The sequence below is a fragment of the Elephas maximus genome, chromosome 10 (assembly GCF_024166365.1).
Source record: "Elephas maximus indicus isolate mEleMax1 chromosome 10, mEleMax1 primary haplotype, whole genome shotgun sequence".
NCBI lineage: Eukaryota > Metazoa > Chordata > Mammalia > Proboscidea > Elephantidae > Elephas > Elephas maximus.
The window spans coordinates 109,816,603-109,960,260 of NC_064828.1; the positions used below are offsets into that span (position 1 = coordinate 109,816,603).

General features: G+C 48.6%; 4 protein-coding genes across 4 annotated transcripts; 3 read left to right on the top strand and 1 right to left on the bottom strand.

Moving 5' to 3' along the window:
* Positions 1 to 56,137: 56,137 nt before the first annotated feature.
* On the bottom strand, positions 56,138 to 111,913 carry LOC126083717 (uncharacterized). The gene is made up of 4 exons (XM_049897547.1): positions 111,879 to 111,913; positions 111,345 to 111,837; positions 66,249 to 66,364; positions 56,138 to 56,285 (listed from the first exon to the last, which is right to left on the bottom strand). The coding sequence occupies exons 1-4, from the start codon at positions 111,911 to 111,913 to the stop codon at positions 56,138 to 56,140; spliced, it is 792 nt and encodes a 263-aa protein (XP_049753504.1).
* BDKRB2 (bradykinin receptor B2) lies at positions 65,687 to 76,100 on the top strand. The gene is given in 3 exon segments (XM_049897610.1): positions 65,687 to 68,191; positions 70,125 to 71,201; positions 71,203 to 76,100. Coding segments are annotated over 3 exon segments (1,269 nt in total). The 5' UTR covers positions 65,687 to 68,147; the 3' UTR covers positions 71,351 to 76,100.
* BDKRB1 (bradykinin receptor B1) lies at positions 88,775 to 91,339 on the top strand. Its single transcript, XM_049897611.1, has one exon. The coding sequence runs from the start codon at positions 88,850 to 88,852 to the stop codon at positions 89,912 to 89,914; it is 1,065 nt and encodes a 354-aa protein (XP_049753568.1). The 5' UTR covers positions 88,775 to 88,849; the 3' UTR covers positions 89,915 to 91,339.
* Positions 111,745 to 113,802, top strand: LOC126083744 (ras-related protein Rap-2c-like). Its single transcript, XM_049897612.1, has one exon. The coding sequence runs from the start codon at positions 111,912 to 111,914 to the stop codon at positions 112,512 to 112,514; it is 603 nt and encodes a 200-aa protein (XP_049753569.1). The 5' UTR covers positions 111,745 to 111,911; the 3' UTR covers positions 112,515 to 113,802.
* Positions 113,803 to 143,658: the final 29,856 nt, after the last annotated feature.

Here is a 143,658-nt window from a genome sequence, read left to right on the forward strand (position 1 = left end):
ACCAGGGGCTGAGTTTCACTGATCTCAGATTCCCCAGAAATTAGCCCAAAGTCAATAAAAATGGGTTTTAGATGGAAGAGACCTTGGTAGACATTTATGGAGTTGGACTGACATTGTGCCAGGCTCTGAGGCTAAAAGCCAAATAAGACCTGCAACCTGTCCCCAGGGTCCTCACAGTCTTAATAAAGTGAGCACGGTGCGGAGGTAGTAAGGACCCCATCTCTCGAAGTATTTGGGCAGAGACTGAGCTATAGCTAGGCATAGAACTGGGAAGGGCACACAAGTTACAATAGGTTGTTGACTAGATGACTTCTATTGTCCCTTTGGTCCTTGTATTTCCTGGATCCTTAAGATCATGGCCCTGTAAAACATTGGCTCCCAGATTTTGGCTGCCCATCCACAGTGTTCTAGTTAGCTAGCAGTCCATAAGTGGAGCGGTAAATAAGAACTGGGTAAATAATCCTTCGGAATGCCTGAGTAAGAACCTTCTTCCTTCTTACTAACCATTATAAACACATTACTAGTAGGCTATGTTTGTTTGTTCTTTGGAGTTTATGTTGCTGCGTGAAATGTGATATGCAGGATGAGCCCACAAACATCTGTCCACCCCATATTTAGTCATCCTTGTATCTGGTCTGGATGTCGTTCCACTTCAGAAAGTCAACAAAACTTGTGCTGGACAAGAAGACGAGATGTAGGCAGTAGCCCCACCTCACTGCAGCCCACCACACCAGTTGTGTGCCATCCTCGCCCACAGCAAGCTAAGGGGGCCCTTTGGGCTGCGGCACAAGAGCCACGGTTTTCAGTGTCCTACTGCTGCTGGCTTCTCCCATCTGTGTCTATCCTAAGTCCCCAGCAAGGATGGGTTCCTCTTTCCTGATGGTCCAAAAACAAATCCATATGTTATTGGGAACCCACTCTGTATCAGATGCTTTACATAATGGGCCTGTTGTTTCTGGTCTTCTTGATACATTAGACTATAAAATCCCCCATTTCACAGATGAATAAACAAAGGCTTAGCAGGAAGGGGTTCACCTGGCTCTGAATGGCTGGCTCTTTGCATACCACGCTGATTCTTCCAAACCTGTTCTCTTTCCAGTGTTCCCAATCCCAGCTAATGGCATCAACCTCCACCTGGTTCTTCAAGTTTCCAAGATCATTTCTAACACTTCCCTCGTTCCCACTGTATCTCTTAGGATTGAGCTGCATGTGTCAGAAATCCAACTACAGTGGCTTAACCAAATAAACATCTATTTGCCTCAAAAAAAAAAAAAAAAAAAACCTGTTGCTGTTGAGTCGATTCCAACTCATAGCGACCCTATAGGACAGAGTAGAACTGCCCCATAGAGTTTCCAAGGAGCACCTGGTGGATTTGTACTGCTGGCCTTTTGGTTAGCAGTCGTAGCCCTTAACCACTACACGACCAGTGTTTCCTCTATTTGTCTCATGTGACATGAAATCTGGAGGTAGATGGTCTGGAGCTGGTGCACCTGCTTGAAGAAGTCATCAAGAACTCAGATTAGTCGTATCACGTTACCCAGCAGTACAACTTTGTTACTGCCTTTATTTGGAGATTGCATTGGTTTAAGGAGATGTGTATGGGAGCCAGGTTGACAAGGGGTGGACTGTGATGATTAATTTTATGTGTCAACTTGGCTAGACTATGGTGCCCAGTTGTTTGATCAAACGCTAGTCTAGCTGCTGTTATGAAATAGTTACACATGATGAGATCAGTAGACTTTAAGCAGAGTGTCCTCCACAATGTGAGTGTGCCTTATTCAATCTGTTGAAGGCCTCAAGAGCAAAAAGAATTTTTATCCAGGGAGTATTCTGAAGTCCCTGGGTGGCACAAATGGCTAAACACCCAACTATTAGCCATAGGTTAGTAGTTCAAACCCACACAGAGGCGCCTTGGAAGACAGCCCGGCAATCTGCTTCCTAAAGGACACAGCCTTGAAAACCCTATGGAGCAGTTGTACTCTGCACACACGGGGTCACTGTGAGTTGGAATCAACTCGACAGCAACCAACAACAACAACGTTCTGCCTCCAACTCTAAATAGACACCTTTCCAGAATTCTTCCGCTCTTCACTCTTCCCATCACTTGAACTATGAATTTTGGGACACAAGACTGCAGAAATCACTAGCCTGTTACCTGACCTATGAATTCTGGATTTGTCTGCTCCCCAAAATCATGTGAGCCTATTCCTAAAAATAGGTTATCTATCTACCTATCCATCATCTATCTGTATTACTGGTTCTGTTTCTCGAGAGAAACGAAGACATTTTGGTTCCGGTCTCTCTGCCAGCATCTCTTGTTAGGAGTCTTGTTCTAGTCAAGCCAGCAGCGCCTGACACATAAACATTTGTTGTTATTCTTACTGGATGCTTTGGTAAGCCAGGAGGTAAAGCACCTGGCACATATCAAGAGATATGTACTATCTCAGCTACTCTGTAATATTAATGTACAATATCAACTACACAGGACCTGGCAACATTTCTTTCTGTTATGCTTAAGGGATTTTTTATGCTTAAGGTCACAAGGAGTCAGAGCCAAATGGACAGCAACTAACAACAATAATGATACTGGATGACCTTACCTTCTATGATCACAAGAAGTCCATGTAGATTTGGTGAGCCTCCATCCTCAAGCCACCGTCATCCCTCATCTGAACTGTGAAGAACTTATAACTAGTCTTCAGGAGCAGCTCCAAACTCTCCCAGCACCTCCGTCCTGAGGCCATCAAGCTTGCTGCTTCTGCCACATTGCTCCCCAGGGAACTGCAGGCATGTTCCCTACCCTCCTTTGGGCCCTCGTCAAATGTCACCTCCTCTAAAACAGCACTTTCCTCAGCCCATCCAGCATGCCATCCCCCTCACCTACCATACTTCCCAGCCTGGGCGTCTCACCACCTGACACAATGCATGTGTATCTGTTCCACAGGGCCAGATGACCTGGCCCAGGGCATCTGAAACATAACTTCAGGGACTGGCCGGACATGCCATGTTGTGAGGTGGGTCTGCTGCATTCAGGCCCAGCTCTTAGCCCAGCCATTCCCATTTTGTTCACCACTCAGCTGCAGACACAGGGTAGACGTTCCATAGTGCTGAATTCATTGAATCTATCTTCTGTATCATCAGGCATAGATTTTCTGGGCTGCGCCTCCCAGTTGTAAACGTTCTTCTTCTGTTATTCTGTTGGGTGGAGTCCTCCATGTGAACATGGATGGCGTTTCCCAGGGACTTTGACATACTAGGGCTGCAGGAGATGAGAGCTTACAGAATGCATTTCCTCCAGAGCCAGGTTGCCATCCTTCTCTCTGGCCTCGAGGGAAATAATCTTGGCAGACACCAGAGACCTCTGGCAGCCATCTTGTATTTTGTCAACCTCTGTGGCCATTGGCTGGTGGCCCCAAAAAAGCTGTCCTTTCCTGCTGTACTGTATCTACTATGTGGCTCCAGCTCCATAACGGACCACATGGGGTCTGCCTCAGCACATAATTCCTCCCTCATAGGCGAAGTCTGCTGTGCACACATTCCACAGGGCGATAGCCACCTCTTGGTCCCCGGAGGCCCAAATCGGTCAGGCAAGAAACCTTTATTAAGCGCCTACTATTTTTTTTTTTTTTATGTGCAGGCAGTGTTCTAGGCACTGGGGATACATCTGTGGAGAGACCAGATGAATCCTGCCCTCAAGAAGCTTCTGTGAGGCAGATGGTAGACATGTCAGCAAACACATGAATGAGACCACATCTGGGACTGAGGAAGTCTGTGAAGAAGGGGAAATCAATGCTCATGGACAGAGTGAGTGGGGGAGCTGGGGATGGCTCTCTGAGGAGGTGGCACCTGAGTCCTCCAACTAAGAGGGGGAGGAGAAAGCAGCATGGAAGATGTAGAGAAAGAAGTGGTAAAGTAAAAAGTAAAATATCAAAATCCTAGAGAAACGTAGGTGTGTTTTCTGAAAGTGTGGATTGTCTTCTAGAGAGCTGTGGTCCTGAACTTGAAGTCAGCGATAAGATTTTTCCCAGCCATAATCAGCTCACAGGGCCGGGCAGCGTGAAAACAATGGTCAGGGTGGAGAAGGTTTTAGAGAGAAGTAATCTGGGCGAATAGGAGATGATTGTCAGAAATCAGGCTGCTGAAATCAAGGTTGGGAAGAGGTGCTGGGATGGGTGGCAGAAACGATCATTGGCCGTCTCTTGAGACCTAGCAACTGGGAGGTTGCTGGGGTTCATATCAATGTCCTGGGCTGCGTAACAAAGCACCACAAACTATGCAGCTTAAGACAGCAGAAATGCCTCACACAGTTCTGGAGGCTAAACGTTCAAAATCAAGGTGCCAGTAGGGCCACACTCTCTGAAGGTGTCTGAAGGATCTAGGGGAGGATCCTTCCTTTCTCTCTTCCAGCTTCTAGTCTTCTCAGATATTCCTTGGCTTGTGGCTGCATCACTGTGTCTTCACATGGCTGTCTTCCCTATGTGTGTCTGTCTGTGTCTCTTCTCTTTTTATAGGGACACGAGTCACATTGGATTAGGTCCCAACTCCAGTAGGACCTCATGTGAATTTAGCTAGTTATATCTGCAAAGACCTTATTTCCAAATTAGGTCATATTCACAGGTACAGGGGTGTCTTAGTCATCTAGTGCTGCTGTAACAGAAATACCATAAGTGGATGGCTTTAACAAACAGAAATTTATTCTCTCACAGTCTGTGAGGCTAGAAGTCCAAAGTTAGGGTGCCAGCTCCAGCGCAAGGCTCTCTCTGTCAGCTCTGGGGAAGGTCCTTGTCATCAATCTTCCCCTGGTTAAGAAACTTCTCAGTGCAGGGATCCCGGTGTTCCTTTCTTGGTGGTGTGAGGTCCCCATGTCTCTCTGCTCACTTCTCTCTTTCATATCTCAAAATAGATCAACTTAAAACACAACCTAATCTTGTAGATTGAGTCCTGCCTCATTAATGTAACTGCTGTTAATCCCACCTCATTTACATCATAGAGATAGGATTTACAACACATAGGAAAATCACATCAGACCACAAAATGGTGGACATGACACAAAACTGACCTAGCCAAACGGACAGATATTTTGAGGGGACACAATTCAATTTATGACAAGGGGTTAGGACTTCAACCTATCTTTTTGGGGAGACACAATAAACCCAGAACAGAGAGGGATGATGTCGTGGATGCTAATGGTACCCAGCCCAGACCCCAGGAGGCTATGCTGCCTGCAGTCTGCACAGACTGATGGCAAATACAAAGGTTGTCCCCTTGAGATGGAACTAACTCCAGAGCTCCTCACAGGATTAGACAGCAGCTAGCCTCCTGCTGAAACCACTTCTTGCTCAGCTTTTCCCACCTACGCTATCCTGTTTCCCTTGCTCCCTTTTTTCTGAGAGTTACCAGTTACCAGTCATCATCAAGGTGACTGTGAGTCTTAGTGACCCCATATGTGTCAGAGTAGAACTGTGCTCCACAGGGCTTTCAATGGCTGACCTTTTGGAGGTAGATTGCCAGGCCTATCTTCGGAAGCACATCTGGGTGGACTCAAACCTCCAGCCTTTTGGTTAGCAGCCGAGTGTGTTAACTGCACCTCCCAGGGACTCCTTTTCTGAGTGTACTATCCAATAAATCATTCGCACAGAATTCTAGTGACCCAGCCTAAGACAAACAGATATTCATGTGCAAGAATGATGATGGGCGTGGTGGTGAAGAAAGAGTCAGTGACCCAGGACTGACTTTACTGGTGAATAAGGACCGAGCTGGGAAGGCAGGAAATGAGACCAACAATGAGAAGATGTGAGGGTCATAAAGACGCAACACACTCCAAAGGAACCAGGGGCTTTGAAGAGAAGGAGATGGTTTGGAAGTGAAAAGAAGAGCAAGGATGATGTTGACCCTCCCTCCAAGCCCTGAGATATGTGGAATAAGAGAGAAGAAGCCAGCTGCTTGAGAAGACCGCAAGGGAAGAGAGTTCTCAAGGGACAGCCAAGGGCGAGTTAGTATGTTATGCCGTGATTGGGGGCTGACACCAACAGCCCTGCACCATTCCCATAATGCATTGCAGATCAGAGCATTGTGATCCGTACGGTTTTCACTGGCTGATTTTCGGATATGGATCCGCTGTGCATGGGGTCGCCATGAGTTGGCGGCTGACTCAATGGTAGCTAACAACAATAACAAAAACATTTTTCCAGTGCTTTCCCTGTGCTTGACACTAGGCTAAGCACTTTATAAACATCATCTTATTGAATCCAACATTAGTCTGAAGACCTAGGAAGTACCCCCACTTTCCAAAGGGTAAAACTGAGGCTCAATGACATCAAATAACTTGCCCACAACCTTGGGGCTTTGGGTTGGCTAAGCTGGGATTCCAGGAGGGTCTTTTTTACTTCAAAGCCCTTGCTCTCAAACTCCCTGCCACTGATACAATGACAACAGTCCTGGGAGCCACCACTGGCTCTGCCACTAATCTGGCCCTCCTCCCCTGTAGGTTCTGGTGCCCCATCTGTAAAATATCTCTTCAGGCTCGGTCTTTAAAAACGATAGCCCTGGACTTGAAAGAGCTAACACCGCTGCATGTGACTTTAAAATTATTTTCTTACTAGGATCTGTCCCAAGCTTCCAAAATAGCTTTGAAGATAAAAAACACACCATGGCTCAAATTTTTGGGACAGCGGAGATTAGGAGGAAGTGAGTACGCAAACAGCCTTAGAGGTTCTTCTGGGAGGTCTGTAAATTATCTCAAAATATCATTTACTTTTTCAATGGTTGTATTTTATTGTTAATGGGGTTTCCCCCAGTGGAATCCAGCTGCGGAAATCAACTCAGAGACCACCCAGCTTTCATCAGAGGGAAAGCAAGGGAGCGGGGCGTCCCTGAGCCCCTTCTGTGTGCCAGGTACCTTCACATACAAGACCATCCCATTTTACAGGTGGGAAGCTAAGGCCCTGAGTGGATACGGCTACCCTGCTTCCCCCAGTGGTCTGAGCAGACTGTGAGACCAGGGTATCTTTCCATGGCACCCAAAGAGGTCCCACAGTGCAGACATGGGAGGAGCCTGGCTCCCCTGATTCCCAGCTGGCACTTGACTCTTGACCCTCCTCGCCTAGGTTTTTCTGGGTTTCTCAGATATCCCTGGGGACGGAGAGGGGCTGCCCAGGACCACTGCTCTGGGCCCCACCTAGCTTCAACCTGAACAGCTTTCCTTTTATCAATGTAAGATTTTGTTTTTTTAAAAAGTCTCCATTGCTTAAAAAAAGAGACGTTTGGAAATGCAGCTATTCTTTTCATTCTCGTCTTGCTCCTGAACTGGTTACAGCAAAGCCACATGGCTGTCTGACACCAAAAGGCAGAGCAGAGAGCAACTAAGGCAGCTCTGCGTTTGGGGGCAGAGACTTGATTACATGGTGAAGACATGCTGGTGTGGAAGCGTATGTATGTGTATACGCCACACCCACTCACGGACGTCAGGGTGGACAGGTCCTTCACAGGACATCCTGACTGTCTCTTAAGAGGCAACCACAGGTGGCAACCATGGCTTTGTTTATGTTCCTCGATACCAAGATACCCAAACAATAGGTCGGAGCAGCATGGTTTCCAGCAGAGCTCCTAGACTGCTCTGAAGCCACGGCTGTGCAGAGTGGAGCCCGTCTGAGCACTTCAGACAGCGTGGCAGGGAACAGCCCAGCTCCCAAACCATCTGCTGGCTAAGAAATGAGGTTCTAGAAAGAGGCCTGGGTGGGGCACCAACGGGAGTCCCGAGTCTGGCCTCAGATCAGACCTTTTGTCTCCAGACCCCTGGCACACCCTGATGCCCCAGAGGTCTCCTGGAGCCCCACCTCCAGCTCCAATCCGTCAGTCCTGGAAAAACAGGGCAGTCCTATCTAGTTCTGGCTCTCACAGATTCCACTGTACTTCCAGTAGGCTTCAACAATGATCATTCTCATTCTTTCTTATTCCTCATCATCACATACCATTTGGCTGGATTACAAATGATTACCCTTAAAAATTTCTCCATCATTTCCCAATCCATGATCACACGCTGATTAATTCAGACAGGCTGCCTATTGCAGCAACCCCACCCATCACCTTTCCCCCTGCATATCCCGCATCTCTGCACTCCTCCCAGCTTGTCCCTTTTCCACCCACATGGTCCAGCTGCACATCCCTGATCTTAGTTGCTGAAGATCCCAGGTCTCATCCCGGCCTCCCTCTTTGTCCCTAATGGGACAGCCTAGTGGGCAACTTCAGATTCAAGACCAGCTCAGCTGCTGATTCTCTGTGTGACCTGAGGCAGCTTACTTAACCTCTCTGGTCCTTGGTTCCCCTCCAGAAGGAACGTGAGAGGTTGGCTCAGAGGGATTATCAGGGGCTCCATTGCAGTGGCATCACTAAGGGGGTGCAGGGGGTACGGACCTCATCAGGTGACACTGTCAGAGGGGGTGACACCAAAATGGCTCTCTATAAAATTTTGTGTACTGTTTCAGCAGAAATTTATTATTTTTTACAAAAATATCCCTGTAGTTGGTTATAGTGCATGCGTCAATATACCACAAGGCTAAAACTCTGTGCTAATTTACTTTTTGAACCTTCTAACGCGTCTCATTCAGAGCTGTCATTATTACCCAATTACGATGACACTTCAAGTCACCTGATTTCGTCTGCACGAGCTACACACACGTGCTGCTGTTTTCATTGCTGCTGAGTTTTTATGGTCTCCGATTTTGTCAAATTTTCTGGTGTTTTAGCTACAATATTTTAGTACTTGTGAACATATATCAATAACTTTTTTGAGAATGAAGTAGTAATTAAAGGAAAAGAAGGAGGGATATACAGGAATTACAATTCCTGATTAACATTAGTACAAAAACCATTACTAAGGATTCTGTGTGGTCTAGTATGGGAGGAGGTCCGTGGGGGGAGGGGGTTGACACCATTAGTTACCCCACTGGGTGACACCAACTCTAATGATGCCACTGTCCCTCCACTCTATGTGCCATCTGGTCTTTATTTCCTTCTATGTCTTGGCCTGACGGCCCCTTCTCACTACAGGACTTCCTTTGCCAGTGAGCCAAACTCCACTATTCACTGCTCCACTAGAGCCACCAGACTGCACCCTCTTCCCCATTCTGCCCTTGCTGATCTGTCTCCCAGTTCCTGCATCTCTTGTGGCCCGTGAACACCTGTGATCAGAGATTGCAGTGTATTATTTTCAGCTTAAAGTGTTGCCTCCTCGAAGGAGTCCTGCCTGATTCCCATCCTGCACACTCCCAGCTTCTATCGCTCACATCATGTGTCCCTTTGCTTCAGGCAGGGCATTTTGCTTGTAAGCAACAGAAAGCAATTCTGGCTTATCTAAGGAGGAGAGAGGGAGGTGGAGACAGAGAAGGAAGGGGAGATGGAGGAGGAGGAAGAAGAGCAGGAGGAAGAGGTGAAGGAGAGGAGGAGGAAAATGAACAAGAGAGAAGGAAGAGGAGTAGGAGAAGGGAAGGAGGAGGGGGAGAAGAGGAGAAGGAGAGGAGGAGGGGGAATTGGAAAGACTCCCAGAATTGCAGGAGAGGCTGAACAGCGAGGTCTTGGGAAGGACAAGGAAGCAGCCAGGCAGAGGTCCAGGACCAGGAACTAGCTCACAGTCTCTTCAGGGTTCTGTAAGCAGGGCATATTAGCCACCCCTGCTTTCTTATTTTTGTTACAAAATTTTATTATACATATAAAAGGCTGTATTTATAACATATAGCAATGGGGGCCTAAAGGGTTGCCCAAAGGACATCTGAGGTGCTGCATCAGGGGTTGTGGACCTGAGTGCTGGGCAGACCTACCCATGTCCCCTGGTGGACTACCACATGACTTCTGCCGTGCTCAAGAAGGAGTATTGTGGTTTGGACTCCCTTCTCCTCGCACCCCCTTCTCTGACTTAGATGTGTGTTATAGATTGAATTGCATCCCCAAAAAATGTGTGTCAGCTTGGCTAGGCCATAATTCCCAGTACTGTGTGGTTGCCCTCCGTTTTGTGATCTGATGTAATTTCCTGTGTGTTGCGAATTCTAACTTCTATAATGTCAATGCATCAGGACACAATCTACAGGATTAGGTTGTATTTTGAGTCAATCTTTCCTGAGATATAAAAGAAAGAAGTGAACAGAGAGGAGAGGGACCTCACACCACCAAGAAAGAAGAGCCGGGAGCGCAGCCTGTCCTTTGGACCTGGAGTCCCTGCACTGAGAAACTTCTAGTCCAGGGGAAGATTGATGGCAAGGACCTGCCCCCAGAGCTGACAGAGAGAGAAAACCTTCCCCTGGAGCTGGTGAACTGAATTCAGACTTCTAGTCTCTTAGTCTCTCAGGCTGTGAGATAATGAACTTCGGAGTGATTAAGCCATCCATTTGTGGTATTTCTGTTATAGCAGCACTGGATGTTCTTCTGCAGGGCTGACCCAGAGCAATATTCGACTGACAGCAGACTACACTCAGAATCTCCCCTATTTTGCCCACGTTTGCCTTGAACTCAACATGAATAGGGTTATTACCCAAGAAGTTTCTGGGTCTTTAATACAAAGAGGCCACTGGTGGACCTCCCCTACCAGCCCTCACATTGGCCCACGTAATCTTGACTCCTGGACTAAGCCCAGCTCCCCAGTCCCAATAAAGCAGGCAAGAATGGGCTAGAGCTAAAGCAATATCTCCTTCTGTCATCCAGCCTGACCAAGATGGCTGTCTACCAAAATCTAGTTCCTTCTTTCCTGGCAATAGACGCGTAGCTGGGAATGAGCTACCCAGGTAGAATACATTCCCCAAGCGCTTGTGGACATGATATGTGCTATTTTGGGATCTGAAATTTAAGCCACAAAGAGTGCTTCCTGCAGAGACATAACTCCAACAATGCCAATGACAAAAATGACATAGGGAATAATCAGTAACAAAATGGCAAGAACATGGGTCCCTGAATGGCTGTGTGGAATACAGCTACCCTGCCAACCTGGACCACTCACTTCAGAACTGTTACGTGAGAGCAAGACAGAGACTTCCAGGGAGTTTAAGCCACTGGGGTGGAGGGGAGGCTTTGTTGCTGCAGCTCAATCCTCACTCTAGTTGTTATTGTTGTTGTTGTTTCAAGTTGGCCCCTGACTCATGGCAACCCCATGCACAGTGAAACAATATGCTGCCCAGTCCTGTGCCATCCACATGATCAATTGCGTATCAGACCATTGTGATCCACAGGATTGTCACTGGCTGATTTTTGGAAGTAAACAGCCAGGCCTTTCTTCCTAGTACACCTTAGCCTGGAAGCTCCACTAAAACCTGTTCAGCATCATAGCAACACACAAGCCTCCATTGACAAAGCGCTGGTGACTGTGCATGAGGTGCACTGGCTGAGAATCGACTGGAGTCCCCTGCATGGAAAACAAGAATTCTACCCCTGAACCACCACTTCCCTGCCTCCCCACTCTAACTAATACCCCTACCATTCAGAAAGCCCTTTATCTCAGTGCCCAGAAGAGGAACGTCCCTGATAGGCACACTGTGGGACTAGGAGAGGCTACTAGTTAAGAGATCTCAACCCAACTTACTTGCTGTCTTAGTCATCTAGTGCTGGTATAACAGAAATACCACAAGTGGATGGCTTTAGCAAAGAGAAATTTATTCTCTCACAGTCTAGTAGGCTACAAGTCCAAATTCAGGGTGTCATCTCCAGGGGAAGGCTTTTTCTCTCTCTCAGCTCTGGAAGAAGGTCTTTGTCATCAATCTTCCTGTGGTCTAAGAGCTTCCCAGCACAGGGACTCCTGGTCCAAAGGACACACTATTCTCCTGGCTCTGCTTTCTTGGTGTTATGAGGTCCCCCTGTCTCTCTGCTCCCTACTCTCTTCTATATATCAAAAGAGATTGGTTTAAGACAAAATCTAATCTTTTAGATTGAGTCCTGCCTCATTAACATAACTGCCACTAATCCCATCTCATTAACATTATAGAGATAGGATTTGCAACACAAAGGAAAATCACATCAGATGACGAAATGGCAGAGGATCACACAACACTGGAAATCATGGCCTAGCCAAATTTATACACATATTTTTAGGAGACATAATTCAATCCATGACACTTGCCATGTGTTATATGGCCTTGACCTTTAGGTAAAACACTGTCATCCCAGGAGACTAACCAAGGAAGTGAGCATGAGTCCTGAATGGAGTAACACATACTTTATCTCATTAGCTGAGGTTAGGGAACCTAGGGAGTGATACACAGGACTGACAAGATTGTATTGGGATGGAGGGAAAAGACGGTTCTCTGAGAATACATTATGGTCTGATAGGGGTGAAGAAGAGTAGGGGGCGGTTCTGCTGCAGGGCATAACCAGTTGCCGTTGAGCCAACCCAGACTCATGGCAACCCCATGTGTGTCAGAGTAGAGCTATACTCCATAGGGATTTCAATGGCTGATTTTTTGGAAGTAGATCCTCAGGCCTTTCTTCCAAGAACCTTTGGGTGGATTCAGAACCTCCAACCTTTCAGTGAGCAGTCAAGCATTTTAACCATTTTCACCACCCAGGGACACTGCAGAGGATACCAGGGATTCATTTCTAAGGACCATAAGGGGAAAATGAGAAAGAAAAAAAAGAGAGAAGGACACAGAAAAAAGACAGCAAGAAGCATAAACAACAACAAAAAAAAAGAATGTAAAATCAGCCAGATAGAAAGGGGAGCAGGAAAAGCCACATCAGAGAGAATGGCAAGGTTGGCCACAAGGGTCACGTTTCACGACATCAAAACGTTGGATTTCCCTCTGCTCCCCAGTGTCCTGAGTCCCATCATCACCAAGAAGGGAACCATCTGGCCGTCCTCACGCCACGCTCCAACACTGGTGTTTTTCCAGTTCACCCTACCACTTGGGAACTTCATGCCTGAGTCAGAGGTTCCACGTCAGCAGACCCTCAATCATGTCACCCACTGGCCTCGCTTTGTTAATGGAGTCACTGGGGCTCAGAGAGTGTGACCTGCCCAGGCCTGGCAGCCCTGGCCTTGTCCCCATATTATAAGCCTCAACTCCTATGCAGCCTGCTAACTCAACAAAATGCTTCCATAACACAGTCGTATTTGATCTTCACAACCCAATGATATGGCCCAGGTAAAATGAGGAAATTGGGGCCCAGAGAGGGGAGGCGACGTGCCTAAGGTGACATGGCCAAGAAAGGACAGACTTGAGGCTCCCCTCCAGATCCTCTCCCAGGAAGATGCCAGCTCCAAACATGGCATCCATCTTGCCCAGCTGTGGAGAAGATGGTGGGCATCAGACTCTATTGTTGATAGGCAGCCCCTCTTCCTGCTTCCAGCCTGGGGTGAAGGCGGCCTATGCTTGGCCAGCTCAGTGGGGAGACTAGGAGCAACCAGAAGAACCACTGCCCTGGGTGGCTTCAATTCCTGACCTGCTAGGGCCAGCAGCAGTAAGTCTTGCCAGGCCACAGGGGAAGCTTGGCTCACCTAAACCAAAAAACAAAAGCCCACTGCCGTCGAGTTGATTCCGACTCATAGTGACCGTATAGGGCAGAGTAGAACTGCCCCATAGAGTTTCCAAGGAGAGCCTGGGGGAGTTGAACTGCCGACCTCTTGGTTAGCAGCTGTAGCACTTAACCACTATACCACCAGGGTTTCCTTGGCTCACCTGAGCCCCATAAAATAGAAGGCAAAAGGGCTCCCATTAACCTCCCCCTCCCTGGCTCTCTGCTCCATGGGTCTCCGTATTAGTTTCTTTGCTTTTTTCAGCTTCTAGAGGCTGCCTGCATTCCTTGGCTCACGGCCCCTTCCTCCATCTTCAAAGCCAACAATGGCTGGTTGCAGTGTGATGGATCACTTTTGTGTGGCCTTTCTAGGCAGGGTCTTGTAACTCCCACCCAAGTGATTGGGCTGGACTGCAGATATGGTAATTGTGGTCCGCTAAAACGGTTGGTCAGTTTTGCCATCCTGCTGGGCTTGAGGTGGGCCACCCCAGAGGTGGGAAAGAGAAGATACCACCACCAAGGAAGAACAACCAAGAACCAGCACATCCCTGTGCTGAGAAGCTCCTGGAAGCAGGACAGAGAGAGAGCTGTAACCCTGAAGATGCTGAAAAGCCGCGGTAGGAGAGACTTGTCAGTCTGTGAAGAGAGGAAGTTGAGTGCCTTTAGGCAGAGGCCTAGGGCCAGGTAGAGGTGTGCCTGCAAGCACAGCTGGGAAGAAGCTGTCCTGATGGAAGAACTGTACCCTGACCGTTCCTGAATCTGAATTGTAACCTGTTACTTCCCTAATAAACCCCATAATCGTGAGTGTGGTCTGTGAGTTCTGTGTGGCCATTGCAATTAATTATTGAGCCCATTAGAGAAGTAGAGTGCTGTTCAAAGGAGAGCTGGTGTCGGAATTGGTAAAGACAGTGGAGCAAGGAGGCATGTCTGACTTCCACCTCATAGGAATCAGCCTTGGGCTATTGATCTTGATTCTCTTTCCCCCTTGTGAAGTTAGAGGAGATCAGACAACGCCCGCATGCCATATTTACAGTTTGAGTCTTTCCCCCATTACGTCACTCTGACACTGACTCTTCTGTCTCCCTCTTCCACATTAAAGGACACTTGTGATGACATTGGGCCCACCTAGATAATCCAGGATCAGCTCCTTATCTTAAGGTCAGGTGATTAGCAATCTCAATTCCATCTGCAATCTTAACTCCCCCTTGCCATGTGACATAACATAGGATGGGTTTATCTGGGAGGGGCATTATTCTGCCTGTACTTCTTCCAAGATGGATTTGTTTGTTCTTCTGGCAGTGCATGGTATATTCAATATTCTTCCCCAACACCATAATTCAAATGCATCAATTCTTCTTTCGTCTTCAGAATGCTATAGCCAGAATGTAGAAGCAAGGGTGGCGAGACTTGGGCTCACGTGCTTTGGACATGTTACCAGGAAGGACCAATCCCTGAAGAAGGACATCATGCTTGGTAAAGTAGAGGGTCAGCAAAAAAGAGGAAGATCCTCAACAAGATGGATGACAGAGTGGCTACAACAATGGGCTCAAACACAGCAATGACTGTGAGGATGGCACGGGACCGGGCAGCGTTTCATTCTATCGTGCGTGAGGTCACCACGAGTCGGACCAACTCAGCAGTACCTAACAACAAGAACAAATTACTCTGACTACCAAAGTCACCTATTTGGGACAATGGGCCCCAGTTTTTAGAATTGCCATAGGCTTGGCTCACCTCAAAATCTATAACAGATGACAGGCCAAGCCCTCTCTCTTTCTCTTCTAGGATGAGAGAAGGATAGGAGAAGAATTGATCTGGTGGCTCGCTAACACCAGGTTTGTTGGTTAGTAAGATGGGCTTCCGGAGCCCTGGTGGCACAGTGGTTAAGAGCTACAGCAAGCTATGGCTGCTAACCAAAAAGTTGGCAGTTTGAATCCACCAGCCACTCCTTGAAAACCTGATAGGGCAGTTCTACTCTGTCCTATAGGATCTCTATGAGTTGGAATTGACTCGACAGCAACCAGTAAGATGGGCTTCCGTCTGACCCACAGTCTGTGGATAGATGGACCTCATGCCTGTAGGGGACCTGATGCTAGAATTTTGCCAGGAGGGGTGATTGGGACCGTCCGCTCCAATTGAATTCTGCCTTGGGAACTTGGCAAAAGCTGTTGGCAGAAGTTGAAAACTTCATAGAGAGAAAGTCTCCATAGAAGAGACCACAGGCAACAAAGCCCTGAGAAAGCAGAAGGAGAGAGAGAGGCAGATTCAAGAGGGCAGGATGCAGGATGCTGATGGTCCAGGATTAAGAGCAGTTGAGGCAGGTTAATTGTGCAGCCACAGGGAAGTGTGAGGTCAGGTGTCCACCCCACTTCATCTCAGCCTCATCCCTGCCAACAGCTGTGGCTATGCTGAGCGGCTCTGCGCAGGCTTCAACCTGCCTTCTGCCAATGGTCCTCAGCCTCTTGGGTGCACCCTGCATCTCTCACTTCCTGCCCTGGGCTTTTCAGCTGCTATAGTGTGTACCACCTGAGGGACCCCACTCCACACTCACATGTGCAGAAGCCAAGAGCGTGGGGTTTGATTCTTCACTGGGAAACCCTCAGCCCATGGGGGAAATGCTTCTCCCTTTTGTCCCTTACATAGGTGAGATAGATAGGTAGGTAGAGAGGGAGAGATGATAGATAGATCGATAGACAGAGAGAAATAGAGATAGCTGCCATTGAGTCAACTCCAACTCATGGTGACGTTTGAATACAACAGAACAAAATGTTGTCTGGTCCTGTGTCATCCTCACAATCACTGACATGTTCGAGCCCATCATTGCAGTTATCTTGCTAATGCATCTCACCAAGGGTCTCCCATGCCGTTGTTGGCCCTCTACTTCACCAAATATGATGTCCTCCTCCAACGACCGATCCCTCCTGATGACATGTCCAAACAAGTGAGTTAAACAATGTCTGTTGCGAGACAGGGTTTTCGCTGGCTAATTTTCAGAAGTAGATCACCGAACCTTTCTTCCTAGCCTGTCTCAGACTGGAAGCTCTACTGAAACCTGTCCCACCATGGGTGACCCTGCTGATATTTGAAACATCATCAGTAGGATAGCTTCCAGCATCATAGCAACATGCAAGCCACCACAGCATGACAAAGAGATAGGTGGTCATTTGTCTCCCTAGGTAGACATTTCTGAGACACAGTCCAAGGTTTCCTGGAAGGTCCTGGTGGTATCAAGCACCTGTCACCCACAGTGGTGACCAGTTCAGTAAATGCATGCTGGCATGGCTTTGTCCTCCTTACATGTATCATTCTCCCCACCCCCTAGCCCTTCCGTTCCACAGGGTCACCCCCAAATAAGCACCCTGAACAGAGGCTTTCAGCTCAGGCTCTTCTTTGGAAGGAAGCCCAGTTAGCACAGGGTCCAGGGTGTGTTGGCCCAGACAGCATCCCTTCTGGGAGAGGCATTTCTAGCCGTGGCTTCTGGAGAATTCGGTAGCCATGTTGGTCCAGTGTCATGCATTTCCACTGCCTGATATAAGCACATCACAGCAGGTGACTGGCCAGGGCCTGACCACTACCCAGAGAGGACAAGGAGGTGAAGGGGGCTCGATGACATCAAGCCCAGATCCAGGCATCTTGGGGGTTCAGAGCACCCCTCCTCTACCTCAGTTCCAGGAGCCCCCCAAATGAGTCCCCTTCGAGCCTAAGGTAGTGCATGGGGTGTCTGTCCTCAAAGTCAAGACACTTGAGAAGTTCTGGAGGATGTGGCTTGCTTCCACCTCCGAGGGGGTGGACCACTGGGGTCAGAAGAGCAGGCCCATTTGGTGCCCCTGCATGTTGCTTTGCACCCATCCCGCCTTCTATGTGAATGCAGCCCCACAAGGTCTCTGATCCTTACAGGGTTGGGGCACCCCGACCTGCAGGCTGGGCTGTTCCCAGCCTCAGCAAGCCGTCTTCCAGTTCTTAATAATCCACAGCATCAGTGGCTACTTACTGCCATGGCCCCAACTTCCTGCTGTCTAGTCTTGGTTTTTCAGAGTAAACCCCCAGTGCCCACCTTCAAGTGGAAGTCTCTCAGAGCGGGTGACCACAGCCCTGGGCTACGTACCAGACACCATGGCCTGACCAAAGTGTGAAAGGCATTGATCTGTTCTGACAGAGCCCTCTGGAGTAAGTGAGAATGTAATTAAATGAGCATAATATTGAGGAAAGGAGCCCTGGTGGCCCAACAATTAAGCACTTGGCTGCTAACAAAAGGTTGGTAGTTCAAACCCACCCAGAGGCTCTGCAGGAGAAAGACCAGGTGATCTATTCCTGTAAACATTTCAGCCTACGAAACCCTACAGGGCCATTCGACTCGGTCACAGGCGGCTGCTAGGAGTCACTATTGACTCGACACCACCTAACAACAACAACGATACTGAGGAAATGCAGTGGGCCCAGTGTGACCTGGGTAGAGGGGACAGGGAAGGGAGCATACGTACCCATCCGACCCCTTCAAAGGCATGTAGCTGCCACCATCAGCCACCTTTACTGCCCTGACTCAAGGTTGCCACATTCTCCCCTACAGACACAGGAAGACTGTTCCGGAAGCTTTCCACTGATGATGGTCGTGGTGTGTTTAACCTGGGACCCTGGATAATAGTTTTTGAGAGAAGTGTGCCAGGTGCCACACACGCGTTAACTCATTGTATCCACACACAGATGGGCACTGCTTTTTTCTGCACCTGACAGACGAGGAAGCTCTGACCAGGAAGCCTAAGAGCCTTGCTTCAGGTTCACAACAGAGCACAGTGGCTGAGAGCTCAGCTGCTAACCAAAAAGTAGGCAGTTTGAATCCACCAGCCACTCCTTGGAAACCTTAGGGGGCAGTTCTATTCTGTTCTATAGGGTTGCCGGGAGTCCAAATTGGCTCAATGGCAACTTTTTTTTTTTTTTTTTAACAGGCCCACCTCCCAGGCTGCCAGCTTCACCACTCAGGTTCTGCAGCCTCTCTTGGTGGTGCTGCAGAGGGATCCGGTGTACCCTGACTCCCGGTGGCTTGACGAGATGGACCCCACAAAGCCACCAGCCTGGCTTGCAGCCTCGGGCTGGCCCAGGTGGATGCTCTGGGTGGGGGGCCTCACAGCCACAGGCACCTGGCCTTAGCACCTCTGTGTCTGAGTGGATTTGGAGGAATCCCGAGCCCCCGAGTGCCTGCCACTCAAGGCTCTCGTGTCTGATGTGGGAGTGGGCTGCTCTATCTGCTGTGAAAGAACTTTGGGGCAGCAGCGAGCGTGGTGGTGATGGGTGGTGGAGAGACCACATCATCCTAGGAGACCACCCTGAGAGGCCGCGTGAGGCATCCCGCAATTCCTCAGCAGCTGCCATGCGAACAAGGCAGACAAGGTCCCTGATGTCTTGGACTTTACGTTCTAGGGGAAGGGACTTCACGTCATAGTAAGCGAGTGATCAAATAGATACTGAATAGATGATAGGTCATGACAGAGCTGCAAGGAAACAAAAGAGGGTAATGGGATGGAGGGTAAGAGGAGTGTATCTGTGTGTGTGTGTGTGTCTGTGTGTGTACACACACGTGGTGTGGGGTGTGAGGTGTATGTGGGAAGGCGCAGTGTGTAGGCTATGGCGTACGCAGTGCAGTGTGGGAGGCTGTCTTCTGGCTCTTATAAGGACCCTTGCCGCTGGATTCGTCCCTGGGTGGCACGAGTTGTTAAGCGCCAGACTACTAAAGGTTGGCGGCTGAAGTCCGCCCAGAGGCACCTCGGAAGAAACCCCTGGAGATCTGTTTCCAAAAAATCAGCCATTGAAAACGCTACGGAGCACATTCTCCTCTGACACACATGGGGTTGCCACGAGTCAGAGCTGGCTCAACGGAAACTGCCGTTTTGGGGGGAGTTTTTTGGGGGGGAATCGTTAGATTTAGGGCCCACTAGATAATCCAGGATGATCTCATCTTGAGATTCTTAACTACATCTTCAAAAACCCTTTGGGGATCAGAAGGTGGGCATATCTTTCAGGGGCCACCGCACACCCCACTGTAGGAGACCCCCCCACCCCGTGATCCATGGAGGACAGCACCCACTTTCCCAACCTTCTTCTACCCAGGACACATGTGCTGACTAGATTTCCCAATGCAACGTCCCCAGGGGGCCTTAGCATACAAAGAACCAGTGTGGTCGGGTCCGACCCCCTGCTGAGAAGTTTCTGGGATGGAAATGTAAGTTCTCAGCAGGGCGTTGAACCCAACTGACAGGGAGGAGCCATCCGAGCAGGGGGTGGCAGCTACACGGGCTCCCAGATGCATCGGGGGCAGCGTGGCACCCAGGGTAGGCCTGGCATTTCAGCAGTGCCCACCTCCAGATTGGAGCCCAGCGGGACAGCTTCAGTGTCTGCACGGAGCAGCTCCGAGGGGGCTTTAGCCCCATTTCTGGCTGCGCAGCCTCCAAGCCCCCTTCCACCCCCCACCCCCTCCCACCTGGAGAGGCTGTGAGCCTTCTCACGGGAGCCTTTGAGGATGGACCTGCCTCAGTTTCCCCTTTTGCCTTTGACGACCCAGGGGGCAGACAGAGATGAGCAACTGTTGAAGGCACACCTCCCTGGGCCGGGCACCATGTCAGCCTCCATTATTTGAGGTAATTCACTTTTGCTTCCATTGTCGTTGTTGTAGTTAGGGCTGTCGAGCCGGTTCCGACTCATAGTGACACTATGCACAACAGAGTGAAACACTGCCCAGTCCTGCGCCATCCTTTCAATCATTGTTATGCTCGAGCTCATCATTGCAGCCACTGTATCAGTCCACCTCGTTGAGGGTCTTCCTCTTTTCTGCTGACCCTGTACTTTGCCAAGCATGATGTCCTTCTCCAGGGACTGATCCCTCCTGACAACGTGCTTCCATTAAAAAAAAAAAAATTTTTTTTTTTTTTTAGCTTTCCTCAAATAAACCCTGGAGTCAGAAAGGGCACCCTCAGGAAAGGAAAAGCTCACCTCCTCACTTTCTGAATCATTCTCGTCTGAGAAGAGGCCTAAGCATAGTGCCCGGAAGGGCAGCCAGCCGCCACCCACACACAGGACCTGGCAGGGGCCTCTGGCTATTTCTGGTGACAGGAACTCTCACCCCTGCTTCTGCTCGACACCCTCAGGGCTGGTGATGGCCCTTTCTGGGAAGGTGATGCCGGCTTATGGGGCAGCAATAATAGGGTGTGCTCATGGTCTCCGCACTTATCAGGCTGGTTCTGGAGCACCCCTCTCCCATACCTCCCAGGACCCAACAAGACCCTCATCACCCTCATGGGGGGCAGAAAATGTGAGACCCCAGCCACAAGGGCAGGCTGGTGACCTGGGGAAAGCTCAGTTTTTCTCTGGTCCCCAGTTTCCACCAATGTCACCAAAGGGGCCTCCAGCCCTGAGACTCTTCCATTTCAATCTGTATCCCTCCCCTGCTCCATCCTCTCTCAGGGACCCTCCCAGGCTCGGAGCCATCCACTGGGCCCGCAGGAAGCCCAATGTGACTGAGGGGCAGTGTCCCTTGCACCAGCCTCCTGCCTTCTTACAAGTCTCTTTCTCAGAGTGGTGCTGTGGGCTCTGTGAGGTAGGGGTGCACCACTCTAGTTTCAGCTCCCACTCACCTGGGGGAGGTGTCATTTCCACTCCTGCAAAATGGTGTTGCTAATCCTGGGTGGCGCAAATGGTTAACATGCTCAGCTGCTAACTGCAAGGTTGGAGGCTTGAGTCCACCCAGACGCACTTTGGAAGAAAGGCCTGGCCATCTATTTCTGAAAAACCAGCCATTAAAAACCCTATGGAGCACTGTTCTACTCTGACACACATGGGGTCGCCGTGAATGGGAGTCGACTCAAAGGCGACTGGTTAATCCTCACGTCACCCCCTCCTGGGGTGGTGATGGGGAGTCCCCATGGGGGAAAGGATGGGAACATCCTCTTGCCTCTCAAGTACATGTGGAGATTAACCTTGACATTGAAAAAGCAGGGCCCATGATTGCTTAGATCTGTGAGCCCTGGGCTGTGAGCCCTGGGCTAGAACAGAGGTAGCCTCAGGGGGTGTTTGCCAGACAGACAGATGGATGGATGAGTGAGAATTCTGGGGAAGTATAGGAGAAAAGGTGTGGACTCAAGAGCCAGACCTAGCCCGAGTTCACAGCCAGCTCCAGCCCTCCTTCATCTGTCCGGTGAGTGTTGAGCACCTAGTCTGAGCCTGCCTGTGGATTGGTGGATAGAACAGACGTGGCGCCGCCCTCATGGGGCTCATAAACTCACGGTGAACCTAGACTACACACAAGTGAGCAAGCAAACACGCCACTGCACATTGTGGGCATCCACGGAAGAGCTCCCCAGGGTGACACAGGATGAAGGCCAGTGGAGGGGCACCTTCTTAGCTAGGATGGCCAGGGGAGGCTCTCTGAGGGGGAGCCACTGAACTGAGGCTGAGACTTGAGGAAGGAGAAAGCATCAGCCATAGGAGGGGAGGAGAGAGTGCCCCAGGCTGAGGGAAGCTGTCGTGCCAAGGTCCTGCGGCAGGAGAGCACTGGATGGTGAGAAGGCCTGAGGATGGTGAGGAGGCGGGGGATGCAGGAGGTAGAATGAGGGCGTTGGGGCCAGATCCCACAGGGCTTGCAGACCACGGTGGGGGCCGGAGGGCTGAGTTTTATTTTAGGTATAATCGAAGCTACAGGAGGGTGATTTATATTCTTAAGAAATCCTGCTGTAAGACAGCACACAATACTGGGGAAGCCAGCACAGCTTGTCCAAGGCAAGGTCATGGAAGCTCCATTGATACATCCAAACTCCCTGAGGGACTGAATTGCTGGGCTAAGGACTATGGGGACCATGGTCTCAGGGAACACCTAGCTCAATTGCATAGCATAGTTTATAAAGAAAATGTTCTACATTCTACTTTGGTGAGTAGTGTCTGGGGTCTTAAAAGCCTGTGAGCAGCCATCTAAGATACTCCACTGATCTCACCCCTTCAGGGGCAAGGAAGAATGAAGAAAATTGAAGATGCAAGGGAAAGATTAGTCCAAAGGGCTAATGGACCACATCTACCACGGCCTCTACCAGTCTGAGTCCAGTACAACTAGATGGTGCCTGGCTACCACCACTGACTGCTCTGACAGGGATCACAATAGAGGGTCCCGGACAGAGCTGGAGAAAAACGTAAAACAAAATTCTAACTCACAAAAAAAGACTAGACTTACTGGTCTGACAGAGATGAGAAAAACCCTGAGAATATGGCCCCCGGATACCCTTTTAGCTCAGTAATGAAGTCACTCCTGAGGTTCAGACAAGATTAGACAGGCCTATAAAACAAAAGACTAAAGGGGCACAGCAGCCCAGGGGCAAGGACTAGAAGTCAGGAGGCGACAGGAAAGCTGGTAATACGGAACCCAAGGCCGAGAAGGGAGAGTGTTGACATATCGTGGGGTTGGTAACCAATGTCATAAATATATGTACTAACTGCTTAAGGAGAAGCTGGTTTCTTCTGTAAATCTTCATCTAAAGCACAATTTAAAAAAAAAAGAAATCCCTCTGGATGGAAAACAGATCAATGGTTTCCAGGGGTTGGGGCGGTGGGGAGGGGTTGACTACAAAGAGGCCACACAAGGCAGGCAGCGTTTAGGGTAACAGGGCTGCTCTGTTTGGTGCTGGGTGGTGGATACATGACTATGCATTTCTGTAGAGCTGTACAGCACAAAGAGTAAACTTTACTCAGTGCCAATTTTTTAAAAATTAATGAAAAATACGATCCCTACAGCAACTGCTTAGAGGATGGGTGGGAGGGGCCGGAGGGGAAGTGGGGAGACGAGCTAGGAGCCACCGGAGGACACTGGAGAGGGCCGTTGGGTCTGGGCAGGTGGTGGCTGTGGAGAAGTGTACATTGGCCTCTAGGAGCCTCGGTTTCCCCACTGGGGGCATGATGCTCTGATCCACATCCAGGGACTGGCCATGCAGGTTCCAGATGGCACTTGTCACCTGCCTGACCGATGTCAGGGCGAGGGGCTCAGCCTGTAGAAGCCTGCGTGATGGTGCTCTGCCAAGGGCCTGGGGCTAACCTCTGGGGCCTGAGATGAGCTGCCTGGCCAGGGAGTGGCAGGGAGGGGGCTGGGAGCTGCCAGGGCTATGTCCGGAAAACAGGCCTGAAGGTGAACCAAAGGGGAATTGCTCAACAGTGAAAGGTATCAGGCTGGAGGCCCCCCAGCCCTGCAGATCGGGTGACGTCACCCAGCTGAGGAATGCGGCCCAGAATGTTGTGTGTTTACAGCTTCTCTCTCTCCCAGGGAGGCCGGAGTATTCGGCTGGGACTCAGTCAGAGTCTAACTGAGCCATGGACCTGGCAGACAGCTCCCAGGGAAAGCTGAGGGAAGGTGCAGGGAAAAGGCTGTGTTATCACAGCAGCCCTGGGGCCCTGGGCCATCAGCTGAGAGGCCAAGAGACAGGCAGGAGCTCCCTGGGGCGCAGGCCAGACCACTGAGGCCAGGATTCAATTTCCACTCCACTTCGGCCACCTGTTAGCTGGCTGACCTAGGGCAGGTTACTCAACCTCTCTGCGCCTCCACTATGAAGTTCAAATGAGTAGCACATGGGAAAACACCTTACTGACCTATAGCATACTCTCCCAAAGCGGGGGCTGAAAAGGATGCTGATCCTGACTGTGACAAAGGACTGGCCCACTGAGTCAGCAGAAGCTCAAATGTCCCCTGGGTCAAAGTGTCCTCCTGTCCCCAGCAGAATACAGTGGTCTGCGGGTTGGAACCTGTGAGTGGAGAACAGAAGGCAAGGGGGGACATTGCTGGCGGGAATGTAAAATGGTGCGGCTGTGGTGGAAAACCGTTTGATGCTTCCTGGTAAAGTTAAACATAGGATTACCGTATGACCCAGCAATTCCAATCCTAGGTACAAACTCAAAAGAAATGAAAACAGGGACTCAAACAGATACTTGTTCAAAAATGTTCATTGCAGCAATATTCTCAGTAGCCAAAAGGTAGGAAACAACCCAAATGGCCATCAACTGACGAAGGATAAACAAAATGTAGTACATACATACAACAGAATATTATTTGGTCAAAAAAAGGAATGACGTTTTGATACATGCTATAACGCAACGGAACCTCAAAAACAGTACGCTAAGTGAAAGAAGCCAGACACAAAAGACTGTCTGTATTGCGTGATTCCGTTTATATAAAATATCCTGAAGAGGCAAATCCATGGAGACAGAAGGTGTGTTAGTGCTTGCCAGGAGTTAGAGGGAAGGGGAGCGAGGAGTGGCTGCTTACTGGGTATGGGGTCTCCTTTGGGGGTGACAAAACTGTCAGGGAGCTAGATAGAGGTCATGGTCACACGATACTGTGAGTGTACCAAATGGCACTGCATCGTCTGATTTAAAATGGTTAATTTCGCGTTATGTGAATTTCACCTCAATGAAAAATAACAGGGGAAGGGGGCCTTGTGAGCCACACTGCCAAGAGGAGAATTAATTGGTTGGGGGTCGAACATTACACAAACTGTCGCTTGGTCATCCCTGCACCCTGTGATGGGTTTGCTAATGTCCAGATTTTGCCCACGAAGAAACAGGCTCCTGCCAAGTCAGTGCAGCGTGTGAATGGTAGAGCTGGGCTTGAGGGCAAGGTGGTCCCCACGCACGCTGCTTAGACTACGCTGGCATCTCTATTGCCGACCCCTGGCCGTGCGCCTGTGGCTCTGCCGGATGCCTCACACTAGTCGTCTCATCTGATTTTTACCACAGCCCTGCCAGGTGGGTGTCTGAGACCCCCGGGGCTGCCACTGCGTAGAAGTACAAAGTGGGGGGGCTGCAAGGAAGTGGGCACTGAGCCCTCCCCTTTGTGTCTCCCTGAGGCACGGGGCCACCAGGCTACCCCTGGTGAGCACAGGGAAGGAACCCGGTTTGGGATAGAGCGGACAGGTGGGGATGGATCTGTGTCTTTCCAGCTCCCCCATCGCCTCTCCAAACATTACAGCCAGTCACCCAGGCTCCCACCAGACCCTGCGGGTCAGTTGAGGAAAAGCCTTATGGCAAACCAAAAGAATCCAAACCCATTGCTGTCGAGTCAGCTCCAACTCATGGCCACCCCATGTGTTACAGAGTAGAACTATTCCATAGGGTTTTCTTGGCTGGAATTTTTTCAGAAGCAGATTGCCAGGCCTTTCTCCCGTGGCACTGCTTGGATGGGTTTGAACCACCAACCTTTTGGTTAGCAGCTGAGGACAAACCATTTGCACCATCCAGGGACCCAAACTCTACCTCCCATCAGCTAGGTGAGCTCTGGGAAAAAAATCCCCTCGAGGGGCCTCTGTTTCCTGATGAAGATGAGGAGGAGGACGACAAGAGGGTGGGAAGGGGAGATTAGCAGTCTCAGCACTGTGCCAGCCCAGAGGACTCTAGGTTAGCTGGTTAGTCAGGTACCCAGGCTGGGGCCCGAGGAACAGGCAGGCAGACCCAGGCCCCTGGAGATCCTGGCTCAGCAGTAAACCCCAGAAGAAGAGGGGCCCAGGGGTACGGGAACCAGCCTCCATGCCTCACCCACTGAGGAATTTCCAGCCTCGGAAGCCCCCAGGCGGCCGGCCCTGGGGCAGGAAGTGAGCAACCACCTCTCCCGACTGACAGGCGACAGCCCAGCGCCAAGAACAGAGGTAGGAAGTGGGGCCTGGCTGCCCGGAGAGCTGGGGGCCCCTTCCTGCCTGGGAAACCTGGGATGATCCACCAACCCCAACAGGACCGAGCCCCACCATCCATCTAGCAGTGAAGCAGGGGGGCAGACAGATAAACAGAAGAAGGGCTGGTCTCTGTTCTTCACCTCCCCCTCCCCCTCGGGTCCCTCTCCTGTCTCACATCTGAATGTCTTGCACCAGGGATAGCAAGGACTTCAGTACTTTAAGCATTTATTTTACTCAAAATCCATTTAACAAACCCTTACAGAAGATGGTACAGTTCCTCAGTACTGCTGTGGTGGAGGTTGTTAATTGCTCTCCATTCAGCTCTGACCCAGGGTGACCCCACTTACAACAGAATGAAACGTTGCCTGATCCTGTTTCAACTTCATGAACACTGATATATTTGAATCCATTTAGTCCTCGATACAAAGGCACCACTAACAATAACAGGGGAAATGTACACACCCATTAGTGATAAAACACAGCACTACGTACTAAATATTAGAATGGCCAAAAGGCTCAGCCTTGGGGACACAGTCTCCACCAAGCACTCAATGAGGGGCTGCCCCTCCTCTCTCGATCGATGCCCCTGCAACGACTCGACACCAGTGTGGGTCTCCATTCACGGTGGATGTGCCCAGGTCTCGCAGCGTGAGTGCTGTGCAGATTCGAACATGCATTGCCACCCGCTACTTACGCTGCAGGGTAATTAGACCAACAGATGGTCTCTGCCTGGCGGTCTTCCTTCCCTCCCAGGGTCCCCATCAGACTGGCCTAGGATGAGGAGCTGAACTCAGAAGGCCCGGCCTTGGTTGAACGCTCTGCTGTTCCTGTCTTGAAATTCTTTATCTTTTTTTTTTTTTTTTCTTTTTCCCCACAATTACGGAGTTTACTAGGTAAGTACCAGGTTACAACCCAGGATCAGGATCAACTTGGAAGTAGCAGGAACAACTCAGGAGAGAAGGTACGGTTCATCAATCAGGACAGCTTCCAACCTCTCAGCTTCTCCTCTGTGCCCACAGGCAGGCAGGCCTAGCTCTCGGCTGTGCCCACCGCCGGCCCTCGCTCTCGGCCTCTGCCCTCTTCGGAAAGTGTTACAGCTCTTTAGCTCCACTGCCCCATGCATGCAGGTGCCCCACACTGCCAGCAAGCCTCCTGCCCAAAGGCGCTCAGCTCTCTCACTCTGTGGGTCGCTGAGCCCACCACAGCTGCCTCGTGCCAGCCTCCTGGTTCTTACACCATCTCCAGTGTTAAAGTTTTCTCTGTCTCCTGGATCCTAGGAGGTTCTCAGCATGGGGACCCTGGGCCAAAGGACATGCTCTGCTCCTGGCTCTTCTTCTTCATGGCAGTGAAGTTCCCCCATGATTTTATTTTTGAACTTGTCTTTTGTAACTGAAGTCAGTGGGCCGCTGGAATGTGCTCATGAACAGAGGAGACAACGCACAACATGTGTGCCCATGGCCCTTGCTGCTCCATTCACAGAGAGCCTTCACCATGCCCCATCAGCAGAGAATTCCAGGGCCCCACGATGTATGAAGTTCAGCGAGACTCACAGCAAACACAAGACAGGTGTGTTACGTCTATGGCTGAGTAAGCAGGGAGGGCCAGGGCCACTGACAGCCCCAAGAGGCAGGGAGGGTTACTCAAGAGGCAGGGAGGATTACCCAATAAGCAAGGAAAAACGGGTTTACTTGCGTTTACTTACTAATCTATAGTGCACGATTTCACCTGTTTTTTACCACACCTTTGATGAAACCCATGTGAAATTGTGCACTACAGATTAGTACCCATTGCCATCGAGAGGATTCTGACTCACAGCAACCCTACAGGACACAGTAGAACTGCTCCGTAGGGTTTCCAAGGAGCACCTGGTGGATTCAAACTGCTGACCTTTTTGGTTAGCAGCCACATCTCTTAACCACGATGCCACCAGGGTTTTCCTACAGATTAGTAAGTAAACACAGCTAAGCTCGTGCACATCCCTTGCTTTCTATAAGCTGGTGCGTACCTTGCTCACTGGTTAATCCACCCCCGCCAAGAGGCTCTGCGTTGCGTGGGAACCAGAGCTGGCTCCAAATGCAGAAAGAAGGTTATTACATTCTACAAAACACCAGCGACCAAGAAGCCTTAGCATATCCTTTCTTACCGTGTTAATTCCCTGTGTTAGCCAACCACTCAGGTTGAAAATGCTGCCACAGAAGGACAGAGAAAGGTAAGGTAACCCCTAGGTCCTTCTCCTTTCAGTCTTTCCATCAGTCAGCCAGAGGCAGAGAGTGCTGATAGAATGTGCACACGTTTCCAAGTGAAATGACAACAGGTATATATATATTTTTTTTTATATTAGTCCTATGCAGTCTGTCCAGGTTCTAGTAAGAAGGAAATACATACTATGCTCGAACAAGCTACAAAATAACGAATTGCATCATTTCAGCCATTTCTATGCAAGTTAAATACACTGACATTTGCATTTAAAATTGGCAGTGCACGATGATGTAAAAACGAAAGGCAAAACTTTAAATTTTTAATTAAATTTTTTATTTTTTATTATTCAGAATGACATTAAAGAGCAAATACACATGATGACAAGTTGAGGGAGAGACGGCTTTATACGTTGGTCCCTCGAGCAGCACTTTTTTCCTGCTTTCTGAGCAGGGAGCCCCACATTTCCACTTTGCCCTGAGCCCCACAAATTGTGTCATCAGCCCTGGCGGTCCCTGGTCATAGCCAAATGCTCAGGAGAGGATGGTGGCTGGAAGGGTGGGCAGCATGGGAAGAAAAAGGGAAGCTGGCTTAGCTTCCTGGGGCAGCTGTGAAAAGCAGCGCATGCTGGGTGGCTTTCTGTAAACCACAGAAATGCCTTGTCTCACAGTTATGGAGGCCACAAGGCTGATGGCGGGGTGTCAGCCATGTTGATTCCTTCCTCTGCGACTCTGAGGGAGAACTCTTCCCTGCCTCTCCTGGCCTCTGGTGGCTCCAGGTGTTCCTTGCTTGTAGCTGCAGTGCCACAGTGTCCTCTGTCTCTGTGTCTCTTCTCTGTTATAAGGACACCGGTCTTATAGGGTTAGGACCCACCTTACCTCAGTCTGACCTCACGTTAACCTAACTGATAACATCTTCAAAGGCCCTACAGGCTGTCCTCGGGTTATGAATATCAGGCTTGGATACAACCCATCAATGAACGAATCAACCCCTGTCAAGCCTATTAAATTAAACAATGGTTCGTAACACCAAACAGGTACGACTCAGCAATTATTAGTAGTACTAGTATGTTATTGTGTTAAAGATGTCTTAGTGTATCTGGAAATGTTTCTTTAAGGTTTTTTATGCATACAAAGGTACGCATGTACTACATACTAAGCAACATTTGACTAACATTAAATATGAACTATATCACAAATTCAACTTAAGGACAGACTTAGGAATGGAACTCACTCATAAAATAGAGACTGCCTGTATTTCCAAACAAGGTCATGTTCACAGGTACCAAGGGTTAGGACTTCAACATATCTTTTGGGGGGACACAATTCAATTCATAAGAGAAGCAGTCACAGTTTAAAACAATAGCATATATAATCTGATCCCATTTATGTAAAACGATATATATGTTATACGTACGTCTAAGCTAGGCATAAATAACACAGTATATGTAGTATGTATAATAAATAAATTTAAACCTACATAGGGTAAAGTAGGGGGTCAGCGAAAAAGAGGAAAACTCTCAACGAGATGGATTGACACAGCGGCTGCACCAATGGGCTCAAGCATAACAAGGAACGTGAGGCACAGGACCCAGCAGTGTTTTGCTCTCTTGTACATAGAGGGTCGCTATGAGTTGGAACCAACTTGACTTCACCTGACAACAGCAACACTTAAGGATGACGTCAAATCCTTAACCACCCCCAAGCAGTGCACTTTTCAGGTGATTTTCGCTTTTTATCTTACATATTAAATTTAAATAATACAGAAAGGTAGCCATATATTATGTATATAATTGTTAAAAAAAAAAAAGCTGTATTTTCATTTAGGGAAAAAGAGGAGAATGCAGTCTTGTAGTCAGACTTGGGTTCAAATCTTGGCTCTGCCATTTACAATCTACAGGACGTCAAACAAAACCAAACCCAGTGTCATCGAGTCGATTCCAACTCATAGTGACCCCATGGGACAGAGTAGAACTGCCCCATAGAGTTTCCGAGGAGCGCCTGGTGGATTGGAGCTGCCGACCCTTTGGTTAGCAGCTGTAGCTCTTAACTACTACGCCACCAGGGTTTCCCTGCAAGACTTAATTCACCTCTGTCGGCCTCAGTTTCCTCATTTGTAAAATTGGGACAGTGACCAGCAAGCAGCTCATCAGGTTGTTGTGAAGCATCCGTGATGTAACCCAGGTGTGTGCTCGGGTAGATGGCGCCTGGTAGGTAGAGGCCAGCTAGTGCCTGGTAGGTAGAGGCCAGCTAGCGGTGTGACTTCGCAGTGGGGGCACAGGGGCTGGAGCTGGGGAGTGAGGGGCTCAGGCTTGTGCTCTAGGATGAGGCCCCTAGAAGGAGCCTCTGGGGGTGGAGACCAGAGGGGGTGTAGGATGGAGAGGGCTGTCCCGGGCACATGGGCCCAGAGGTGTTCTATGAACACTGAGTGATCTGCGGGGTTAACAGGTGTGGTTTCAGTGCTGATCATGCAAAACTGCCGGCTTGTGTTCTTTGTCATGATAAAATTAGCTTTACTTCCGAGTCAGCTTTACTTCCGAGTCTGCCTTCTGGCTCTCCAGCGCCGGTCTGTCTGGGGTGTATACGGCAGGGAGCACTCAGAGGGTGGCTGCTGGCTCACAGAGGGCAGAGGGTTTGGCTTTCTGACAGCACCGAGCAGTTCGAACGAAAGCATACCCACTCCTGAGGCTGGTGGATAATGGGGGTGGGGGGGTTGAGGACACCTGTCTCACATCTCCACATAGACGTTTGCCGAGAAAGGTCCCTAACATTGGGGCAGAGGGGCAGACACCACCTATACACACCACACGGGTACATAGACGCCTTTGTTCTGTCCTCTTTGCTTGGTCTTTATTTTGTCCTGACGAGCTTGGGCTGGAGGGTCTTTTCCGCATAGACTGGTTGCATCTTTATTTGGTCACCAGGTGTTTATAGGGTATCTACTATGTGCTTGGAAGTCCCTGGGTGATACAAATAGTTAATGCACTCACTTGTTAACTGAAAGGTTGGAGGTTTGAGTCTACCCAGAGGTGCCTCAGAAGAAAGGCCTGGTGATCTGCTTCTGAAAAATCAGCCACTGAAAACCCTGGGGCGCAGGGCTCTACTGTGACACACGTGGGGTCGCCATGAGGCGGAGCTGACTAAAACCCTGGGGCGCACGGCTCTACTGTGACACACGTGGGGTCGCCATGAGGCGGAGCTGACTTGAGGGTAATTGGGTTTTTGGCATTATGTGCCAGACAACGAAAAAGTCAGACAGAATCCTTGTGGCGTTCACAGCCCAGCAGGGGCACCATGGAAACGTCAGGGCTGCGGTAGAAGAGGGCCAGCCTACTGAGCGCAGAGTGGTCACGGACCCTGGTCACGGACCCTGATGAGAGGCACTGGAAAGGCTCCTAAGCAGCCTCCGAAAGAAGAGCAGGAGTTACCCAAAGGAGAGCAGAGAGAGCGTTCCAGACCAAGGCTACAGCACGGCATGTGCAAAGACCCAGAGTCAAGCGTGATCAAACCAGAAGTGATCCCATGAGGCTCAGGTACAGAGGGCTGGAGAGGAGGGCCAGGCCGACCGGGAAGGGCGGTTTTATCCTCCACACAACGGAGCCCTCGCTTAGCTGGGAAGCCGTCAGAGCCGCGCAGGAATAACTCGGGCCCTCCTCGGTTCCTCCTGAACGCAGCGGGGCTGGACGGAGCCTGCAGCCCCGCAGGCCTGAGCTCCCCAGCAGCTCCCAGCCAGGCAGTGAGCAGGAGGGCATAGTAAGGCAGGGGCAGGGATTTGGCAGGAAGGATGTAGACAGACTTTCTCACAGCGATAATGAAGTACAAAAGATGTGTTAATCCAGATACAAACTAGTGTGGTTGTCACTGAGTCCGTAATAATTCCCCACCACAGCTCTCCCCGTGGTAGGCTCCTCCCAGGCATGGGTGTGTCTGATTTACTCATTTCTGCCTGACCACCCACAGGCTGGTTGTGTGGGTGTGAATAAATGACTGAGTGGATAGGTAAATGGATATGGATGGATGGACAGATGGACGGACCGACGGACGGACAAACAGATGGACGGAAGGACGGACGGATGGATGGATAGATGGAGAAGTGTGTAGATAGACACATGTCTTTTGGGGCTCTCTCAGTTAATGGTGAAAACCCTGGTGGCATAGTGGTTAGAAGCTAAGGCTCCTAACGAAAATGTCAGCAGTTCAAATAACCACCAGGCACTCCTCTGAAACTCTGTGGGGCAGTTCTACACTGTCCTGTGGGGTCGCTATGAGTCGGAATTGACTCAACAGCAATGGGTTGGGTTTGGTTTGGTTTGGTTTGGTTTCAATCAATAGTATTTATAGAAGCACAAACATTGGATTCAGATATTTGAGGCTTTTCATCTCATAGATACAGATTTCTGGAATGTTCCAGCCGAAAGGGACTTCGGAAGATGTCTGCCTGTTCTCATCCTTTTTGGATCATAGACTCCTTCGGTAATTTGATGAAACTATAGAGCCTGTCCTCTGGGAAGAGCAGATACACACAGTTCTGTTATAATTTTAGAGTGGACTCCAGGAAGTCTGTCCACAGAGCCCTACCCCCACCCAGTAATTCCAGAAAGCTGAGGTTAAGCAGCCCCGATGTTTGCAGATGAGTCAACTGAGTCACCCTGGTTGGGGAGGGACTTCACTCAAGTTTTTACAACCTGTTCATAGTAAAGCCAGTGCTGGACACCAGCCTCCCCATAAACCTTTCTGGGACTCAGTTTCCCCATCTCTACAAAGATGGGATTGGACATGATCACTGGTTTGTAGACTTGATTCAGAGGAGTTACAGGGAAAAGGAGATAGCAGATGGGGCTCTGACCCTTCTATCTACCCTCCAACTCCACCAGACCCACTGTTCTTGAAAGCCCGTGGACTTTCCGGAAATGTAAAGTGCTATGGATTGTCAATAAGTCTCTACGGAGAAACCGAGACAGTCAAGCTGAGCATTCAAGTGGGAAGAAACCCCTCGAAGCATCCCCCAAGGGAATGGCTGAGTATTTCAGGGGAGCACAAATATTTACCTATCACCAGCAAATAGGATGAAGAAAGGGTTCATTCTCTGAAGACATTTGGGAATTTCTGCGACTGTCAGCCTTGAGAGGCTTGTGTGACATAAAATAAAATCAGACACCAGCCCGCCCACGTGGCCACCGTCTTGTTTACGCCTTCTGGGTAAACATCCACTCTTTACATCTGCAACTCAGACACAAAACAACCATCCTGGCAAAATAAATAATGGTAAGCAGCAAATGTTGTATGAGAAAAATTCATTCACATACAGAATGTTTCTGACCTACCTCAAGGCCAGAGAAAGAAAACTAGCGTTTGGGGGGCAGATAGTATGCGTTTGCTGGTTATGTGCATTTTCTCATTTCATTGAGAAAAATAATGGCACAATGGCTTAGAGCGGAGACGTTGGCGTCAGATCACCTGGGTTGCTGGAAGAATTAGTTGAGTTCATGTATTTCCATTCTTAGAAAAGTGTCCGGCACATAGTAGAAGTTACACAAGGATCAGGTGCTGTTATTAGTCCTCTCCATACCCCCCAGATCTGACTCACAATCATCTCCATTTCACAGCTGAGTAAACTGAGACTCAGAGAGCCAAGTAACATGCTCATCACCCTTAGCCAGGGAAGTGGCCGCGCTGGGACTGAAACCTAGGACTGCTAGCTTGTGGCCGGGATACTCTAGCCACCCCAAACCGCCCCCTCCCAGGCTCTGATAGGCAGGCAGTCTACACAATAGAGCACTCCTTTGGCACACGTGGAAATTTCTGTGATCTCTAACCACACCCCCAAGGCTCAGAGGGCGGGCGGGCAGAACTGCCCTGGGCAGCTGCAGTCATGCCAACCAGACCCTGGACTCTGCAGACGTGGGTTCTAGAAGCTGCAGACAGCCTGGCAGAGTGCACAGCCAGGATGGAGGTGGAGGGAGGGAGTGCCCAGGAGGGTGATGACATCACCACCCAGCCCTTGAAAGATGAGCTGTTCCCTAAGCCACTCCAGCTCTGTTCAGGAGGGCTGGGGATGGCAGGCAGCCCTGCCGGACCAGGGAATGACCCAGAGACCCACAGATTCGATCTGAACAAGGTGAGTGTGGGCAGGGGTTGGTCCAGCCTCCTACCCCTGTCCAGGAGGGCCAGCGGGCAACTGGGCCATGGGGGCCGACTCCTGGGCATGGGGAGAAGCTTCCTCCCAGGTCCTGGGGAGTTTAGAAAAGTTCCTTTCCTTCCCTAGGTCTGACAAATGATCTGGGAGAAGACTTCCTAGGCAGGAGGAATGGTCGTGTGTGTTCTGTAGGTTTTCTCCCTGAAGTCAGGTGGCAGAGCAGGTGTGTATGAGAGCCATTTGTTGTTGTTAGGTGCCTTCAAGTCGATTCCGACTCATAGCAACCCTATAGGACAGAGTAGGGTTTCCAAGGAGCGGCTGGGGGATATGAACTGCTGACCTTTTAGATAGCAGCCGAGCTGTTAACCACTACACCACCAGGGCTCCTGAATTTTTATAGACTCTGAAGCAGGAACCAGCCTCTCGCAGTAGGGAGGGGTGCGAGACTGAGACTCCGGAACCTGGCTTGACACTCAAATGGCAAACACAGAAATCTCTTTTGCAGCTAACCTGTGTGGCCTTGGGCAAGTTACTTAACCTCTCTGAGCCTCCACTTCCCTGCCTGCAAAGTACTCTGCTTGCCAGGGGGTGGCAGGGGTTAATCAGACAGAAGATGGGTTTTGTAAATGTTGTGCTCCTTGAAATTGTTTGTGGTGATGTTATCTCAGAGAGGACTTCTTGTCCCGCCTGTTCAGGTCCTGGCTGACCACAATTGGAGGGCAGAGTGTAGGACGGTGCAGTAGTTCAGAACATGGACTTTGCATGCAGCCCTCGGCTTGGAGTCCCAGCTCTGCCTCTCATCCCTGCTGACTTTGCTGGGAAAGTTACTTGGTCCCAATTTTTTAGCCATAAAATGGGGGTCCTAAGATTTCAGGGTGGTTGCTAAGATCGAAATGGGATCATACCATGTATGCAATAAAAAAAAAAAATGCAATAGGTGCTCAATAAATGGTAACCATTACTGGAACTGCTGAGAGCAGATAGTTTCCTGAGCCAGGCGGGGTTAACAGTGGGCGTTGCCCTCCAGGGCAGGTTACAATGTGCCCCTCACTGAGTCATGGGCTGCCTGTGGCTCCCACCAGCCCACAGGAAGTGGGAGCTCTCCTGACTACGGGGGCAGTGGGGGGCCCTGGGCCAGCCCCACCTCTCCTTCCTTCTCTGGTGGTGGCTGGGGTGGAATAAGCGACCCTAGGGGCACTGTCCTCTTCTCTGGAGGAAATGCATCCACCAGGTTTAAAACCAGTCTGTGTCCTTCTGAGCTCCAGCAACAGTGGAGGGGAGGGAACATTCTGTAATTGGGAGCCCCACAGCCTTGGCAGAAGTGTTTGCTCTTTCCTGTGCTTGGGGCGAGGGACAGTGTGCCCAGGAGAAGGGGTTTTGAAAAACAAGAGGGCACTTGTGCTGGCCCCACAGGCAGGACTCCCAGGCTCAGACCAGCTCTGCCGTGAACTCACAGAACCCCGAAATCACATGGTCTACACCTCTCATGGTACAGAGGGGGAAACAGAGTCTCGGCAGTGGACATAACCTCAGAAAAGCCCTTTACTCAATGCCAGGGGCAAGTGCCTCAAGCTCTTTGGGACTCGGGTTCTCTCACTTGTAAACAGGCAGAGGTTGGAAGGATTGACGAAACCTGGATGGTGAGCCTAAGAACTTTGGGTTGGGCCAAATTCGGCAGACACTGGCCAGGGGACCAAGCAGAGGAAGCCACTATCCTGTGTGGTATCTACACGCTGAGACTGTGGGCGGGTGGAAAGCTGAGAGGGGCTCTCAGGGGAGTGCCAAGGGCTGCCCCTCTTCTCTGCCACCTTGTGGTCATGGTTAGGGGAGGGGCAACCCCAGAAAGGGAGAGGTCCCCTGCAGACCTGCCAGGGGACTCGTTTTCAAGATGAAAGCAGGGACTTTGTCCATTCACGACTGTGTCCCCTGTGCCTAGTATTAGTTGAATGACTGATAGTTGAATACAAGAAAGAATGAATATTGGTCACATTGTTGTCGTTGTTGTTAGCCGCCATTGAGTCCACCTCAGGCGTAATGGAATGAAACGCAGCCCGGTCCTGAGGCAGCCCCACGCTCCACTGCAGATCAGACCATCATGATGCACAGGGTTTTCAGGGGCTGACTTTGGAATTAGCCCTTCTTCCTAGTCTGTCTTAACCTGTACAATGGGGATGACTTCGGCCATTTCTGAGGCCCATCCAGGGGCATAGATCAGATGGTGCTGGCCCAGTGCAGCAGGGCCTGGGACCAGGTGCTCACAGGGGTGTCTCCGTGCAGTCCCAGGGCTCCCAGGGAAAAGGGCCCCCAGCATGTGCACACTCATGTCCCTAGGCAAGCGGGTCTGTGGGCAGTGACTACAGAAGCCCTCACATGCTTCTCCTCAGCCTGAGACTCAAGGTTCCCCATACACTCTGGAGGGCCTCGCTGATCCCTAAGCCCCGGGAGCTGAGTGATCTCAGGCTAGCCACGTCGCATCTCTGAGCCTCAACTCCACGTGGGAAAACCAGCAATTCAGAAATTCAGCAGGTGCTGGGCCCTGAGAGCAGCAGCTCGGGGTAGGGGAGGAGACTTTTTGGAGTCTTGCCCAGCGCTTTCGGGATGGAGCCTTACCACACCAGAGCACTAGCTTGGCATGGTCACCTTCTCCTGAGAAGTCATGGGGTGTGAAGGGTATCGCATCTTGGTACCCCCGGTAGACACCTCGTACAAGTCACCCCCTCTTGGGAATCTGCCTTGCCCGTTAGTAATGTGGGGGGTAGGAGAAAGGGTCTCTACAGTCTTTTCTAATGGGAAACGTCTTCCTCCCTCTCCTTCTCCTCCTCCTCCATCACTTTCTCCTGCTGCATCTCCTTCACCTTTGCCTCCTCCATCTCCTTCTCCTCCTCCTCACCTCCTCCTCCATCTCCTCCTCCTCCATCTCCTCCTCCTCCTCCATCTCCTTCACCTCTGCCGCCTCTATCTCCTTGTCCTCCATCTCCTCCATCTCCTCCTCCTCCACCTCCTCACCTCTTCCTCCATCTCCTCCTCCTCGTCCATCTCCTTCACCTCTGCCTCCTCCATCTCCTCACCTCCTCCTCCATCTCCTCCTCTTCCATCTCCTTCTCCTCCTCCTCCTCACCTCCTCCTCCATCTCCTCCTCCTCCATCTCCTTCTCCTCCTCCTCCTCACCTCCTCCTCCATCTCCTCCTCCTCCATCTCCTTCTCCTCCTCCTCCTCACCTCCTCCTCTATCTCCTCCTCCTCCATCTCCTTCACCTCCACCTCCTCACCTCCTCCTCCAACTCCTCCTCCTCCATCTCCTTCACCTCCTCCTCCATCTCCTCCTCCTCCATCTCCTTCACCTCCTCCTCCATCTCCTCCTCCTCCATCTCCTCACCTCCTCCTCCTCCGTCTCCTCCCCCTCCATCTCCTTCACCTCTTCCTCCATCTCCTCCTCCTCCATCTCCTTCTCCTCCATCTCCTCCTCCTTTTTTGAGTCATCTTAAGAGTGTGGGGTCTGGAAGCAGACCACCGGGCCAAATCCCATGCCCGCTTCTCCCTAGCTGTGTAACGTCAGGCAGGTGATTTAGTCTCTTGAGCCTTAGCCGCTCCATGTGAAGATAACATGCATTTGGAAACTACCTAAAAGAATGCAGGTCTCCTCGCAGAGTCTGTCTGGATGTGTTGGGGTACAGTCCTGCTCTGGGGCACTGCGCGGCTGTTAAAAAGAATGACGTGGGCCTACAGGTACTGATACTGGGTGTCTCTAGGACACACTTTAACATGCAAAGATGCAGGACAGGTGCAGACCTTGCATTTGGGATGCTTCTGTTTGGGCTCTAAACAATGGATATGCGCGTATTTGCTTGTAAGTGCAGGAGACGCAGAAACAAGCAAGAGTGGCTGTCTCTGGAAGGGTGAAGGGGGCCGAGGACAGGGCAGGAGGGAGACATACTTGTCACTGTATACTCTTTGGTACTCTGAAATTTTTATCATGAGTATGTATATCTCTTTCAAAAATTAAAATATTTTAAAAAAACAACCCAGCCTGGAGTAGAAATACTGAAAGGGGAAAAAAAAAAAAAAAAAAACCGCCCTCCAAGTCCATTGCTGTCCTGGTAAAATAGGACTGGATGACAGTGCTCACCCAGGCCCAGCACTCAGGAAGCTGGTTGATTTGATCTTCTCTGGACCATGTACAGAGAGGCGGCTCTGGGCGTCCCCTGGCCCAGTGACCAGCGCCAGCCAGGAGGACAGAGCCTGGTGGGAGAGATGGTGAGGGCCCGAGCAACTCTAACAGCACTTTGCACCTGCAACCCCAGCTCCCATCCCCAGAGGACCCTGGGACAGGCCCATCAGTAGCTTGTGCCTACTTCTCCTGGATTGGGGGCCAAATGGTAGGATCTCCGCTCTTCCCTTCCTCCTGTCCCACTTGTAGTTCCAGCCAAGCTGCGTGTGTCCACCACCACCCCCAACACACACATGCAGACATACACACTCATCGATACACACATATGCACACAACGCACACATACACTCATGCACACACACATGAACACATGGGCATTCACACACGTGCATACATGCATACGTGTGTGCATGCATACATGCAATACTCACACATGTGCATGCACACACACATACACACGTGCATAAGCACACACTCACACATGTGTGTACACACACTCAAACCCTGGTCATGCCCCACCCTGTGTCTGTGCTGCCTGCATGTCCGCCCTACCAGCTTGTGACTCTTCTGCAACATCCAAATTGTAATCGTGAGCAGCTTTCAAGTTCTTTGTCATGAGGGTCCTGCACCCCAGTAAAGCTAAGGAAGTGCCTAAATGGCGGAAAAGGAGTGTGGTGGGTCAGAAAGGCAAGGGGGCTGCCCAGTGCCGCATGGAAATGCATCTGAGGCCCAGCTCTGGCCCTACAGCACACTTGCCACCTCATAATACAACTCATGATACTTGGATCCCTCTTGGCAGCTGAGGAAGTAGAGTCTCTAGGGCTGGTCAGAGGCCAAGGTGGGACCGCACCCGGATGGGAGCTGGAGCTGGAGAGGCAGTGGGACTGGGTCCGTCCTGGCCTCACTGAGCTCCAGCCTGAGGACTCCCCCAGGGTCCTGCTCTCCAGTCCTCCCCGGCAGTGGAAAATGAACCTCCAGACATGTGAGTTTACCTCGAGGACAAACATCAGCCAAGGGGACTTGCCTGCAAGTGGCCTGAGAAGCTCTTCCAAGAGTCTGTTTGGACTGCGGTGTCCGTGGCTGAGGGCATGGACATGAGGCATCTGGGGCAGTCATGTCACAGAACAATCCTGGGATTTGGGGCAACCAGAGGCAACTGCCATTCCTGAGACAGGAAGGAGAGCTGAGGGCTAACGTGACCCTGAGTGCCAGGATCCTCGTAACAAGCCTGCAAGCTGGAGAGGGTGATCCTTATCCCACAAGTAGAGGAACGCAGACCCAGAGAGGGGGTCACTCATTCAAAATCACATCACCAGCAAGGAGAGGGCTGGGGTTTGGACGCCAGCCAGTGTGACCCCATCATCCTGGCTCCTTTGTTACACAGCAGTTTTGCCCACAAGCCAGGGTTGGCCTGGCTTGGGTTGGCCTACAAGGGTGGCAAGGTGAAGGAGCAAAACCCCTCAATGTGGTTTGCATTCTCACTCCTCCTCTCCCCAGCCTCTATTTGCCCACCTACAAAATGGCGCAATTACAGCCTGCCCTGCCTCCCTCATGGGATGTGAAAAGGGGATGAGTGAGCCTCCTCTATATACATCCTGACTGCATTTTTGAACTGCTAAGAGAAAAAAGAAAATGCTAGAAACATCCAGATTTGGGGGGAGAAGCAGGGACTGGCAACATACAAAGGTAGAAAAACCAGGATGGCTCTAGGCTTTTCTGCAGCAAGAAACACATCAGCTGAGAGCAGAGAAGCCCTGATAAACTCTGGGGAGAAAAGTAGGTGTGACACGGAGTCGTCTTTCACGGGGAAGGCAGCAGACAGACGCACTCATGTAGGAAAGGGCTCACAAAACATGCCAGCCCTGGAACCCTCATGAAAACTTCCCTGCAAGACGTCACCCAGCTGGCAGAGATGGGTTCGAAATCAAGAACAGAGTGTGGAAAGGGTTTGCTTCTGTCCTGTGCTTCATCCTGACCCCAAATCCAGGGAGCCAGACTGAATTCTGTGATCCCAAGTGGAATTCTGCAGCCCAGTAGGAAACCCCATCTCCCCTCCATAGGCTCCATAGGAAATCCCTCTTCCCTCAGCAGATTCTCGGCTGGGTTGCTAGAAGTCACTCTCCCCCAGGCTGTTAGAAACTCACAGGCTTCAGCTGCCCCAGACTGCTGGTTGGGTAAAATGGAAAACCATGGAAGAAATAACTCACAAATACTTTAAACATTTTGTTTTAATGTCAAACATAATTGTGTTTGTATTTACCAATTCTTATGTAAGCACTGTTTGTTTCTTTTTATGTAAGCACTGTTTTTTTTTTTAATGTAAGCAAGGTCTCTCCTTGGAGCCCGGGTTGGCTGATTACCTTTCTTCTATAAACTAACCCACAGCTCATACTCTATTTAAAAAAAAAAAATAGAAGGAGAAAACACGTGGCTTGGGTAAATATTTTTATTACAAAAGTAATATATGTTCTTGGTAAAAATTTTGGCAACTACTACAAAGAATAACAAAAACATAAATCTACTCATGACCCCAGGCTCAAAGGCAACCACCACCAGTAATCACGTGGTGTTTTGCCTCCCAGGTTTTTTTCTAGCATGTTGTAGACAACGAGGACCCAGCTTTGTCACCTGACACGGTGGCAGAAGTACTCTCTCGTTTTTTGGCAAACACTCTGGTGTATCATTTTTCATGCCTGCTTAATATTCATCCTTCATGGAGACAGGGTCATGTATTAAACCAGTTCCCTGGCTCTCAACATTTAGATTGTTTCCTGGTTTTTTTTTTTTTTTGATCTTCTAAATGATGATGAGGGTATTGGTGGTTCAGTGGTAGAATGCTCGCCTTCCATGCAGGAGACCTGGGTTCAATTCCTGGCCAATGCAGCTCACATGCAGCCACCATCCGTCTGCCAGTGGAAGTTGGCGTGTTGCTATGACGCTGAACAGGTTTCAGTGGAGTTGCCAGACTAAGATGGACTAGGAAGAAAGGCGTGGCAATCTGTCAACCAATGAAAACCCTGTGGATCACTAAGGTCCCATCTGCAGCCAATCACAGGGAGGCGCAGGACTAGGCAGTGTGTTGTTCCATCGTACACGGTGTCGCCATAAGTCCGGGCCCGACTCCACAATGACAGCTAACAATAACAAAATGCTGATGAACGTCTCTGTGCAGGAAGCTTCACCTATCTTTTTTATTATTTTCGTAAAGACCAAGCCAAAAAGAAAAGGCATTTTTTTAGGCTCTTGGCACGATTTGCCGAATATTCCAAAACTGAATTTTCCAGAGACAGCTTTGGGAGCCGCTGACCCTGTCCTCCTGCCTGGCCCTCTGCAGAGAGGACGCTGCGGCTACCAGCTGCCTGCCTGCCCTCTGCCCCCACCCCCATCTGGAACTGACCCATTAAATGCTGCAAACCAGACTGGTTTCATGTTGTCATGGCTCCAGGGGTCCCTCCAGGAACGTGGAACAGGCCACCAAAGGCAATCCGTTGGAGATAGAGGAGCCAGCATCTTGTCAGATGTAAACTCCTACTAATAGCAATACCGAACGTTGACGGAGTGCCCACTACTAACAAATCCCATTTTACCAATAAGGAAACTGAGGCTCTGAGAGAGGAAGGGACCTGCCAGGCAGCAGACACAGAGGGGGCCCATCTCCCTGTTGGGCTCAGAGCAGAGTGCGTGGGTGGTGAGCCACCTGGGCGCCCCCCTGCCCACTCAGGCCCCACTGGACTCACAGCGGCAGGTGAGGCAGCCAGGAGGATTTTGTTTCTGGCCCCAAAACCATGTAAGACAAGGGAACCAGGCAAGCTGGTGCATGTCACAAGCTCTCTGCAAACCCTGCTCGGGAAGTGGGAATTTTCCACCTGTGTTTTTTTTTGTTTTTTTTTTTTTAGCACCAGAGATGGTGAGTCAGGGCCCGGGCAGGGTTTCTGAAGGCCTCAAAGCCCTGGCCCAATCCCCCACTCACCCCAGGCCAGATCACAGGGCCCATGGTGGCCAGGGCTACATAACAGAGATGCCAGCATTCCTCCGTCTCTTTATCCACAGGAAGCAGGCAGCCTGGTGGCATGAACTAAACGCAGACTTGGGATGCTCTGAGGTTTCCACTGGACTCCACCACATCACGGCTGTGGGCCCCGCACCCCCTGCCCTCTCTGAAGTGCATTTTCACACTGAACTTCAGGGGGCACGACAAATGCTGTCATGCCCCCTGCAGGGCTGCCTGGAACCTTAGGGGGAACCAGGTGTCTGCATCCCCTGACACACTGTCAACACCTGCAAGATCTCCACACTGTACGCTTTCATATATGTGGAATATGTGGCCAGAAAAGGCCGAGGGACAGACAAGGGCCCTAAAGCTTAAGTTCTTAGGCTTAAGTTCATAGAATTTAGATAGCCTCGGTCCAAATACACCAAAGCATCGCCCAGACTTTACTGGAGTACCTCTAGTGACATGCGTGCCACTGAATTCAGCAAACATTCATTCAACAAGCTTCCAGGATGGGCCAGGGCCAGGAAGTCAGAGACACAAAGACCTCGTCCTGTGCTGAAGGGGCTGGTAGCATGGCACTCAGGATGGGCATAAAGAGTGTGTGTGTGTATGCATATGTGTGTGCACGTGTGCACGCACATGTGTGCATGTGTATGTGTGCCTGTGTGCGTGCATGCGCACACACGCAGTCACCAATCACTGGAACATGTGTTAATAGAAAGTCTCTGCTAGGATGAGGAGCACACAGACGCCAGGATAAACAGATTGAAGAAGCCGGAAATCACAGACTCACAGCTGGAAGAGCCTTACAAATAGTCTCTGTAATCCTTGCCCTACAGATGGGGGAACTGACGCTGGAGGGGGAAGCCACCCGCTCAGAGTCATATGTTGAGTTAGAGACCCAGAGCCAGTCAATTATAATAATATATGTAATATAGTCTTCTCGAGAGGCCCTTTGAAATCTTCTCCTCAGTTCTTTTACTTCATCATTTCTTCCTTTAGCTTTAGCTGCTCAGCGCTCAAGAGCAAGTTTCAGAGTCTCCTCTGACATCCCCCTTGGTCTTTTCTTTCTTTCCTGTCTTTTCAGTGACCTCTTGTTTTCTTCATGGATGATGTCCTTGATGTCATTCCACAACTCATCTGGTCTTCGGTCACTAGTGTTCAACGCGTCAAATCTCTTCTTCAGATGGTCTCTAAATTCAGGTGGGATATACTCAAGGTCATATTTTGGCTCTCGTGGACTTGCTCTGATTTTCTTCAGTTTCAGCTTGAACTTACATATGAGCTGTTCATGGTCTGTTCCACAGTCGGCCCCTGGCCTTGTTCTGACTGATGATATTGAGCTTTTCCATCGTCTCTTTCCACAGATATAGTCAATTTGATTTCTGTGTGTTCCATCTGGCCAGGTCCATGTGTATAGTCGCCATTTATGTTGGTGAAAGAAGGTATTTGCAATGAGGAAGTCGACGGTCTTTTAAAATTCTATCATTCGATCTCCTGCATTGTTTCTATCACCAAGGCCGTATTTTCCAACTACTGATCCTTCTTTGTTTCCAACTTTTGCATTCCAATCGCCAATAATTACCAATGCATATTGATTGCATGTTCGATCAATTTCAGACTGCAGCAGCTGATAAAAGTCTTCTATTTCTTCATCTTTGGCCCTACTGGTTGGTGCATAAATTTGAATAATAGTCGTATTAACGGGTCTTCCTTGTAGGCGTATGGATATTATCCTATCACTGACAGCGTTGTACTTCAGGATAGATCTTGAAACGTTCTTTTTGACGATGAATGTAACACCATTCCTCTTCAAGTTGTCATTCCCAGCATAGTAGACTATATGATTGTCCAATTCAGAATGGCCAATACCAGTCCATTTCAGCTCACTAATGGCCTAGGATACCAATATTTATGCATTCCATTTCATTTTTGACGATTTCCAGTTTTCCTAGATTCATACTTCGTACATTCCAGGTTCCAATTATTAATGGATGTTTCTTCTCATTTTGAGTCGTGCCACATCAGCAATGAAGGTCCCGAAAGCTTTACTCCATCCACGTCATTAAGGTCGACTCTACTTTGAGGAGGCAGCTCTTTCCCAGTCATCTTTTGAGTGCCTTCCAATCTGGAGGTGCTCATCTTCCAGCACTATATCAGACAATGTTCTGCAGCTATTCGTAAGGTTTTCGCTGGCTAATGGTTTTCAGAAGTAGACTGCCGGGTCCTTCTTCCTAGTCTGTTTTAGTCTGGAAGCTCAGCTGAAACCTGTCCTCCATGGGTGACCCTGCTGGTATCTGAATACTGGTGGCATAGCTTCCAGCATCACAGCAACATGCAAGCCTCCACAGTACGACAAACTGACAGACACGTGCAAAGAGCTGGAGATGGAAAACCAAAAGGGAAGAACATGCTCGGCGTTTCTCAAGCTGAAAGAACTGAAGAAAAAATTCAAGCCTTGAGCTGCAATAGTGAAGGATTCCATGGCGAAAATATTAAACGACACAGGAAGCATCAAAAGAAGGTGGAAGGAATACACAGAGTCATTATACCAAAAAGAATTAGTCGATATTCAACCATTTCAAGAGGGGGCATATGATCAGGAACCGATGGTACTGAAGGAAGAAGTCCAAGCTGCTCTGAAGGCATTGGTGAAAAACAAGGCTCCAGGAATTGATGGAATATCAATTGAGATGTTTCAACAAATAGATGCACCGCTGGAGGTGCTCACTTGTCTATGCCAAGAAATATGGAAAACAGCTTCCTGGCCAACTGATTGGAAGAGATCCATATTTATGCCTATTCCCAAGAAAGGTGATCCAACCGAATGTGGAAATTATAGAACAATATCATTAATATCACATGCAAGCAAAATTCTGCTGAAGATCATTCAAAAACGGCTGCAGCAGTATATCAACAGGGAACTGCCAGAAATTCAGGCTGGTTTCAGGAGAGGACGTGGAACCAGGGATATCATTGCTGATGTCAGATGGATCCTGGTTGAAAGCAGAGAATACCAGGAGGATGTGTACCTGTGTTTTATTGATTATGCAAAGGCATTCGACTGTGTGAATCATAACAAACTATGGATAACACTGCAAAGAATGGGAATTCCAGAACACTTAATTGTGCTCATGAGGAACCTTTACATAGATCAAGAGGCAGTTGTTCGGACAGAACAAGGGGATACTGATTGGTTTAGAGTCAGGAAAGGCGTGCGTCAGGGTTGTATTCTTTCACCATACCTATTCAATCTGTATGCTGAACAAATAATCCGAGAAGCTGGACTATATGAAGAAGGACGGGGCATCAGGATTGGAGGAAGACTCATTAACAACCTGCGTTATGCAGATGACACAATCTTGCTTGCTGAAAGTGAAGAGGACTTGAAGCACTTACTAATGAAGATCAAAGACCACAGCCTTCCGTATGGATTACACCTCAACATAAAGAAAACAAAAATCCTCACAACTGGACCAATGAGCAACATCATGATAAATGGAGAAAAGATTGAAGTTGTCAAGGATTTCATTTTACTTGGATCCACAATCAACAGCCATGGAAGCAGCAGTCAAGAAATCAAAAGACACATTGCATTGGGCAAATCTGCTGCAAAGGACCTCTTCAAAGTGTTGAAGAGCAAAGATGTCACCCTAAAGACTAAGGTATGCCTGACCCAAGCCATGGTATTTTCAATCGCATCATATGCATGTGAAAGCTGGACAATGAATAAGGAAGACCGAAGAAGAGGTGACGTCTTTGAATTCTGGTGTTGGCAAAGAATATTGAATATACCGTGGACTGCCAAAAGAACGAACAAATCTGTCTTGGAAGAAGTGCGGCCAGAATGCTCCTTAGAAGCAAGGATGGCGAGACTGCATCTTACATACTTTGGACATGTTGTCAGGAGGGATCAGTCCCTGGAGAAGAACATCATGCTTGGCAGAGCACGGGGTCAGCGAAAAAGAGGAAGACCTCAACGAGGTGGATTGACACAGTGGCTGCAACAATGAGCTCAAGCATAACAACGATCGTAAGGATGGCACAGGACTGGGCAGTGTTTCGTTCTGTTGTGCGTAGGGTCACTATGAGTCAGAACCGACTCGACGGCACCTAACAACAACAACATATAATATAAAAAAACCCAGTGCTGTCGAGTCAATTCCGACTCATAGCAACCCTATAGGACAGGGTGGAACTGCCCCACAGAGTTTCCAAAGGAGCCCTTTGGTTAGCAGCCGTAGCACTTAACTACTACGCCACCAGGGTTTCCACATATAATACAGTAATGTTATAATAATAAGGATAATATATAATATAAGGATATTGTATATTATTATATTATATTGTTATGGTAATATTATATGTTGCATTATATATGATATAGTAGAAACAACAACAGTGATGGCAGCTGTGTAGACGGAGCACCTGCTCTGTGCCAGCTCCTGTGCTAAGCACCCGATGCGCACTGGCTTGGTCTGTCCTCACACCACCGCCAGGAGTGCCCGCTACTATAGCCCCATCTTGCAGATGAAGAAATTGAGGTTCAGAGAGGGGACGGAGGAGCTGTGAGTCAAGTCCAGGTCTGTCTGTTCCCTTCCACCTCTCCCAGCAGCCCGAGAACATCTGTCTAGCCAGGGCACCTCTCCTGCAAGCCCCAAGGAGGGAATGGACCATGGCACCTGAGGAGCCCCCAGCTCTGAGAAGGCAGCCCTGTAACTGCTGGGGGCCAAGGGGTTCCATAAGACCTCTGAGCCCCAAGATCCCGGCTTCTCCAACCAGGTCTGACTTGCACGCTGGACTGTAATCTTGGTTCTTTTCAGTTCTCTCTGATTGCCCCATGTGGAATCACCTGAGTCCCTACATCAGCATTTGTGATCTGGATAAATCGCTTCCCTTTACTGAACCTTAGTTTTCTCGTCTGTGAAATAGGCATAACAGGCAGAGTAGGGCAACTGTGAGGCTCAGGAAAGGGCTGGCATGCAAACCTTCCATAATGGAAACTGTAAAGTGCAGCGCCCATTGTCCCTAAGAAATAAGTGGCATTGTTGGTTGTGGAAAGTGCAGAGGGGTGGGGATCGGGACCCTCATGCCTGACTTTGGACAGATCATCTCCCTCTCAGAGCTTTCGTTTCCTCATCTGTGAAATGAAGGTTGGACTAAAAATCTCTCAATAACGAGAATCTTCCAGCTGGAAAATTCCACGGTTCTAACATGTCTGTGGTACTTAACAGTTTACAAAGCACTTTTGCATTTAACTTCTGAGACCCCTGGGTTCTAATCCCACCCCACCCTTAGCCATCTCTGCCCCCCCCCCCCCCCCACGTACACACTTCTTTCCCCTTGGCTGCCTCAAACTCCTCGCTGCCTCCAGACTCCGCCCCTCAAAGTCAGCCAGAGTGATGGCACCAAGCATAACCAGTGACATCGTGCTCTGGCCGCGTCCAGGCATCCTAGCCAAGAAGCCCAGAAAGTGAGCTCCACAACTGGGCAGGGAGGTCGGGCCAGAGCTACGTAACTAAGATCACCTGGTGTGCATGGACCCAGTCGAGGCCTCAGGTAATCACTTCCCCCAGGAAGCCTCCCATGCTCTGGGCATAGGCAGTTGCCACATTGTTTCCTATTCTGTACTTTCTACTAACTGGGAGACACCTGAGGGTTGGTGCCAGCTCTTATCACCCCTGTAGACACACTATAAAGAGAGAGAGACAGTCAGTGAGGTGGTCAAGAGCGGGGCTTGGGCACCAGACTGCCGGAGTTCAAACCCCAGCTCCACCAGTAACTAGCTTGTGACTCTAGACATGTTCCTTCACCTCTCTGTGCCTCAGGCTTCTCATCTGTAAAATATAGCAATAGTACCTACCACCTAAGGGGATTGTGGATTATATGAACTCATTCAGGGAAAACACATAGAATACTGCTTGGCACATAGTAAACCTTCAAGAAATGATGCTATTATTATATCCTGGTTAAGAGCTCAGCTGCTAACCAAAAGGTCAGCTGCTCGAACCCATCAGCTGCTCCTATATGATCACTGTGAGTCAGAATCAACTCGACAATGAGTTTGGTTTTTGTTTTGTTTGGGTTTGGTTTGGTAGCTGACACATAGTAAAAAACAAACCAAACCAAACCAAACCCGTTGCTGTCGAGTCAATTCCCACTCATAGCGACCCTATGGTGGGCACACATAAATTCACTGAACGAAGTATAAACAGGGAGAAGCTTTGTAAATGCAGGTGTAAACCTGTGAGTCTCATCGTCATTGCCAGCATTCCCTCAACACTGTCCACAGTGGGTGTCCTGTCTACAGCACAGCATATGTCGGCTAGAGCAAGAAGCCCGACCTCAGCTACAACACAGGCAAGCTCCTCCATCCCCTCCCCCACCCAGATGGGACATGTGAGGACTCGGGAGATGTCAACAGACGCTTGAAAATATTTATATTCTGACCAATGTAATTGAATGAAGGACCAGAGGACAAAGTTCTGAATTTATTTGGGAGGAGCTCCCAACCAAGAGTCAGCTCCCTCCGGGAAGGCTTCCTGGAGGAGAGGGAATTTTAAGAGCAGCATGAGTGGCTGACGCAATGGGGCTTGTGGGGAATGGAGTGCCCTGGGTGTATGGAGTGACTGATGGAAAGGCCGGAGGAGGAACCTGGAGTGGGAGGGTGAACAGAAGTGTCTTGGCTTAAGGATAACGTTGGGGCAGACAGGGAACCTGACTCCAGGAGGAAGGGCCAAGGCCACTTGTGAGGGGGAGGAAGGAAGGACGGACGGTTATCGAGCAGGTCAATAGGGGTTAAGAGTGCAGGCTCAATGCTGGTCAACTCCAGGGCTGTGCTTGCCAATATCGTAGCCACTAGCCACGTGTAACCTATTGAACACTTGAAATGAGACTGGTTCAAATTAAGATGCGCTGTAAGTTTAAAATACACACCAGATTTTAACTACTTAATAGGGAACATATACATATATAATAGCTCATTAATGAGTTTTATGTTGATTACGTGTTCAAATGGTAACATTTTAAGTGAAATGGACTAAAAGGATATTAGTAAAATTAATGTCACCTGTTTATTTATTTATTTTTTTTTAATGTGGCAAGTGGAAAATTGTTCATTACTTCTGTGGCCACGTTGTATTTCTAGTGGACCGCACTAGGCGAGGCTGTAGAAAACTCTGTAGAACAAACAACCAAGATTTTTCAACAAATACATTGCAAGGAAAAAAAGAGATGGCAGGGGACCTGTAGATTAAAACAAACTTAAGAGAAATATCCACCAACTCAGTGTGTGAAGTAATTTGGATTCTGATTCAAGAAAATCAACTGTAAAAAAAAAAAAAAGCATAAAGGGGCATTTATGAGATGGTTGGGAACTGCCTGAGTAGTTGACGCTACTAAGGAATTATTGTTAATTTCTTTGAGATATGATAATGGGTGTGTGGTTACGCTTTCTGGAAAGAGTCCTTATTATTTAGAGATGCATCCTGAAATATTTACAGATTAAATGATAGATGTGCAGGACTTGCTTCAAACCACATAGGAGGGTGAGTGGGTTTGGGTGTCAATGAAGTAAGATCAGCCATGAGTTGGCAATTACTGAAGCTGATCGATGGGCATGTGGAGTTTCATAATGATGGTTGTTTACTTTTGCATGTATTCAACATTTTTCATAATAAAAAGGTTTTTAAAAGGCCTAAGGCTCTGGCTCAGATGGCCTGGGTTCAGATCCCAACTCTGCCACATGCTAGCTGTGCCTCAGTTTCCTCATCTGTAAAAGAGAAAAAAAAATTGCCATTGAACCGGTTCCAACTCATGACGACCCCAGGTGGCAGAGTTGAACTGCCCCATAGGGTTTTCTTGGCTGTAATCTTTACAGAATCAAATAGCCAGGCCTTCCTTCCGTAGTGCCTCTGGGTGGGTTTGAACTGCCAACCTTTAGGTTAATGAAGGAGCACAAACTGTCTGCACCACCCAGGGACCTCTATAAATAGGGGTGATAATAATTGTCCCTAGATTACAAGGTTTATCTGTAATGCACTTAGAACAGTGCCAGAAACTGCAAACTAAGGAAAAGAAATGGAAGAGGGTGGCAGGCATTCCACACATTGTCACCAGTTGTCATAATACCCTGTTTGGGGAGGTTATGCCAATGTTACCCAGAGGCTAAGTCACCTGCCCCAGCTCATCATCGGTTCAAACCTACCCAGAGGCACCTCAGGAGACAGTCCTGGCAATCTACGTCCACAGCCACTGGAAACCTGTGGAGCACAGGTCTACTCTGAAACACATGGGGTCTCCAGGAGTCGAAGTCGACTTGATGGCAACTGGTTTAGGTTTTGGGGATTGGGTTTTTTGTGTGTGTGGTTTCTTTTGCTTCTCCAGTCACTAAGATTTGAGGGCCATTGATAGAGACCTGGTAGTACAATGGTTAAGCACTCGGCTGCCAACTGAAAGGTCAGTGGTTCAAACCCACCAGCAGCTCGGCAGGAGAAAGATGTGGTGTGGCAGCGTGCTCCCATAAAGCTTACAGCCTTGGGAACCCTGCGGGGCAGCTCTACTCTGTCCTGTAGGGTCACTATGAGTCAGAATCGACTCAACTGCAATCAGGTTTGCCTCTACAGATTAACTGTGAGAAAGATGCCCCCCTGCTCCTTCTAGAAAAGATTGTCAGAATTCCAGAGCTCTCAAATTCCCTAGGTTGACTCCCTACATTCCAAAGGGCTTGGCCTCCCAGCAGAATTGGGCCAAGGGCTGAGGGTCACATGACTGGGGCAAGGACTTGACTTGGGCAGGAATGTGGGCAGGGCTGACAAGGCGAGGCTGAGAAAGATGAGGAAGCTGCAGGGAGACAGGCAGGGAGGACGCCTGGTAAAGGGGAACTGTCTAGGACTGACTCATTCCACCCACCTCCAAAAGAGCTTTCGCATGCCAGTGAGTAAGGAGATGAACCTGAAGACACAGTGAGCCAAATCCCACCGTCTCTACTTGCTCAATTCTTGGGCTGGCAGCTCACTGCTTCCCCAGGGCAGCTCATTAAACTTTCGGGGCACAGCTGTGGAAGGGTCTTCAGAATCATCTATTACAGCCCCTCACTCTCCCAGTGAGTGATGGCCCCCTGGCCTCCAGACAATTCCCCTTCACCTCTTTGCTATACTCTCAGACAAGGCTGGGGCCTCTGCTGGCCAAGAGGTCAGGGAAGGCTTCTTAGAGGAGGTGGCGTTTGAGAAGGTCCTTGAAGGGTGGTGCTAGAATGGTGCTTGATGTCCAAATTCTTTGTAGACTGCCCACCACATCTCTGCTGTTTGCCTCTGGATCCTCACACCGAACATGGCAAACAGAGCCCAGGAATAGAAGTGTGTTGAATGAATGAATGAATGAGTGAATGAGCAGGAAGGCCACTCCCAGAAGGGGAGAGGGCAATGGCACAGGTCTTCAGAGCCAAGAACTTGTTGTAGGGAGCCTTCGGACCCCAGTATTATAATGAGCCCCTGGGTGGCGCAAACACTTCAGCACTCAGTTGCCAACCAAAAGATTGGTGGTTCAAATCCACCCAGAGGTGCCTTGGAAGAAAGGCCTGGAGACGAGGGGTGGGTTATCCAATAAGTACAGTACAGATTTACTTGGGTTTACTTCCTAATCGGCAGTGAACAATTTCACACGGGTTTCACCACAGATGTGAAATTCTGTGAGTCGGAATCGATTCGTCAGCAACTGGTTTCGTGTCTTTGGTATCACATAGCGTGCAGGAGGGGACAAAAGTTTGCTGCCCCAGATTCGCTGTTCTTTGCAGCTCCCCTTGCGTGGCATGGGGCAGGGCCGAGACCACGTCGTGACGTGAAGGAGTCTCCTTCCCCTGCGGCTGGCTCAGTGCCTCCGTTTACTGTGTCTTCCTCCCCCGGGTTTGTAAACTGAGGTGGGCGGGAGGACAGGTCACGCTCTTGCTTGCATGCGGTGGGAGAGATGGGCCAGCGGCCAGCTCGGGGGAGGCTCCTGGCCAGCCACCCTCTGCACCCTCCCCAGGAAGGGCCCTCTGCACCCTCCCCGGGAGGGGCCCTCTGCACCCTCCCCAGGAAGGGCCCTCTACACCCTCCCCGGGAGGGGCCCTCTGCACCCTCCCCGGGAGGGCCTGTGCCACCTGCAGGTCATCGGGATCGGCAGGGGGCTGGGGAGTCTGAGGGAGACCCAGCCACGGCTCACCGTCCCGCCTGAGCTCTTTCTGAGGCATTGCTTTTCTGGAAGACAACCTCCCGTCTGGGCCTACAACCTTCCTTCCTTACATAATTTTTGGTTTTGTTCTCCATGTGGGTTTATACTTCCTCTCATTATAAGTTATTTACACGCTCACGACAGGACACCTTGAAAACACAGGAAAGTAGAAAGAGGACATCTCTATTGTCACACAAAGGCAGCTGCTCCTAACGTTTGGGTGTGTGGCTGCCACACTTCTGCAGGGGTTTTGGGTTTTAAACATATTCACAGACAATATTTGCATACAGGTCTGTCTTCACATGGGTGGGGACAGCAGGGGGACGATCAAAAAAGAGTTTAAAAAAACAGTTGCCATTGAGTTGATCCTGACTCGTGGTGACCCCTTGTGTGTCGGAGTAGAACTGTGCTCTGCAAGGTTTTCAATGGCTGATTTTTCAGATTTTTTAGCTTACCAGGCCTTTCTTCTGAGGTACCTCTGTATGGACTCGAACTTCCAACCTTTCAGCTAGCTGCCAACCCCGTTAATCATTGAAACCACTCAGGGACTTTGATAAAAAGAATGTTGTTGTCAGGTGCCATCGAGTCGATTTTTGACCACAGCAGCTCCATGTGACAGAGTAGAACTGCCCCATAAGGTTTTCTAGGCTGTAATCTTTACAGGGGAGCCCTAGTGGCAAGGTGGTTAAGAGCTTCCTGCCAACCACAATGTCGGCAGTTCGAATCCACCAGCCGCTCCTTGGAAACCCTACGAGGCAGTTCTACTCTGTGCCATCGGCTCTCTGTAAGTCGGAATCAACTCAACAACAACAGGTGTGGGTTTTTTGGTTTTTTAATCTTTACAGGAGGAGACTGCCAGACCTTTCTCCCATGGATCCGCTGGTGGATCTGAACCACCAACTTTTAGGCTGATAGCCCAGCACTTAACAATTGAGCCACCAGAGCCCCTTGATAAAAAGAATAACCCAAACCAAACCCAACCCATGGCCGTCTAGTTGATTCAGACTCATCAAGACCCTATAGGACAGAGTAGAACTGCCCCACAGGGCTTCCAAGGCAGTAATCCTTACCGAAGCAGCCTGCCACATCTTTCTCCCATGGAGCGGCTTATGGTCTCCAACTACCAACCTTTCGGTTAGCAGCTGTGCACTTAACCACTGTGCCACCAGGGAAAAGAAGAACCTGTAACCCATTGCCATCAAGCCATTCCGACTCATAGCAACCCCATAGGACAGAGTAGAACTGCCCCATAGGGTTTCCAAGGAGCAGCTGCTGGATTTGAACTGCTGACCTTTTGGTTAGCAGCAGAGCTCTTTAACCATTACACCCCCAGGGCCCCATCCAAACCAAACCCAGTGCCGTCGAGTTGATTCTGACTCATAGCGACCCTGTAGGACAGAGTAGAACTGCCCCATAGAGTCTCCAAGGAGCACCTGGCAGATTCGAACTGCTGACCCTTTGGTTAGCAGCCGTAGCACTTAACCACTACGCCACCAGGGTGTAGGGCCCCATAAAAAGCTGGAAATCAGGATTCCAGGACCCAGGTTCGAGGTTGAGCTCTGGCACTAGCTGGCTGTATGCCCTTGAGAAAAATGCCCACTCTCTCTGGGCCTCCATGTCCACCTCTAACATGAGAGGCTCTGACGAAATATTGTCCAAGAGCCCATCCCCCCCTAATATTCCAGCCCACTGTAAGGTTTAGCCAGGAAGGGCTTCAGGGAGGGGAAAAGGAAGAAACAAGGAGGAACACGGCAGGAGCAATAACCGTATGCTGCAAGTGAGAGCCATTTCCCCAAGGGCTCCAGCCCTGACACACCTGACATTTGGGCTCCTCTGGACCCCTCGACACCTCTGGCCCAGGTCAGACCCCTAAAATGTCACTCCAGCAGGAGAAGGCAAGGCCTTGGCTCATGTTCCAAGCTGGGAATTACTTGTTGGGTGGCTTTAGGCATTTTTTTTGCCTCTCTTGGTGTCAGTTTCCCCCACTGTAAAAGAGAGGGTGGAGGGGTAGATTGGGCGTTTCCTTTTTAATCAGCAGAACTCTTTCCTCCAATAAAATTGAGGAAAACCTGATACAGAGCAGAGAGGAGGGAGACACTGACGTTATCGAGCACTCAATGTGCATCAACCCTCGCTCTATGCGCTTTCCACTCATTAACTTACCCTACACTCGAAGCAACCCCACAAAGTAAGTGCTATTCTTACCCCATTTGACAGATGAAGAAACTGAGGCCCTGTGTGGCTAAGCTACTTGCCTAGGGTTATGCACAGCTAGTAAATGTGGAAGCTGGGATTCCAACCCGAGTAGCTATCTCACCCAGGGAAACCACAGGGCCCTTGTAGTTCCAACCCTCTGGGACATCTCCAGGCACCTGACCCATCCAGGCCCACATTCGCACAAACACACATATGCACAACACGAACACACAAACACACACACGTGCACAAACACACATACACATGCAAACACGTGCACATCTACGCAAGCATACATACAATGCACACGTGCACACACATCTACACACATGTGCACACATGAACACACACATACATGGGCACATATACACGCAGAGACACTGGGACCACTCCTCTGCAGCCTGCCTGCCAAGCTCCTCAAGTTCCAAACCAAAGGTGGCCATCGAGATTGAGGGACGAAAGTGTCCGAGAGGTGACCAAGGAGTAGTCAGAGCAGAGAGGGAGGAAGAGCCTTGCCCCTCAGCTAGAAGCTGCCCCCGAGGGGCTGCTGATTTCCTAAAGCTTCCATGATCCCTGGAGCTCTGGTGGCACAGTGGCTAAGTGCTCAGCTGCTAACGAAAATGTCGGTGATTTGAACCCACCAGGAGAAAGATTTGGCAGCCTACTTCTGTAAAGATTTACAGCCTTAGAAACCCTATAGGGCGGTTCTACCCTGTCCTATAGGGTCGCTATGAGTTGAAATGGACTCAGCAGTGGGTTGGTTTTTGGTTTCCACGATCCCTGAGCCACCCACATCTGGCCAGCAGAGGGTCCGAGCTGCCCTCTGAAGGTCACCTGCAGAGAGCTTCTTCCCTGGGGGATGTAAGTCACAGCGCCCCCTGCTGGTCTGAGACAGCCAGTCCTGCAAACCCTCTCATCCAACAAATATTCCATGGTGGGCAGGGGAGGGCGCCCTGTGGTGAGTGGAAGGCAGTCCAGTGTGAGACCAAGGGCTTGTAATTTGGATTCAGGCAGGTCTGGGTTTGAATCCCCGCCCTGCCACTGACTAGCTGTGTGACCTCGAACCTTCTCAGTTCACTTCCCTGAGCCTCTGGGTTCTTATGTGGAACGTGGGCATGACGATGCCACCACCACACGGTGCAGATCTGAGGATGTCATGGGCCGACACACAGAAAGTTCTTCCTTTTCCCTTTGCGTCCACCCTGCAAATACGTGTGCTGGGGAGAAAAAAAGAAATAAGGATCACTCCGCTTTCTATCAGTCAGTCAGTCAACAATCACTTACTGAGCACCTACTGTGTGCCAGGCCACGGCAGAGAAATAGGAAGGAGCGAGAACACTCTAATAGATGTGCCCTGTGATAAACATCATAAAGTGGGAAAGGAGGGAGAGAACACCTCTGCATCCGTCAGGGCTCAACCAGAGACAAAGGTCCACTAGAAGACATATATAAAGAGATTTATTGCAGGGAATTGGCTCGCACCATTATGGAGGCGGAAACCCTGGTGGCACAGTGGTTGAGAGCTATGGCAGCTAACCAAAAGGTCGGCAGTTCAGATCTACCAGGCACTTCTTGGAAACTATGGGGCAGTTCTACTCTGATCTATAGGGTCGCTGTAAGTTGGAACTGACCCAATAGCAACGGGTTTAGGCTTCTTTTTTTTTGGTTTACTCTGTCCAGTAGGGTCACTATGAGTCAGAATCAATTGAACAGCAATAGGCTTGGGGGTTTTTTTATTATTATTATTATGAAGGCTGGCTAGACAAATCCAAAATCCACAGGGCAGGCCATGAGGAAGGACAGGCCAGAACTCTCGGGCCTGAGTGGAAGCTGAAGTTCACAGGCAGTATTTCTTCTTCTTCAGGGAAGTCTTCACTGTGCTCTTAAGGCCTTTCCACTGATTGGATCAGGCCCACCCAGGTGATTGACAATAACCTCCCTTACTTACAGTCAACTGCTTGTAGAGTTAAATCACATTACAGAATAACCTAATCATAATGAACAGGAAAAAGATAAGAAGTGAAATGAGCCCCAGGGTGACTGGGGGTGAGGATAGCCAGGGGAAGGCCTGTCCTCCTCTGGAGAGAGCAGGAGGGAAGAGGCCCTGCTTCTCGGGCTCTCCCTCATCTCCACTGCAAATGCCCTGTAACGTTCTGGGCCTGTAAGTGTCCCGATCCTGGAGGGCCCATATGCAAATATCTAGGATTAAATCAGACTTTCTGACTCAGCTCCCTTTAGGGGTTCCTGGAAGGAAGTAGACTTCCCAGAACCCCATCCTTCCCCCACGGAACAGCTTTGGCCTCTTTCTCAAGGAAAAGGAGGAAAGGGCTCTTTGGAGACTCCATGCTTACGGCCACACCTCCTCAGCCTGCTATTGAGGCTGATACGTTTTATCAGGAGTCTCTGGGTGGTGCAAGAGGTTGGCACGCTCAGCTACAAACAGAAAGCTTAGAGGTTTAAGCCCAACTGGAGCCACCTTGGAAGAAAGGCCAGGAGATCTGCTCTTGAAAAATCAACCACTGAAAACCCTACAGACCACAGTTCTACTCTGACACACACGGGGTCGCCACGAGTCGCCGAATCTGAAAAGGTCACCTCCAACCCACCCTGGCATTTACTGGGGCCTCAAGTTTTCCTTTGAGACTGTCCGTAAATAGCATCCTTACTCTTTAATGATGTAAACCAGATTTTAGAGAAAAGTATTTATTCTAGGGAAGTGTCCGGGAAAGGGCTTTGAACTCAGGGCCTTAGCTCTTTCTAGCTCTGGCCTTGATTCTAACTTGCTGGGTGGTCTTAGTTTTATTTAATTATGGAGCAAATAGAAACCCTGGCGACGCAGTGGTTAAATGCTCCATTGCTAAACCAAAAAGTCAGCAGTTCAAACCCACCAGCCGCTCCATGGGAGAAAGATGTAGCAGTTTGCTTCCACAAAGATTGCAGCCTTGGAAACCCTAGAGGCAGTTCTACTTTGTCCTATAGGGTTGCTATGAGTCGGAATCAACTCTAAGGCGACAGGTTTGGGTTTTGTTTGGGTTTATGGAGTAAATGTTTTTCAAGAGCTTAGGTTGTGAAAAACACAGTAGCGCATGGCAGAGGGTAGACAGATGAACAAGGCGTGGGTCCTCCCTTCTGAGAAGACTCTGAGTATAATGGGATAGACAGACACACCTCACATACACAAACACCTCTGTCACATACACATACCCCTGACACAACCTCACATATACACATACCCCTCAGCCCCTCTCTCCCACACACACCCATCTCACACACACGTCATGCACGCACACATACACACACATCGTCCTTACCCACACACCTCACACTTACACCTCACACACATACACACATACCCTCGCACACTCACATCTCTCACACACACCCCTCACACACACAACTGTCACTGACAGAGCGGATGCAAGAGAAAAAGGGGAAGAGCTGCCCTCGGACTGAGGAGGGAACGTGGCAGCCCGAAGAGTTCCATGGATCCATAGGCCTGTGATGTCCCAGCAAGACTCTAGTCTCTCCACCCAGCTGGGTAACCAATGTCTGAAAACCCTGCCTGACTGTGAGCAGGAGAGCAGGCCGGGTGGAAGGGGCTCCTCCTGCCTCCTACCTCCCGGTGGCTGAAGCAGATGAGTCTGACAGACTCTCAGATAATGGAGGGAGAGTAGCCTGCCTTCCTGAGCACATGAGCCACGTGTGGGCACTGTTTCTCTACATGTTACACGTATTCACTCAACTAATCCTCACGTTAGCCCTAGGAAGAGGAGGTGGGGCTGTTTTTATGCTACTCCCCGCTTTACAGCTGAGAAAAATGAGACCCCATGAGGTTCCATTCCAAGCCCAGGGGGTGAGGACACAAATCCAGAGCCCGTGGGCCTAACTGCCAGGCTGTACCTCCCCTGTTTGGCATGTAAGTTTGCAACTAGACGCTGTGGGGCTGATTCCCGCATAGACCCTTCCACACTCACATCCCAGCCATATCTCTGTAGCTGGTACAATTATTTATTTAATATTGACTTGCTTTTTAACTGAGACTTCGTGTCACTAGCTTAAATGGAAAATGAGTATCATTTGCCATAAAAAGACAACGGTGAAGCATAAGTACAATGGAATATAACCAGTAAACCAGCTGCTATCGACTGACTCATGGAAACCCCATCTGTGTCAGAGTAGAACTGTGCTCCATAGGGTTTTCAATTGGCTGTGACCTTTCAAAAGTAAATCGCTAGGCCTTTCTTCTGAGGTGCCTTGGGGTGGGTTGGAACCTTCTGCCTTTGGGTTAGTAGCTCAGTGCTTAACTGTTTGCGCCACCCAAGGACTCCTAATGGAATATAAACAATGTTGTTAAAGTCTGGTTAGATTCCAGAGGCCAGCCAAGTCTCTGAGCCCCTTTCTTTGTTGAAAAGGAAGAGTAGCAAATGCTAGAGAGGTGCTGAAGACACACCAGCACCGAGCTGAAACTTTCACCTTAACCTAACCAGGAGGGACGAAATGATCCAACGGCATTTACTCAGTCCACTCCCTTCACTTTGGGAAATACTTTCTGGCTGTAACATGCAGCCAGAAAATATTAGACAAAAGGTAGGTACAGGTACAGGTGACTACAAGGCCAGGTGGCTCCTCCAGAACAAGGCAAACCCTGGCCCTTGAGGAAGTGACGCTGCGTGTTGCAGAGGCCACAGCCTCAAAGGTCCCTCAGACATGGATTATTGGAAAACCAAAACAGCCTTTCTCTGAGGCAAAAATGGAACTTACTCCTGACAGCCCTGAAACCCAGTGTTTATACGATTAAATAAAGAGAAATATGTTTAAAGTAAGTCTTCTTGGACAGAATTCGGAGACGATAGACTACAAGTGAATCAGAATGTTGGATGTTCCCACTCAAGCATCTGTTTGAAAAATGAGGGAAAGCCTGGCTGCACAGTCATCCTCCGTCTGTGAGCGGCATGGGGGCCAGATGGCTGCCCCTGGTCAGTAAATGAGGAAAATGAGGCCCAGAGAAGTAGGGGGACTTGCACAAGATCACACAGAGGTGACTCGAACCCCATTCCTGACCACTACCGTCCCGGCCAATGTGCCCACTATCCCCCCACCATCTCCCCTCATTTCTTTAGATGGTCTTCTGACATCTGACTTTCATAATCCCAGGCTATATTAGCCAGGGGCCCAGAATGAAAGAGAGACCACACTCAAACTGAGTAACATGAGGAGAATTTAAACAGAGGCTGTTTGTTGTTGTTGTTAGGTGCCATGGAGCTGGTTCCGACTCACAGCAACCCTATGAACAACAGAAAGGACCATTACCCAGTCCGGTGCCATCCTCACAATCGTTGTTACGCTTCAGCCCATTGTTGCAGCCGCTGTGTCTATCTATCTCGTTGAGGGTCTTCTTCTTTTTCGCTGACCCTCTACTTTACCAAGCATGATGTCCTTCTCCAGGGACTGATCCCCCCTGATAACATGCCCAAAGTACATGAAGACGAAGTCTCGCCATCTTCGCTTTTAAGGAGCACTCTGGCTGTAATTCTTCCAAGGCAGGTTTGTTTGTTCTCCCAGCAAACCATGCTATGTTCAATATTCTTTACCAACCTCATAATTCAAAGGCATCAATTCTTCTTCCGTCTTCCTTATTCATTGGTCAGCTTTCGCATGCATAGGAGGCAATTGAAAATTCCATGGCTGTTTGCAGAGTTGTAAACTACAAGGCTATGAGTTGGCATCTACTCAACGGCAGTGGGGAGGATACAGGGTGGGGGGGGGTGCAGAGGGGCCAATGATGGTTCAGTGGCAGAATTCTCACCTTCCCTGCAGGAGACCCAGGTTCCATTCCTGGCCAATGCAACCCACTTGCAGCAACCACCTGTCTGGCAGTGGAGGCTTGCTTGCTGTGATGCTGAACAGGTTTCAGCAGATTTCCAGAATAAGACCGACCAGGAAGAAAGACCTGGAGATCTACTTCCAAAAATCAGCCAGTGAAAACCCCGTGGATCACGACGATCCAATCCCATTGTGCATGGGGTGGCCATGAGTCAGGGGCCGAGTGGACAGCAGCCGCCAACAGACTTCAGGGTAGCCTGCAGCACCCCAGAGCTAATACAGCAAAGGCAGTCGCCCCCACCCACGCCTGGCCCCAGTCCTGAAGGGGCAAGAGAAAAAAAAGAAAGAGGAGGTGGCAATTACTAGAGTCGGGAGACAAGGGCCCCCAATAAGAGCTGTGAACTTTGGTCCAGCACAGCCAGTACCTGGAGCCCCCACAATGAGGGAGCTGGGGGAGCAGAGCCAACACCCCGCCTCACCTTCTTCCTCCTGCTTTCCCCTGCTCTCCTGCTGGTGCCCCCACTGCTCAAAGACCCAGTGGTGTTGTCCTGTGGTCCCCTCCAGTCAGCTTTCACAACAGAGGGCAAGAAGGAAAAGCGGGAGAGTGGCCTGGAGTGAGTGACTGCCCTACGGCAGCTGTGCAGCTCAGGGTCCACCCAGGTCTGTCTCTAAAGCACTAAAAACAAGAAGTCTGCTTCAGACTCCTAAGCTCTCCCATGTCCTCAAACCCCTGCTCCCCAGACACCTGGAGACCAAAGCCATTCCCAGAAAGCTGGGCAGGAGAAGCCCTCGCCTGTGTTTTGAAAATGAGAGCCATGTTTACAGCTATTAGCAAGCAATTAGGATTCCACTGGGCTGATTCAGCCAGATCCAGGGACACCTAGCCAGGTAGATCCATAGCGGAGGGCAGGGAGGAAACACGGCCCTGGCAGGCCCTAACTTACCTGCACTTGTGGAAATGGGAGGCCTGAGACTGAGGTCCTCAGAGAAACTTGTCTTTGCTCTCCTTCCCCACCCCCAGCATGTAATATCCACTGCCATCAAGTTGATTCCAACTCATAGCAACCCTACGGGACAGGGTAGAACTGCCCCATAGGGTTTCCAAGGCTGTCATCTTTACGGAAGCAGACGAGACACATCTTTATCCCGCAGAGCAGCTGGTGGGTTTGAACCACCAACCTTTAAGTAGCAACCAAATGCTGAACTCCTGGGCCACCAGGACTCCTTCAGCACATACCAAACCCAATAGATAGTTAATAATTGCTTTTAATGAGCCTGCGGGGCGCAAGCAGTTTACAATCAGCTGCTAACCTAAGGGGTGACGATTCGAACCCACCCAGCAGCTCCAGGGAGAAAGGCCTGGCCATCTGCTTCCGTAAAGATTACACCCAAGAAAACCTTACGGAGCAGTTCTACTCTGTCACACTTGGGGTCCCCATGAGTAGGGGGTCCACTCAATGGCAGCTAACAATAACCGCCACCACAATAACAAACTACTTTTTTTTTTTTTCTTAATTTTTATTGTGCTTTAAGTGAAAGTTTACAAATCAGGTCAGTCTCTCATACAAAAATTTACTCCTTTCTACACACTCCTGCTTGCTCTCCCTCTGATGAGATAGCACAGTACTTCCCTCCACTCTCTCTCCTCGTGTCCATTCGGGTAGCTTCTGGCCACCTCTGCCCTCTCATCTCCCCTCCAGACAGGAGATACCAACATAGTCTCATGTGCCAACTTGATCCAAGAAGCTTGTTCTTCACCAGTCTCATTTTCCATCCCCTATTCCAGTCCAGTCCCTGTCTGAAGAGTTGGCTTTGGGGATGGTTCCTGCCCTGGGGTAACAGAAGGTCTGGGGTCCATGGCCTCCGGGGTTCCTCCAGTCCCTGTCTGACCATTAAGTCTGGTCTTTTTACGAGAATTTGGGGTCTGCATCCCACTGCTCTCCTGCTCCCTCAGGGTTTCAACAAACTACTTTTAATAAACAACTTAAACACCTGACTTCTGATTCACAGCTGAACTTGCTTTCCATGAGCCCAGGAGGGCCCCTCAGAAAGGAGAACAGCGAAGTCTTTCTTCCCTTCCCCAAAGCACTACCTCCTTTGGTACTGGCCACATCCTTGGGAGTTCCCCATCCTGCTCTCAGCTCTGCGCAGGGGCTCATGCAAACCTGTCCCAGGTGCTGTCTGAATATCTTCTGCTTTGATTCCTGTGTATCGGCTCAGCCTTTTCTTTTTCCTAATATGTTCAAATTTCCTGACTATCCACTGGCTCCTCTCCACCTCCCTTAACTGCGTGGGGGGAGCTGGATTTCTGAAGCCCCCGTACCAATGTTGCAATGCCTCTCGTTGAGGAGTGGCTCAGGCTGGGGAAGACAGATCTGTGGCTACCCCTGAGAGCACACACACGCACGTATACAGGCACGCACACACGCATGCACACAGGTGCCTTTCAACCCTTCCTGGGCAGGGGTGAGAGGTCACTGAGAACCTGGAGAGAGCAGAGGGCTTGGAACCAGAAGACAGGGGGTTAAGTCTTGCCTCCAGGTTTTCCCAACCATGCGATTTGGGAAAGCCACCTCCCCTCTCTGCACCTCGTTTCCCCCTGTCCATGGCAAGCACAGGGCTTATACCCACCTCCCTGGGTGGGAGTGAAGTTGAGCATGAAGAGTAACAGAGAAAGGTGTTAATGGAAGCCCCACCTGGCAGAAGAGCTTGCACCTTTCACGGGGGACTCAAGTGTGGTGCTGGACTCAGAATGTGAGAACACTTGGTAGCCATAACCACCACTAATGGCTGGAAGTATAGGTAGTCCCTGACTTACGAAGGGGTTCCATCCCAACCACTTCGTCATAACTTGGTTCTGAAGCAAGTCAAGCCCCTCTTTTTCCTTAGTTTTCATTATTTTTGCCTTTTATTATCAGTATCTTCGTAAAGACAATCTATTTGTCGGCGTCGGTGTCAGCGTCGGAGTCTTAACGGCTGTCGGGCACATGCACAGTTCCATTGTCTCACGTCGTTAGAGTTGAACTTTGCCCAACTTTCTATCTCCATCATGGCTCCCTGCACCGGCACCAACACAGACTTCATTGTAGACCAGGCCACAGCCTGTTACGTGGCAGTGTTTTGATCAGTTAACCATAACACTGAACATCCGCAAGTGAACACCCGAGAATGATAACATCAGCAAATTGCAGGCCGCAACACTGTTTGTAGCATATGTTACTAACAATAAGATGTAGAAAAAAACCGACAGTTCTAAGTGCAGTTCATCGTAACTGGAATATGTTGTAAGTCTGTACCTGTCTCCTTCATTAAGCTCAAAGCCCCTGGAGACCTCGTGACTAATTTGCCTCATCACACCAGGACCAACCCTGTCCTCCAGCCCTGACCCCTCTCTGAGCTCCAGACCAACGCTGGACCCACCAACCACTCCACGCCCGCCCCCAGGAAGACCCAAAAGCGCCTCAAACGTAGGTTCAAGTCTAAACTCATGATCTGTTCTTTCAAACCAGGCCTACCTCTTCTCTTCTCAGTAGATAGAAGGTCCTAGGGGTCATTCATCCTACCGCCTCGCCATCGTTCCCATCCCTCCATGTCCAATCTTGCACCAGGCACATCCATTTTACGCTGTAAACTACCCCTGGAAGTCATCCTCTTAGCCTGCACTATTCCATGCCTAAACTAATGGGCAGCGCCTGCTAACTGCTCTCTCTGCTTCCACTCTGCACCTGTCAAAATGCGTCTCCCTCAGCGGCCTAGCCCACGTCCATACCAAGCTTCTTCCTGCCTCAGGGCCCTTGCACCTTCTGTTCCTCCTGCCCAACATCCTCCTCTCCACCCTCATCCTTTCACCCAGTTTATTCCCACTCCAATCTCATCATAAATCTCCATGCCCTCCACCCCCATATGGCTTAGAACCCCATGTATATGCTGTCACAAGACCTTTCCTTTTACTTCCTGGCAATTACACCAGTTTGTAATTATTTAGGGACTATTTGAGTGATGTCTGGCTTCTCCATTAGACTGTACGTTCCTGGAAGACGGAACCTGTGTCTATTCTCACCATCATGTCCCTAGCACCCAGTACGTAGCTGGAGGGTGCTTAACAACTACTTGTTAAGGGAATGACAGGGTCCCTAGGTGGCACAAAAGGTTAAGCACACAACTGTTAGCCAGAGCATCTCAGAAGACAGGCCTGGCCATCTGCTTCCAAAAGGTCACAGCCTTGAAAACCCCATAGAGCAGTTCTACTCTACACACACGGGGTCACCATGGGTCAGAATCGACTCACCAGCAACAACAAGGGAATGACTGAAGGAAAAAGCAGCTCAGCAGACCCCATTTCCCTTTCAGAGCAGAGAATGCAAGTGTTCGATGCCCCCAGCCGCCATCTAACCGCTTTTTCTCTTCCAGTTAGCCCAGTGAGGCCACGCTCCTGGTCCACTGTGATTCCAAATGTTCTCTGCCTGGAAGAGACCCATGTTCCTATTCTTTCATGAGGACTCGGAGCCCAGCATGGCCCCCTGCAGGTGAGTCAAAGGGATCCCTCCATGTACTATCTATGGGGAGGCCAGGCAACCTGGAAAATGGCCAGAAGGGTGGGTCTCAGAGTTGAAGGACCTGGATCCTCATCTCCTGGGCAACACTGAAGGAACCAGTATGGTTAAATTCAAAGATAAAACTCCAAGGGCTCGAGAGGCTGGTGTTCAAATCCCCGTCAGGAGAGGGAGGGGGGTTTTCTGTGGGGCTCAGGGGTGGGAGAGGGGGAGGAAGCATTCTTGGTGGTCGTATGTGAGCTACCATGGATGAACTTGGAAATGAAGGTAAGAGTGTTAATCCCTCAAGTCCACACTCAGTGGATCAGACAGGGATGTGCAAGGTCACCTTGAGAGAGAGAACATCTCTAACATGTTGCTGACTTCTGATGGACGGCCAGTACAGACTAGGGAGAGAATGGTGGCGGGGGGAGGGGGGTTGTCTGAAATGGAGAGAGAAATGGTAGGGCCAACCCTGAGGGGCGCCAGTGTTAGCAAGATACCGACAAGAGGAGCCCAGCCCAGCCTCCTATGGCATTGACCAGGTAGCCATCCCAGCCAGGGCCATAGAGCACTCTGACTCCCAATTCTGCACTTAGCAGGCTGCCCCCTGTTGATCCTGGGGCTCCACAGAGCCAGCTATGGCCCAGGGTGCCATCCTGCTGAGAAATTAATAGCATCTGGTGCCATTTGTTAGCTTCAGTATCTAGTGAGTTAGACCATGACAAGTAACTCCCAGGCCTGGGGCACTGAGCAAATGGATTTCTACAGCTGCAAAAAAGAAGTCCAAAGGCAAGGTCAAGGTGCACCCGGGGGAGCTCTTACCTGTGGAGGGCTCTGTGGAGGAGTCTGCCAGTCCTGGCTTCCTTGGGCATCCCTGATGTCATAAATGTCATCTTTCCCTGGTCTCCAGGACAATCCCCAGCATCCAAGAAACCTCTCTAAGGGAGGAGAGAGGTGGCAAGCTAGGTGGGGCAGGATGTGTTTCAGGTTGCAACAAAACAAAGTGAAAAGAACAGCCTCTAAATGCATAATGCATTGGGTAATGAGTCTTCAATGGCTCCCAGTAGCCCACAAAATTAAGTCAAATTCCTCTCCCTGGTACTCAAGCTCTCCACGCTCTGCCCCAACCTCACTACTCCTCACAAATACCATACGGTCGGCCTAAATGAGAAGACCCTCTCCTGAACCTCATCTAGTGCCTCCTACCCCTCTGCCTTTGCTGGTGCTGTTCCCCAGATCTGAAACACCTCCCCACATCACCTCACCCACCCCAGCTTTCTCCTTCCTCTCAAATAAGTCACTCATCTTCTCTCTTTAGATCCCTCCCTGCTATATAAAACCAAAAACCGAACCCATTGCCATCTAGTCGATTCCGACTCATAGTGACCCAATTGGACAGAGTAGAACCCCCATAGGGTTTCCAAGGAGCATCTGGAGGATTTGAACTGCCAACCTTCTGGTTAGCAGCAGTAGTTCTTAACCACTGCACTACTAGGGCTCCTCCCTGTTCTATACTTACAGTTTCTTTCTTGATCGTCACCCAGAAAGGTAGCTTCATCTCTGGGGTGCTTATCTAATCTCCTCGCTAGAGTATAAACACCACGCAGTAGGGAAGGAAGACCCCTGGGTTTGAATTCCAACTGTGTAACCTTGGGAGCCAGCGGCCCTTGAGTAAATTCCAACTTATGGCGACCCCATGTGTGTCAGAGTAGAATTGTGCTTCATGGGATTTTCAATGGCTAATTTTTCAAAAGTAAATCTCCAGGCCTTTCTTCGAGGTGCCTCCAGGTGGACTCAGTCCTCCAACTTTTCTGTTAGCTACTGAGCTCGTTAACTGTTTGCACCACCCAGGGACTTCACACCAACTAGGATGGCTATTAGAATCCCTATGTGGTACACACTTCTTGTCCCCCTTAAAGATCTCAGGGACAAAGCCTTTCTTCCTTAGCACTCAGGGAAGACCGATCTTCCCTTATTCAACCTCATCTCTTGCCACTCCCCACTTCCCCATCCAACATCTAAGCCCTCCTTTCATAAATGCTCTCACTCTGAGCCTCTGCGGAAGCTTCTCCCTCTGCCTGGCCTTCCCTTCCTCCTTCCTTTCCCCCACTGAACTGTTCCCCCTCCTTCAAGGCCCAACTCAAGTCATCTCCTCCGCACCTTGGTCCCATGCCCCTTGTGATGGTTGCTATTATGTGTCAACTTGGCTAGGTCATGATTCTAGTATTGTATAATTATCTTCCATTTTGTGATCTGATGTAATTGTCCTCTGTTTTGTGGTACTATGTAATTATCCTCCTTTTTATGTGTTGTAAATCCTAAACTTCTATATGTTAATGAGGCAGGATTAGTGTGGGGTGTATCTTGAGTCACACTCTTTCTAAAGAGTGTGACTCAAGTCACAGCCTGACTCAAGTCACACCCTTACTCAAGTCACACCTTTACTCAAGTATATGTCATAAGGGAAGTTTCCTTGAAGGTATGACCTGTATCCAATATATATGGACGCTCTGGCAAAACTTGCTCTGGATCCTGTATGTGGCTCATCATCATCTGACCTCCAGTTCTTGGGACTTGAGCCAGCAGCCTTCCGTCTGACCTGACAATTCTGTGATTTACCAGCTTCCACAACCTCATGGGCCTGCAGCCTGTCATCTGACCTGCCAATGTGGGATTTGTCAGCTCCTGCAACCACATGAGTCAGGAGAAGCCTCCAGCCTGATGCCTAACCCACAGTCTTGGGACTTGCCAGCCTCCACAACCACGTGAGCCATTTCCTTGAGATAAATCTTTATAGATATATATATATAAAGCATAAGTGTATATATATATGTATATATGCTTCATTGGTTTTGCTTTTCTAGAGAACCCTGCCTAAGACACCCCTCATTCTACCACCAAAATGCTGGACCACAGTTGCAGTTGGAGTTCCTACAGGGCAGGGCCACATGATACCCTTCTCTGTGTCCCTACACTCAATGCAGAGCTCGGCAAGGAGCAGATGCCCAAGAAACATTTAAAGGATAGATACATTGATTAATGAGTCCATCACGAGCTCTCAGCATGGCTCCAGGAAGCTGGCCAAAGGCTGCAGGAGGCAGAGGGTTTTTCCTGGGAAACCACAAAGGCCATCAGCCAAGTCTGTCCCATACTTTGTCACCCAAAAAATGACGTTCCAGGAAGAGCCCCTCTACCTCCCTTCACTCACCAACTGGGCACTGGGGAAATCCCCAACTAGTCCCACCCTTTGGGTTGTGCTTTAGGCTCTTCAATGTATCTTCACATCTACTCTTTGATCTGAAACTTACAACAGCCCTGCAAGGCAAGTCAGGAAGAGATAAAGCCCTACTCCAAAGAAAACCAAAAGGAAGTTTAGAGAAGTCGAGCAGTCAGCCCAAGACCACACCACTAAGATTAGAACGCATGTCTGTCCAAATTCTCTTCTTTCCACTATGACCCACGCCTCTTTGCTGCGGGTAGAGATGACTTAGCCTTAACGGCAACTCTTCTAGAAAGTGGGGTATCCCATACTTGTGCCCAAGAGGGAAACAGGAGCCAGTGGATTAATGATGGGGTCACTGATACAAGAACAAAAACTTGCAAAAGTAATGCTGGAGTTTGACATGGCTTGTTTTAATAGGTTCACAAAAATAGATAATTATCAAGATAGCACCTAAGGTTTATTAAGCCAAGTGCCACTCTTGTCTCAAGTCCCACCACAGCCTTGAGAAGTAGTTTTTGTCATTCTCATTTTACAAGGTAGGCCATTGAGATTCAGAGAGGTAAAGTAACTTCCCTGAGTCACACAGCTTATGAATGAAGGACCTGGGATTTGAACCCAGGAGGACTGCCTGGCTCCAAAGCCCTTGCCCTCCCTCTGTACCATGCCCCCTCTGATCATCAATGCTTCCCAGATGAAGGGCTTGGAAGCAGAATGCTGCCCTTTGCCAGAAGAGGCATGTTTTCCAAGGAGATAAGGCGTGGCAGATGAGCCGTGACTCTGGGGCAGGACAGGAATCTCCCTGTCTGGCATGTTATTGGTTTTCTCTTTAATAAATTACTGGTCCGTCTGTGGCCAGGTTTTGAGGCTAACGGCTAACGGCTCCTTTGGGAGGGGCCCACGTGATAAGGAAGGAATATGCAGTGTATCCTCCTGTCCTGGGAGCTGCAGGGAAGTCCAGGTCCAAGACCTGTGATTGTTAGTGCTGTTGATAGACTCTGGCCAAGGAAACAGCCCAGGGAAGCCATGAGGCAAAGAGCTTGAGGTCTCAGTTTAGGTCCAAGGAAGAGAGGGGGCCTCTAAGACGCCAGGGAGTCAGGTGTGCTGGGACATGCAGCTCTGAACGGTGGGGCTCTAGAAAAGGGCCCCAGTTCCTCTCCTGACCTCACCTTCTGGAAGCTTTTCGCTGAACAGATTACAAAAAAAAAAAAAAATACCCTGTTGCCATCAAGTTGATTCCGACTCAAGGTGATCCCGTGTATTGAAGAGTAGAACTGCTCCATAGGCTTTCCTTGGCTTTAACATTTATGGAAGCAGATTGCCAAGCCTTTCTTCCTCTGAGCAGCTGGGTGGCTGGGAACTGCCAACCCTTAAGTTGAACAGACACACGTCCTTATGCCCCTTCTCCTTCTGTATAATGGTTCCTCTTTCGTCTTGTCACCTTCAGGTGTAACAGCCTCTTTACCACTTTCTTTCAGCGCCGAGATGCTCAACATCACCTCGAAAGTCCTCGAGCCTGCTCTTAACATGACCCTTCCCCAGAGCCGAGACTGCCCCTCGGAAGAGTGGCAGGACTGGCTCAACACCATCCAAGCCCCCTTCCTCTGGGTCATCTTCATACTGGCCACACTCGAGAACATCTTTGTCCTCAGTGTCTTCTGCCTGCACAAGAGCAACTGTACGGTGGCGGAGATCTACCTGGGCAACCTGGCACTGGCAGACCTGGTCCTGGCCTCCGGGCTGCCCTTCTGGGCCATCACCGTGGCCAACAACTTCGACTGGCTCTTTGGGGAGGTCCTTTGCCGCGTGGTAAACACTGTGACCTACATGAATTTGTACAGCAGCATCTATTTCCTGATGCTGGTGAGCATTGACCGCTACCTGGCCCTGGTAAAAACCATGTCCATGGGCCGTATGCGTGGGGTGCACTGGGCTAAACTCTACAGCCTAGTGATCTGGGGGTGCGCCCTTCTGCTGAGCTCACCCATGCTGGCGTTCCGGACCATGAAGGAGTATGGAGAGGAGGGACACAACGTCACTGCCTGCTTCATCATCTACCCGTCCATCACCTGGGAGGTGTTCACCAACGTCCTCCTGAACTTCGCGGGCTTCGTGCTGCCCCTGGTCATCATCAGCTTCTGCACGGTGCGGATCATGCAGGTGCTACGCAACAACGAGATGCAGAAGTTCAAGGAGATCCAGACAGAGAGGAAGGCCACAGTGCTGGTCCTGGCCGTGCTTCTGCTATTTGTCATCTGCTGGCTGCCCTTCCAGATCAGCACCTTCCTGGACACCCTGTTCCGCCTGGGCTTCCTCTCCAGCTGCTGGGATGAGCACATCATTGACGTCTTCACGCAGATCAGCTCCTACGTGGCCTTCATCAACAGCTGCCTCAACCCGCTGGTGTACGTGATCGTGGGCAAGCGCTTCCAGAAGAAGTCACGGGAGGTGTACCAGAGAGTGTGCCAGAAAGTGGGCTGTGGGCCGGAGCCCGTCCAGACAGAGAATTCGATGGGCACGCTTCGAACCTCTGTCTCGGTGGAACGCCAGTTACACATTGCCCGAGTGGGTGGTGAGCAGCCAGTGGGCAATGCCACCCAGGCTGCTGCTAATTTCTCTGAGGACTGATGGACAGTTGCTCCTTAGCATGGCCCCACAGAAGGTTGGAAGGCATTTCCAACATGTGAGCTTGGGCAAGGAGTAGTGTCTCCATCAAAAGCTAGGAGAGTAATCCCTGTCATGTCCAAGCTGCAGTGAGCACGGCTGTGAGGATGGGGCAACCTATGCCCAGCCGAGGGCTGCACACACACTACAGTGTTATTGCTGTTGTCAGCTGCCAGCCGGGAGCTCCTTCCATGAGTAGAGGGGTGGGGGCGGGGAGAGGAGCCAGTGAGCTTCCCTCCACTGTCCCGCCTGCCCCAGCTCGTCAGCTCACGTCTCCAGGACAATTGCCCCCACGTCTGGTGCAGTGGCTGAGGGCACACTCCAGGCCTGGCTGACTATTTGTGGAAGTTTCTATAATTCGCTTAGCTAGGATTTTGAAGGATGACTTCTCAGATTCACGAAGGCCAAGCCTGAGGGTCGTCTTCTGATGAAATCCGGGGGATCCCTGATAAGAACACAAGAGATCAGGATACTGTGGCTCGTGTCTCTGGTGGATGTACAAAGTGGTTTGTGGGAAAGAAAAACCCAATAAGCACTTTTGGGGCACTTGCCACATACTCAGCACTGAGCACCGTGGGACAACAAGGAAGAAACAGAAGGCCCGGCCTCCGTCTTCAAGGAACTCAAAAGCTCACCTGGGGATGCCTGGACCCTTGCAGCCACCAGGCTGTTGCAGGCAGGATCAACGCAGCATTACGGGTGGTGCAGAGAGCAGGTGCTCCCAGCTCAGCCCATAACTAGCTGCACAACTTAAGCCAATCGATTGCCTCGTCCCTGCCTCAGTTTCCTCCTCTGTCAGATGAGGTTGTTGTAAAGATTAAAGGTCATAGGCATAAGTACTTTGAAAAGTGAAAGGTGCTGTGTACAGTTAAGCCACTGCTGTTATGCATACAGAACGGAAATAAATTTATTTAGGCAAAAGCCACTGCAGACTTAGAGATAGCCCCACAGAGGAGAACAAGTGTTGATAGCTAAGGTTTATGTAAAGCACCCGTTATTGTCTGACACATACGACACATAGTAAAAAAAAATACCAAACCCATTGCCATCGAGTCAGTTCCGACTCATGGTGACCCTACAGGACAGAGTAGAACTGTTTCATAGGGTTTCCAAGGAGCAGCTGGTGGATTTGAACAGCCAGCCTTTTGGTTAGCAGTCATAGCACACCATAACTCTTAAATGTTAGCTCCCTTCCACCTTTCCTTCCACCACCCTGTCCACATCCCTCCCCTACACGCATACGCACACACATATGCACACACACAGGAATTTGGGGGGAAAACCACCTCTTAAATGCTGATTTGTGATGAGGCAGAGAGAAGAAAGGATTCTGATGGGACTTGGCCTAGTGATCACCGGCAGACCCTCCCCGAGGTTGGTAACAGTCGTACGAGAGGCTCAATCAATGGTTTACATCAAAGGTGGCCCCCCGTGGTCCAGAGAAGACCTTGAGCAGGAAGTAGTGGGGGGCCACCCAAGGGCAGCAGACCAGTGAGCATGAGGGTCATCTACCTCCAAGTAGTCCATTTCCAGCCCCAATCTCCCTGACACAGGGGCTGAGCACCCCACTGGGAAAACTCAGGTCCATGGCCAAACGGAGATGGCCAGAAGAGTAACCGGGTTCCCATAGAATCAAATGCAGAAGGGCCCGGCTCCGCCCCATAGTGGGTGGAGCCTGAGGGGTGGACAGAGGGCGGGACCCAGATGTCAGGCCAGAGGAAGTTGGTCAGGCATCCTCGGCCAGGGGCCAGGAGATAGCCCCACTCCCAAGTCCCAGACCCTCCTCAGGGAACTCGTTTCTTTGTTTTCTGTATGTCTACATAAGCTGTGTCTTGTGGGCAGCCCCAAGCCAAGCCCCACAGGAACATCAAGCCCCAGAGGGGAAGCTCAATGGTGCTTTCTTTGGGGGCAACAAGGATGGTGACTTAGACAGCCCCCAGGCCACGCTCACTCCAAAAGGGTGTCTGCTATCTTGCTGGCTTTCTGGAGAGGCTGGAACCTGAAGGATGGGTACGATTTGGATGGCAAAGAGCCCACAAAGCCTGGCCAACCCAGCTCCGAATTTCAGGACAAAATGGGTCAAAATTTCCCTCCCTGCTCCACCCCTTTTTTCACCACCCACACCCTTCTGCCCCGATGAATAAATCTATGCACTTGTAGCTGGAGAAAGAAAACGGGTGAAATAAGAGGCACGGTGGCTTCACTAGGGGGTGTGGAGAGTGCAGACCTCACCCCCCGATGTTGTCAGAGGGGGTGACACCAAAATTACCCCACAGTCTGCAGTGGCATCAGTGGCTGCAGTGGGCAGGCCAGCATCGCCAGAGGAGGGGTTGTCAAGCCAGTGGCGTCACTAGGGGTGGTGTCACTTGTCACCTAGTGTGGTAACTCATCACCCCCCCATCACCCACCAGTCACTAGGGTTGGTGTCACCTAGTGTGGTAACTGTCACCACCACTGTCCCCCACAGCACCTGCCACTAGGTAGAGAGAGGGTCTCCACTTTGGCCAGTGGGAGAGGGGAGGAGCTGCAGGGAGCCACAGGGGGCGGGGCCAGCACTCAGCCCTGCTCAGAGATGGGGTAGGGCCAGCCCCACCCACAGGGGGTGTGACACCATGAGTTACCACACTGGGTGACACCCACCCTAGTAACACCACTGAAGAGGTAGGAACCATTTAGTATTGGAATGAAGCTAAACCATACACATTGTTGTTAGCTACCACAGACTAGGCCCCCAACTCACGGCAACTCCATACACAACGGAACAAAACACTGCCCTGTCCTGTACCATCTCCATGATTGGCTGCAGACAGGCCATTGTGATCCATACAGTTTTCCAGAAGTAGATCACCAGGCCTTTCTGTCTTAGTCTGAAAGCTAAAACTGCAGGAAACCTGCTCAGCATGATAGCAACACACAAACTACCACAGACGGGTGATGGCTGTGTGCGAGGTGCATTGGCCGGGTATTGAACCCAGGTCTCCCTCGTAAGAAGGCACTGAGCCACCACTGCCCCATCAACCATGCACACACTGTGAATGAAATCTAAGGGGCTACGCTTTGTGATGTACAGCAGTTATTCATCTGCAGGTATGTGATGGCCTAAGGGTCTCCCATGAGCATAGCCACACCACAGCCCTGGGCTCCTAATTGTCATTGAAGGTCCACCCGTGCTGTTAGGAGCAACCTAGCCTATGGGAGGGGAGCTGCCCCGTGCACTGCATTGATACTGTGATAAAGAACCTTCTCTGTCTTGTAACGGACCCTAAGAGGAAGCAGTTCACATAAGGATGAGAGAATAGATGAACTGTGTAAACATGTATCCTCTCTGTACAGCGTAATAAACAGAAGAAGTTCTTACACAGTTGTCGTTTATTACAACTTCTGAACCCCCTGAGTTTTATTTCTGTCCTTGGTCAGGGGAACTGACTTGGGTAGGCAGTAGCCTTGGTGTGGTTGTTGGAGGGGGAGGTGCTGGGGAACGTCCATTTATTTCTCCTCAACCTACTCTAGGGTTCCTGTCCTTTAAATCAGTGGCCTCCAAGCTTTTGTAATTGTGTATCCCTATAAGTAAAAAAAGACAAGAGATTTTTTTGATTACGTATGTTGTTATCAGCTGCTGTCAAGTCAGCCCTCAACTCATGGCAACCCCGTGCACAGCAGTCCTATTCTGATCCATAGGGTTTTCAGTGATTGATTTTTTGGAAGTAGGTCACCAGGCGTTTCCTCCGAGAGGTACACTGGCCAGGAATCCAACTGAGATCTCTGGTGTGGAAAGCAGGAATGCTACCACTGGACCACCCCTGCCTCCCATTGATTATCCATACTTTATATATATATATATATACTTATTACTATGTAATAAAATGTAAATTCTATGTGTGGCTAATGGCCTCTATGAACAACTCCTCCTTTGCCATGAGATCAGAAGGACTGGATGGTGCCCAGCTACCAATACTGAACATTTTTGATCAAAGATTCTACAGAAGAATCTTGATCAAAAAGGGGAAAATGCAGAACAGAATTTCAAATTATTATGGACTCTAGAATTCCTGGAGCCATGAAGCTCGGATGAACCTCTGAAACTATTGCCCTGAGATAATCTTTAAAACTTAAGCCAAAATTATCCCCTGAAGTCTTCTTAAAACCAAACAAAAAATGTTTGCAATTATTAGCCATTAGAGAAATGTAAATCAAAACTGCAATGAGATATCATCTCACCCTGACACTCCTGGCATAAATCAAAAAAACAGAAAATAACAAATATTGGAGAGGTTGTGGGGAGATTGGAATTCTCACGCACTGTGGGTGGGAATACAAAATGGTACTACCTCTATGGAAAATGATAAGGCACCTCCTTAAAAAGCAAGAAATAGAAATATCATAAACCAAAAAAAAAACCAAACCTGTTGCCATCAAGTCGATTTCAACTCATCACAACCCTATGCAATCCAGCAATCCCAGTCCTAGGAATATATCCAAGAGAAATAAGAGCCATCACACAAACACACATATGCACACCCATGTTCACTGCAGTATTATTCACAATAACAAAAGGATGGAAACAACCTAAGTGCCCATCAACATATGAATGGATAAATAAATTATGGTACATACAAGCAATGGAATACTACACGATGATAAAGAACAATGATGAACCTGTGAAACATCTCACAATATGAATGAAACTGGAGGGCATTATGGTGAGTGAAATAAGTCAATCACAAAAGGACAAATATTGTATAAGATCATGGTTTTTAAAACCCAAGAAAATGTTTACACACAGAAAAAAACAATCTTTGATGATTACGAGAGAGGGGAAGGGTGGGGAGGGGAAATCACTAGACAGTAGACAAATATTAGCTTTGGTGAAAGTAAAGACAACACACAATATAGGGGAAGTTAGTATAACTTGACCAAGGCAAAGCCATCAAAGCTTCCTAAACACATCCAAACACCTTGATGGACCAAGTTACTGGGATCACGGTCCTGGGGAACATCCAGGTCAACTGGTGTAACATAGTTCATAAATAAAAATGTTCTACATCCTACTTTTGGTGAGCAGCATTTGGGGCCTTAAAAGCTTGCAAGCATCCATCTAAGATACATCTATTGGTCTCATTCCATCTGAAGCAAAGGAGAATGAAGAAAACCAAAGACACCAGGAAAATATTAGTCCAAAGGATTAACGGACTAAATGAACCCATAGCCTCCACCAGCCTGAGCCCAGAAGAACTAGATGGTGCCACCACCTGCCACACTGACAGGGATCACAACAGAGGATCATGGACAGAGGAGGAGAAAAATCCAGAATGTAATTGAAATTCACAAAAAAAGATCAGATTTATAGGCCAGACAGAGACTGGAAGAGCCCCCCGTGACTGTGGCCCCGCACACCCTTCTAACTCAGAACCGAAGCTACTCCTGAATTCCACCTTCCAGCCAAAGATTAGCACCTGTCAGCTTGTGGTGCTGTGGTGGTTTGCATGTTGCTGTAATAATGGAAGTTTTGCCATTGGTATTTCTAATACCAGCAGGGTCATCCTTGGTAGACAGGTTTCAACAGAGCTTCCAGACTAAGACAAACTAGGAAGAAAGACCTGGCTGCCTACTTCTGAAAAAAATTTGGCCAGTGAAAACCTTATGAATAGCAGCAGAACATTGTCTAATATAGTGCCAAAGATGAGCCTGTCAGGTCGGAAGGCACTCAAAATACAACTGGGAAAAAGCTGCCTCCTCAAAATAGAGTCAACCTTAATGACACGGATGAAGTAAAGCTTTCAGGACCTTCATTTGCCGATGTGGCACAACTCAAAATGAGAAGAAACACCTGCAAACATCCATTAAGAATCACCATGTGGAATCCATACAAAATATGAACCTAGAAAAATTGGAATTCATCAAAAATGAAATAGAACACATAAAGATCAATACTGTAGGCATTAGTGAGCGTAAATGGACTGGTGTTAGCCATTTTGAATCAGATAGTCATATGGTCTACCGTCATGGATTGAATTTTGTCCCCCAAAAATATGTGTATCAATTTGACTAGGCCAAGATTCCCAGTATTGTGTGATTGTCCACCATTTTGTCATCAGATGTGCTTTTCCTATGTGTTGTAAATCCTACCTGTATGATGTTAATGAGGTGGGATAGGCGGCAGTTATGTTAATGAGGGAGGACTCAGTCTATCAGACTGAATTTTGTCTTGAGCCAATCTCTTCTGAGATATAAAAGAGAAGAGCGAGCAGAGAGATAGGGGGACCTCACACATCAAGAAATCAGTGCCAGGAGCAGAGCACGTCCTTTGGACCCGAGGTCCCTGTGCTTAGAAGCTCTTTGACCTGGTAAGATTGACGACAAGGACCTTCTCCAGAGCTGACAAAGAGAGAAAGCCTTCCCCTGGAGCTGGCCCCTGAATTCAGCCTTCTAGCCTCAAAAACTGTGAGAGAATAAATTTCTGTTTGTTAAAGCCATCCACTTGTGGTATTTCTGTTATAGCAGCACTAGATGATTAAGACATCTACTATGCTGAGAAAGACAAACTGAAGTAGAATGGTGTCACATTCATCGTCAAAAAGAACTTTTCTGGTCTATTCTGAAGTACAACACTGTCATCGACAGAAAAATACCCATACACCTCCAAAGATCAGTTAATATGAATGTTATTCAAATTTATGCACCAATCACTAATGCCAAAGATGATGAAATTGAAGATTTTTACCAACTTCTGAAGTCTGAAATTGATCAAACATGCAATCAAGATGCATTGATAATTACCGGTGATTGGAAAATGAAAGTTAGAAACAAAGAAGGCTTGGTAGTTGGAAAATGTGGCCTTGGTGATAGAAACAAAGCCAGAGATCACATGATAGAATTTTGCCAGACCAACAACTTCTTCATTGCAAATACTTTTTCCAACAACATAAACAGAGGCTATTCATGGGGACTTCACCAGATGGAAGACACAGGAATCAAATTGACCACATCTATGGAAAGAGACAATGGAAAAGCTCAGTATCATCAGTCAGAACAAGGCCAGGGGCAACTGCAGAACAGACCATCAATTGCTCATAAGCAAGTTCAACTTCAAGGTGAAGAAAATTAAAACAAATCCATGAGAACCAAAATATGACCTTGAGTGTATCCCGTCTGAATTTTAGAGACCATCTCAAGAATAGACTTGATACATTAAATGAACACTAATGACCGAAGACAACAAGTTGTGGGATGACATCAAGGACATCATACATGAAGAAAGCCAAAAGGTCATTAAAAAGACAGGAAAGAAAGAAAAGATAAAAATGGGTGTCAGAAGGGACTCTGAAAATTGTTCTTCAACGTCAAGTAGCTAAAGCGAATGGAAGAAATAATGAAGTAAAAGAACTGAAGAGAAGACTTCGAAGGGCGGCTCGAGAAGACAAAATGTTATAATGATACGTGCAAAGACCTGGAGTTAGAAAACCAAAAGAGAAGAACTGCTCAGCATTTCTCAAGCTGAAAGAACTGAAGAAAAAATTTAAGCCTTGAGTTGCAACTCTGAAAGATTTTAATGGACAAAATATTGAATGCTGAAGGAAGCATCAAAAGAAGATGGAAGGACTACAAGCGTCACTGTACCAAAAAGACTTGGTCAAAGTTCAACCATTTCAGGAGGTAGCATATGATCAAAATCCGATGGTATTGAAGGAAGAAGTCCAAGTTGTACTGAAGCATTGGTGAAAAGCAAGGCCCGAGGAATTGACGGAATACCAATTGAGATATTTCAACCAACAGATGCAACCCTGGAAGCGCTCACTTGTCTATGCCAAGGAATTTGAAAGACAGCTACCTGGCCAACTGACTGGAAGAGATCTATACTTGTGTGTATTTCAAAGAAAGGTGATCCAACTAAATGCGGAAATAATCAAACAATATCATTAATATTACACGCAAGTAAAATTTTGCTGAAGATAATTCAGAAAAGGTTGCAACAATACATCAACAGAGAACTGCCAGAAATTCAAGCCAGATTCAGAAGAGGGCATGGAATGAGGGATGTCATTGCTAATGTCAGATGGATCCTGGCTGAAAGCAGACAACACCAGAAAGATGTTTACCTGTGTTTTATTGACCATGCAAAGGCATTCAGCTGTGTGAATCATAACAAATTATGGTTAACATTGCAAAAAAGGGAATTCCAGAACACTTAATTGTGCTCATGAGGAACCTGCACATAGACCAAGAGGCAGTTGTTCGGACAGAACAAGGGGGTACTGTGTGGTTTAAAATCTTTGGCCGTTGGTGTTCAATGAGTCAAATCTATTCTTGAGATGGTCTCTAAATTCAGGTGGGATATACTCAAGGTCGTACTCTGGCTCTAGTGAACTTGTTCTAATTTTCTTCAGCTTCAACTTAAACTTATGAGCAACTGATGGTCTGTTCCACAGTCAGATCTTGGCCTTGTTCTGACTGATGATATTGAGCTTTTCCATCGTCTCTTTCTGCAGATGTAGTCAATCTGATTCCTGCGTATTCCATCCAGCAAGGTCCACGTGTATAGTCACTGTTTATGTTGACAGAAAAGGTATTTTCAATGAAGAAGCCGTTGCCGTCGTTAGGTGCCATCCAGTCAGGTCTGACTCATGGCGACCCTATGCACAACAGAACAAAACACTGCCTCGTCCTCCGATGTCCTCACAATTGTTGCTATGATTGAACCCGTTGTTGCAGCCATTGTGTCTATCCATCTCTTTACGTGTCTTCCTCTTGTTCACTGACCCTCTACTTTACCAAGGATGATGTCCTTCTCAAGGGACTGATCCCTCCTGATAACATGTCCAAAGTACATGAGACATAGTCTCACCATCCTTGCTTCTAAGGAGCATTCTGGCTGTACTTCTTCCAAGACAGAAGCCTCATTACCCAGATGTAGTCGATTTGATTCCTGTGTTTTCCGTCTGGCAAGGTCCACGTGTATACTCACCGTTTATGTCGGTGAAAACATATTTGCAATGAAGAAGTCGTTGGTCTTGCAAAACTCTATCATGATCTCCAGCATCATTTCTATCACCAAGGCCATTCTTTCCAACTCCTGATCCTTCTTTGCTGCCAACTTTCACATTCCAAGCATGAGTAACTATCAGTGCACCCTGATAATTACACTAAGACCGGTTTTAATGAATTGCTTTGAGCACATGCTCACTGGTGAGACTGCCCATCAGCGTGCACTCATTCCCCTTCCTTCCCCCAGTGGTGGAAGAGGGATTGAGTGCTCTCTTAGGATCTCCTTAAGGTTAGAAACATTAGTTGACAATAGCATGTTTCCTAATGAAGATGAGGATATACCATTTTACGGGATTTTCTAGGTTGTTTCAAAAGGAGGGCACTGAGGCCCTGCCCAAGGTCACACACCATGTTTGCAGCCAGCCCAGGCCCGCAAAGCGCGTGAGCCACAGGCCTGGCGGAGCTAGGTTTAAATACCCCAGTCTCTGCAGTCTGGACCTGGGCTGCCCTGCTTGTCTCATCCTTTCCCAGACCCAAAGGGCAGACAAACCCAAGGGACTCTCATGCCAGGTCAAGAACAGGCCACAGGGCTCAGCTCCTCGCTTCCAGACAGCCCAGTCACCAAGTCCACCAAAGGCCAGGGTGTTTGTAGCTGACCCTGAAAGACCTCCAAAGACGGGGCTTCGTGCCTCACTGGACGCCTCTCCACTCTGAGTCACCCTTCATGGCCCACTCACTGGCCAGCAATGCACACTTGTTTCTTCTCTCCGGTTCTGGCCAAGACAGAGGACAACTTGTGTGGCCCTTCCTTGTACTAACACCACCACTGTCTTGTGCAACAGCAAAATGACAAAATCAGGACCGGCTAGCACTGGGTGCTTACTAAGGGCCAGCTACTTCAGCACATTATCTCACGTGATCTCCGAACTCTGCAGAGCAGCAGAGTACAGCCACACAGCCACAGAGCAACACACAAGCCTCTACTGACAAACAGGGGGTGGCTACGCATAAGGTGCATTGGCCAGGAATTGAACCCAAGTCTGCACGGAAGGCGAGAATTCTATCACTGACCCACCACTGCTTCTCTCAGTCCCCTCCCACCTCCTCCAGGTTTCAGGGCCCTGTTTTCTCTTCACAGATTGGGGTCTCCTCACCCTGCCCTCAGCCCGCAGGAGTCAGGCTCCCACTCCTCACAGACCCAGAGGCAGAGGGAAGCCCCCCTGTCCCCTTAACCAAGGCTGCTTCCTTCCTCCTGTCCCAGGTGATGACAGACGGAAAATCCATTTTCTTAAAACTTTCCATTCCCCTCTCAGGCTGGGGCCCCGTAGCCTTGGCAAGGCTGCCAGTCACTTCCCGAAGTCTGGCTTACTCAGCACTCAAGGATGGCACAGGGGTGGGGAGGGCGGTGGGGGCACAGCAGGGCCATCCGGACAGCCGCATCACACTCAGGCCAGGCTCTCCTTCACGCCCCATCTGTCCCCAGCACTAGGTGAGCCGAGATCAGACATGCCCTATCCTTCTCCTGACCAAGCCTGGACTCAAAGCTCCCTCAAGCAAATAAACACTAGTATACAAAGGCACACATCTCCCAAGATCCGGTCTTCTCAAAACAGTCCAGTCCACATTCCTATCGAAGTGGGGAAACGAGCAGCTTTCTGAGAAGCAGAGGTCCGCTAGCCAAATCCTTGACTTACAATACTAAGTAGTAAGGGCTGGGATTTGGTGCTTTTCTCCGGTTGTATTCGAGTTGATTCTGACTCGTGGCAACCCCATGTATATCAGAGTAGAACTGTACTCCATACGGTTTTCAATGGCTTTTCGGAAGCACATCACCATGCTTTTCTTCCAAGGTGCCTCTGGGTGAACTTGAACCTCCAACCTTTCAACTACCAGCTGGGTGTGATAACAGTTTACACCACCCAGAGGCTCCTCTCTGGTTAAAAAAAATAATAATAATTAGTTTTTTTGGTTAAAGAGTGCCCCAAATAACAGGTAACATTTGTTGATCATCTGTGTGACCAAAAAGCCCCACTGAGAGATAGCTCCTGGTCCAAGAAGACTTTCTCCAAAGACAAGATTCACACCTGCTACTGACCCTTTGAATGGTAATTTCTTTTCCTGCTTCAACTTTTTTTTTTTTTTTTTTTTGGAGCTTATTCAACTTTTCCCCCCTCATCTTTTTTTTTTTTAACTGTGCTTTAGTTTACAGCTCAAGTTAATTTCTTATTCAAAAACTTATACACATATTGTTTTGTGGCATTAGTTCCTGTCATGGATTGAACTGTATCCCCCCAAAAATATGTGTCAACTTGGTTAGGCATGATCCCCAGTATTGTGTGGTTGTCCTCCATTTTGTGATTTTCCTATGTGTTGTAAATCATAACCTCTGTCTGTGGTTAAAGAGGATTGTGGTGGGATTTAATAGCCTTGCTCAGGCCACATCCCTGATCCAATGTAAACGGAGTTTCCCTGGGGTGTGGCCAGCCCCAACTTTTATCTCACGAGAGATAAAAAGGAAAAGGAAGCCAAGCAGAGAGTGGGGACCTCATACCACCAAGAAAGCAGTGCTGGGTGCAGAGCAAGTCCTTTGGATCTGGGGTTCCTGTGCAGAGAAACTCCCAGACCAAGGGAAGACTGATGACAAGGACCTTCCTCCAGAGCTGACAGAGAAGCCTTCCCCCTCGAAGCTGACACCCTGAACTTGGGCTTGTAGCCTACCAGACTGTGAGAGAATAAATTTCTCTTTGTTAAAGCCATCTGCTTGTGGTATTTCTATTATAGCAGCACTAGATGGCTAAGACAGTTGCAATCCCCACAATGTGACAGCACACTCTCCCTTTCCACCCCCAGTTCTCTCCCCTCCTGCCTTCTCATCTTGCTTTAGGACAGGAGTTGTCCGTTTGGTCTCACATATTTTGACTGAATTAAGAAGCACATTCCTCTTGTGCGTTACCGTTTGTTTTATAGGCCTGTCTAATCTTTGTCTGAAAAGTGGGCTTTGAGGGGGTGGTTTCAATTCTGGGTTAGCAGAGTGTCTGGGGGCCATATTAAGGAGAAATTGCTGGAAAATTTGAAAGTGCAATTTGTCTCCACTGAGGTGTCAGTAACAGAAAAGTAGGGTGCAGACAGGCGCTAGATTCAGAAAGCAAGAGCCATCTTCTGTTCCAGCCATGTGGTCAAAATGACCTCAGGTGATGCAAATGGAACACAAAGTAGGCAAGGCCAGGGTGTGAGTGAGGGCCAGGGCCTGTGAACTGGGAAGTCACTTCCCCAAATGCCAGAAGTCAAGCCCTGGAGCAGATGCGTCTCCTGACTTAGGGAGGCAGCTGAAAGCATCTTCATTTTTAGAATGAAGATAGCAGGTAAGTGGTGTTAAAGGAGCTTGTAGTCTGGGTCTCAAAGAAAGCCAGAAATGTCTTATTGTCTGTTATGGACTGAATTGTGTCCCCAAAAAATGTGTTGAATTCCTGGCCGTTGTACCTGTGGATGTGATCCTGTTTGGAATAGAGTTTTTCTTTTGTTATGGTAATGAGGCCATGCCAGCGTTGGTGGGTCCTAAACCCAATCACTTCTGAGTTATAGAAAAAACAGACTAGACACAGAGACACGCATGGAGAGAAGACAGACGTCATGTGAACATCATCTACAAGCCAGGGAACCAAAGAACACCCAGGGATCTGTAAGGCCAAGACCCTGATTTGAACTTTCAGCCTCCTGAACTGTGAGACAATATATTTCTGTTCTTTAAACCACCTCCCGTTACGGAATCTCTTGTTACAGCAGCACCAGGAAGGTAAGACACTGCCTGAAATATGAGATCTTAAGTAGTTCAACTAGATACTTGCAGCCCTGTATCAAAAAGGATTTCAGAACTGCCAGGGAAGGTTAAGAACGAGTATATCTGATCTTACTCAACTGTGGAATTGAGTCAAGCTATTCCTAACTCACTGTTTATATAATGGGATCCACACTGATGATTTCTTGGCCATGTATCTATCCTCCATGATCAAAATTCAAAAAAGAACATTCAAGTCAGCACCCAGGGAAGCTTCTGCCAAGCCTCAGCCATCAGGAGCCAACTGTGAGCAGCGAAAAGTCATCATTTGATGTATGCTGAGACACGGTGAGGGCTGTGGGGACTCAGTGGGACCAAAAGGTGCTGTTAGTGCACCTGTGCCAATGTTCAAGTCTTGGACTGAGTTGCAGACCTTCCCGGATGTCATCACCAGGATAAAGAGGGAGACTGGAGCTGACTAACCTCTCACCACCCCCAAAGCGTGAAACAGTTTTCCTTTCAAAACTGCAGCCTGCTTCTGCCGCCTTGAAACAACTCATTTTTGCTGCAATCCTTCCAGTGACATCACCGGTGTGGAGGTTATGTAACTTCAGGCTGCCACCACCACCCCAGCGGGCTCCCAGAACCGAAAACCCCTCCAACGGCAGCTCCGGCCACCAGAAAATCCAGCTGAAGTTGCAAGCTGTTTCATGTTCCGAGTAAGTGAACAACCGTCTTTTTCTCTTATGAGAAGACAAGGTAAGAGGAGATTGGTGGCTCTTAAAAAAGAAAGACCAGAAAGCTTCTTTTTACGCTTATAGGTATTGGCAGAATTTGCTGTTTTTCTCTGCAAGTGTATTTTTTATTATTATTATTTTATTGCGCTTTAGGTGAAAGTTTACAGCACAAATTAACATCTCCTTCAAAAACATATACACAAATCGTTTTGAGACATTGGTTACAATCCCCACACTCTTCCCCTTTCCACCCTGGGTACCCCAGGTCCACTCGTCCAGTTTTCCTGTCCCTTCCTGCCTTCTGGTCTTTGCTTTTGGGCAGGTGTTGCCCGTTTGGTCCCGTATACCTGATTGAACCGAGGAGCCCACTCCTCACCTGTGTTTTGTTTGTGTTATAGGCCCGTCCACGGCTGAAAGGCGAACTTCAGGAGTGGCTTCCGTTTTGAGTTAGCAGCGTGTCCCGGGGCTGTAGTCTTGGGGGTTCCTGCAGTCTCTGCCAGACCAGTAAATTTGGTCTTTTTTGTGAATTTGAATTTTGTTCTACGTTTTTCTCCTGCTCTGCCCAGACCCTCTATGTAATCCCTGTCAGAATGGTCTGCAAATATAGGGTTTATTGGAAATAATTCCAATTTAATTTAAGAGACTTTGCTTGCTTCAGTTGAGTTTTCATTGTTTTTCCAGAAGAGAAGGAGGAGGGATAGCGTTAGGAACAGCCTGTGAAGGCTCCAGAGCTCTTTCTAGCAAGGTTGTCTGAACATGTCAGGGCTGAATACGGCCACCAGAGCCTTGCTTGGATGGTGATCGGTTACAATCCAGGTGTTATACAAATCAAAGCGGTCTCCAAGGGCTGCTGACACGATTTCATCGGGTCAATACCTGGTCATGTTATTTGTGGCTTGAAAATAGCATCTCCCGCTACCATGTTGACATTCTTTAACATCTGCTTCTATATTTCAAATACCTTTATCATCACCCCACGGAGGAAACTGGAGCTAATTTGAAGAAGGCTAATTTGTTGAAGAAAGTCATGCTCTCCCCTGGATATTATTGTTGTGTGCTGTCGAATCGATTCCAACTCGTAGTGGCCCTATAGGACAGAGCAGAACTCCCCCATGGGGTTTCCAAGGAGCAGCTGGTTACGGTTAGCAGTCTAAGCTCTTACCCACTTTGCCACCAGGGCTCTACTGAATAGCACATGCCAATGTCAAAATGTGCAGAATTCAGAAAATATCAGATAGAAATTACAGAACCTTCATCTCTAGTAGGCTCGCACCTAAGTAGCCCTGGTGGCTAAAAAGTGGTTAAAACACTTGGCTGCTAACCAAAATGTCAGTGGTTTGATCCCCCCAGCGGCTCAGCGGGAGAAAGATCTGGCAGTCTATGGGTCAGAATCTACTCGATGACAATGGGTTTGGTTTTTGTTTTCGGTATTGAGCACCTACTATGTGTCAGGCAAATGTCAGAGTGAAGATAAGAGCTGGAGAAGGAAACTTTCTCCTCTCTGGTCGACTTTATAAACACGAGCAACAGCTGGTGAAGATAATTCTTTTAAAAATAAACCCGGCGGGTGCAGGCGCGTGCTGTGGCTGCCGGGTCCTATGGGATGGGGGGCAGTGTCTGCTGACCCAATAAGGTTCGAACTGAAGTCAGAGGTCTCTGCCGGTGGCATAGGTGACGGTCTCTGGTTTCCTGGGCAGCATGTAACCTCATCTCCTGTATTAGTTTCCCGTTGCTGTTATAACAACCACAAACTAAGTGGCTTAAGGAGCCCTGCTGGTGCAGTAGTTAAGCGTTAGGCTGCTGCTAACAAAAAGGTCCACAGTTTGAATCCACCAGCTGCTCCTTGGGAACCCTATGAGGCAGTTCTACTCTGTCCTATAGGGTCACTATGAGTCGGAATCAACTCAACGGCAATGAGTTTAAGTGACTTAAAACAACCCAAATTTATTGTCTTACAGCTCTGGAGATGAGAAGTGCAAAATCGCCTGTGAGTAGGTTAACATCAAGATTGGCAGGGCTACATTCTTCTAAAGGCTCTAGGGCAGAATCCACTCCCGTGCCTTCTCCAGCTTCTAGAGGCCGCCCACATTCCTTGATTTGTGACCCCTGCTCCATCTTCCAAGTCAGCAGTGAATCATCTTCAAATCCCTCTCTGACACTGCGCTTTCTGCTTCCTTCTTTCACCCTTGAGGTTACATTGGTCCCATCTGTATGGTGCAGGATAACCTCACCATTCAAGATCTTTAACTTAATCACATCTGCAAAGTCCCTTTTGCTCTATAAAGTAACACACTCACTGGTTCCAGGATTAGGATGTGGGCATCTTTAGGACCATTATTCTGCCAATCACAGCTCACTTCATCCCCATTTCTTGGGGCACAGCTGTCCTTTGGCATGGCAGGTGCCTGAGCCTCCCAGCAGCTCCTACCTCTCGACTAACTGTGTGACCTCTCATGAGGACACAGGAACCAGAGCCCCCTCCACCACCCCCACAAGAGCCATCCTCACCTGCCCAGACACCCACACTTCAGCAAACCCCCATGATCAGACATCATTAGGGGAGACATGGACATCCACCAGTATGTTCAAGGACACCTCCACATTTCAAGGGACATCTGCCTACAGAAAGAAAGTGAGGGAAGCAAGGCATTCCACACCTGTGGGATCTCTTGAATTCTCCAAAAGGAATGCCCTTCTCTCTTTTCTCGTTCCTTCTTAAGCCTCCCCGTAGCAAAGGCTCCAAGGCTGGAGGCAGATGGGAATCGCACTGCCAGGAACTGGACTCTCTTGAAACTCAACCTTCTGGAATTTAGTGCCTTAGTTTCCTAATATGGCAGGTGCCAGGTAATCCCTGAACTGTTCCACTGCTCTAGAAGAGTAGAAAAGCCATTTCCATGGGTACTCTGGGCATTGGTGGTTCAGTGGTAGAATTCTCGCCTCCCATTCAGGAGACCATGGTTCGATTCTTGACCAACACAGCTCATGTGCAGCCGCCACCCATCTGTCAATGGCAACTTGTGTGTTGCTGTGATGCTGAATAGGTTTTAGTTGAGATTCCAGACTAGGAAGAAAGGCTTGGCAACCTATTTCTGAAAATCAGCCAATGAAAAATCCTATGGGTCACAGTGGTCCAATCTGCAACCTATCACGGGAATGGTGCAGGACAGGGCAACATTTCATTCTGTTGTGCATGGGGTTACCATGTGTGATTCGCACTGGGTCATCAACCACTGTTGCATATCTGTCTCCCATTCAGACTGTGAGCACCATGAGGACAGGGGCTGGTTTGTCTGGTTCACCATGTAGCTCGGGCACCTGGCAAAGCGCTGGCACAAAGAAGGTGCTCATTAAAATATTTGTTAAGCTGTTAATAAGACTAATTGCAGCTTTCCACTGGGCACTTCCTCTATGCCAGGCATTATACTAAGCACTCATAGATAATATCGCCAGGGCTCACTGCAATCCTATAAAAAAGGAGAGTAAACATCAATGAGACTAAGTAGGGCACAGCGAGTGGCTGTGCTAGGATCTGAACTCGTGTTTCAAAGCTTTGGTTCTTTCCTTTATACCAAGGGTCGGCAAAGTTTTTCTGTAAAGCATCACATAGTAAGGATTTTCAGCTTGGCTGGCCAGACGATCTGTCGCAACTACTCAACTCTGCGGTTGTAGCACAAAACAGCCATGAACCAGTTACCAGCCAGTCAATTCTGACTCATGGCAACCTTACGTGTGTCAGAGTACAACTGTGCTCCATAGGGTTTTCAGTGGCTGACTTTTCAGAAGTAGATCACTGGGTCTTTGCTCTAAGGCACCCCTGGGTAGACTCCAGCCTCCAATCTTTTGGTTAGCAGCAGAGCATATTAATCATTTTTACCACCCAGGAACATCAAAAGAAGCCATAGACAACACATTAAACAAATGGGCACAGCTGTGTTTCAATAAAACTTTATTTACAAAAGCAGGCAGTGGACTGGATTTGGCCCATGAGCCATAGTTTGTCGGCTCCTGATTTATACTGTGTGCTGTTCATTTCAGGTCACTGTGGATGGCATCCCGGGCCCTTCTGGAGTTCCAGTCCCCCAACCAGAGTCAGGTCTTCCCTCCAAACATAACATCTTGTGAAAATGCACAGGGAGCCTGGGACCTGCTGCACAGGGTGCTGCCAGCACTCATCATCACCATCTGCTTCTTCGGCCTTTTGGGAAACTTCTTTGTCCTGTCCGTCTTTCTCCTGCCTCGGTGGCGTCTCAATGTGGCAGAAATCTACCTGGCCAACCTGGCGGCTTCTGACCTGGTGTTTGTCCTGGGCTTGCCCTTCTGGGCAGAGAACATCTGGAACCAGTTCAACTGGCCTTTCGGGGTCGTTCTTTGCCGCGTGGTCAACGGGGTCATCAAGGCCAACTTGTTCATCAGCATCTTCTTGATGGTGGCCATCAGCCAGGACCGCTATCGCATCCTGGTGTACCCCATGGCCAGCTGGAGGCAGAGGCGGCGACTACAGGCCCAGGCTACCTGTGCCCTCATCTGGGCCGTGGGGGGCCTCTTGAGCATCCCCACATTCTTGCTGCGAACTGTTGACGATGTCCCCAGCCTGAACATCTCAGCCTGCGTGCTACAGTTCCCCCATGAGGCCTGGGCCTGGCACATTGCGAGGATGGTGGAGTTGAACGTGCTGGGTTTCCTCCTGCCACTGGCTGCCATTGTCTTCTACAACTACCACATCCTGGCCTCCCTGCGCAGGCAGGCAGAGGTCCGTAGGACGCTGTGTGGGGGGCCCACGGACGGCAAGACCACAGCGTTGATCTTCACGCTTGTCATCACCTTTGTGGTGTGCTGGGCCCCTTACCACTTCTTTGCCTTCCTGGACTTCCTGCTCCGGATGCAGGCTCTCCATGGCTGCTTCTGGGAGGAGTTCTCGGACCTGGGCCTGCAGTTTGCCAACTTCTTCGCTTTCATCAACAGTTGTCTGAATCCGGTGATTTATGTCTTCATGGGTCAGCTTTTCAGGACCAAGGTCTGGGAGCTTTATAAGCAGTGTACTCTGAGAAGTACAGCTCCCATGTCCTCGTCCCATAGGAAAGAGATCCTCCAACTTTTCTGGAGGAATTAAAATAAAAGTGAGTCAAGAAGCTCAATGTCCTTATACGTTATTTCTACACAACAAATAGTACTGTGGTCAGCTGAACAATGACCCCCAAGAGACCCACATCCTGCATACTGTGAATACTACCTTTAAGGGTCAAGGGGACTTTGCAGATGTGGTGAAATTAAGGACCCTGAGATGAGGAGATTATTCTGAATTACTTGGGTAATCACAGAAGGAGATTTGAAAACAGAAATAGGAGATGTCCCCAGAAACCCTTTTAACTAAGTATTTAAGTCACTCCTGAGGCTCACTCTTCAGCCAAAGATTAGACACGCCCAGAAAACAAACAGTAGCTCAACCATGTATACAAGACAAAATGGGCACACCAGCCCAAGGGCAAGGACGAGAAGGTAGGAAGGGACAGGAAAGCCAGACGAATGCAAATGGGGAACTCGAGCTTGAGAAGGAGAGGGTGTTGACACGTCATGGAGTTGGCAACCAATGTCACAAAACAATATGTATATCAATTGTTTAATGAGAAACTAATTTTCTCTGTAAACCTTCATCTAAAGCACGATTAACAAAAAAAAAAAAAAAGGAAATAGGAGATGTGGTGATTGAAAAGAGAGGTCAGAGGGGTGTGAGGAAGGGATCATGAACTAAGGAATGTAAGCCGCTCCAGAAGCTGGAAAAGGAAATGGGTTCTCTGGTAGAGCCTCCAGAGGAACACAGCCCTGCTAACACCTTGACTTTAACCCATTGACACTAATTTTGGACTTCTGGTCTCCAGAACTGTAAGAGAATAAATCTGTGTTGTTTGAAGCCAAGTTTGTGGTAATTTGTTACAGAGGCAATAGGAATACAAATATCCAGCAAGGGTCTATTATTACATTTCCGTTTATCCACTCAAAAAACGTCAGGCTAACTGCTGAGAATACAGAGAGGATATGCCTAGAGATCCTATCCACAAGGAATTTACATAACCAAACCAAACCCAGTTCCGTCGAGTCGATTCCGACTCATAGCAACCCTAAAGGACAGGGTAGAATTGCCCCATAGAGTTTCCAAGGAGCGCCTGAAGGATTTGAACTGCCAACCCTTTGGTTAGCAGCCATAGCACTTAACCACTACACCACCAGGGTTTCTCAGAACTTGCAATATATCTATATACCCCAAACCCTAACCGAAGCCATTGCTGTCAAGTTGATTCCAACTCATAGCAACCCTATAGAACAGAGCAGAACTGCCCCATAGGCTTTCCAAGGCTGTGATCTTTACAAAAGCAGACTGCCACATCTTTCTCTCACAGAGCGGCTATTGGGTTCAAACTACTAACCTATTGGTTAGCAGTCAAGCGCTTTAACCACTGCAATACCAGAGCCCTGATGGCACAGTAGTCAAGAGCTTGGCTGCTAACCAAAAGATCAGCAGTTTGAATCCACCAGCCACTCCTTGGAAACTCTATGGGGCAGTTTTACTCTGTCCTATAAGGTCACTGCGAGTCAGAATCAACTCGATGACAACAATTTTTCTTTTTTTGGTATATATGTGTATTTATATACGTGTGTGTGTGTATAATGTATTATATACGTATAATAAATATTTTATATACTTGTATATATAAGACACATTTATTATAATATATATAATTAAGATAAAAGTTTAATATAACATAATATAGAAAATGAGAAATAGCGTGAGCCCACTATATACAGATCAGTACCTTGAGCATCGGAGGGACAGGGGTTGGTTCATTCTAGGGTTATCAGAGAAGACTTTGTGAAGGTAGTGAACTCTGAGCTGAGTTTTAACAAAGGGTAAAATCTGGATATGTGGACATAGGAAGCGTCGTGGATTGAATTGTGTCCCCCAAAAATATCTGTCAACTTGGCTAGGTCTTGATTCCCTTGTATGATTGTATGACTGTCTACCATTTTATCTTCTGATGTGACTTTCCTGTATGTTGTAAATCCCATCACTATGATGCGATAAGATGGATTAGCGGCAGTTATATTGATGAGGTCTACAAGATTAGGTAGTGTCTGAAGCCAGTCTCTTTTGAGATATAAAAGAAAGAAGAGAGCAGACAGACATGGGGATCTCATACCACCCAGAAAGCAGTGCTGGGAGCAAAGCGCGTCCTTTGGACCAGAGGTTCCTGTGCTGAGATGCTCCCAGACCAAGGGAAAACCGGTTACAAGAACCTTCCTCCAGAGCTGACAAAGAAAGCCTTCCCCTAGAGCCAGCACCCTGAATTTGGACTGCTAGCCTACTGGACTGTGAGATAATAAACTTTTCTTTGTTAAAGCCATCCACTTGTGGTATTTCTGTTATAGCAGCACTAGATGACTAAGACAGGGAGGGAGGGCTGGTGGAGGCGTAACTAAACACCAAGGTAGAAGAATATGAGCTACTCATACAGGAACATTCATTGAACATTTACTGGGTCAGCACCTCCAGCTCCTGGAGATATAGTGGTGAGCGTGAAGGTGGCCCTGCCTTCAAGGAGCTCCCCACCTAATGGCACACAGATGATAATCAGGGGGTTGTGAATGGAATGTGAGGAAAGGGTGCTATGAAGGCACGGAGAAGAGGGGAGGGGACAGTTAGAGAGGGGCTCCCCAAGGAAGAAATGTACAAGCTGAATCTCAAAGAATGAATTCTCCAAGCAAAATAGGGGAAATGAGTGCTCCAGGCCGAAGAAACAAACTAGACCCAAAGACAAGTAGGTTTGTAGGTTAAAAGGAGAAGGTTGAGGAAAGGGGAAGCATGAGGCGAGTCATCTGCTAAGAAGAGGCAGGACATGGAGGGATTTGAGGTTTGAGGAGAATGAAGATGCTGGGAAGACCCACATCAGTCAATGGCAGGGAAAGCTTACAAGGGAAGCTTCCAGGGGTGTCCAGGTGGCTCTAAGGACCCAGCTGAAGCTGGGAACCATGAACCCTTTGGGTGAATTTATCCTAGCGATGCTTAGCAGGCCCAAAAAAGGCAGTCCCATTGCTCTGAAATTGGGGTGTTGCCAGAGGGAAGTGGATGGCCATCGTTCCACGGAGTTGGAGATATCAGTCAGACTGTGGGGACACAGGAAGTGGGAGAAGGAGAGTGACATTGACACAGTTAGAGAACAGGTGTAGTGGGAGCTCCTAGGTGAGAAAGCAAGAAAGATAGAGGTTGTAGCCAGAGCAGGAGGTTTTGAACCATCCTAGGAGATGGCAAGGACCAAGCGTGGCATGGTATTGGGTGGTTGGAGTGGAGTGGACCGGGGAGAAAGTCATGGAACTGAATGGACACATGGAGAATGGGCTCCCCCGGGTGCGGGGGCTCGCAGGCACATGGGGTGCTAGAATGACCTTGGGAGAAGAGAGTATGTGGGCCAGGTGCCAAGGTCAGTCTTCGTGGAATGGGGGAGGAGGGAAGTGACCAGACCCTGAGATACTTGGGAGAAGGGAATGAGCAGCCTGTACTTCGGGCCGGAAGGGCTGGTCCTCACGGAATGGCAGGAAAGACCCAACTCACTCCAGAAATGGAAACAGGACCAGTGTTTCTGGAGGCTGGTGATGTGCTCAGAGAGGATGGCAGCAGCTGGACCACCAGGACCTCAGAGGCCATCAGTGATGACCCACTGATCAGCGCTCCAGCCCTTTACCCTCTGTGGTTCCCTGGAGAGCAGAGTAGAGCTCACACGGCCTGGATTTGGGCCAAAAAGGAGGACCAGCTGGCACACATGTGTAATTTGGGCTACACGGTGCTTAAAAAGTGGTTTTGAACTGTTTACAAATATTTAAATTCCACGTGTTATTGTTAGGTACAGTCAAGTCAATTCCAACCAGGGACAGATTACCAATAAGCAAGGTACGCTTGGGCTTCCTTGTGCTTACTTACCATCTGCAGTGCAAAATTTCAGCTGTTTTTCACCTTTTTTTTCACCCATTTTGCCCTGTGAAATTGTACACTACACATTAGTAAGTAAACACAAGTAAGCCCGTGCATACCTTGCTCGCTGGTGAATTCGCTCCTGATTCCAACTCACAGCAACCCCATGTGACAGAGTAGAACTGCCCTACAGGGTCAACTAGGCTGTAATCTTCAAAGGAGCAGATTGCCAGGCCTTTCTCTCTCAGAGCCCCTGGGTGGGTTTGAACCACCAACCTTTCAGTTAGGAAAGGCACTTAACTATTGCAACACCAGGGCTCCTTTAAATTCCAGTAAGAACCCAGGTTTCCTGTTTCTCTTGAGCATTCCGAAGATCTAGCAACACCGTCTGTGTTCATTCGTTTAGCCCATATTTATCGAGGCTCTGTGCCAGGTGCTGTTGTAGGCTCTGAGAACACAGCAGTGAACACAACAGAGGTGCAGTCTGGTCTTCAGAGTTTACCCTCTGGTCTCCTCCCCACCCACGCGCCCCCATACACACAGGGTACCAATTCCTCAGCACTGAATAGCAGTGTCCCCGCTGGTAGGGCACACACCCACACCCCTGTGCACACACACCTCTGTGCACACACTCACCCCTGTACACACACTCACCCCTGTACACACCTGCAGGTCAGCTGTGGGCACTTGTTTTCGATCCCCTGGTCTAGCCCAGCTCCTTCACTTTACAACTGGGAAGAGAGGGCAGGTCATACTGCCCTGTTCAGGTAAACCCCAGAGGAAACCACAATACTTCACATGCAGCAATATGGCCAGGCCCACGGTCATCTCACTCCATGTAACTCTCCTGTGAGGCCTATTGCATGAAGCCTATTTTCCAGGTGAGGAAGAGGAGGCTGAGGAAGGCAGTACCTTACTCAAGCAGAGGCTGGGATCACCAGGTTGTCTGATACTCACACCAGCACAATTTCCCAGCCCCAAGCAGGAATTCACAGAGCAAAGGCCCTGTCGCCCACTGGCAGGACTTCAGGCAGGAATGCTGCTGTCGTTGCTGTTGGCTGCTTTCAAGTCAGCCCCCAACTCACGGCGACCCCACGCAGGATGGACAAAACGCTGCCCAGTCCTGCGCCATTCCCATGATCAATTGCAGATAGGATGATTGTAATCAGTCAGGTTTTCATTGGCCAGTTTTCAGAACTAGATCGTCAGGCCTTTCTTCCTAGTTTGTCATAGTCTGGAAGCTCCACTGAAACCTGTTCAGCGATGTAGCAACACGCAAGCCTCCACTGACAGGCGGTGGCTACACATAGGTGCACTGGCTAGGAATCGAACCTGGGTCTACTGCATGAAAGATGAGAATTTGACCACTGAGCTACCACTGCCCCTTCAGGTAGGAATACCAAAAAAGAAAAAAAAAAAAAAAACCCCGTTGCAATCAAGTGATTCCAACTCAGAGCGACCCTATAAGACAGAACAGAACTGCCCCATAGGGTTTCCAAGGAACGGTGGGTGGATTCGAACCGCCAACATTTTGAGTAGCAGCCAAGATCTTAACCACTGCACCACCAGGGCAGGAATAGAGGGCTAGATTTGCAGATGGGAACTGGAACTGGAAAGAGAAAATAATATCCAGTCTCCCCATTGCTCTGTGTGAATGGACCCAAACGCGCCCCTTTCCTTCTTTCTCCATCTGCGTTAAGCTGGTGGCTTAAAAACATCTTTTCTACAGGTTGCAAAAACCAACCCCATGTTTTAGAAGAATGTGCTGGCCTGAGAAATCAGACAGCATTGCTCGCCAGTCTGTGGTTCAACAGTAGATTGCAAATACGGTCTCTGAGAAGTCAGACATCCGATTTACGGACACAATGTGACATTTACCAAAGCACAAACCCACGCATTCGGATCTTCTATTGGAAAGACCAATGACTCACTTGCAGAGGGAGAAACCCCTGCTGGGGTTAAAATGGTCTGTGCCATGGGAGAAGTTAACAAGCTGGGACCCCCATGGATCTGGCTGAAGGGCTCACCTGGCATTTGTCACACCTGGGGCCAGGCCAGGCCTCACCTGGTAACACTAACACCTGGGGTGTAGGGGTGAGTTAGCAGATGGTCTTCCAGCTACCACAGTGAGAACCCCACGCAGGCTCCTTCCACCTCTCTGAGGAGGGCCAAATGGAGGCACTTCCGGCCACTTCCAGCTGTGGTCAGCCCTGGGCCTCAGTCATTGAGTCATGACCACACCGAGCCTCTTACTGCTCTGCTTGGTGGGAACAGAGTGGCAGCCGCCACCTCCAGCCCCTGCCCACACATCACAGGACTGAGCTACGAAGCCCACACCCCAGCTGGGAGGCTTCAAGTGTTGCAGCGGACATGGGCAGGTTCTTGATCTCTGGAGATGAGTCATGGCTTGATGAGAGCCAGGTGGGAGGTGGACCCCAGACACACTCCCCCTGCCACCCCCTAGCTCCCAACCATGCTCCCAGAGACCTTGGGGTCAGACGGGAGGCTGGGGACCAGGCTGGCTCGAGCCCTTGGTTCCCAGAGAGCTCCTCCCTGGCCTCTGCACACTTTCAGTTCCTTTCTGCCACCAGCCCCACAGCAGGTGCTCAAGAAGGCAGGGCAGGGCCGGGTTCCCAGTACCCAGCCCCTTTCCAGACCCTGGATTCCCTCTGAGCACCCTTACGCCTTGCCTGGAGACTGGTGACAAGTGCAGGGTGATGCGGGTCTGGAGGGCAGGGGTCTCTGACTTAGGCGCAGCACATTCCAAATCCCCCCCCCCACCATGGAGACTGGCAGGTCATAGAGCCTAAGCATCCCGTTTGTGAAATGGGACAAATACCAGAATGCCCTCACTGGGTTTTCAGTGACCTCATGGGCTGCCTCTTGCCCATTTTAGAAGAAGGGAGTCCTTGGGTGGTGCAAATGGATAACACACTCTGCTGCTAACCGAAAGGTTGGAGGTTCGAGTCCACTCACAGGCATCTCAGAAGAAAGGCCCGGTGATCCTCCAAAAAATCAGCCATTAAAAACCCTATGGAGCACAGTTCTGCTCTGACACACGGGGGCGCCACAAGTCGGACTCTACTGGACAGCAACTGGTTTAGTGAGTGAAATAAAAAGACCGGAAGGAAAGATGAAAACAAGCAAGGGAAGGACGGAGAAGCGTGTGATCGGTGGGACGGCATCTGGCCCAGAGTAAGACTCCATAAGCATTTTCTCCTGTGAGCTAGAAGCGGCTTGAACGTCACTGAGATGAACACACGCGAGGCTGGTGCGATCTGAACAGGCTGGTGAACTGTACCAATCAATGTCAAGGTCCTGGCCGGCATGTTGTACTATATTTACCATTGGGGGAAACTGGGGGAAGGGTACAAGGGGTTTCTCTGTATTATTTCCTACAACTACATGCAAATCTACAATTATTTCAAAATAAAACGTTTAAAAAAGAAAATATCTAGTTCAAACCCTCCCCCCATTTTACAGATGAGGAAACTGATGCCTAGAGAGGGCAGAGACAACAAAGTCCAGACCTCCTAGAACTGCTCGTAGGCCTTAGTTTCAGGTCTCAGGGCTGCGAGCTCAAAGAAGCCTGAGCGCCCGAGTCCCAGCATCTCGCTTTCCCTCTTCAGTAAGTCCCATGTGAGTGTCCTTGATCGGGGCAGAGCGTCCTCTGCCTGGGGTTGAATTGGAGGCAGTGAGCAGAAAACCAGGCGAGATCATTCTTTGTTGTAGTGGGCTGTCCTAGGCATTATAGGCCTCCTCCCACCGATGCCAGTCGCATCTCCTCCCCTGCCCCCACCCAGATGTGACAATGAAAAATGTCTCCAGATACTGCCAAGTGTCCCCCGGGGGCAAAATCACCTCCCTCCTCCCAGTTGAGAGCCTTTGAGCTGATCCGATCCAGTTATTCAGCAATGCCTCAAGAAAAGGCTGGTGGGCTGGGGAGACTTCTTAGAGGTGGTGAGTCTTGAGTCCTTGGAGAAGGACTGAACTAACAAAGGGAAGGGGAAGCCATGGTGCTGGACAAGCAGGAGCAGAGAGACGCATGGTGCAGGTGCAAGGGCAGGCCAGCCGGACAGGAAGACAGCACAAACAACAGGAAGGAAGGATGAAATAGCCAAGAACATCAAACCTCTCAGGCCACCTCTGGTACATACCACACGTACAGTGTTTGATGATATCGTGATCTACCACCTGTCAGTTTGTTGTACTGTGGTGGCTACAGTGTTCAAAACTATGCCACCAGTATTTCACAAACCAGCAGGGTCACCCACAGTGGACAGGTTTCAGCAGAGCTTCCAGGCTAAGAGCGACTAGGAAGAAAATCCTGGCAATCCACTTCCAAAAATTAGCCAGTGGATCACAACAAATAGTGTTCAATACAGTGCTGGAAGATGAGCCCCCTAGGTTGGAAGATACTCAAAATACACAGTGGCCACAACAGCAGACTAGAGCAGACCAATGTTGGTGAAGACAGACCAGGACCAGGCAATGTTTGGCTCTGTTGTCCATGGGGTCATCATGAGTCAGAGCCAATTCAGCAGCAACTAACAACGACAATTACATCATTACTGCAGACTCTTTCTCCCAAGTCCAAGAACTGACATATGCTTAAAACAACTCACTATTATTGATTTTGGAGTAATTCCCTGGTGTTTAACAACACCCCCAGCCGACGTCTTGTGCTTCTCCTAATATTATTTTCCCCATTCCAAGCTTGTGAGTGTGGAAAAGGAGCGATTAGAAAAGGGAGAGCAAAGGAAGGGAAAAACCCGTAACGAACAAACTATGCACATTTTAAGTAAAGACAGAATCCCACCACGATCCGGGACAGGGGGAGGCAAGGTGAGCATGCCAGTGCCAGGTGAGATACTTTCTTCATTTAAAGGGTTGAAATTTTGTTGCCTGCGGATGTTTTCACATTGATTTTGACTGTTTCAGGCATTGCCGTCTTAGTCATCTAGTGCTGCTATAACAGATATATCTTAAATGGGTGGCTTTAACAAAGAGAAATTTATTATCTCACAGTTTTGGAGTCTAGACGTCTGACCAGCTCCAGGGGAAGGCTTTCTGTCTGTCTGCTCTGGAGGAAGGTCTTTGACATCAATCTTCCCCTGGTCTAGGAGCTCCTCAACACAAGGACTCTGGGTCCAAAGGACACACGTGCTCCAGGTTCTTGTTTCTTGGTGGTATGACCGTTCTTCTGTCTCTCTGTTCACTTCTCTCTTTTATATCTCAAAAGAGATTGACTGAAGACACAACCTAATATTGTAAATTGAGTCCTGCCTCATTAACATAACTGCCTCTAATCCTGCTTCATTAACATCATAGGGGTTAGGATTTACAACACATAGGAGAATCACATCAGATGACAAAATGGTGGACAATCACCCAATACTAGGAATCGTGGCCTGGCCAAGTTGACACATATTTTTGGGGACACCATTCAATCCCTGATTACTGATTTGGTACCCCCCACCCTTAAATTTCGCACCTGAGGGGTGTCCCTCAGTCGCCTCCCCCTAGTCCTCGCCTGGGGTGGGGGGATTGGGCTGGGGGCTGTATTTCCAGGAGAGGAAGGAGCAGAGAGGCTTAAGCAGGACTCTGTTTCAGATTCACGGACAGATAGATAGCCCTCAGGGAAAACAGCATCGAAAGCTCTTTGTCTGAATATAAAGCACATTTCTATTATCTCATTCCCCAAATACTCCCTTACCAGTCAGTTGTAAAATCTCTGCAAGCCTCAGGGCTGAGAGAAGCGCCTGGTGTGTATTACCACCAGGCCACTATTTACAGGGCGAAATTAATCGTGAAATAACATAACATTTTTATTGTTTAAGCACTGTCCTCAACCAAGAGGACATTGTCACAGATGAGCCTTGGAAAAAGGCTAAAATAGTTAGGATTTTTCCAAGGCCCTCCCATGGTGAATGGGGTCAGAATTTTCCCAGTCTTCGGATTTCAAAACAAAGCTCTATTCAGGTAGAAAGCGGGCGCCCCCTGCTGGTAGTAAAGGCAGATTGCTGTTTCCCCAGAAAAGATTCTGCTACACTTCAAAACACTTCAAAAACCAAAAAAAAAAAAAAAAAGCCGAACCCAGTGCCTTCGAGTGGATTCATAGCGACCCTATAGGACAGAGTAGAACCGCCCCATAGAGTTTCCAAGGAGCGCCTGGCGGATTCGAACTGCCGACCCATTGGTAACCAGCCGTAGCACTTAACCACTATGCCACCAGGGTTTCCAATGGCCCTATAGCAAGCCCTTAAATGGGTTAGAACAGATCTGTGCCCAAACTTAATTGGCAGAACATGGAAATGTGAGAAGGTAACAATTTCTCAAATGGGGTTGTTTAAAAGGATCCTTCAAAAGAAATTTTTTTTTAAAAATCGAGTAAGCCTTGTTGGTATTTTGATAGGTACAACCTGTATAGAAGGCAATTGATAATATGACCTGAAGTTAAAACACCCACACGATGGACAGACCCTGTGTTTCCACTGCAGGGGGTTATCTGACAGATGCACTCACAAGAAACGGAGGCGCAGAGGGGTTGAGACACTTGCTCAAGGTGAATATTTGAGGTGGAGTGGGGACTTGAACCCCAGTCCAAAAGCCACATTAAGAAGCTGGCTTTCAAAACGAAATCTGGTGTGAGGGATTAAGAAGGTTTTTGAAGAAAACAGTATGTCTTGGAGGTAAAAAGAAGTAAGTAAATTTGTAGTTTACGTTGAAATGGAAACCAACTGGAATGGAAATGAGGGGAGTGTTCACCCATTGTAAAGAATATAACCGATGTCACTGAGCAATTTGTGCACAAATTGTTGAATGGGAACCTGATCTGCTGTGTGAACTTTCACCAAAAACACAATAAAACTGATTTTTAAAAAAACTGAAGTGAAGAGAGGAAGGTATTTATTCGGCCATGTCGTAGTTAGTTATGATCGAATAGGTTTCGACTAACAGCGACCCCATGTGGTGGAGTAGAACTGTCCCATAAGATTTCCTAGGCTGTCAGCTTTACAGGGGAAACCCTGGTTAAGTGTTAAGTGGTTAAGTGTTACCGCTGCTAACCAAAGGGTCAGCGGTTTGAATCCACCAGGCGCTCCGTGGAAACTCTATGGGCCAATTCTACTCTGTTGCTACCCAGGGAAAAACTAGAGTCGCTATGAATTGGAATCAACTCGGCGGCACTGGGTTTGGGTTTTTGGTTTTAACCTTTACAGGGAAGGAGCCCTGGTGACATAGCGGTTAAGCCAAAAAAAAAAAAAAAAAAAACACCAGATGCCGTGGAGTCTCTTTCAACTCATAGCGACCCTATAGGACAGAGTAAAACTGCCCCATAGGGTTTCCAAGGAGCACCTGGTGGATTCCAACTGCCAACCTTTATGGTTAGCAGCTGTAGCTCTTAACCACTACACCACCAGGGTTTCCAGTGGTTAAGCACTAGGCCGCTAATAGAAAGGTCAGCAGTTCAAACCCACCAGCCGCTCCACAGGAGGAAGACGTAGCAGTCTGCTTCCATAAAGATTTACAGCCTTGGAAGCCGTATGGGGCAGTTCTACTCTATCCTATGTCACTGTGAGTCGGAATTGATTCAACGGCAATGGGTAATCATTATGGAAGCAGATTGCTGAGCTCCGGGGTGAGTTCAAATGGCCAGTCTTTCATTTAGTAGCAGAGCGCTTAGCCATTGTGCCACCACGCTCCTTATTTGACTATAGAATTGTTTATTATAAATGAAAAGTGGATTTCTGACCACAGGGTTATGACACAGATACAGATTTTAAGTAGCACAGACTTCTGTGCTTTTTACTGTTAAGCGCCTTGTGGAGTTAACAGCCTTGAGGTCTTTGTCTCTCTAGAAGTATTGGGCCACATCTGGGCTGAACAAAATGCTCACACAAGGTTTGGGGAAGCAAAGTTGGCACTGTGCACTGAGCAGTCATGTTTTCCGCTACACCTCAGTGGCATCCAAATTAGAAAGAATGTGTTTTGTCCGCTCCTGGCAAGGCTTAGGAGTTCTTGCTGTAAGGACATGCTAGAGGAACAGGCTGCCTCAGCCATGTCTTGAACAGAACCTGCGCCATTTTTCCCTTCCCTAGCCTGCTTTTGTCTCCAAGTATGATTTTGCTGTTAGCTCCTCTAAAATGTTAACCAGTGTTTCCCCTAGGACTGTGGAAAAACAAGTGATATCGATCTAAGCCTGTCAAACAGGACGATGCTCACCAAGATGGCACCAGCCACCCCCTGGGCTGATGGGATAAAAGCAGGAAAAGATCAACATGTTTGAGACGTGATCACCTAAACCACACAGAAAGAGTATGGACATTCCACAAGTTCCTAAAACCCAGGTCCCCTTTTCCTGTAAAACCCCAGCTGGACAGCTTTAGGAGGAGATCATTCCCTGTCTCCATATACCTGTATATATAATAAAGCTCTTGCCACCCACCTCAACCCTGTCTCAAGAACTGGCTGTTTGTGGCAGGCGGCTCTAACTCTTGAATTTACGGTCATAGTTTCTCAGCTAACCCAAAAGCCCAAAAGATAGTACCTTTCCCTCCAGCCAAACCAACTGCTGCAGAGTCAGTTCTGGGTCACGGCAACCCCAATGTGTTAGAAAGCAGAGCTGCTCCACAGAGTCTTCTTGGCTGTAATCTTCACGGGAGCAGACTGCCAGGCCCTTCTTCTGAGTTACTGCTGGGTAGGTTTGAATCGCCTTTAGGTTAGTAGTCAATGCAAACCTTTTACACCAGCCAGGGACCTCTTGTCTCCCAACACCCTCATTGAATTTTATTTCAAAATATTACCCAAGGCACCCTTCAAGTCAAAGCTCCCTGTAACTAGGCAATCCTGAAAATCAGCCTAAAAGAAAGCCAGCACCCTCAGTCGCCCCAAGGCAGCCCCAAGCTCACTGCTTAGTGCCAGGGAAGATGTGCAATGGCTGCGGGTCAGGAGACCAGGTGGCGTCTTCAGAGCCAAGGATTCCAATTCTAAAACTGCTCTGGGTGGTCTATGCTCCTTTCCTCACCTTCACAAAACACGACTCAAACTCTCAGGAGTAAAACAAATCAATTTACATTTATACGGAATAAATGGCTGGAAAGATCGGCTGTATCTAATCTGCTACAGATTAGAGTTTGATGCCTTTCTACCGGGTTTTGAGCTAAGAGCAAACACTGAGCCTTCTCTGTTTCTCTAGCATGGGGCCTTGACCATAGTAGGCATTCAGAAAGCAGTATCGACAATAATATCTGACACATGGTACTTCCTATGTGCCAGCACTGTTCTCAGCACGTTGCATATATTAACTCATGTAATCCTCATGTCGTTAACTGTCATGGCGTCGGCTACAACCCGTGGCAGCCTTATTATATGACAAACTTTGCCCGGTCCTGTGCTGTCTTCACGATCGTTGGCATGTTTGAGTCCATTGTTGCAACTGTTGTGTAGTGCCTTCCAAGCTAGGGGGCTCATCTCCCAGCACTATTTCAGACAATACTCGGTTGTGATCCACAAGGTTTTCATTGGCAAATTTTCAAAAGTAGCTCACCAGCCCTTTCCTCCTGGTTTGTCTTAGTCTGGAAGCTCCAATGAAACCTCTCCACCATGGGTGACCCTGCTGGTATTTGAAATACCAGTAGTAGCACGGCTTCTAGCATCACAGCAACACGGAAGCCACCACAGTACAACACTGGTGGTGGGTAATCCTCGTAACACATACCTCTATTTTGTGGATGAGGAAACAGAAGCACAGAGAGGTTTAGTAACTTCCCCGAGGCCACGCAGCTAACAAGTAGTGGAGCTTGGATTCAGCTCCAGGGAGCCTAGCTCTAAAGTCTTTGTTCTTAGCAGATTACCGTTGTTCCCAAATTTATCTACATTCTAGTCACCTGGAGAGCTGCAAACACTACATCCCAGAGGCTGTGAGTGAATTAGTTTTGGGTGTGGCCTGAGTTTAGGAGTTTTAAAAGATCCCCCCCCCCCAGGTGATTCTAATTTGCTGCAAGTTTTGGGAACTGATGCATTGTACCATCCTGCCTCATTACTCGGGAAGTGTTTGTTGGATTGAATTTGTTTCCTCCTTGTGGAACTGCTTTCAGGAATATAAACAAGCCCAGGAGGAAAAAAAAATCCTACTTCTGGCAGTAGCAAATTACCTTGGAGTGCAACTGATTGTAATTCTAACGGAGCCTGTGCTAAGAGCACCAGTCTGGAGTCAGGCGTTCCCAGATTCAAATTCTAAATTGGCTGCTTTAGAGCTACGCAGAGCAGAGATTGGCTAGGTGTTCACCAGCCCAGATTTCCTTCCTTCCTAGGCACACAGCCAGACTGCATTGACCAGGTTCTCTTGAAGTTGGATGGGACCACCCAACAGAATTCTGACCAACAGAATGTGGGCACAGTGATGCTTGCCTCTCCTGGTCCTGCATGAACGTCATCCTCCTCCTCTCTCTTCCTGTGCAAAGTCCCCGCAGAGGATGCTGAGGCTCCAGGGGGCAGGGAGCCCCAAGATGGAAGGAGCCTGGGTTCTTCTATCACTACTTGGAGGAGAGCTGCTAGGAGTTCAGGAACACCAGCTTAGCTTTATGCAAATGAGGAATAAACTATTTTTGTAACATCACTAAGGTTTGGGAGTTTATCTGTCATTAGCGACTAAAGCCAATAAACCCCACGTGTGTCAGAGCAGAACTGTGCTCTGCAGGGTTTTCAATGGCTGATTTTTCAGAAGCAGACTGCCAGGCATTTCTTCCGGTAGCCTCTGGGTAGACTTCACCCCCCAACCTTTCTGTTAGCAGCCAAGTTGTGTCAACCATTTGCACTACCCAGGCACTCTCCATTAGCAACAAGTGTTCCTTTAATAGTATATTGCGTGGCTTTGGGTAGGTTACTAATCCTAAACCTGTTTGGTCAACTACAAGGTGAACATCACAATATTAATGCAAATAAGATCATGCGTGAGTACTGGGTACTTTCCACTGGCCCCTCTAAACCCACCCTCCACCGTCTCCCGGCTCTCCACTCTGCCCTTCGCCCTGGGCTCCAGCAGGAAATGGGAGGACAGTGCCTCAGATGGGCATTTATTCCTGGGGCCCACCCTGGCTCCCCCACTCTGCCTAAGGCCACAGCCCATCTAACGGCCCCCCTCCCCCAGCACCTCTCAGTTCTGTGACTCACTCCCTCTTTTGTCCTTCAGGCCTTGGCGTGGGGCTTAGCGTTGCTTCCGCTCCCAGGACAAACCCTGAGCAGGTTATCTGGCCTCGCTGTCTGTCTTCTCATCTGGAGCACAGGGAATATGGCAACAGCCTCACAGCACGGCTATAAAGAAGGAGGGGTGCCCCCTTCCCTTCCCACCACGGACAGCTGTAAAAGGGACAGGGCAGTGTTTCCTCCTGCTGTGCACAGGGTTGCTATGAGTTGGAACCCACTCAACAGCACTTAACAGCACCAATGAGCCCCATATCATGGGACTCGGGCCCAGGACAGACGTCGAGCTAGAAGCGGCGGAAGGAAGAGGCTGTCAGTCCCTACTGGCCCAGAGATAGCCCAAGAAGTGCCTGCGGGCTTCCCTGAGCCCTGCCTACATGTGCCCAGCAGTCCCTTCCATAAACCCAATCAGTCAGCCAAAGTGGCCATCTGTTTCCTGCCAGGAGCCCGCCTGACGCCCACGGGATATTCCGTGGAGAGCTGAGCAGAATAGCAGTCACACAGCAAATATTCAACAAGCGTTGGGCTTTGCTGCTGCTGTCAGATAAAAACCACACCCAGACTTTGGTAGGCAGAAGCTTTATTCAGAAAGAAAAGGTGGAGGGGCAACTGTAGCAGTAGGGGGCGGTCTACAACGGGGAGAACACTCCCCCATAACTAAGCTCTGTAAGCATCTCCAGGAGGTGGGGGAGATGGTGCTTTTCTTTTCTGGAAACTGAGTGAAAACAAGGATAGGAAAAACCCAGGGGTAGGGAAGTGGGGTGAGCAGGTGACATCATGGATAATAAATCAGAGAGCATTTTATGCTGAGGCCAGCCTGTTCTCTGGAGGGGTCCTTAAACTGGGGTAGTGTGTTGGCTCAGGTGAGGGTGGGCCAAAAGAGACTTGGCAAAGGAGAGAAGCTTCACCCAGAGTTTGACGAACAAGCACTTTGCGTCCGATGGATCAGTGGGAAGGAGCAATTCGGTTACTCATTCTTGAGGCAACTAACGGGAATTTGGAGGGTACCCTGGTGGCACAGTGGTTAAGAACTCAACTGCTCACCAAAAACATCGGCAGTTGGAATCCACCAGCCGCTCCCTAGAAATCCTGTGGGGCAGTTCTACTCTGTCCTATAGGGTCGAAATGAGTCAGACTGACTTGCCGGCAACAGGTTTGGCTTTTTTTTTTTGTTTGGCGTCTGGCCTTGTTATAGGGAAACAAAGGAGTGTCCCCGAATCTTATCAGAGTCACATATATGGGGGGGGGTTCTTCTTTGCAGCAAAGGGGATTTCTTTACCCATCGCTATTTTTCAGGCTCACAGGGTTCAGGGAATTCAATGTCAACACTAGCATGATTGCCAAAGGCAAGAAAAACGGAAATTGCATTGAATCCAGGACACTGGCAAGTACTAATCCCATGATCTTGGGCAAATAACTTCACCTTCTGGAGTACGAATATGTCTTTATAAATGAGGTTTTGTTTTGTTTTAAGAGAGGGGTGCTATTATGGCAGCACAGCGGTTAAGGGCTTGGCTGCTGACTGAAAGGTTGGCGGTTCAAACTCACCCAGCAGCTCCGCAAGAGAAAGATGTGGCAATCTGTTCCTGTAAAGATTACAGCCAAGAAAACCCTACGGGGAAGTTCTACTGCGTCACATGGGGCCACTATGAGTCACAATCAAATCCACAGCATCTAACTGACAACTTCTTGAGGAGGTGGCTGATCTGGAGTACAAAAGGCAGCATTTAAGCTGAGATGGGAGAAGCCAGACAAGGAAAAAGGAACATAGGAGGTCCCTGACCTGTTCGAACCAGCGGCCGGCCGTGCATCATTTTCACCAGGGAAGTTTTTACCCCAGTGGTTCTCAATAAGGGGCAGTTTTATCCCCAAGGGGCATTTGGCCATGCTGCAGACATTTTTGGTTGTCACAACTGGGGCGAGGAAGGGTGTATTAACAGCCTCTAGTGGGTACAGGCCAGGGATGCTGTTAAATATCCTACAATGCACTGGAGAGCCCCTCCAATGAAGAATCACCCAGACCCAAGTGGCAAGAGCGCTGCAGAGAAATGTTTATTAGTGGTTACCACAGGCAGCAAGGAGGGGGACCAGGAGGTTCCTTGTTTGGGAAGCAGAGAGTTTCTGTTTGTGGTGATGGGAAATTTGGCAATCTGGCAGTGGACATTGGTGATGGTTGCACACCTGGCTAATGTAATTGAAGTCAAAACTAAATTGATGTCACTAAACTGTAAACATGAAAAATGTTGAACTGGAAAATGCTGTGTTATGGATATTCTTACAACAACAACAAAAAATAGTGCTTCAACCAAATTACTGGGGTGAGAGCTGTGCGAACCATGGTCTCGGGGAACACCGAGCTCAATTGGCATAACAGAGTTTATAAAGAAAATGTTCTACATTCTACTTTGGTGAGTAGTGTCCGGGGTCTTAAAAGCCTGTGAGCGGCCATCTAGGGTACTCCACTGATCTCACCCCATCTGGAGCAAGGGAGAATGAGGAAAACCAAAGACACAAGGGAAAAATTAGTCCAAAGGACTAATGGACCACAAGCACTACAGCCTCCACCAGACTGAGTCCACCACAACCAGACAGTGCCAGCTACCACCACCAACTGCTCTGACAGGGATCACAATAGAGGGTCCCAGACGGAGCTGGAGAAAAATCTAGAACAAAATTTTAACTCACAAAAAAAGGCCAGACTTACTGGTCTGAGACTGGAGAAACCCCGAGAGTATGGCCCCCAGACACCCTCTTAGTTCAGTACTGAAGTCACTCCAGCAGTTCACCCTTCAGCCGAAGATTAGACAGGTCCATAAAACAAAACAAAACTAAACGGGCACACCACCCCAGGGGCAAGGATGAGAAGGCAGGAGGGGACAGGAAAGCTGGTAATGGGGAACCTGAGGTCAAGACGGGGAGAGTGTTGACATGTCGTGGGCTTGGCAACCAATGTCACAAAATAATATGTTTACTAATTGCTTAACAAGAAGCTAGTTTGTTCTGTAAACCTTCATCTAAAACACAATCAAAAAAAAAAAAAAAATAGTGCTTCAGTTCCCTTAACTGCAAAGTGACTACACAGGACTAGACGGCCACTAGGGGTCACCCGTTCACTCATTCATTCATTTAGCATTCACTGATTCCTGAGTCTGGACAAGGCAATGCACTAGGCACAGGTCTAAACGTGACAGGAAAACTCAGACAATAGTGCCAGACAACAAAAGGTGATAAAAAGGTAAACAAATAAGTATGTGTTTATAAATGGACACATCTGACGTTTCAGACGCATTGCCTAACAACGTGATTTTTTAAAAACTCTTTCACTACATGGATAGTTTAAATTTCATATGCCACGTCAGTAATCCCACATCTAAGCAGTTTCCTATTAATTCATTTAGCAGTTTTAAGATAATCATTTTGTTTGTTTGGTTTTTCACCCTGACCCCTTGAGCATTCCAATGACTACTTCCAGAGCTCCAATTCCCGGACTTGGAATTCCTGCGTTTTCCTCACAAGTTGTCAGTCGGCCTGGGAAGGTGTTTCCCATTATCAGCCCACCTGTGTCTTAGGCAGCTGCTCACGCCCGTGAATCCCACTGGGGTCACTGAGAGAGAGCTGCCTCCTAGTCACCTGAGATGAAGCTGAATATCTATTTGTTTCTTCTTTTACCCCTTGTCAGTCCTCAAAAGCAGTCTAATCATTGTACTCTGATATTATAGGAAACCGCTAAGTGAGAACTCACTGGGGAGACAAGAAATGAAGGAGAAATTGTTTTCCAGTCATTTAAATCAAGAAATGTTGTTGGGGCCCGTCGAGTCAATTCTGACTCATAGTGACCCTACAGGACAGAGTAGAACTGCCCCAGAGGGTTTCCTAGGCGGAATCTTTACGGAAGCAGACCACCAGGTCTTTATTCCCAAGGAGCAGCCAGTGAGCTCAAACTGGCGACCTTTCCTTTTGCGGCCGAACGCTTAACTACACTGTGCCACCAAAACCAATAAAACCAAACCCATTGCTGTTGAGTCGATTCCGACTCATCGTGATCCTATAGACAGAGTAGAACTGTCCCCCAGGATTTCCAAAGAGTGGCTGGTGGATTTGAACTGCCGACATTTTGGTTAGCAGCCAAATGCTTAACCACTGCACAGCCAGGGCCCAATTTAAAAATAGATAGAAGGATATGCATGGATGCTGAGTAGCCAAAGGGGTGGACTGTGGCAATTATGCATTCATTTCTGTCAGCCCCACTTTCAATCTTCTATATACTCTGCTTCATAATGCCGGATTTAGGGGCTCCTGGTCCCGCTATTAGAAGACGCTGGGAGGAAACCGGAAACCCTGGTGGCATAGTGGTTAAGTGCTATGGCTGCTAACCAAGAGGTCGGCAGTTCGAATCTGCCAGGCGCTCCTTGGAAACTCTATCGGGCAGTTCTGCTCTGTCCCATAGGGTTGCCATGAGTCGGAATCGACTCGATAGGAGTGGGTTTGGTTTGGGGAGGAAACCAGAAGGATGGACGAGAAAAGACCCTGTTCCTCCTCTCCTTCTTTTCTCTTCTTCTGTCAGTGTCTTTGGAGGTAGATGTATACCTTCTGGACACCCAGCTCTTCAGGTGGAAGCCACTCCTCCAAGCCACTAGCCCAGGTGGCCTGTCCTGTGTGGTCCTAGACTCTGATAACATGCCCTCCGCCACCTGTCTCCCCCACCCTAGGTAGTAAGCTCTCAGTTGCCTTATTCTCTTTTGGTTCTTCCAGTCTACCAACAGCCTTGTGACCATTTCTCTTTATTAAATACCTTTTTTTGAAATACCTAACATGATTTCTATTTGCCTGACTGATTGAATGGCATATTTTAATGTTTTCCTAGTTGGTTGGTGGGTGGTAGACTGAAATACAATTAAATTTTTAAATTGTACAATCCAATTTTACTATACTCTTATTAATACTAATAATTTCTCTGTAGATTCTTCCAAGTTGCCTAGATAGACGATCATATATCTGAATGATTAGCACTGATTTAGTGAACTTAGTGAATAGTGTTGATTTCATTCCTCACTTCAGCTATTTCAGCCAAAACCAGACCCAATGCCTGCATGTCAATCCCGACTCACAGCAGCCCTATAGGACAGGGTAGAACTGCCCCCCAGGGTTTCCAAGGGTGGAATTTTTACAGAATCAGACTGTCACATCTTTCTCCTTCGGAGCAGCCGGTGGGTTAGAACCGCTGACCTTTTGGTTAGCAGCTGAGCGCTTGGCCACTGCACCACCAGAGCCCCTTCAGCTATGTCTTAATCCATTCAGTGGATGTTTTATATTAATTTAAATTGTAAATTATTATACTATATTTAGACACTTCTGGGAGGAAAATATCTTTCAAATGACATAATCTCTTGCTCCACGCTCATATTTTTAAGCTTTTTTATTTCTTTAAACACATAAAATATAATTATTCTATATGTCTGGTAATTCCAATATCTGCAGTTTTCCAGGTAGGATTCTGTTGTCTGGTGTTTCTGATAGCTCTCACTATGGTGATTTTTTTTTTTTTTTCCTTGAGTGTTTTGTGACTTCTTTTTTTTTTCCTTGAGTGTTTTGTGACTTCTGACAGGGATTTGCCTATATACCTTCAAAAGTTATTTGTTGGCAGTTGTTGAAACCTTGATTGAACTTGCATTGTCCCACTACTTATGTAGCCTTTCTCTTCTGAAATCCAGGAATGGAAAGAAGGTTGTGCCTGGGGAGAGGAGAAGCCAGAGGGAGAGTGGAGGTAGGGTGGCAGATCCTGCAGGGTAACCACAAAGCCCAGGGAGTCCAGGGTTTTCCTGGTTTGAGCCTATGATGGGGTGAGTCAGAGCACCCTTTCACTGTCAAAAGTGTGTAGGTTTGGACAGAGTTGGGCACCCCTACCCTGAGGCCATAGTGCTGTTAGGTGCCCTCAAGTGGACAGAGCAGAATTGCCCCATAGGGTTTTCTAGGCTGTAATCTTTACAGAAGCTGACCACGCAGCCTTTCTCCCACGGAGCCGCTGGGTGGGTTGGAACCATGGGCCTTTTCGTTAACAGCCTAGCACAAAAAGGCTTGTTTTCACCAGTGGGGTACGATGGAAAACCAGGGAGAGTTTAACTGGGGAGTGATACGTGATTTACGTTTTATAAAGATGAAAAGGGAGGGGACTGGTGGGAGGCAGAGTGGAGCGTCAGCGACCCCAATGCAGAAGGGACTACGAGTGACTTGGGGCTCTCAGTCTGAAGCTGCCTGGCACGTACCCCCTCACCTACCCTTGAGCCTGGGGTCCTCCCTGGCGAGGGAGGGGCCCCACCTGCGCAGCCCAGCCGGGCCTGACCTTGAGGGGGCCGGCCTGGCTTCTAGCCACGAGACTGACCCGAAATGGCGGAGAATGCCTGCATCCTCGGGCTGGCCTGGAAGGAATCCGTTTAGCTTCTCTTGCGCACACAGAGGCGCTCTTCGGGGAACGAGGCGCAGCCTGCCTTGACCACAGTCCCAGCTCGGTGCTCAAGTGAGGGATGGCAGAAAGGCCGAGCAGGCCCTGGCAGCTCCCGGGACGGACGTGACGTGAGCGAGGCCGGAGAAGAGGGAGCTGGCGGGACAGAGCTGGCGCCAGAAGGCCCGGGGTTGGGGACGCTGGGGGCGGAGAGAAGCGCGGACTCGGAGGCTCCCAGGGCTTCCGCCTCGGTGGCAGGGCGGGAGGGGCGTGAACGTCGGGACGCTGGGGCCGACCCAGACGCTGCGGGCGCAGGCCTGGGAGCGAGTGAGGACGCCCACCCTCCCAGGCGCACGGGCGGCGCGCGCACCCTCCGGACCCCCTCCTCGGTTGTCTCCCCTGCTGGGTCCCCGCTCCTCCTCGGCCCCCTCCTCTTCTTCGGTCTCAACCCCCTTTGCCCCCCGCCCAGCCCGCCTGTCCCCCGCCCGCGTTCCCAGCGTCGCGGCCATGGCGTGGCTGGCGCCGCGGCCGGCCAAGGGCTACCGCGTGGTGCTGCTGGGCAGCGCGGCCGTGGGCAAGACGGCCCTGGCCACGCAGTTCGCCTGCGGGACCTTCCCGGCGCACTGCGAGCCAGCGGTCGAGGACCTCTTCAGCAAGGTGATCGAGGTGAACTCGGCGCCCGCGCTCCTGGAGATCGTAGACACGGTGGGCGCCGCGCACCTGGTCACGCTCACCGACCTGTACATGCGCGACGGCGACGGCTTCGTGCTGCTCTACAGCGTGGACAGCGAGGCCTCGTTCGAGGCGGTGCGGCCGCTGCGGGAGCGCCTGGGCCGCCTGCGGGGCCCCCGGGCCATCCCGCTGGTGCTGGTGGCCACCAAGGCCGACCGCGACGCCGAGCGCCAGGTGCTGTCGGCGCGGGGCCGCGCGCTGGCCCGCGAGTGGCGTTGCCCCTTCCTAGAGATCACGGCCAAGAGCAAGCTGATGGTGGATCAGGTGTTCACGCAGATCGTGCGGGAGATGGAAGCCCTGGCCCCGGCCGAGGCCCAGGTCCCAGACGTCCCCCCGAGTGCCCAGGAGACGTGGCCATCGGAAAGATTCATTGGCTAATACGCAACGGTTAATTTTCCACCTGAATCGCTTTTCGGGATTTTTGGAGCTGGGGTTTCTTCTACTCGGTGCCTTGCAAGTTATCGCTGGGCCGAAAACCAGCGGCTACTTCTGCTTCTTAACTCTAGCCGGCGCTTCAAGCTGTCTGCGGATCTAAAGTACTTGGTGAAAACTTTAAAACTTTACCTGTGACAGTGCTTTAAGAAAAAAACCAAAATCCTCCCTTTCTCCTGTAGGGAGAAAGTGTTACCCTTTTCTTCAAGGGGAATTTGTGATAGGATTATTTTTTGTAATTAACACCTGCTGAGCTACTCAGCTATTTGAAATTGTCTTGGGAACATGAGGGAGTTTCAGAATTTCAATTCCATGAGGCTTCCTCTCTCATTTAGAGTATTGAATTGCCAGCAGTAACATCTAAATATAGTTATGAGTGTTTCTAAATGTAGCTACGCATACTAGGGTTGCTTTGCAAAGGCATAGCGTATCCCTGGGAGGGGAGAAAACAAGTGTGCCCACAGAAAGAGCTCAGCTGCCTTAGCTCTGTACGTGGCATCTAGTCGACGTCTGCATCTGTGAAATGTGCGAAAACAAGATCCTTTTACAGTTGCTGGTTTTTAATATTTGTCTTTCTAAATGATATTGAAAACTATCATTGCTTAAGTTTTCTTACACTGTCTCTTTGCTTTTAAGCTTTTCCTGGAAACAAGTTAGTAACTACGGGGAAAACAGCACCACACACCCTTGTTGGTTTTTGCAAAAGTGCTTTCAACTGCCAGCATTTTTCCCGTGGCTTGCCAGATTAGCATATTTTGTCCGAAAACCTGCGTAGTTTAACAGTGATTGTTGTGTGGCGTGTCACCGATTCCGGCTTCTATCGACCCTGTGTGACAGAGTAGAACTGACTGTAATCTTTGCAGGAGCAGATTGCCAAGTCTTTTCTCCTGGGTAGCCACTGGTAGGTTCGAACCACCGACCATGGTGCCGCCAGGGCTCCTTGTAACAGTGATACAGATATGAAATAGAACCAAAATGTGTAAGAGTCTTTTTGCATAGTTTTCATAGAATGATATAAGAGATCGTTGCTTTGGTTTAAAAGTGTTGTTAAGCTTTGTGATTGTAAACATTCATCTCGATATGAGTTGTTTGCGTTTATTCACACAAGTTAACGTTTTTACCTCACCTGCTGCAACACGTGTTTCAATGTTAGGAAACCAACTTTAGCCATTTGAACATCCTTCTGAATAAAGTAAACAAGAAAGCTCAAAACCATGCCTTTGATTTGAAATAGCTCGTTTTGATAAAGGAAAGTTATGTGTATTATTGTTGTTAGGTGCCATCGGTTTGGTTCCCACTCACAGCGACCCTATGTACAACAGAGCGAAACACTGCCAGGTCCTGCACCATCCCCACAATTGTTGTTATGTTTGAGTGCATTATTGCAGCCACGGTGTCAATCCGTCCTGTGAAGGATCTCCCTCCTTTTCACTGACCCTCTACTTTTCTACTTTACCAAGCACGATGTCCTTCTTCAGGGACTGATGACTCCTGAATGGGTCCAAAGTACATGAGTTGAGGTCTCATCACCTTTGCTTCCGAGGAGCACTCTGGCTGCACTTTTTCCAAGACAGATGTGTTCGTTCTTCTGGCAGGCAACGGTTTATTCGGTGTTCTTCACCAGCACCGTAATTCAAAGGCATCAATTCTTCTTCAGTCTCCCTTATTCGTTGTCCAGCTTTCCCATGCATAAAAACCAAAAACCAAACCCACCGCCATCGAGTCAATTCCGACTCATAGCGACCCTATAGAACAAAGTAGAACTGCCCCATAGAGTTTCCAAGGAGCGCCTGGCGGATTCAAACTGCCGACCTCTTGGTTAGCAGACATGGCACTTAACCACTACGCCACCAGGACAAGCCATGGTATTTTTAACCACCTCATATTTTTTTTTTCATATGCATGGGAATGCATGGCAATTTTTAACCACCTCATATGCATTCCCATGCATATGAAAAAAAAAAATACCATGGCTTGGGTCAAGCACACCTTAGTCCTCAAAGTGACATCTCTGCATTTCAACATTTTAAAGAAGTCTTTTGTATGTAGTGGTGGTTATAGAAGACTGTGGTTGTTTTTTTTTTTTTTCCTTTTTTATTGTACTTTAGATGAAGGTTTACAGAACGAACTAGCTTCCCATCAAACAGTACACACATTGTTGTATGACACTGGTTAACAACCCCACAACAGGTCAACAGTCTCCCTTCTCAATCCTGGGTTCCCTATTACCAGCTTTCCTATTCCCTCCTGCCTTCCAGTTCCTGCCCCAGGGCTGGTGCACCCCTTTAGTCTCTTTTTGTTCTGTGGGCCTGTCCAATCTTTGGCTGAAGGGTGAATCTCAGGAGTGACCTCATTACTGAGCTGATAGGATCTCGGGGGGCCATACTCTCAGGGTTTCTCCAGTCTCTGTCAGGTGACTGTGGTGATTTTTATTTGTGTTGTATGTGATGTTTTAATAGAAGAATAGACTTGATTTTAACATTAAAAAAAAAAAACTTTTAAAATCTACAGTGCAACAGCCAACTCCCAACACCAGACATTTAGACTGCAGGTCTTCCTCTGCCTTGGATCTCTCCTCCCTCTGCGGGGGTTTGGCCACCTACCTTTGGAGCCTTGAAATTGTTTAAAAAAAAAATCAAAACTCGGGAATTGAACTGTAGGATTTCTTCCAAGCAGTTCATCTATATGCCTATAGAACCTGATCTTTAAAAAAAAAAAAAAAAAGGTTCGGGGTAGGCTGGTTACAATGAAGCTTATAAAAAGAGATAAGGGAGGAGAATAGATGGCATCGCAGTTAGGTGGTCTCTGGCCAGGCTGCCCCCTCCCCCATTCATTGCACAAATCTTGGCATGTAGTCCAGAGGCTTTAAAATGATAAAAAGTACCTCATCTCTCAGGAAGCCAGGGAAATTGCCAAACCTTACATTTTTTTGTTAGATAAACCCTGAGCTAGCTTATGGTTAACGAATGTCTTTGTCACAAAGGAATTTGCAAAGATTTAATCACTGTGTTAAACTGAGCCTCAGTTTCCTTCTTAACACTCCTTAAAGCTGGGTTGGGAGAGGCAGGGAGACAAGTTAATAGTTTTACAGTTTTGGGAATCAGGCTTTTACTGTTAATTTCTAGTTTCATGGGTTTAAAAAAAAAAAAAACCCTTAAGATCAACGTAAGATGTCTGTTATGAATCCTTTCTTTTTTCACAAGGCACAGCTGACCCCTCTGAGCAGGGAGAGGTTCCAGCCCCACTTAGCGTCCGGGGTCCTTCCTGGCAGTGTCTCCTCCCACCAAGGCAGACCGCCTCCCTCCTGGGAGCAAAGCCCTTAATCACCCCTGAAGGACTTTTTAAGGAGCCCTGGTGGCGTAATTGCTAAGCACTTGGCTACTAACCTAAGGTCGGCAGTTCAAACCCATCAGCCTCTCCACGGGAGAAAAGTCCTGGCAACCTGCCCCCATAAACATTACAGCCTAGGAGACCCTGTGGGGCAGTTCTGCTCTGTCCTGCAGGGTCACTACATTTCAAGCCCGAAGAGGAGGGAAGGGGCAGTGAGGGGCAGGGCACCTTCCTGGGCTCAGCTCCTTGTCCAAAGCTGCCCCTCCTGCCGCTGGAGCAGAGGCCGAGACACAAAGTCATTCTGTGTGCTGGGCTGGGAAGGGAGAGCAGTCAGGAACAAACAGCACCCGTTCCCTGGCCTGAGGGCACAGGGAAGGGCCACACGTTGACTGGAAGCCCCCACCCCGCCCCCATCCTGCCATTCCCATTCCAGTCTGGCTGCATATCAGGCCTCCATCCAGGAAAAAGTGCCCAAAAAAGCCACTTCTTCCACCGCAGACACTCCCACTCAGATCCAAGGGCTCAGTTCAGAACCCAGTGTGTTCCCGGCTGCCTGGTCAGCGTGAGCCGTGGTCAGGCCCAGCCAGGATCACGCGATTAGCTCCTCTGACCTCAGGAATATTCCTGAAGAAACTTCTGGGGTGTGTACAAACACACATGCACGCAGACACATGTGCGAGTATGTATAAAGTCCTACACACTGGCTTTTCCCCTCCCAGGTTTCTAAACTTATTTTCTATTAAGCCTGGTTCCTCTGGAGGCAAATAAGGCATAAAAACCAAACCAAACCAGTTGCCATTCAGTCAACTACGACTCACGGCGACCCCTATGTGTGTCAGAGTAGAACTGTGCTCCACAGGGTTTTTAATGGCTTATTTTTCAGAAGTCAATCACTGGGCCTTTCTTCTTTGCAGCCACTGGAACCTGCAACCTTTAGCAGCCAAGTGTGCTAACCATTGGTTAACCATTTGCATCACCCAACCAAAAAAACCCAAACCAGTTGCCATGAAGTTCATTCTGACTCATGGCGACTCCGTCTGTTTCAGAGTAGAACTGTGTTCTACAGGGTTTTCCATGGCAGCTCTTTTGGAATTAGATCACCAGGTCATTCTTCCAAGGCACATCTGGGTGGATTCGAACTGCCAACCTTTCAATTAGCAGCTCAGTGCTCAACCGTTTGCACCACTCAGGGACCCAAATAAGCCGTAAATAACTCTAAAGTGAATTTGCAACCAGGAAATATGACCGCTTGTAAGGGGAGCTTTGGAACCTGGAAGCGCTGTGCCGGGGGGCGGGTCCATGAAACTGGCAGGCTAACTTGTAAGCGTATAAGCCAGATGAAATCTCAGGCCGTTTGCAGTTCTGGATGCTGGGATGTAGGATATGCGCGTACCCAGCATGACTAGGGAACGTCAGACTGGCTTCCAAAGTGGTTTTAACATTCCACATGCCCCCAGGCAGGGCACAAAGGTGTCTATGCTCTAAGCCCTCTGCAACCCAGGGTGGGGCAGACTGTTTTTTCCACCATGTGGTGGTTTCAACTTTATTACTCAGATTGCTGGCGATGTTGAGAATTATTTTGTAGGATTGAACATGGCATTTGTTTTCCTCTTCTGTGAAATGTCTGCTCCTTTTGCCAGATTGGAAACCATGGTGGCATAGTGGTTAAGTGCTACGGCTGCTAACCAAATGACCCTATAGGACAGAGTAGAACTGCCCCCATACAGTTTCAAAGAAGCATCTGGTGGATTCGAACTGCTGACCTTTTTGGTTAGCAGCCGTAGCTCTTAAACACTATGCCACCAGGGTTTCTAACCAAAAGGTTGGCAGTTCAAATCCACCACGCGCTCCTTGGAAATTCTATGGGGCAGTTCTACTCTGTCCTGTCACTATGAGTCAGAATCGACTCAATGGCAACAAGTTTGGTTTGGTTTTTGTTTTGCCAGTTGTTTTTTTTTTTAATTAATTTTTATTAAGCTTCAAGTGAACATTTACCATTCCAATCAGTCTGTCACATGTAAGTTTACATACATCTTACTCCCTTCTCCCACTTGCTCTCCCCCTATTGAGTCAGCCCTTTCAGTCTCTCGTTTCGTGCCAATTTTGCCATCTTCCCTCTCTCTCTATCCTCCCATCCCCCCTCCAGTCAAGAGTTGCCAACACACTCTCCAGTGTCCACCTGATTTAATTAGCTCACTCTTCATCAGCATCTCTCTCCCCACCCCCCCTACCCCCCCCACCCCCCCCGCTGACCAGTCCCTTTCATGTCTGATGAGTTGTCTTCGGGGATGGTTCCTGTCCTGTGCCATCAGAAGGTCTGGGGAGCATTGCCTCCGGGATTCCTCTAGTCGCAGTCATACCATTAAGTATGGTCTTTTTATGAGAATTTGGGGTCTGTATCCCATTGGTCTCCTGCTCCCTGACAGGGCAGACATCGATTGTGGCTGGGCACCAACTAGTTCTTCTGGTCTCAGGATGATGTAGGTCTCTGGTTCATGTGGCCCTTTCTGTCTCTTGGGTTCTTAGTTGTCGTGTGACCTTGGTGTTCTTCCTTTGCCTTTGCTCCAGGTGGGTTGAGATCAATTGATGTATCTTAGATGGCCACGTGTTGGCATTTAGGACCCCAGACGCCACATTTCAAAGTGGGATGCAGAATGTTTTCATAATAGAATTATTTTGCCCATTGACTTAGAAGTCCCCTCAAACCATGTTCCCCAGACTCCAGCCCCTGCTCCGCTGACTTTTGAAGCATTCATTTTATCCCGGAAACCTCTTTGCTTTTAGTCCAGTCCAATTAGGCTGACCTTCCTTGTATTGAGTGTTGTCTTTCCCTTCACCCAAAGCAGTTCTTATCTACTGATTGATCAATAAAAAAACCTCTCCCTCCCTCCCTCCCCCCTTTGTAACCACAAAAGTATGTGTTCTTCTCCGTTTTTTCTATTTCTCAAGATCTTATAATAGTGGTCTTATACGATATTTGTCCTTTTGCCTCTGACTCATTTCGCTCAGCATAATGCCTTCCAGATTCCTCCATGTTATGAAACGTTTCAGAGATTCGTCACTGTTCTTTATCGATGCGTAGTATTCCATTGTGTGAATATACCACAATTTATTTACCCATTCATCCGTTGACGGACATCTTGGTTGCTTCCAGCTTTTTGCTATTGTAAACAGAGCTGCAATAAACATGGGTATGCATATATCTGTTTGTGTGAAGGCTCTTGTATCTCTAGGGTATATTCCGAGGAGTGGGATTTCTGGGTTGTATGGTAGTTCTATTTCTAACTGTTTAAGATAACGCCAGATAGATTTCCAAAGTGGTTGTACCATTTTACAATCCCACCAGCAGTGTATGAGAGTTCCAATCTCTCCGCAGCCTCTCCAACATTTATTATTTTGTGTTTTTTGGATTAATGCCAGTCTAGTTGGTGTGAGATGGAATCTCATCATAGTTTTAATTTGCATTTCTCTAATGGCTAATGATCGGGAGCATTTTCTCATGTATCTGTTGGCTGCCTGAATATCTTCTTTAGTGAAATGTGTGTTCATATCCTTTGCCCACTTCTTGATTGGGTTGTTTGTCTTTTTGTGGTTGAGTTTTGACAGAATCATGTAGATTTTAGAGATCAGGCACTGGTCTGAGATGTCATAGCTGAATATTCTTTCCCAGTCTGTAGGTGGTCTTTTTACTCTTTTGGTGAAGTCTTTAGATGAGCATAGGTGTTTGATTTTTAGGAGCTCCCAGTTATCTGGTTTCTCTTCATCATTTTTGGTAATGTTTTGTATTCTGTTTATGCCCTGTATTAGAGCTCCTAGGGTTGTCCCTATTTTTTCTTCCATGATCTTTATCGTTTTAGTCTTTATGTTTAGGTCTTTGATCCACTTGGAGTTAGTTTTTGTGCATGGTGTGAGGTATGGGTCCTGTTTCATTCTTTTGCAAATGGATATCCAGTTATGCCAGCACCATTTGTTAAAAAGACTATCATTTCCCCAATTGATTGACACTGGTCCTTTGTCAAATATCAGCTGCTCATACGTGGATGGATTTATATCTGGGTTCTCAATTCTGTTCCATTGGTCTATGTGCCTGTTGTTGTACCAGTACCAGGCTGTTTTGACTACTGTAGCTGTATAATAGGTTCTGAAATCAGGTAGAGTGAGGCCTCCCACTTTCTTCTTCTTTTTCAGTAATGCTTTGCTTATCCGGGGGTTCTTTCCCTTCCATATGAAATTGGTGATTTGTTTCTCTATCCCTTTAAAATATGACATTGGAATTTGGATTGGAAGTGCGTTATATGTATAGATGGCTTTTGGTAGAATAGACATTTTTACTATGTTAAGTCTTCCTATCCATGAGCAGGGTATGTTTTTCCACTTAAGTATGTCCTTTTTAATTTCTTGTAGTAGAGCTTTGTAGTTTTCTTTGTGTAGGTCTTTTACATCCTTGGTAAGATTTATTCCTAAGTATTTTATCTTCTTGGGGGCTACTGTGAATGGTATTGATTTGGTTATTTCCTCTTCGGTGTTCTTTTTGTTGATGTAGAGGAATCCAAGTGATTTTTGTATGTTTATTTTATAACCTGAGACTCTTCCAAACTCTTCTATTAGTTTCAGTAGTTTTCTGGAGGATTCCTTAGGGTTTTCCATGTATACGATCATGTCATCTGCAAATAGTGATAGCTTTACTTCCTCCTTGCCAATCCAGATACCCTTTATTTCTTTGTCTAGCCTAATTGCCCTGGCTAGGACTTCAAGTACGATGTTGAATAAGAGCGGTGATAAAGGGCATCCTTGTCTGGTTCCCGTTCTCAAGGGAAGTGCTTTCAGGTTCTCTCTATTTAGAGTGATATTGGCTGTTGGCTTTGCATAGATGCCCTTCATTATGTTGAGGAATTTTCCTTCAATTCCTATTTCGGTAAGAGTTTTTATCATAAATGGGTGTTGAACTTTGTCAAATGCCTTTTCTGCATCTATTGATAAGATCATGTGGTTTTTATCTTTTGTTTTATTTATGTGATGGATTACATTAATGGTTTTCCTGATATTAAACCAGCCTTGCATACCTGGTATAAATCCCACTTGATCAGGGTGAATTATTTTTTTGATGTGTTGTTGGATTCTATTGGCTAGAATTTTGTTGAGGATTTTTGCATCTATGTTTATGAGGGATATAGGTCTATAATTTTCTTTTTTTATAATGTCTTTACCTGGTTTTGGTATCAGGGAGATGGTAGATTCATAGAATGAGTTGGGTAGTATTCCGTCTTTTTCTATGCTTTGAAATACCTTCAGTAGTAGTGGTGTTAAGTCTTCTCTGAAGGTTTGGTAGAACTCTGCAGTGAAGCCGTCTGGGCCAGGACTTTTTCTTGTTGGAAGTTTTTTGATTACCGTTTCAATCTCTTTTTTTGTTATGGGTCTATTTAGTTGTTCTACTTCTGAATGTGTTAGTTTAGGTAGGTAGTATTTTTCCAAGAATTCATCCATTTCTTCTAGGTTTTCAAATTTGTTAGAGTACAATTTTTCGTAGTAATCTGAAATGATTCTTTTAATTTCACTTGGCTCAGTTGTGATGTGGTCCTTCTTGTTTCTTATTCGGGTTATTTGTTTCCTTTCCTGTTTTTCTTTAGTCAGTCTAGCCAATGGTTTATCAATTTTGTTAATTTTTTCAAAGAACCAGCTTTTGGCTTTGTTAATTCTTTCAATTGTTTTTCTGTTCTCTAATTCATTTAGTTCAGCTCTAATTTTTATTATTTGTTTTCTTCTGGTGCCTGATGGGTTCTTTTGTTGCTCACCTTCTATTTGTTCAAGTTGTCGGGACAGTTCTCTGATTTTGGCTCTTTCTTCTTTTTGTATGTGTGCATTTATCGATATAAATTGGCCTCTGAGCACTGCTTTTGCTGTGTCCCAGAGGTTTTGATAGGAAGTATTTTCATTCTCGTTGCTTTCTAAGAATTTCCTTATTCCCTCCTTGATGTCTTCTATAACCCAGTCTTTTTTCAGGAGGGTATTGTTCATTTTCCAAGTATTTGATTTCTTTTCCCTAGTTTTTCTGTTATTGATTTCTAGTTTCATTGCCTTGTGGTCTGAGAAGATGCTTTGTAATATTTCGATGTTTTGGATTCTGCAAAGATTTGTTTTATGACCTAATATGTGGTCTATTCTAGAGAATGTTCCATGTGCACTAGAAAAAAAAGTATATTTTGCAGCAGTTGGGTGGAGAGTTCTGTATAAGTCAATGAGGTCAAGTTGGTTGATTGTTGTAAGTTGTTTTGCCAGTTTTAAGAGTTGTATGATTTGTCTTGTTCTTCTTGGTTCGTGGGAGATCTTGCTGCCCCCCAGTGATCCCCATCTCCTTGTATTCACACCTTGTTCAATCCTGTTCCCTTGAGGGTGAGCTGGACCTGGTGACTCTCTTCTAAGGAACATGATATGACAAAGTAACAAGATGTCACTTCCAAGACCAGTTTACAAGAAGACTGGCTTCTGTCTTGCTCACTCTCTCCCTCAGAGTCTTCATTCTGGGAAAAGCTAGCTGCATGTTGCAAGTAGCCGTATACAGAGAGACAAGTGGCCAGGAGCTGGTGAGGACATGGAACCTGTCAGCTACATGCATGAGCTTGGAAGTAGATCCTTCCCCGGTTGAGCCTTGTGTCACCTGCAGCGCCAGCCAACTCCCCGCCCCCCCCCCACTGCAGCCTGTGAGAGACCCTGAAGCAAAGCATCCAGCTGAGCCACCCCCAGGGTCCTCATCCTCAGAGACTATGAGACAGTGAGTGTTTATGGCTAAGTTGCTAAGTTTTGCAGCGACAAGTAACTAATACAGATTTTTGGTAACTGGAAGTAGGGTGCCACCACAACAAATATTTAAAAATGTGGAAATGGCTTTGGATCTGGGCAGTGGGCGGAAGGTGGAAGGATTCTGAGTAGCATGTTGGGTAAGGACTGAATTGCCTTGAATAGACCTTTAGTAGAAATTGGACTTTGACAGTGCTGCCACTGAGGGTTCAAAATGACATGATGACCACGTTATTGGAAATTGGAGGAACGAGGATCCTTGTTATGTAATAGCAGAAAGCTTAGCAATGTTATCATCTGCAGTTACAGGGAAAGCAAAAAAAAAATAATGTGCCTAGTGAAATTCATGACATGGTTTCTTCTTGCTGCTTATAGTAAAATACGAGAGGAGAGAGGTAAAGTGAGAAGACTATTAAACAAAAAAAGAACCAATACTTGACGGTTTTGAAAGTTCTGTTTCTCCTGATGGCAATAGGCGCTAAAATTACAAAATGGTGGTCTACCAACAGGTCTCCTCCCAGCTGGGGCAACAAGTCTGCTGAAGGAGACTGTAGGCGGTACGTCACCAACCACCATGGCACAGGTTCTGAAGCACCCCTTACAAGTGGTCTTATTTCCTGATTGCAGATTTACTTTAGAGTTATTTATGTCTTGTTTGGAGCCCCTGGGGTCGCTGAGTGGCACAACAGTTAAGCATTCAGCCACTAATCGAAAGGCTGGCTTTTAGGATGCACCACAGCATCGGTGGTAGAAGTGACTCACACCCTTCTTCTCCTTGCTTTGCTTTAAGTCTAGCTCATTGGCACCTGGAGTTTATCTTTCTCTTTTATAACTTTGCTAAAAGTAGCAAGAGGCAGCCAACACACAGCAATTTTTCACTTTTTCTTACTGCTTCCCTTAATACGTGTGTCAGCCAATGCAGAAGAAATAAACCACACAATTATTGTAACCATCACCACCACCCACCGCCGGGGAGTTGATTCCGACTTAGAGCGACCCCATAGGACAGGTACATTTTTACAGAAGCAGGCTGGCTGCCACATCTTTCTCCCATAGAGCAGCTGGTAGTTTCACACCACTGGCCTTTTGGTTAGCAGCTGAGTGCTTTACCCAGTGCACTGCTGGGGCTCCTAATTATCATAACAGATCATTCAATATAAAGAATTGTTCCCCAGGTATTTAAAAGCTGAAGGAGCAAAAAGGAAAAACTGGGTAATGTTATCTCAAAGGAGCCCTGGTGGTACAGTGGTTAAGTGCTCGGCTGCTAACCGAAAGTTTGGCGGTTTGAACCCACCAGCCGCTCCTCGGGAGAAAGAAGTGGCAGTCACTTCTGTAAAGGTTCCTGCTCTACTTTGTCCTATAAGGTCACCACGAGACAGAATCATCTCAAAGCCAACAGGTACTGTATCTCAGAGGTAAGGATTGCAGGAAGCAGCGACCATGCCTGGGGGTGGGGAACAAAGGTAAGAAGTTGGGATTATGAAAACTTAAAAGCTTACAGAAGGGACCCTGCAGGAAGGGAGACTCAGACCTCGGGGTGGGTGGGGGGGTGTGCCTGACTAGTGCTGATGTCCCTGGCCTGGGAGGAGGGGCCTCGCAGAGCTGAGACCTCAGTCTCTGAGGCCGGGGTACCAGCAGGCTGGTGCTGGTACTGCTGAGGGGGAGCCCTGAGGCGGCCCCAGGAATGTGGAAAAACTGCAAACTGGGACTACCTGCTGCTATGGAATCGCCTGCTGTGTGTGCATCCCTGGTTGGCAATACACCTGTTTCCGTCGTCGAGTCATTTCTGACTCATAGCGACCCTAGAGGACAGAGTAGAACTGCCCCACAGGGTTTTCAAGGCTGTAATCTTTATGGGAGCAGGCTCCCACATCTTTCTCCTGAGGAGCGGCTGGTGGCTTTGAGCCACCGACCTATCAGTTAGCAACCGAGCACTTAACCGCTGCACCACCGGGGCTCCGCCTGGTTGGCAATACTCCGTGCATGCTGTCACATCGCTGCAGGGAGAATCAAGCACCGTCTGTGCAGCTCCACTGGGAGAGGACATCTGGAAGCTCCTGCCTAGTTTCTCCTGGACTCCGTCCCTTGCTCCTGCTTCCTTTGCTGATTCTAATCTGTCTCCTTTTTCTGTCATAAACCGTAACAGTGAAGATAATAGCTTTCCATGTCCTGGAAGTCCTAGCAAACCATCAAACCTGAGGGCGGTTTGAGCGCCCTGACACAGATACCATGCAGGCCATAAGGCATTCTGGGAGTCTGTGGATGGTGGTGCTGGCAAAGCCTTACAGGCAGGGCAGGCAAACCCACATCCAGAGTGTCTATTCCAGTTAGGACAAATCACTGCTCCTTCCATGATGGAAAGGATCTAATGTAATCTGCCTTCCACCTGTAACCAACCTTCCACCAGGCGGCTGGCTCTTCTCCCAGGAAATAGTGCAATATCAGGGGCTCAGCATTGATCTCTGCTACTGACAGGCTAGGCATTTAGCAGCAATGACAGTGAAGTCAGGCCTGGTGAGTTCACGAAGTTGAACCCGTGCATGACTTCCATCCCTGCCACTCTGGTCACTTTGTATGTGGGCCCATGAGCAACCACTGGGATGGCTGGGGGAAGAAGCTGACTGACATGCACAGAATGGATTGTCTTGTCCATCTTATTATTGACAGCCTTCTCTGCAGTAGCTGCCTTTTGGTGGCTGTCTCAGTTATCTAGTGTGGGTATAACGGGAAGACCACAAGTGGGTAGCGTTAACAAACAAATTTATTTTCTCACAGTTTAAGAGGCTAGAAGTCTAAATTCATGGGCTTGTCTCTTTTCATCTTCTCTTCTTTGGCTCCTTGGTAATCTTCATGTGGCATGGCATATATCTTCCCCCATCTCTGCTTGCCTCTCTAAGCCTAATCTGTTCTTTTCTATATCTCGAAGGTGATTAGCTTAAAACACATCTTACACTGTTATGGCCTCATTAACATAACAAATAAAAGCCATTCCCAAATGGGATTATAACCAGAGGTATAAACCCATTGCCATCAAGTCGATTCCGATTCATAGTGACCCTAAAGGACAGAACAGACTGCCCCATAGGGTTTCCAAGGAGCGCCTGGTGGATTCAAACTGCCAGCCTTGTGGTTAGCAGCCGCAGCTCTTAAGCACTACGCCACCAGGGTTCCCACTACAGGTATAGGGGTTAGGATTTATAACACATACTCTGGGGGACGCGGTTCAATCCATAACATTGAGCATTGACATGTGACCAAGTATCTTCACAGTGTGTGCCTACCCAGAGAGATCCAACTTCATCTCTCTTCTCCAGACTGTCTGGTCACCATTCTTCCAGTCCTGCTTTTGCCAAGTCTCTGATGGCCCAATCATACCACCAGTGACTCTCCATCAATCAGTATAGATACATAGTACGGGCCATCTCTCAGCCCAGGCAAAGCAGCCACCGAATGTACTGCCTGAAGTAATGACCACTGGGGTCCTGCTGAGCAAGGCCATCCCGGGTCCTTCTTAGCCCTTGATTCATGGGCTTTGACCCTCTGGGGCCCAGCTCGGGGACCCTGACTGTGGGGTCCAGAAGGCCTGAGCTCTCTCGAGCCCAGCCATTAACTTTGGCAGAATCTGGGGCCCTCATGTCCACCTGCGGAAGGCAAGCCTATCCAGAGGGTGACTGAGGTGGGGCGTGGTAGCGGTTCACTCATCCAAGGGCAGCTTCATGAAGTTAGGGGTGAGGGGAGCACACATTCAGCCCCAAAGACATAAATGACCCATAACGGGCCCAGGACGTCTTGGGAAGGGAAGGAATTGGGGTGCTGAGGAAGCCTGCGAGAAGTTTTCGTCTAGAGACCTCCATCCGTGCAAGCGCCAAACCCTTGGGCCCCGACCTGGGCCTCAGAGAAGGGTGCTGGTGCCTTCCTTGAAGGTAGGGACTGAAGCTCACCTTCTAGGGTGAGCTGGCCCACACCTGAGCCTGGCCTCTTGAGCCTCAGAGCCTTTGATGGCCTTACATATTTGCATCCTGGAAAGCTCTTTCAGATAGTTATTTACATCCCTGGCTGGTGCAGATGGTTCTGCTAACCAAAAGGTTGGAGGTTTGGGTCCACCCAGAAGTGCCTGGAAAGAAAGGTCTGGCTATCTACTTCTGAAAAATCAGTCATTGAAAACCCAATGGGGGCACAGTTCTACTCTGTCACACATGGGGTCGCCATGAGTCAGAATAGATGGCAACTGGTTTGGTTTTGGATTTGTTTGTTTTTTTTAATTCCAGAGAGTTCGGCAAGCAACCCGCGAGAACACACAAACCACCAGGCAGACTAGAACTGCCCAAAGAGGGAAACGGAGTTAAAAGCTTGCAGCTGTGGGCCTCAGAGAGCGGGCGGGAGCTGGCTCAGCCTACGTGGGCGCCTTCCCGAGACCCGCGGAGCAGGTCGCGTGCGCCCGGCTGGGCCCCGTCGCGCCTCCTGCAGGGTCAGCCGGGAACACCCTGCGCCCCCACCTGCAAAACCGGGTCTGAGCGCGTGTGCCGGGCGGGGCGGGGGGCTGCGGAGAGCGGCTTATTTGAAAACGTGGTGCATTTTCCTGACTGAGGCCTGATATCCGACGTGGCCGGCATCCGGGGACACGGGGTGGCGCTGGGCCTAGCACCGGCCAACGGGGAGTGCGGGGCCACAGGAGACCCCCGACGCGGGTCCCAGCGTTAACCCCTGCACTTTCCCTCGCAGCCCAGCCGCCATCGGAGGTGGCCTGGGGTGTGTGCCCGCTCCGGCGGGGGAGGGGCAGCTTTGGGACAAAGACGCACGATTAAGGTGGGGAAGGCGTCCCCGCCCCCAAGGGACCCTAACGCGCAGGCTCCGGGGAGACCTGGGAAAGAGGACTTGGGACTGATTGAGTGGCTCATTTTCCTGACTCCCCGCCCTCTTACACCACTGGAGGAGGTCCTTCCTCAAGGTGTAAGGTGACACCACCAATTGGGGGAGGGGCCTCAGCTGGCAAACTGCTGGGGGCGGGGAGGTTGCCGGGGTCGGGGAAGGGAAGTGAGTCGTCCAGGTTTCAAAGCATTTAAAGTCAAACGCTCGACCCCCGGGAGAAAGGAAACTGATGAAGGCACAGAGCCCCCAGCCCAGTTGAGAACTGAGTTCTTTGGTTTTGTTTTTGTTTTTGAAGGGCGATTAGGGAAACCCATTTAAAAAAAACAAACAAACGTTTGTTTGTTTTTACCTTACTTAAATGTTATATAAAATAATAATAGAGCTTTACTTGACAACGTGGCTTAGCTGTTATAGATCAAAATCCCATTATGAGGTTTGAGGGGGTTGTTTTATTTAGAAGGAATCCCTGGGTGGTGCAAAGTGTTAACACACTCCACTCGGCTGCTGACCGAAAGGTTGGAAGTTTGAGTCCACACGGAAGTGCCTGGGAAGAAAGGCCTGACGATCTGCTTCTGGAAAATTAGCCATTGAAAGAAACCCATATGGGGCACAGTGCTACTCTGGCACACGTGGGGTCACCATGAGTCAGTGTCCACTCAACCTGCATTGGTTGTTTTATTTAAAAACATGTTCAAATGAGGCCAGCTGGGCTACTACAGCAGGTTCTGTTGGCGAGGTGCAAATCAACACAAGCTAAACTTTTTTTTTAAAGACCTAAAAAGAAAATCCTTCCAAGGTCGCTGTTGTCAACAGAATGAAACACTGCCCGGTCCTGTGCCATCCTCACAATTGTTACTACGCTTGTGCCCATTGTTGCAGACACTGTGTCAATCCATTTCATTGAGGGCCTTCTTTTTCAATGACCCTCTACTTTACCAAGCATGATGTCCTTCTCCAGGGACTGATCCCTCCTGACAACACGTCCAAAGTATGTAAGACGCAGTCTCGCCATCCTTGCTTCTAAGGAGCGTTCTGGTTGTACTTCTTCTAAGACAGATTTGTTCGTTCTTTTGGCAGTCCATGGTATACTCAATAATCTTTGCCAATACCACAATTCGAAGGCGTCAATTCTTCTTCAGTCTCACTCAATTGTTCAACTTTCAGGTGCGTAGGAGGCGAATGAAAATACCATAGCTTGGGTCAGGCGCACCTTAGTCTTCAAGCTGACGTCTTTGCTTTTCAACACTTTAAAGAGGTCCTTTGTAGCAGATTTACCCAACGCAATGCATCTTTTGATTTCTTGACTGCTGCTTCCATGGGTGTTGATTGTAGATCCAAGTAAAGTGAAATCTTTGACAACTTCATTTTTTTCTCCATTTATCATGATGTTGCTTGTTGGTCCAGTTGTGAAGAGTTTTCTTCATGTTGAGGTGTAATCCATACTGAAGGCTGTGGTCTTTGATCTTTATTAGTAAATGCTTCAAGTCCTCTTCACTTCCAGCAAGCAAGGTTGTGTCATCTGCATAATGTAGGTTGTTAATGTGTTTTTCTAATCCCCCAATGCTGGAAGCTGTGCCACCAATATTTCAAAATACCATTAGGGTCACCCACAGTGGACAGCTTTCCAGACTAAGACTAGAAAAAATGACCTGGCGATCTACTTCTGAAAAAACTGGCCAATGAAAACCTTACAAAGAATAGATTTGATGCATTGAATATTAATGACCTAAGACCAGAAACCCTGGTGGCGTAATGGTTAAGAGCTATGGCTGCTAACCAAAAGGTCAGCAGCTGGAATCCACCAGGTGCTCCTTGGAAACCCTGCAGGGCAGTTCTACTCTGTCCTATAGGGTCGTTGTGAGTCAGAACCAACTCGACGGCAACAGGTTTGGTTTTTTTTGTTTAAGAGCAGACGAGTTGTGGAATGACATCAAGAACAGCATACATGAAGAAAGCAAAAACTCATTAAAAAGACTGGAAAAAAAGACCAAAATGGATGTCAGAAGAGACTCTGAAACTTGCTCTTGAACATAGAGTAGCTAAAGCAAAAGGAAGAAATGACAAAGTAAAAGCTAAACAGATCTCAAAGGGTGGCTCAAGAAGACAAAGTATTATAACGAAATGTGCAAAGACCTGGAGTTAAAAAACCAAAAGGGAAGAACACACCCAGCTTTTTCGAAGCTAAAAGAACTGAAAGAAAAATTGAAGCCTCGAGTTGCAATTTTGAAGGATTCTATGGGCAAAATATTGAACGATGCAGGAAGCATCAAAAGAAGATGGAAGGAATACACAGAGTCACTGTACCAAAGAGAATTGGTCGACATTTAACCATTTCAGGAGGTAGCGTATGATCAAGAACTGATGGTATTGAAGAAATCCAAGCTGCACTGAAGGCACTGGCGAAAAATAAGGCTCCAGGAATTGATGGAATACCCATGGAGATGTGTCAACAAACAGATGCGGTGCTGTAGGTGCTTACTCACCTATGCCAAGAAGTTTGGAAGACAGCTACCGGGCCAACCAACTGGAAGAGGCCCATATTTGTGCCCATTCCAAAGAAAGGTGATCCTACAGAATGTGGAAATTATCAAACAATATCATAAATATTACCTACAAGTAAAATTTTCCTGAGGATAATTCAAAACTGGTTGCAGCTGTATATCAACACGGAACTGTCAGAAATTCAAGATGGATTCAGATGAGAACATGAAATGAGGGATATCATCGCCATTGTCAGATGGATATCATTACCGTTGTAAGATGGATATCATTGCCGTTGTCAGATGGATCTTGGGTGAAAGCAGAAAATACCAGAAAGACGTTTAACTGTGTTGTATTGACCATGGGAAGACATATAACTGTGTGGATCATAACAAATTATAGATAACACTGCAGAGAATGGGAATTCTAGAACACTCTATTGTGCTCATGAGGAACCTGTACATAGACCAAGAAGCAGTTGTTCACACCCAACAAGGGGATACCGCATGGTTTAAAATTAAGAAAGTTGTGCATCAGGGTTTTATCCTTTCACCATGCTTATTCAAACTGTACGCTGAGTAAATAACCTGAGAAGTTGGACTACACGAAGAAGAACACAGCATCAGGTTTGAAGGGAGACTCCTTAACTACCTGCAATATGCAAATGACAACCTTGCTATCGGAAATCGAAGAGGACTTGAAGTACTTACTGATGAACATCAAAGACTACAGCCTTCAGTATAGATTACACCTGGTTTTAGTCACCTAGTGCTGCTATAACAGAAATACCATAAGCAGATGGCTTTAACAAAGAGAAATTTATTTTCTCACAGTCTAGTAGGCTAGAAGTCCAATTCAGGGCGTCAGCTCCAGAAGAAGGCTTTCTCTCTCTGTCGTCTCTGGAGGAAGGTCCTTCTCATCAACCTTCCCCTGGACTAGGAGCTTCTCTGCACAGGAACCCCAGGTCCAAAGGACTTGCTCTCCTCCCAGTGCTTCTTTATTGATGGTATGATGTCCCCAATTCTCTGCTTGCGTCTCTTTCCTCTTATCTCTTGTAAGATAAAAGGTATTACAGGCCACACCCCAGGGAAAGTTTCTTTACATTGGATCAGGGATGTGACCTGAGCCAGGGTGTTACATCCCACCCTAATTCTCTTTAACCACAGGCAGAGATTTTTATAACACGTATGAAAATCACAAAATGGAGGACAACCACACCATACTGGGAATCATGCCTAACCAAGTTGACACATATTTGGGGGGGGGACACAATTCAATCCATGACACACCTCAACATAAAGAAAACAAAAATCCTCACAACTGGACCAATGAGCAACATCATGATAAATGGAGAAAAAATTGCAGTTGTCACGGATTTCATTTTACTTGGATCCACAATCAACACCCATGGAAGCAGTAGTCAAGAAACCAAACGACATAGTGCGCTGGACAAATCTGCTGCAAAAGACTGCTTTGAAATGTTAAAAAAGCAAAGATATCACTTTGAGGACTAAGGTGCACCTGACTCAAGCCGGTATTTTCAATCACGTCATATGCATGCAAAAGCTGAACAATGAATAAGGAAGACCAAAGAATTATGGCGTTGGCAAAGAATATTGAATTATACCATGGACTTCCAGGAGAAAAAACAAAGGTCTTGGAAGAAGTACAGCCAGAACGCTCCTTAGAAGTGAGGTTGGAGAGACTGTTTCATGTACTTTGGACATGTTATCAGGAGAGACCAGTCCCTGGAGAAGGACATCATGCTTGATAAAGCAGAGAGTCAGCAAAGGAGAGGAAGACCCTCAAGAAGATGGATTGACACCATGGCTGCAATGATGGGCTCAAGCATAGCAACAATTGTGAGGATGGTCGAGGACTAGGCCGTGTTTAGTTCTGTGGTACAGAGGATCGCTATGACTAACAACAACACATACGGACTTCATAGAGCCCTGGTGACAGTGGTTAATGAGCTTGACTGCTAACTGAAAGGTGGGTGGTTCGAACCCACCAGCCACTCTGCCTGAACAAAGATGTGGCAGTCTGCTTCTGTAAAGATTCACAGGCTTGGAAACCCTATGAGGCAGTTCTACTGTGTCGCATAGAGTCACTATGCGTCAGAATGGAGGTCAAATATTTAATCATGGTAAGTACAGAAGGGAAACCCTGGTGGTATAGTGGTTAAAAGCTACCGCAGCTAACCAAAAACGTTGGCAGTTGGAATCCACCAGGCACTCCTTGGAAACTGTATGGGGCAGTTCTACTCTGTCTGTAGTGTCCCTGTGAGTCAGAATGGAGCTCAAATATTTAATCATGGTAAGTACAGAAGGGAAACCTTGGTGTAATGGTTAAAAGCTACAGCAGCTAACCAAAAATGTTGGCAGTTGGAATCCACCAGGCACTCCTTGGAAACCGTATGAGGCAGTTCTACTGTGTCCCACAGGATCACTATGAGTCGGAATGGACTTGATGGCAGTGGGTTTTTGTGTTTTAAGTAACGGAACAGTGATTAAGAAAAGCAATTAAAATGGTTTGTTTTGTTTTTTTTTAAAACAAAATCAGCCCTTGGATTTCAGCCGCTTTTAAATATTTAGGAAGCTAAAAAGATAAAGATTGATAACGACCAGATTTCATGCTCATGTGAACACGGCTGAGAAGCCCTGTGTTCAACCCAGGATCTCCTTCCAGCCCCGTGGCTGTGGGCGGGACATTGCAGGACTCCTCCAGACAGGCTAGGCGCCCGTGTCCCCAGGAAAAAGCAGACCTAGAGGCAACCCTTCGGGGATGCTCTAGCACGTGGCACAGACCTCACCTCGTGTGCACACCTGGTCCACAGGTCCTGGTTCTTGGCTATGACCTCCAGGCCGTGGCACTACCGCGCCCACTCCTCGTCGGAGGCCTCCCCAGCGGCAGGATGCCCTCTCCTGGATGGCCGCGAAGGAGGCGACGTCGTCCCGGCTTCAGCTCCCCAGAGCCGTCGGTGGGGCGCAGGGACAGCCGCGCAGCAGCCCCCCCAACGTCCAGAGGCCTCGGGGACCCGCAGCTCGAGTAGCACCGGCCCTGCCACCTTGTGGCTGCGCGGCGCCTCCACGGGGGCGGGACCAGAGGGGGACAGCAGCCACGCACTGTGGCCACCGCCAGAGCGGTCCTGCCCGCGGCTACGCGCCCGGCATCCCCACGCTGTGCTCCCGGCTGAGCCTGCCACCACAGCCGCAGGGACGCGCGGGGACGACGGGGGTAGGCGGCGGGGACTCAGCAAGGCTGCGCAGAGACGCTGCGGGGACGCACGGGGACGTGGCGGGACGCCTTCCTCTGGCGGGCGAAGGAAACGCGCCTCCCGGGCTGCAGTGGCGGGTCCCGCAGGCAGAGCCAGGACCGGACGGGGTGGGGACTCCGAGGCTCCGCAGAGGGGACCCCGCTCCGCCTGCCCACGGCGCCCCTTCCCCGCCTGAGTCTCCAGGGGTCCGAGGGGCCAGTTCCGCTCTGCGCGGGGTCCTCATGCCCAGGCTTTGTCCCGGGCCCCTGCTCACCTCACGGGGACCGGGCTTAGAGGGGAGGCGGCTGTGGGGAAAGATGATCCTTGAGAGCAGAGAGGAGACAGTGGGCGGGAGGAGACGATGCGGCGAAGGAGGGGCGGCGGGTGATCCAGGGCGCACTCGGCGACCCCTTCCACCTACCCCACCAGTAACAGGGACCTTCTCTGCACCGCTCTTCCCCAGCCCTGGACCCAGAGGGCCTAGAGTTTCTCAATTCCTTTTTCGGGCGCTCCGCTGCACCCAGGCCTTGGGGTGCAGTTCTGGGCCCCCTCTCCCCCAAGCTGTGACCTCCATTCTTTGCCGCCAAGGGAGCCTCACACTTGCCCCGAGTGGGGAGAGCCTCATTTGGGCCCCATCCCCCCACCTTGGCCATATTATTTTAACCCTGTAAAAACAGGTGCACAATCCCAAAGGAGTCAAGGTGGGAAAGGGACTCCCCTGGGCGCCCTGGCCCAGGTTCTGTCTCCCTGATTTGGTGCCAACCCTGAAGTCCCCCTGTACTAATTAGAGGATAAGTTTTCAGGTCCAGGGATGCAGGCGATGATGTGTGTGTCTGTGCGTGAGTGTATCCGTGTCTGTGTGTCCGTGCAGGTGTGTCTGTGTCTGTATGTGTCTTGCATGTGTGTCTGTGTGTGTGTCTGTGCGTGTGTCTGTGTGTCCATGCATGTGTGTCTGTGTTTGTGTGTCTGTGTGTGTCCGTGCACGTGTGTCTGTCTGTATGTGTCTTGCGTGTGTGTGTGTCCGTGCGTGTGTGTGTCTGTGTGTCCATGCATGTGTGTGTTTGTGTGTCCGTGTATGTGTCTGTGTGTCTGTGTGTGTCCGTGTGTGTGTGTCTGTGCGTGTGTCCGTGTGTGTGCACCAAGCTGTTTCCTTTCTGTTTCTTTTGCCTCACTTGCCAGTTTCCCACTTAGCAAAGAAAGCACCTCTCACCTGTTCGCGTTTTCTTTCTAAGGTGCATTGCCAACTGGGACCCCCATCTCTATCCACTCTGTGGGGGAGAGAGGGCAAGGGGGCGTGGACAGTTTCTGTTTAACACCCTCCTTGCTGCTCTGCCCCTGAGTACTGTCAGAAATTGCTTGGCTCCTGGGAGGGCTGAGTGTCAGAAATGCTGAAGGCATCATCTCTTGTTTCATCCAGGCCCCAAGCTCAATTCAGAAAAAATTATTAAAATTGTGGAGCCTTATAGTCATGGGAAAAAAAAATAAGTAAATATATTGTTGTTTTTAGTTGCCATGAGTCCATTCTAACTCATGGTGACCCCATGTGTTACAGAGTAGAGCTGCCCCATAGGGTTTTCTTGGATATAATCTTTACAGAAGCAAGCAGGTTGCCAGGCCTTTCTTTCACAGTACTGCTGGGTGGGTTGGGACTGCTAATCTTAGGTTAGCAGTGAAGCACAAACATTTGCACCACCTTTGGATTTTTTTTGTTGTTGTCATTGAATTATGGTGTTGGCAAAGATTATCAAATATACCACAGACTGCCAGAAGAGTGAACAAATCTGTCTTGGAAGAAGTACAGCCAGAGTGCTCCTTGGAAATAAGGATGATGAGACCTCATCTCACTTACTTTGGCCATGTTATCAAGAAGGGCCAGACCCTGAAGAAGAGCATCATGCTTGGTAAGGTAGAGGATCAGTGAAAAAGGGGAAGACCCTCAATGAGATGGACTGACACAGTGGCTGCAACAATGGGCTCAAGCATAAAGATTGTGAGGATGGTGCAGGACCAGGCAGTGTTTCCTTCTGTTGTACGTAGGGTCGCTATGAATAGGAGCTGACTCGAAAGGCACCTAACAACAACAACAACAGGGATATATATATATAAAACAAAAAAGAAACAAACCTATTGCCACTGAGGCAATTGTGACTCATAGCGGCCCTATAGGATGGACTAGAACTGCCCCATAGAGTTTCCAAGAAGCACCTGGTGGATTTGAACTGCCAACCCTTTGGTTAGCAGCCGCAGCACTTAACCACGACACCACCATGGCTTCCATATATATATATAATATAAAAAACCAAAACCAAACCCAGTGCCGTCGAGTCGATTCCAACTCATAGCGACCCTATAGGACAGAGTAGAGCTGCCCCATAGAGTTTCCAAGGAGCGCCTGGCAGATTCGAACTGCCATCCCTTTGGTTAGCAGCTGTGACACTTAACCACTACGCCACCAGGGTTTCCATACATAATATAGACATGCATATTTTAATCAATGTTTGGTTACAAAAATATAATAGGCTTACTAATAAAACACAGAATATACTTACATTCAGTTAGAATGGGGGGAAGTGGGTTATACATAAAATACGAATTTAAAGAGAAAATGATGTAATATTTCCAACTCTTGAAAAAACTTGTTCATGTATTTTTCATTTTTCTAACTTTTTATGATGGATATTTTCAAACATACACGAATGTTCACAGAACAGTACAGTGAAGGGCCGTGTACCCTTTCACGAGATTCACCTAGATTCCACAACATTCTTCATCTGGTTTTTTTTTTTTTTTTTGCTGAAATATTTAACATGGCACATATTAGTACCTATCAGCCCCAGTATGGCAGCACGCGTCTTCCAAACATGACATTTTCACACAAGTCCACTGTCACAATGAAGAAAACTAATAATAATTTCCTAATATCTAATATCCACTCCATATTAAAAACCAGTTGCTGTCTGGCTCATGGCAACTCAAACTCGGGGCGACTTCACATGTGGCGGAATAGAACTGTGCTCCATGGGGTTCTCAATAGCTGATTTTTCAAAAGTAGATCTCCAGGCCTTTCTTCTAAGGCACTCTGGGTGGATTCAAACAACCTTTCAGTCAGCAACCAAGTGCTTTACCCATGGCACCACCAGGGCTCCTTCTGTAGAAAGAAACCTGTAAAGCCCATTGCCATCGAGTCGATTCCTACTCTTAGCAACCCTATAGGACAGAGCAGAACTGCCCCATAGAGTTTGCAAGGAGTGCCTGGTGGATTTGAAGTGCCAACCTTGTGGTTAGCAGCCGTAGCTCTTAACCACTATGCCACCAGGGTTTCCTCTACAGAAAGAAGTGAGACATAAATTGCTTAAGTTTTGGAAGCCAAACAAGGAGTAACCAAGGATGCAGGTCAAAGAGGCCTGAAAGGGTTGTGCCCACCAGGGAAGGCTAGTCCCCACCCCTAGGGGGCGAAGGCAGCTCAGTGGGAAGAGGCTGTGAGTAGACCCTTCCTGGTCAGCCCGTGCAGAGCATCTCCGGCAAAGCCCAGTCCAGGGCCTCAGTTTCCCTTCCCCCAGGACCTTGCTCTCCTACGCCATCTCTGGTGTTACAGCTCTCTGTTTCCTGGGCCTAAGATGTTCTCAGTACAAGGGCCCTGGGTCCAAAGGCGATTTCTCTGCAGCCAGCATTTCCACTGCCCCACAGTGCTCTGTGAAGCTGCGTGTCCCACAGTCTGGGCCCGCCCAGGGCCACTCCTAGTGTCTGTCTGACTGACTGAGGCCCCCCCTGTGGTGCCCATGCCCACCTCTGGAGTGGACTGCCCCACTGATGTCCCACTTTCCCAGGATGTTGCTGGGATTGTTGACCTCTGGCAGGAGGCCTGGTGCCATCTGCCCTGGGGCAGCACCCCAGCACACAGGAAAGGCTGGGGCAGACTCGATCTTGTCCCCTAGTCTCAGGGCCAGGCCCCTGAGGAATATAGCAATGTGAACAGGTGTGCTGAGGACTTATGCCATCGCAGCATCAGGAGGGGGAATCAGAGAAGTGACAGTGGAACCTGTATGATGTTTCTGCCATCAGGGAGTGGGCTGCACCACCTGATGGTCCCCAAAGCCTCGTGGAGAAGGCACTTCACATATTCCCACTTCTCTAACTTGAGGCCTGGCCACATTCCCAGCCCCGGTCCAGAGGCTGCACAGTTTAAGCACCTGACAGCACCCCTCTCTTTGGGCGTCACCCTGGGTGGCCCAGCCTCCGCCCTGTCCTGTGCCCTGCCCAGTTGACCCCAGCTCTGTGTTCCCAGGACTCAGACCATCCCCTCCTGGCAGTGTAAGGGGCTAGGGGCTGGTCCTGGGCCACATGGGGCCCCTCCCACCTCCTCTCTCCCCTGGGGCAACTTGGTGAAAACTCAATGCCGGCTCTCCCCAGCCCAGCTCAGATTACCCTGCTACCTTGGTGATCCAGGGCTGTCTCTCCTAGAAATTCAGTTGGCAGCTCTGCCCTTGCCAAATGATTTGGAAACAATCTTTGGACTTTTTTTTTTTTTTTTTTTTTGAGGAGGATGAGTTCCCCTTCCTCCCTGTTCTTCCAAAGTGGGGTGACCTGAGACACCACATTCAGGAGAGACTTGGGAGGCAGGGACATCTGATGGAGCTGGCGCCCCCCAGGCAGCTGAGACAGAGCCCCTCCAGCTAGAGTGGTGGCCCTTGAGACCCTGGTCAGGCACAGGAAGGACCCAAGGGCCCCTGCACACTGAGGTGTCAGGTCACTGTTTCACAAGGAGCAAAGTCAAGGTGGGCGGTGCTCTCCCCTACCAGGGTTCCCAGGGTTCCTGCCCTTGAAGTCCCTCATTTGCCCTCCCCTGAGAAATGGCTGCCCTCCATCTGGGAGCCCCCCACCAACCAAGCCTGGCCTGGCTCCCCTTCCACCCCATTGCCTGAGTGAGTTTCATGGGCAAACACCCCCATGTGGACTTGGGCCAGAGCTGGGCTCCTCCTCAGGCCACTCAGCCCCACGCCGCATCAAGCCCACAGCGGCACAGACCAGGCTGTGAGTGGACAGACAGTACTGGGGGCTCAGGGGCTGTGGATGGAGAAAGCAATCCAGAGGCCACAGGACAAGCACAGCCTAGCCCAGGTCATCCTCGGGATCCCTAGGGACCCTTGCCCACCGAGGTGCGCTCCGTGCAGCTACAGGCTGGAGGCTGGGCCAGGCCAGAGTCAGCCCTTAAGGGGAGGAGATGCTGGCTCTGTCTCCCATGCCTTGGTTCCTTGACCTGGACTGAGCTCTTCCCGGGATAAGTGACAGAAGGACGGCCAATCCCAGTCCCACCCTCGGGAGAAGGTGGAGGGAATGGTCCTGTCCTGGGGGACGGTCCTGCCTCGGGATGGTCCCATCCTGTGGTCTCAACAGTTCAGTCCCACAGTATGTCTGCTTAGACAGTCCCGTTTTTAAGTAGATTCTCAGGCGTCCTTCACGAATGGGGCCGCTCTACTCTGTCTTATGGGGTCACTATGAATCCACATCAACTCCACAGCAATGGGTTTGCATTTTTGGTTTAGGTGTCCTTTCTTCTATTCTATAGACTTTGGGTTTTTTTTTTTTTTTAACAACATTTATTTTCTAGTTTTAAAGCATTTTATTTTAGAAAATATCTGAACTAGATAAAAGATCAAAGAAGGAATTTTTAAATAGACTTTTTTTAAGAGGGGTTTTTTTAAGTTTACAGAAAAATTTTGCCGAAAGTGCAGAGAGTTCCACGTGTCACGGTCCCCTCCCGCCTCCGTGCTGGCTCTCCTGTTACTAACATCTTGCATTCCTGTGCTACGTTTGTTACACTTTATAAACTGATATTGATACGTAATTATTAACTAAAGTCCATGGTTTACATTACCCAGAAGGAATTTTAAGTTACCCATAATCCCAATAGACACAAGCACGACCAGACCTGGGTGTGTTTCTTAAATGTGTTTCCCACCGTGTTTGTAAAAAATACAGTTTTGTTTACAAAAATCTGAACAACAAAAGAAGAGTCTCTCATACTTTTAAAGACTGATATGAAATAGGGATGGGAGGCCACGACCTTCACCCTCAATCTATCCAATCCTCTAATTTCCTCCAGAGTCCCTGGGTGGTTGTAAAATTGGTGTCAGAAGTCCTTGCCTAACTTCAGGAGGCGGGGAGAGAATCACCATCACCCTCAGCCCAAAGCTGATTCCTAGGAGGTAGAGGGCAGACATACCTATTTATCAACCTTTCTACAAGTTCTGACACCAGCCATCTCCTCCCACGCCCCCCTCTACTTCTCTGCTGGGTTCAATAACTCATTGCAATGGCCACACAGAATTCACAAACCACGCTCATGATTATCGGGTTTGCTAGGGAAGTAACAGGCTACAGTTCCAGATCAGGATCAACTTGGAGGTAACAGGAACAACTCAGGATACAGTTCTTTGATCAGTATAGCTTCTTCTCAGTGGTGCCCTCAGGCAGGCCTCTCTTTCGGCCCTTGCTCTCGCTCTGGGCTTGGGTCCTATGCTCTCAGCCTGGGCTCTGCCTTGCCTGAGCAAGTGTTACAAATCTTTTCAGCTCCGCTGTTAAGTGTCTGGAGGCACCCCACTCTGCCAGGGAAGCCTCCTGCCCAAAGATGCTCAGCTCTCACTCTGTGGATTAGCAAACCCACTGTAGCCGCCTTGCTCCATGGGCCAAGAAGCCCGTTGCACTGTCTTGTGCCAGTCTCCTGGTTCTGCTGCTGCCATTTCTCTGGAGCTGGACTCTGCCATGCCTGCTGCCCCTTCTCATTCTCTTGCGCTGACTCCAGTGTTACAGCTCTCTCTCTCCAGCCTAGGAGGTTCTCAGCGCAAGGACCCTGGGTCCTAAGGACGCGTTCCGCTCTCAGCTCTTCTTCTAGATGGTAATGAGCTCCCCTCCCCACCCCCACCCCCTCTTACTGTGAGATTGGCTCCCTTTAAGGCTAGCAGAATGGCAAAACTGACCAATCCTGTACAGGTGTTCTACGCACCTTATTTGCATAGTCTTACCCAAACATTTTGTGGGAGTCCCGGGACCATGGCTAGAAGCACCATGTTAAAGCAATTCACCGCACTGCAGTGGCACAAACTGTGAATGTGCTTGGCTGCTAATTGAAAGAGGGTTTACCCAGAGGTGCCAGAGGAAAGACCTGGTGATCTCTCCCAGAAATACCAGCCATTGAAAACCCCATGGGGGTTTTCTGCTCTGACGCACACAGGGTTGCCGAGAGTTGGAACTGACTCAGTAGCTAGTGGCAGTCTCTCCTGGTGTACGCGATGTTAACGTTTTGCTGCAAGCATATCTATATGCACGTAGCAATCCTGCTACAGATATTGTTCTGCAAATTTGCATTTTTCACTTAACATAGTGTCATGGACATTTTTTTCAAATCAGTGAAAATAGGCCTGCTTCGTTTTTTGAATAGCCACACTGTACTGTGCGCCGTAATTGTTTGCCTCTTCCCCTTTCACTGGGTATTTTGGTAGTTTCCAGTTTCCCTTACAATGGAAATGCTTGTATATATAATAGTACATGTTTGTTGTATTACTTCTTTTTTTTTTTTTTTAATATTCTGTTCCTTTTTCCTTTTTTATAGTTCTTTAGATGAAGGCTTACAGAGCAAATTAGGTTCTTATTAAACAATATGCATATTGTTTTGTGACATTGGTTGCCAACCCCACGACAGGTCAACACTCTCCCCTTCTTGACCTTGGGTTCCCTGTTATCAGCTTTCCTGACCCGTTCTGCATTCTCATCCTTGCTCCTGGGCTGTTGTGCCCATTTAGCCTCATTTTGCCTTATGGGCTTGTCTAATCTGGCTGAAGGGTGAACCTCAGGGTATCTAGGGGCCATACTCTCGGGGTTTCTCCAGTCTCTGTCAAACCAGTAAGTCTGGCCTTTTTTTGTGGGTTTGAATTTTGTTCTACATTTTTCTCCAGCTCTGTCTGGGACCCTCTATTGTGCTCCCTGTGAGAGCAGACAGTGGTGGCAGCCGGGCACCACCCAGTTGTGCAGGACTCAGTCTGGTAGAAGCTGTGGTAGATGTGGTCCATTAGTCCTTTGGACTAATCTTTCCCTTGTGACTTTAGTTTTCTTCATTCTCCCTTGCTCCAGACAGGGTAAGACCAATGGAGTATCTTAGATTGTCACTCACAAGCTTTTAAACCCCAGACTCTACTTACCTAAGTAGGATGTAGAACATTTTTATCTTATTATTTCCAATACACACGTTCCCTAGAAGTAGAATTGCCACCTCAAAAGTCTTATTTTAAGTGGGACAAGATTCTCAAGCTCTTGTTGCCATAAGAAAACTAACAGAGTTGGAAACTTGTCTTTTTTTATGTTTACTTTTTCTATCATGCAAGAGGGAGAAGAAGAAAGTGCCAACCACACTGTTTGGCATAGAAATCTCTCAGCTGCGTGTGCTGTGAGGAAACACAAGTGTAGCTCACACACACTATCAGCACTACCACCAAGACAGCAGATTACCAAGTCAGACAACCAAGCAGGATTCCCACCTCCTACACTGGGTCTAGGTGCCCACGCAGTCACCGTCCCTCCCAGAGGAGCCTGGGCTCAGGGCCCAGGGGCCAGGGGCCCAACGAGGAAGGGAATGAGACAGGGAGGGAGGGGAGAGAGCCTCTGGAGGGAGTTTGGTCAAGTTCAGTTCAGACAGCTTCGGGAGGGGAGGGTCACCTCTGTGGTGAGGCTGTGGACACCCAGGCGCTGTCCTCACTGCTTTGTGGAGGTAGCTTTGCCAGGCTCCCGAGGGTCAGTTTGACAACACTGGTCAAACAACAAATGCACAAACCTTTGACCTAGTAATTTCCCTTCTAGAAATGTATCTTATCAATACTCCGACACACACAAAACGATGCAGGTACCAGGTTAGTGCTTTGATTGTAGCAGCAAAATATTGGAAACTACGTAATTTTCCATCAGTGGAGACTGGTTAAATAATACCATATGCGCCGACAGTGGAGTACTGTGCAGCTGTGCCAGACACAAGGAAGTCCCCCTCTGTTCTGATGTGGGAAGTGCCCCGATGCACGACGGGAAGTGGGAAGGGAGGCACATGGGGGCGCATGAGTCTTCCCTACGTGGGCAGCACCCCTGGGAGCCATCACCCTGGCCTCTCTGGTCTTTCCCTCCCCAATCCCCACTCCCAGAGAAGAATGAAGGACATTTGATTGATGTTTGGGTGACTGTATTAGCTTTTTTTCTCTTTATTTTTATTTGTTAAATTCGTTCTGCTCATCTCCTGCTTAGGTTTCCAAGGGTGGAAATCTGCCGGCAGGAAGCCCCCTTGTCCCTACTGGGGGGGGGTCTGTCTGTCTGTCTGTCTGTCTAAGGGGGCGCTGTAGCAGGATGCCTGCAGGTGTAAGTCCCCTCCTCCACATCAGCCTTTCCAGGAGTGAAGGTGATGTTTGCATTCTCACCTGCCTGCTCCTCCCAGGTTGGGTTTAGGTAGGTCATTAACTGGAGCCCAACAATCTGCCTCTATGTCAACATTTTACGTACGTGTTATACGTACATTAGACAAGATGTGTGCATTTTATACATACATTACACAATGCATATATAAATGTAGCTTGTTTACCTAGAAAAGAAAAAAAGCTAAGCTAAACACCTATTAGAAGACATAGCATGATTTGGTAATGTCGCTGGTTACAAGACAAATATACATACCTCATTAGGTTCACATTGCACCAGTACCTAGTCAGATATTTTCCATGGAAAAAGGTCTAAGTCACAGTATTAACTAAAATCATGAAAAGTCCGGTGTTAAGTTTAAAAGGTATTGTTCAAGACCTCTACGGTAACAATAGAGAGAGTCTAAAACTACAAATCAAGAAAGAGCTGGGCCTGCATGACATTTGAACAAGTGATCAGGGCGAGGACCAGAAGACATGGGTTGTTGTTGTTAGCTGCTGTCAAGTTGGCCCCTGACTCATGGTGACCCCATGTACAACGGAACGAAGCACTGCCCAGTCCTGCGCCACCCCATGATTGGTTGTAGATTGGACCATTGTGATCCATGAGGTTTTCAACGGGTGATTTTTGAAAGTAGATCGCCAGGCCTACCTTCCTAGTTTCATAGTCTGGGTAGTAGAGTTGAAAAGTGAGGGAGGAGGGTGCATGTGAGGAGGAAGGGACTGACTTTTTAATTACTAGCCTATTTGACTTTTTAAATTATGTTTATCTCTGGGTCTGACATTGAAAAATGTAAATCAAAAATTTTTAAATTCACAAGAAGATGTGTCGAAGCTGACTAGATGGCTACTAACAACAACAATAACAATCCTAATAGTAACAAATCCTCAGACACCATTCGAGTTTTGTCAG

What these genes read in the sequence shown, in the direction of transcription:
- LOC126083717 (XM_049897547.1), bottom strand. Translation starts at nt 111,913, where the DNA reads ATGGCCGCGACGCTGGGAACGCGGGCGGGGGACAG. An exon ending in GGAACGCGGGCGGGGGACAG is followed by an intron (nt 111,838 to 111,878) that starts GCGGGCTGGGCG and finishes AGACCGAAGAAG; the next exon opens with AGGAGGGGGCCGAGGAGGAG. An exon ending in CTCCACAGAGCCCTCCACAG is followed by an intron (nt 56,286 to 66,248) that starts GTAAGAGCTCCC and finishes TTTTCTCCCCAG; the next exon opens with CACACGTATTTGCAGGGTGG.
- BDKRB1 (XM_049897611.1), top strand. Translation starts at nt 88,850, where the DNA reads ATGGCATCCCGGGCCCTTCTGGAGTTCCAGTCCCCCAACCAGAGTCAG.
- LOC126083744 (XM_049897612.1), top strand. Translation starts at nt 111,912, where the DNA reads ATGGCGTGGCTGGCGCCGCGGCCGGCCAAGGGCTACCGCGTGGTGCTG.